Source organism: Psittacula echo (assembly GCF_963264785.1).
Source record: "Psittacula echo genome assembly, chromosome: 3".
In the NCBI taxonomy this organism is placed as follows: Eukaryota; Metazoa; Chordata; class Aves; order Psittaciformes; family Psittacidae; genus Psittacula; species Psittacula echo.
In genome coordinates, this window is record NC_137736.1 from 49,365,768 (window position 1) to 49,509,946 (window position 144,179).

Genomic DNA, 144,179 nt, shown 5'->3' on the forward strand with positions numbered 1-144,179 from the left:
CTAGCTCCTTCTCCCTCTTTTACACTGTTATTCTTTTTTTTCTCCTTTTAGACATTACCTCTGGAACCTAATAATCTAACACTTAGCTGCAAAAAGTCATTTAATTAAGGAGTGAATCTATGCTGAACATTCTGCAATGCACACAAGTCTGTGAACTGCAGTTTTGGGAACAGTTTGTTGATTCTAAATGAAGCTTACATTCTCTGAGAACTCCTGCTGAAGACAAAATCCCATGTACTCAGCATCTCTGGGAAAAAAAACCTGCAACATAGAATCATAGAATCCTTAGGGTTGGAAAGGACCTTAAGGTCATCTAGTTCCAACCCCCCTGCCATGGGCAGGGACACCTCACACTAAACCATGTCACCCAAGGCCTCATCCAACCTGGCCTTGAACACCGCCAGGGATGGTGCATTCACAACTTCCCTGGGCAACCCATTCCAGTGCCTCACCACCCTCTCAGTAAAGAATTTCTTCCTCCTTATATCCAATCTAAACTTCCCCTGTTTAAGTTTTAATCCATTACCCCTTGTCCTGTCACTACAGTCCCTAATGAATAGTCCATCCCTAGCATCCTTGTAGGCCCCCTACAGATACTGGAAGGCTGCTCTGAGGTCTCCACGCAGCTTTCTCTTCTCCAGGCTTAACAGCCCCAACTTCCTCAGCCCATCTTCATATGAGAGGTGCTCCAGTTCCCTGATCATCCCCATGGCTCTCCTCTGGACTTGTTCCAACAGTTCAATTTCCTGGAATATTTTTAGTGGATTTACCAGTGAATATTCCACTCTCAGATACACTATTAACATTTTTCCCCTTTATTTCTTTACTTATTGACATTACTTAAAACCACATAGATCTATTCAAGTCATCTTCAAAAATAACTTAGCAATTTTTAAAACCTGTTTTTTTGCTTTTTACTTGCAGTATCTACATAGTACCAATAAAAAAAAATTAAATTACAGTTTCAACTGAAATCCCGTCTCATATCTGGTTCTAAACTGCTTATTAAAGACGGATGGCATTATAAACAAATCCATCTGCTGTGATACCACTGTTCTCCACATTCATTACAAATAGCGTAAGTCAACATTTGTTCATCTGGATTTGTGTTTCTCACCCAACCTGGAAGAAAGAGAGTTCCTCTGGTGATCATAGTGACTGTGCAATCAAATTTTTCACAACGCCTACACTTTATTTTGTTTGTCTGTGTGCCATTAATAACTTGTGGAAGCTGATGTTCCTGAAGAGATGATTCAGTGTACAGAGCCCTCAGCTGTTTCAGTTCATCACTGGCCATTTCCATCACTGTCATCTCAGCAAAAGCCTTTGGACTCAAAGTCCCTGAAAAAAGGTTATGTTTTAAGTGGCAACTTTTAGGGTTCTTCAGGTTAGCAATTTTGCTTCTGATGCAATTTTTATACTTCTTTTCACTTTTAGCATGAAGATCAAAAATACATTTTTCAATTTCTTTAGCTAGCTCTAGCCATTTATCAGTTTCTTCTTTGTCTTTGGCAGAACCAGTCAAAGATTTATAAAGAAGATCCGTACATTTACACCTCAGAGCTCTCATTGGATCCTGCTGCAGACTTGCGTGGTTAAGAAGAAGTTTAGAATCTTCATTATCAGTGTGATGTTCCTCAAAAGAAGAAAGCTGATTCATGCTGCCTTCTGCCTCGTTACGTACTACATTTTTAACAGTTTGTGATGGGATCAACATTTTAGAACTAGTAGCATCTAATGCCTCCTGCTGACATGGTCCTTCAGACAGTGATTGTTCTCTAGGAACTACGCTAAGATATTCAATTTCCTTTTTTACATACACGAAATCTGACTTTTTAACTTGGATTGATTCAACACAGTTATTCTTGTAAAGTGCTTTCCACCTTGACAGTAATTGCTTTGCTTTCTTTTTTAACTCTGCTGAAGGGCAGCTCTTGAGTACTCTATATACAGCCTTGGCAATTCCTGTCCCCTGAAGATACTGTGTAGTCATATCAACATCTTCAAGTTCTTTAAGATGATATTCAATATCTTGGAAAGTGTTCTCAGACAGTAGTTTTTCAATACAATGGGCTCTGTGTACAATGTTTTTCTGGTCAGACATTTTGAAACCTGAAAGCAAAAAAATGTTTATTGTATTTATTGCAGTTATGACATGAATTAATTTTCTATATATTCTTATAAGGTTTTCTTTTTTTTTTTTTTATGATATTTTACACTATTTTAATGTTTTTTTCCAGCTTTTACCTTAAATGGTGTAGAGCTAGTGGAGCAAATGCAAAATGCAGAGAAGCCTGAGTCCTGGAAAAATGCAAGTGGATATGGGTAGTCTAACTTGTGCAAGAAGAATACTGCCAAAAAAGAAAGCCTACAGGGACTTCTGCTATAGTAGGGTTAACAACTTAAAAGTAGGGTATGACACTAACATTTAAGGAAAAGAACACGGTCTCGCCAAAACCGTCTTGCATGCATACCCACAACAGATGTTCTCAGGGAGATTCTCAGCTACTTCAAAGTAGATTAATACACAACCATTCTGCTGTGTGAGATTATAGGTAGACTTTGCATATTATCCCATGACCCATAAAACATACAAAGCTAGAAAGTTTAAGAAACCGCGCACACTCACATTGTTTTAGTTGGTATTAACTTCTACAGCAGACAGATGAGATACTGGGAATTGGGGTTTTTTGTTTTGTGGGGATTTTTGCTTGCGTTTTGATTGGTTGGTTGGGTTATTTTCATTTCAGACTTCTTCCTCAAGCCTTTGTTAACTTCAAAAGAATAAAATTAAACAGCTAATGTGGACATGGTATCTGACTGAAAAAACTGACATAAATGACTTTTTCAAGCACCTAGTGGAGATGCTATAGTTTTCAGGCCTTTTGACAAACTTTTATACATCACCATAACTTGGTATCAGGCATTTCTTCAATTACTATGCAGTAAGTAGCTGAACACAGTCTATTTGGAGCTGCAAAGTGAAGGTTTGGGGCTACTCTGCAGCAAGTTGAAGTGACCCCGATATAATTTCACACACCTTAAAACCAAAATGCCACCCTAGTTCCTGCATGATGCTCACCTTTCACTTGCTATCCAAGAAATCACTTATATATCTCTTCCAAAATTTTCTCTTTATAGTTGGTAGCAAAGAGGCAAGTCAGACTAATAAATTTTTAACTGAGGTCCCCACTGTTGCCCTTCCAGCCTGGCATCATATTTCAGTTTGATTATTGAGGAAAAGCAGCTCAAAACCAGCGATATCTACAAAATGGTTTCAAAACAGTGAAATCTACAAAGTCCTAATTGTTATTTTTGAAAATTCTAAAAAAGTTAAAAGACATATCCCTCTATCTCCTAAAAAGTACCTGTTTTCTTACAGCCACAGAATTACTAAAGCACGCTTCCATGCATTCTGACATGTTAAATGAAAAGAAAAAGAGGATTTCGGAAGCAGTCTCATGGCTTGAATATTTTCTTTCAATTCTTTTTTATCAAGCCCTTTCACCAACAAATGCTCAGTACATTGCTGTTGTGAAATTTACACACAAAAAGTGTTAATACTACTAACATTATTCTCCTGTTTGCTGCAAAAGAGAATTAAATGTTTAATGCAGAATTGAATGTGTTAAGTGTTCCTCTTTTCTTAGGAGTTTGTCTTCTAAACTTGTGCACGAAACCAGTTTTTCGTCTGAAGTTATATACATCTTGATTCTACCCTAGAAAAAGTCATCTGCCTTTTTCGAGGGTATATATCTTGTATCCATCTTGTGCCATCTATCACAAGGGACAAGTGATACAGCTGGGTGATTTGCATGCTCTGTTGCTTTCTGTAACCACCAGCCCAGCTAACCTGTTTTATGCCTGACAGAAGTAAGTTCAAACTTTAGGTAGGGCCTCAGAGCTCCACAAAAGAAAAGGACAGAGGCAAAGGGCATGAACCGTCATCTGTTTCTATAATCCTTAACCACAGACCAACCTGACCTCCACAGTGAATTCACTTAATGTGAATTTAAACTCTGTATTCACTTAATGTGTATTTAAACAGCTCCTTCTTGTCTCAACATTTTGGAGTCCTGCAAAACCTCAGTAATGGCTATTACAGGAACTGATTTATTAGTCAAGACATTTCGTAACCAGAGAAACAGGATGTTTCAGATACTAAAGTTGAAGTCCATGCTTCGTGATACTGAAAAGCACATATAATTGTATCTAATCATCTGTTCTGCTGCAGGACCACACAGAGGCTGTGAGAGTAGAAAGACATGTTTTATTATGTAGGGTAGCCATTACTACAGCAGGACAGGTCCCCATCTCCAGAACACCAAGTAGCTGACATCAGAAAATGATCATCTGCTGATTTACTGATTTTACTGTTGTTCATGCAAACAGGGCAGAGCTGATGACACAGTTACATGCTCAACCAGTAAGACTGCCCTATGCCTTGGAATCAAGAGCTCCTCCCAACATACAACTGTAATTTTCTTCAGTTCTTGTAGGTATGTATGTATTGTATTATGCTACACATACCATAAAATATACTTATCCAAATGCAAGATGACTTCATGAATTCTCAATATTTAGTATACAGGACTATTGACATGCAAAAATAAAAACTACTCACAAAATGCTGTGTTGGTAATTAGTCCATGCATATGCTTTGATCCTGGACAAAAGTGAGGTATTTTGATCTCTCATAGAGGGCTGTGCTTCACAGAAAGTTTTCTCTCTTATAGCGCAGGGTGAAGATCTACACGTAAGAAACTATGCTTAAAGTCCATGGAGATCACTTGCTTTATGGTAGTGGTCCTTGTTCATGGTTATCCACCTGATCCTAGGCAGACCATGAGGGTGGCAAGGTGAATATATGCCCATTTGTGTGGCTAATCTCACACAAGAAAATTATATGGCTGCAAAAGACTTCTTCGGCTCCACAGCTACAGGTAGGCATTGACAGCTGGGGTGACTAACACAAAACCTCTGAGGAGACCTAGAGCACACACACTGGCATCTGCAGTAAGAATGCAGCCATTCTGCCACACACTCAATGAGTTACCTTACACTTATTGGACACTTACAGCTACTCAGAAGGAGCTGATGTATGCTAATTCATCACCCACACTAAGATGCTTTTTCCTTAATAGGCAGATCTAAGACAACCAGGTTTAGTTTATTTGTTAAGCCTCTACCAGATATATAAAAGGCTAGTTTAGAGTGAGCTAAATGCAGTATATATGTTCTACCTCAGGACTTTTTCCACATGTACCCTAAGGCAATAAATTATTACAAATTTTAAGACCTTCTTAGTCATGCATTAACCTTTTCAAGTTTATACAACATTAAATTCAAGTACACAAATGTTATGCCATTTACAGTTACATAAACCAACTGAAAGCAGAATATGGACATCAAAATATAAACAATGATTTTAAAATAATTTTGATTGAAAGTTCAACCACCTAACAGACTATTCACATTTAAGTCAAAACAATCACTTCTAAGGGAATACTTTCCTCAACATGTACAGCATGCAGCAAAGAGGTAGGACTGAGTGACTGACTCTCTTCAAACTTACTAAGCAAACCTAGGTGAAAATAACAGAAAAAAGTTATCAAAATATATGACAAAATCAGAACTAAATCCATAATTAATTATTTCAATGGAGCAGTACATCCCCTGGTAACTGGCAGAAGCATAAGAAACAGCCAGCAGAGAAACCACTAAATAAAGGTAATAAACATGTCTTTATCAGTGACAATAGAAAGGTTTGTATGAGGAAAGAATTCTTGGAATGGTACTGGCTTTGCTGTGTGTACCTAGTTTGCAAAGGATCTTAAGATCCTTCAATATGAAAAGTAATACATAGCTCTGAAATACTAGGCTAACTACTCAATCATAAATTTAATCTCACCTTCCAAATTAAAAGGCAGTGTGGTGGAAAAACAAAACAAAACTGTGCATTTGTTGCCCTACAAATCAAGCAAGGATTGGATTTATCACTGAGGCTGACAGAGACTATTATTTTACAGGATGAGAAATTTGAGATTCCTCAACTTCTAAATAACATCTGCAGTTATGAAATGGCTTACTTTACTACTGCTGCCTTCCTTCAAAAGATGAGGCAGAGCTCTTTAATAATGGAAACCCTGCATGGCATTTCATATTAAGTCTGGACATCAAGCAGAAACTTCTCTAATCACGTAACGTGATTTCTTCAGACAACTGTAGAAAACATGTTTTTCATGTTCTTGTAGGGAGAAACAAGAAATTACTGATACAGTGGTAATACTGGAGTGTATTTTCTAGCCAAAGTTCACCGGGAACTTAGGTATAGCAAGCTGCAGTTCTTTCCTGCTCAGACTCCAGTTCCTTGAACTCTTATGTTCCTGCTGTAAAACAGAGTTTTGGTGTTTGTTGTAGGACTGCAAAGCCTCCAGGTAAGTGTATGCTTTATTTTGTTGCTTTGTACAAAGAATAGTGGAAGTTTGCAATACCCAAGACAGCTGCCAGATCTCTGAGTGCCCACTGACAAGGCATTTTTGAGTTTCATGCTGTGTCAGATAAGCAGAATCACTGACTGAAATACAAACTACTTTTAAAAAGAATTGAGAGGTAGGCATTAAAAATACTCTAGATTGTCTACAAATATTTATCATTCTCTCTAGTTCTCACATAACAGAAGTAAAGCTTACAGGGTGAAATGACCTTCCTAAACTGGTTCAACAGGTCAGCTGCAGAACAAAGATGTTTTAACCCACAGCTCTACTTCTTTGACAACTCCACAATCCTAAGGAGCTGTTCATAATGTTCAAAATTTGAGGGAAGGGGAAAACAAAAAAGAAAAAGAAAAATGGAAAAAAAAAGATAAAACAAAGAGGAAGTTGGGAGAAGCCTTAAAACTTTTTGAGGAGAAAGCAAGCACTTCACAGAAACCAAGCTGCAATTCCAAATGGAAAATTATTTTACCACTTGAGGGAGCTGGAGCATAGCAAACCCATGAGCCTTGTGAAATGTGCAAAATGAGAAAATCCAGCCTGTTAAGAAAAAAGACAAAATAATTTCCCTATGACTTTTAGGAGACTTCACATTTTTAGGTACCGATTTGCTTTGGGAAAACAAAACAAAAAACCCATAAACCTGTAAGTCCAACGGTGCTGAGATACAGACAGGAGGGAAAGTGTGCATCCCTTATCCAGTCATTGTCCCGTATATTGCTCTTTCATTCGACATCTTTTGAATTTGGAATCTGACCACTTTTATACCTGATTTGATAATGTTTGGCAAATGCTGCTGAACAAATATTTGCTAAATTAACTGAATCATACTCAGTCAGCACTGTTCTGCTGCGTTCCTAGTTCCAAGAAGTAAGGAATCCAAGAAGAGAGGATTTGTTTATTCAAATAAGTTACAAAGTTTTTTATTGTACAGATGCAAGAATGAAAGTACAAATGATAGTATCAGAATTTTGTGCAGTACAAAATGAACATTCTCATCTCCCGTGCAACTAAACAAGGCATTTCCACCCTGCTTAACTGCAGCAATGCATGAGAACATCTGTTTGAATTCCAAGTGTCTATTGAAGGTTACAAGGTAGAAACTGACTTGTTTTTACAATGAGACCCTGTAATGCTGTGGTGATGAAGCACTTTCTTACTAAATCATTAGGTCTCTCACACTGACTTCATCATATAATGAGTCATTCCTGTATACAAGAATAAATGACGGTGATCAATAAAAATCTTGTACGGCAGTTTGCTCCTAAGGAAAAAAAGATCAGTTTATCTCAGTTTAAAATATGGCCATCCTGTAATAATACCACTTTGAATCAGAACTTTTTTAAACAGTAAAATGACTAAGCAGGAAAAAACCAACCAACCAACCCAGCCTGAGACATTTGCTGCTAACTGCAAAGCCAGTCCCTGACAAAACACTGTCCTCTCCAAAACCATTTAGGGTAAATGCCTTTTCTCTGCTATATGCCTGTCTGGTTCAAAGCCATAACCTATTTTTCCTTAGCACAGATAACTCCCACTAATAAACCAAGACAAACTCAGAATGCATCCAAGTAAGTATGGATGAATGTCTTGGAAGGGCAGAGAAGGCTAAACACCACTCCCTTCCTCAACCCAATCTCAAAAGTAGATGATTTTTTCTCTAAGGAATTCTATGTAATCAGTAGAAAATCCAGACCACAGCCAACATAAAGATCAGAAGAAGCCAAATACTCTTAATGGTGCAATAAAATTTCTGTCAAAAATGCACACAGCAGAGTCTTGGAAATACCATATTTCTTGCTTTGGGCAACCTAAATTTCATATAAACAACAAAAATGACCAAATGCTATTTTAAACTCGGAGCCTAAGTAGAAATAAGAGAATTCTCACAGCCAGCCTCCAGACTCAAAAACATTACTTCACCCTATCTACAGTGAAAGACACATCAAAGATGTCACCAATAAATCGTTTTCCAGGGCTTTTATTTCATCTTGGCAAAAATAAGAGCTCTTCCTGCTTCTCAGCAGGAACCCTTTCCACCCTCGCAAATTTCTGAACTATAGAGAAATTGCTTTTTGAAGAATAACCACATGAATAAAGCTAAGTTTTTTATTTAGCTAATAAAGCTAAATACAATAATAACTGAGATGATACAACAGTACTATTGCCAGATGTCCATGACCAATAATACCTCACTGATCAAGAGAGTCACCTCTTGGCCAAAGATCGAGATGCAGCAAATTAACTGAGCTCAGGATTACTGCAAAACCATTCACCAAAAATCTTTACTTCACTTGCACAACTCTATCACTGTAATATCAGAGGCAAAGTACACCTTTTATTCTTTTTAAAACAACAGAACAGAACCACAGCAATCAAGAAAATGAAAATTAAGGCAGAATACTTTGGAAAACACTGTTTCAAGAAATTCTCAAGGACAACATCTGGTGAAAAAGTTTGTGCATGACGGAAAGTAGTCTGATAGATAAATAGCTTTGTTCTGCATCTTTTACATCATTGACTGCTTGAACCACAGCACTCTTAACTAATCTAGAGATATATTCCATCTACGCTGTGTTTCTCTCACTGGAACCATTCTCCCACAGCTTTCTTCCCAAGAGAAGGAGTTTGCAGGGAAGACAGGGCAGAGTACATCGCATTCGTGTGAAGATGTACACAATAGCCTCTTTTACAAAGAAGAATTTTTAAGCCTGATTCGGAGTCTACCCCGAAGTAGAGTTCCCAGCACATTTTTCTAGTAAGATCAAACATCCATGGATTTAATGAGATTGGAACACCTGTTGCTTTAACCAGACTGCTTAGCTACTGGCTTTGTTTGACCTTAGTATATAAGCTGGGGCCCAGGAAAAGACTCCAAATATTACAGCCACACCAGAGGAGTAACACCTTTGACTTGTCTCATGGCAAAATGTATCTGGGAAATTCTTTATGAACTGAATAGATATATAGCTGGTTTGAGTTCTAGGAGGTCCAGATGACCTTACAGTGGGCACACACATCCCAGCAGAGATGTTACCTTGCTAACAGGTTCTTTTAATAGTTTAGAATTAAAATGATTCTTACTGGGAGGTCTTTTAGCTTTTCCTGTTATCTTGTCTGCCTTACACCTGTGAATTCTTCCCACTCAATTGTGTGGTTATTATACAAGTAATGCATTATTCCACTGATTTGAAATCTCTACCTCTATCGATGTGGTTGACCTTTTTAATAAAATACCTTGAAGGTGTTAAAAAAAATTTACAAAATTTAGTTTAAACAAGTTACAGATTGCAAATATCCAGTAAAGGTATCGCTAATGTCTTCCACAATAGAATAGCTATACAGATTCATAATATATTCTAATACATCATGATTCAGTGGGGCAATAATAAAATATATCAGAGAGATTTGTGATTAAGTTTCATCTGAAATTATGTATAAATAACGTGCTTCTGTTTGCTTTAAAACTTGCACCATTTCACACAAAGAAAGAGATGGTTTCTCTAAGTATTGCTTACTTTGATCAAGAACTTTTCAGTCTCTCATGCTCTGCCTGTGAGGAGGGGCACAAGAAGCCGAGAGGGAGCAGAGACAGGACACCTGTCTCAAACTAGCCAAAGGGGTATACCATACCACAGCATGTCATGCCCAGTGTATAAACTGGGGGGAGTCATCTGGAAGGGCAGCTAGCTGCTTGGGTCAGGCTGGGTATCGGTCAGTGGGTAGTGATCATTTTTCAGTATTAACTAACTTTATTCAAAATCATGCTTTCAAGTTTGGGCACAAGGTCACACAGATTTTTCATGGGGCTATCTGGTTTTTCAAATTTTTATGACAAAGCCTTATCAAAGCTAGTAGAGGAATACCTTTTCTCTCAGCCACTTTCCACTACTCGCCAGTATGAGGTACTAGTTGGAGCTTCCAGCAGGTCAAAAGTCAGACTTTTGATATATAATGTGTATCTTCAAAACATGAACTACCCTTTTGACCACAGGTGACAAATACACACCAGGAAAGAACAGTGTAGAATGAAATTTAAGCAGATGATTCAGACATGAATTAATGCTATGCAGCTATGGAAGGGACATAGATTGTGACTTATGTATCTGAATTTCACCGTGTGAAATTATTTTTTTGCACTTTATGAAACTTTTCCTTCATTTTCTATCATTCATGTTTTTCCAACAGCAGCAGAATTTAAACCAAAAAGAATTTATTAGTAGCATTGTTAAACTTGAAAGAGAATACAAAGATTATGTCACTATTACCTCACAGCAAGGGGATCCTATACACATTCTTCACCACTCAAGAAACACACCAGGCAATAGCAATATGATTTTAGCAGCTTTGTGTCATCATTTATTAATTAACTCTTTCACTCAATATATTTAGGTCTCCTAAACTGTTCATGGATGGATGCAAATGATCATATTTACACTTCCAATCACTTAGGACAGCAAACCAACTGCATAATTTCAGCAAAGCTGTGACATCTTCCAAGGGGAAGCTGGTTTCTTCAATATACATTAACTGCAGTGGCTTATATAATTAATGCTAACAGTTTCAGCTCCTGAAGCACCCGCTTGCTCTCTCTTGACACCACTGGGATTGTATCAAGACATCTGGACTGCTCCCTCTACTCAACATCTGTGCACAAGAAGGATTCATAATGATGTCTTCCAAACACTGGGAAATCATAATTCAAAACGCTCAGTACACTGAGATTGGCTTATATGCTAAAATGCTCTTAGAAGCAAAAAACTGGGATCTGTTCTGCATTTCTTTTCAGGCTGTAAGCCTCTAGGGTTCCTATCTTTCCACCACAGACAAAATTATAACAAGTTTACTTTTTAAAAAAGCAAGGTTACACAATCATATACAACGTGGCTTCAAGGACCAGTATTTGAAGGAATCAGAGTTTTGAGCACTCTATTATAACTGTAGTAGACTGACAATGCTTATCTTGTTCACCTATAATGATATCTCACATGTTCCTGCTTGGTATTAGAGCTCTCCTCCACTATTTTCTAACTTCCTTTTGAATTTCTTGTTCATCTTTTTCCTAGGTGGAATTAATCGGGTGGGTTCTTTTAAACCTACTGAAGCGAAGGAACTTGCTGTGAGCTGCAGGTTTAAAATTGGCTTTTAAGTGACAGATCTCATCTAACATTCTTGCACATCCACTTATTATTCAGTCTTCATAAATACTGTTTATATCCTCTTGCAGATGTACTGATTTGAAACCTGGACAGCCTCAATATAAACAAAGCTTTCCCAAGGTGGATCTCAGTACCTGCATTGGCACAGAAGTCCAAAAAACCAGACTGCCTTGCAGACAGGAGCATTTCCTTGACAAAAACAGCTTTAAAGATTATTCTTATTCATATGGAGCTATCAAAAACTTCTATCTACATTCTATCACTACATTCTATCACTACATTCTATCACTACATTCTATCACTACAAACAAAAGTATATGTTCAGTCTGCAGTGCCCTTTTATGGTAAATTGCGCTGACAAATTAATATAAAAATGGAACATGTAAGTAATAGAAACATATTTTATCAACTTTTATGAGCTTTTGATCATTTGTCAGATGAGCACAGACTTTATATGGCTTTAATGTTCAGTTTCTAGTTAAGCCTCAGCTCAGTACTTTTCTACTTTTCATTTCATTGTCAGGAACACGCATTAGGTACTGCTTTATCATTCTTTTACAGGTTTTCCACTGAAAAATGGTAAACTTTTTCTCTAAAAACAAATCCTTTTTATGCAGAAGAGCACATACGTTCCTGACGCCTCTACAGAGAAAGTGTACAAAGGGTATTTGTAAGATATTATTAGATGTGAAATACAATTGAAATGAAATTGTTGCTTATATATCTAATTATTACAAATAATACTACATTGAAAAGCGTGAACTAATTGCTTTCTACATTTATGCCAGCATTTGACTTATCTTAAGACATAATGCTGCATGGAGACCTATATAATAAATATGTCAAAATTTACCATAGTACTACCATACTGCAATTTTCAAGGTCAGCCTCTTTGGTGAGTGGGAATTACAGCCACTTATGATACAAATCAGTAAGGAGAAGCAGGCCTGTCGTATGTATTTGTCCGAAAGCAGTTGACACTTGCCTGAGGTGGAAGCCAGCCAGCCACAGATGACAGATTGTCTGGGAGAGGTTTGGAGTCAGCCTCATGATGCCAGCAGGTGACTAGTACCACTGTAACCTGCATAGTCACTCCTATAAATTGGGTGGGCCAGTGCACACTGGTACTATGCTACAAAATGTCCCTCAGTAATGCAATGAGTACACCTAACTCCATGTTTTTACTCCAAGTCATAGAATGGTTACAGTTGTAAGGGACCTTAAAGATCATGTAGCTCCAACACCCTGCCACAGGCAAGGACATCTTCCACTAAGACCAGGTTGCTCAAAGCCGTGTCCAGCCTGTCCTTGAACACTGCCAGGGATGGGGCAGCCACAGCTTCTCTGGGCAATCTATGCCAGGGTCAAACTCTCTTAGTGAAGATTTTTTTCCTTATGTCTAATCTAAACCTACTCTCTTCCCATTTAAACCCATTCCCCCTTGTCCTATCACTATGTGTCCTTGCAAAAAAAGTCCCTCTCCAGCTTTCCTGCGTGCCCCCTCTAGGTACCAAAAGATTGCTATTAGGTCTCCCCGGAGCCTTCGTTAAAACTTTTTCATGTCTATACCTCCTCCACACCCTTGGACATGTGTAGCTTAAGCCTAATTCACTGCAGTATTGCTTAGCGGCGAAATGTCGCCCCTCCTCACACTCCTGACACGCCCCATCAGAAACAGCCAGCAGGTACCTACCTACCATCGCCCCCCGCTCCTCAGCTAGTGTTTACCCGATCCCCTTTGGCCCCCGAGGCCTGAGCCGGGGTAGCACCATGCTGACGGGCAAACCGGGCAGGAGGAGAAGCGGGCCGGTTTTTGTCCCCCGTAGGCTGAGACTGCGCGGGGGGGAGACCCCACACCGCTCACTCCCGCCGCGTCTCCAGACCTCATCCCCTGGCCCAGGGCACGGAGGAGCGCCTTCCCGGAATCACGGCGGGTAGAGCCTTGCGCCTCACTCCAGATGCCGCTAACGAAACACGCAGCAGAGCCGCCACACAAACCACTGCCCCCCATACCGCGGCAGCGGGGCCGACGCCGTTACCTCTGCAGCGGGCCTCAACATGGCGCCTCCCTCCCGCTTCCCGCTCCTCACCAGGGCGCGCCTCCGCCATGTCCCGCGAGCGGGCGGGCCGAGCTGAGGCGTTGAGTGGCTGCGCGCTGCCCCCCGCGGCTTCCCGTGAGCCCCGGCGGCAGCGGAGCGGTCTGGGGCGGGCGTAAGGCCCGAGGCAGACACTCGCCTCGGAGCTTGGGGAGCTCCGGTTGGTCCTGCAGTGGGCGGTGAGGCCCCGAGCAGAGAAGGCACGTCTCGTTGTCAGACGGCCATCCCCATCCTCTCTCCTCCTGCAGTGTATTTGGTGTGAACTCCTGTGCTGTGCCCCGGGGCCACTGCAGGGCTGAAAGCACCTCCGAATGAGTCACTCTACGGTGTCCGTAGAGCCGCAGTAGAAACAACCAGCTTTGCTAAGCAGCCTCCGGTGGGAGGGCACAGCTTCCACTGAGGCTACTGTCACATTTTGGGCATTGCTCCCTCTGATATGGCCATGGGGTTAAAGGGGCTCCTTGAACGCTGTCTTGGGGTCCTTGTGCTAGACACAGCCTTACCCTGGTGCACGGCAGTGTGGTGGTGGGAGTCCTGCCAGGCTGATGGAACAGGAGCCGGACACAGGCCTTGCAAATGGGGCTTTGGAAGTGCTCTGCTTGGGGGAGCTAGAAAAGCACTTAGGCTTTGCTTAGTGCTGAGATGAATGAAAAAGTAGAGGATATTTATGTGATGTTAAAGTTTAACCTCAATGGTCCTTCAGCAAACACAGCTTGAGAAAGGCAACAAATATGATAGAAAGGCCAGGCTGGACAGGGCTTTGAGCAACCTGGTCTAGTGGAAGATGTCCCTGCTCGTGGTAGGAGTGTTGGAACTAGACAAACTTTAAGGTCCCTTCCAACTGTAACCATTCCGGGATTCTAGGCAAGACAGCATGACACAGAAACACGGGAAGTGGGGTAAATGAGTATCATACCTAAGGCTAATGAAGAACAGAAAAAACAGTAAAACTAATTTTCAGCATTTTACTGCATTACTTTTCGTATAATCAACTAGTCTTTTGGATGATTCTATGATAAACAGAGCTATTAGTATACATAGGGTTGAAAAAATAAATATAAAAATTACTTCTTAGGGTAACAGCTTTGGATATAATGAAGTGTGCTGGACATACCAGATGTGGCAATAAACACCTAAAAGTTGATGTATTTTAGCCAAAGCAAATTGTCATTGCCTTTGTTGCAGTGCTTTCCTCTTTTGTATGTTTTACATAGACATTCAAAATTATTCTGTAAAAGATTAATACTTTTAGTACTTCAGCTCTACAGCAAAAATACAGGTGTGTACTGGGGTTTGTTCTCAGTTACAGTGAAAGGTAGGTGTGGTATTTTCTTTCTTTTTGGTTTTATTCACTAATGAGGCCTATGTTGCCCTCTGCTGACAGTAAACTGAATTTACCTACCTGCACTTGCCAGGTACGTTTCAGCATGAATGTCATGTACAGCAGACACACCTCTTTTTCCCTATTTTCACGTGATGAACATCACCAGTATTAATCATAAAGGGGGAAAAAATAATCCTTGCATTATTGTTTACTGGGTGTAAAAAAATCACATAAGCAATGATTAAATACTTGTGATGAACCAGTGATCAGTGTTCATTATTGAGTGGTGTCAAAACTTTCCTTGCCAGTGCTGCAGTGGCTGCATTATACACTGATAGCAGTCCAAGCCTTCTGCGTCCAAATGTTGCCATCCGGCGGACTGTCTTACATATTTTTAAGCATTTTTGCAACATACATATGTCATTAGCTCAGCAGCAGCTATCATTGCAATACTCCAAAGTCTGCAGTTAGTCTCAGTCTGGGGCTCCCAGGATAAGGCTCTGGAATGCTTTTTCTCTATCTGTGCAATTATGAGTATGGTACGTACAGGATTCATTATATCCTCAGCTGAAAATGTCTTGCCTACTGCAGAGGAATAGGGCTTCCTTGGCAGGAAGACACAAGAGGCAGCATGACTTGCTTCTTGTGATTAGCCCTCCTTTGTGCAGGGGTCAAAACTGAGGATGCCCCTCCTGTGAGGAGGTTCTTCTCACAAAGGACAGCTTCTGCATCTCCATTAAGTTGTTTTCGATCTAATGAATAAGATGATCTAATGAATTGTTACTCCAGTTTCCCATTTATAAATCAGAGACAATGTTTTCTCAATTACCGCCAAAGTAAAACAAAACAGAACTATGATAAAAATTATATACCCATTATATTAATGCATATGTGTATGTGTGTTATGATATATATATATGTATCTCTGTTTGCATGGGATTTTTGGATAAAATCAGTGCTAGTCTCACAGTGACAACTGCTTTGAGACTTTAGTATTGGCTATGACAACTGCCTCCTTCTCTAAAAACAGGCTTCTATTCAACAAAGTGAGATATTCTGTCGGCTGATAGAGTGTTAAATATCCACAGAACTAGTTGGAAAAATGTTGGTCAAACAATGTTCGTCATAAGGTTCTTGCACAGAATAGTATCAATTTCAAATAAGCTTCCCTATTTTTTTTTTTTCTAAAATAATGTCTCTAGATAAAGAAAACCAAAATAAAAATAAAATCATTGGGTATTATTTATTCTATAATATTATTTTTATATTTTTAATTTTTAAGCTATATCATATCACAATGTCATAACAGGCTGCTATTTTATAATGTAATTTACTGCTACATAGTACAGTGCCAAAGTGCTACAACACATCCTGTTGGACATACTATAAAAAATTAATATTTCAGAGTTCAGATGAGTTTTGCATTTTCTGCATGTGATGTACATAAAAGATAATGTTAGCATAAGAATGCATGTGAACAGTTCTGGCTTGCAATGAAGCAGGAAACATCCTGCAAAATTGCCACAATTATTTTACTTATTAACTTATATCCATATCCATGAAAGAGATCACGGTCACTGAAAGCAGGACAATAATGTGGTGATAGTGTGGTTTCTTTTAATGAAATAAAAGCTTTTTTTAAAATGAGTTTTGAAGATTATGTGTATTGATAGTACATTAGCAGTAATATACTGAGGAGATGTACTCCCATTCACAACATAATTGTAGTGTAGTTATTTGAAAAAAAATATGCGTGCATTCCCTTAAAAAATTTTCTTCAATTTGTTTTACAAAGGATAAGCTTTGGGCTCTCATTTTTATTGTTCATTCTTGGAATTGTAACAACTGCCTCTTCAGAATAGTTCAGGTGAAATGTGTTGTGCAGGAAGGACAGACGGACAGGCATTTCCTCTGAAATCCCTGGGTACAAGCACTGGAACTGTGGTTTGAACTTTCTGAAACCTTGTGCACAGGTAATGGCAACAGCTGTTCCTTATGGAGAGGATTCAAGGAAACTGTATCCTCCCTGAAAACCTGAAAGGGAACTGGTAAATGGTCACTTGCTAGAAATGCTCCTAGGCAGAGAGGCAAAGTCATTGTCAGCTCTCTGTAACACCAGTATAAATCAAAATGTCTGTAGTGAAATCAGTTGAATAAAAGATTTACATCAACATGGCTGAGAAAAGAATGCGTCTCAGTATCTCCAGCAAAAAGCTTGAATGCCAAAGTTGTGATAAATGATTAAAAACTGTTCTTGACTTCTGACTGAAAATCAAAGAAAGGCAGAATTACAAATATAATTATTAAAAGTACCATTAATCCTATAGAAAAGCATAATCTTTTTTTTCTTTATACCTCATACAACATTTTTAATAGGTTTTTAAACACTGAATTGACAACAGGATGGTTTTATATTAATTCTCTGTGATAATATGACTGTGAAGACAAAATGAAAGGTAGTGATGGTTCAGAAACTCCTAATTAGCAAGGCTTAATGGAAAGGATTTTTTTAGAATTATGGACATTTTCTGGCATGAACTTTAAAACATGATTTTTATTTTTGTGTTTCTTGCCTGAAACAATTAGATCACATTATCCTTGAAAATCTAGAAAGCCAAGAATGATTAATCACAGCACTGACTGACTAAGGAAAAGGACCCCAGAGGGCCTAGTTTCGGAAGAAGATGTTCCCACAGTAGCAGAGCAGCAGCAACAAATGGAGAAACAGGTACTGCATACAGCAAACTAGTGAAATTGGAGGTGTGGAAGGCTACTAGGAGAATATCCTGCAGTGATTTTGAAGGCTTCTTTTCAACTGCTTGAATTCCTGTGGAAGCCCTGAGTGGCCAATGTATTTATGCCTCAATCTCACTGGCAGAAGATTTCATGACTTTGCAATTGTATCTGTCTCCCATGTCCAACAGACACTAGCCAGATGAAGCATCTGTCTCCTGACAGGGGAATGTACATCAAAAAGAAGACTTTCAACTTAATATGCAATTTGAGGGGAAGTACGCAATTATATCTATTCTAACATAAACCCCTGAAAATCATTTCCATCTTGTGTAGGGAGGCAGCTGGGATAGCAGGAAAAGCAGAAGTACACAATACTTTCAAAGTGTTTTATGGTTTTTTGTTTTTTTTTATTTAATAATGGAATTTATTGATTTAGATACCAAACATTGCAGTAGGAGGAAACATGAATATGTTCAGGGAGCAGTAAGAACCAGGCACAAGAAAATATCCCTCACTGTATACCAGCATTCGAGGCTGGCTTTCATATTTTTCCCAAGCTCTAGTTAGTGACTCTTCTCCCAAGTTCCCTTCCCTATTTGTGAGTTGCTTAATGCCGACTTTCTCCATTGTTTAGTTATGTAGTGGCCAGTTTCCTTCAGTGGCAAGATCTGTTCTCTCTTACAAGAGGTGCTCAGATCAAGCAAATTTTGAAAGAAATAAAAAAGGGCCCATAGAAAGAGATGCCCTCGCTATGGCATTCATTTTTTGGTCCAGTGCTGTATTTCTGTCTGGAGAACTTTCTTCAGTTTGAAGGTTATCTTCTCAATAGGTCTTGAATTTATACTGGTTTTTAGTGTTCTCAGAAAAAAGCCTACAAAATCTGTCTGTGATCTAGACATGCGATTCAGTTCATGAAAGGCTCATTACCATTATGTGTGCAAGTAAGGAAAAAATTTACATAATGTGAGCACTATAAGTGAATCATTATAATGAAATGAAATGAAATGAAATGAAATGAAATGAAATGGGAACCAAAGTGTTTCAAAATATCACCTCTTCTTCCATCCTTAATTATATGTGGAAGAGAATCCTATACAAATCTCATGTCAATAGACTGTGAAAATCTAAGAATTGGGCCATACTTTGGGGCTCTGGCAGATTTAATTTTGTGAGAATACCTTTCCACATAGCATTTGAAGCATGTTCATTCACACAAAGAAAGAAGTCTTGGTGGCTGTTTGTTTTAAGGGTTCTGCACAGATTGCTTAACTTTAGAGAAGTTTTTTCTGCTATACATCCACAGCGAACCAGTCTGATATTGGTTAGTTAAATATGAATTTGTTGTGCTAGCCCTGGGGTTATTTACATACACAGTGCTCCCTCCCAAAAAGAAAAAAAGAGAGCTCCCAAACTGTGATGACCACTATTGACTCTGGAAAGAAGTCTATTGCCTCTCTGGAAGGAACCAGTAAGTAAATCAACTACAAAGTGGACCTGTGTTCCATCACTTCAGGACATGGTGGACAGCAATGTCAGTACAGGAAATATAGGAAAAATATATGGGAACTGGGTCTGGACACAGGGCATTTACATGCATGATCTGCTATTTTGTTAATTTTTAGTGCAGAGCATTTCAAAGGAAATGCAGTCATTGTCAGATCATTTTCCTTAGAGTTAGTAGCTAAGTTAGAGTAACTGACTATATAAAGATTATTTATTCCCGGTCCGTTACTTTGCAGTCACCCACAATTTATTTTCCCATCCCAGTTTTGTGCACAGTCACCCAGTATCTGACAAGATTCTTTGCAATCACCTTTAAGTTTCATGGTTTTGAACCATGAAGACAAACTTTGCCACATTGCTGTTCTCACTTCCACTCACATTTTCAATCGATCATATGCATAGTTGGGCCATTCTGTGAGTGCCCCCTTGCCTCTAGAAAAGGTGACTATTTTAACATTCTGGCAGTTTCCAAGAATACAAAGAAAATTAGGACTGCCATATCTTTACATCCTGGGCAGGAAGGCGATGCTAATGAATAATTCACTGTAAGTGAACATGTGGCTTTCTTGAGTACAGACCTGCTCTAGGTATTTTAGAATAAAATTAGTACTTGCGAGAGTAATATTTTTTCGGGGTGTTTTTGAAATATAATGCTTCTGATTACTTTATGGCATGTATTTCTCAAAGTTTTTTATCACTGTTTTCTATCATTTTATCATGTTTGTGACTGCTGGGGTTTTATGTTATTATATCATTGTAAATTGAGCCATATTTTCAGGTGAGAAGACAACTCCTGATGCAGTACACAAAAATACCACTTATTAAGCTATCAACTATAGCAAGAAAACTGTAATACTGCAGTGAGTAAAAGCATAGGGATTAGAGTAACTGTAATAAACTGCAGTGAATCAAAACAGAAATTTAAACTTCTATCAGCCTGAAACTAAGGGACAATTCTGATTGCATTACCTGCCTAAGTCAGATTTTCTGGACACCCCAGAGGTGTCCAGCTCAGCAAACAGATTTTGGGCATCAAAGTTAAGCACTGATGTTCCCTGTACAGCAAGCAGAAAGCAATGGAGCAGGACAGTCGACTCTGGAAGATATAAAGTGCCTGGCTTGAGCTGCTAACTTTGCTATTGTCTCAGTGCAGAGGGAACAGCAGGAAATTAAATATGCCACCTCCTCCTCTATGCTACAAAAAATGGGGCTGCTGCATGCAAATTACTTCTTTTGTGTGCTTTTGACTCCTAAACTCGGCCTGGAAATCATTTGAGGGAGTGCTTGGAGTTGCTCCTGCTCATCATCCAACTTGCTGAAGCACCATCTTTGCATGGAAGCAAAAAGAAATATATGAAGAAAAAAGAATGAAATGCTATTTAAGGCAAGTCTAGGGAAATGCTGTGTACTTTAACTCAGACCTTATTTCTGTTAGTATCAGATGCATTAACTGTCTATCATAAATTGTATTACTCTAGATAATATTTAGCTTTGAAATATTTTTATTTAATTTAAAATAAATTAATAAAACTCTTTAAATGTTGGATTAAAGTTAGGTCTGAGTACGTAAAAGGATCACTATTGAAATGATTTCTCAAAACTCTCCAAGGAGAATATTCTTGTCAGGGGTGTATATGAAATAGAAATTGGTATAATTCATTGCAGAAACATTAAGAAATTTAGAGATTTTCATACAGAGTATTAGGCTGTTTCCTTAAAACATTCAGTCATGCTTTCATGCTTTACTGAATCACTGAAGACTAAATATTCCCCAAATAAAAAAATAACAATCAGTGTTCTCTCAATAGTTCTATAATGTGTGCTTCCTGAATAGCTGGGTTTTGGAAGGGGGAGGGTCAGTGAGACTGAATGTGTTGAAATCAAACTTTAAAGTCAAGTATTTGAGAGGTTAATAACTATCAAAATTAGAAATTCATTGGCATCAAAAAGCTTTTGATGTGATAAGCTTTTATGTAACACTACACATATGACCGAGTAAGTTATTATCCATGCTTTCTTGTTATATATATTTTCATTAATATAATGTAATGAATTCAGTACCTCCGGTACATGCAGGTGTATGAATCTGCATATAATAAATATAGCAATAAATATAGCAATCATGAAGTAAATATGAGTGGCAGTTACTGAAAGCACTCTCCATTGTCTTAATCTTAAAAATTGCAGGGGGGAATCCTTATTTAATGTATAAAAATAACATCTAAAAGCTGGAAAATGTTTTAAACTCCTTTCAATTGCAGGGTACAAGATCACCTTGTGGGAACATGCCTCATCATTTCCATGTATTCACAGCTGACAAGATGAAATGTCTCCTTTAATTCTTTTGGCAATTGAAGAAAAGTGATCAAAACCTTTTGTTATTCAATCTTCAAGATTAAGTGAGCACATCTGTTGAGTAGTTTTTGAAGGATGTAGTATAGATTTCAGTGATTAGCTAGAAGCAATTTTTTTCCATTAACCTGTAGGCAGAGTACTGTTTCCAATGTTTATTATCAGGCTTAAAAGTTGCAAATGATGTTATCAAAGTTAAAGCCACTTGATTATAGCATACTTGTAACATTTTTGAATACTCCTAGTGCAGTTTCCTTGCTGTCTAAAATAATCAAGCAGATAATGGATTTCATATTTCACAGTAATGGAAAACTGTCAGGAACATTTTGAGGCGTTAAGGACTGTAGAGCACAATATGCCCTTTAACTTTTCATCTGAAGGAGAAATGTGGCTTTTGCCCCGAGCAGTTGTGTCTTCTGAATGAATGTTGCAAACAATACCAGTTAATTTGCTGATGCGCTGATGTGGTTTATGTGAATGTATCTACATAATGAATTTATTTTGTTACTTCTGCAGAAGCTATCTTTGAATTTATTCACAACAAAAAAGGTTTCAGTTTCGCTCTTCCGGTCTTATTATACTAGAATAATTTGTATGACCTGCTGTGGTGCAAGATATCTCACAATCCATTGCAAACAAATGAGAAACAACTTCTGCATCTCCTACAGAAAGCCTTATGGTAGCTTTTGCACTCTCTGCTGATCTATGCAAATAATTTTCTTGCTTGTTCCATGAAATGAAAAATCTTTCTTATCTTGTCTTTTGAATGGAATGCATTCAAAACTACTAAAGCAGTTGTCACAGTCATTAGTTGTGGTGGACTACAATTTAACCAACAATGAATAAATACCAGCATATTTGGCTCCATATCTGACCATGTCCATTGTGTTTACTGTCTATTGTTCGTGTATTGAGCAAACAATATTTAGATATTATGCCTTACAGAGACAGTATTTGTCTTTCCATGCCCAATAACTGCATATGCAGGAAATGGCTAGCTGTGCCTTTTAAGGTAGACTTAGTTGCTCCACATACGTATTTCAGATATATAATTTGCACTGTAATGCTCAAGATTGTAATAATTCATAGGCTTCTTAGGCTTTAGGGGCATTGTGTATGTGTAAATTGTTGCTGTTTGAAGCTAGACACAGAATTTGAGTACATTCTCTTAGTCTTCACTAAGGGTAGTTCAGAGAGTCAGACAAGGAGGAGCAAATCCAGAAAAATACTTGTTTCACTTTCCTACCTCATTGTGACCAGGTTCTTCAGGCATCCTGAGATCACAGTCAGCATCCAATCCAAAGTTACTGAAGGAGCTTTCCTCCTTGCTTTGAAATTCCCAGGGTCTTTGCCCCAAGATTAAAGAGAGTTTGGTTTTCTCAACTCCTTATTCTGTAATTTTCTCATCACCTCCAAAGACACCAGGAAAGAAATTCATATGTCAAAGCTGAAGTCCGTGTACAGTTCTCAGAGCATCTGTTTCATAACACAAACCAGTTCTAACAAAGAATAAACATTTCCAGATTACACAGGAATCTTACCAGATTTTTTCTTCTGGAACTTTCCAGACATTTCCAGTCTTGCTTATCCTTTCCTCAGCTGTGTGCAAAGTGCAAAATTACTGTGTTTCAACAAGAAATATCTCAAGAATCCCTGGCTTGCTTCACAGGTGCAATTAAAGGTGTTTGAACTTTTGTAGTTTTCTGTTAAGAAGCTTAGGCTCATATAGGTTATATTCTTCAAGGCTCTTTAGTGTTGGTCTATAAAATTCTGTTCAGTTGTTCTGGATGTCCTCTTCTTCATACAAGAAATAAAAAGCATCACTAAAAATAAACAGTGAACGGTCACCTAGAAGGGGATACATAGAACTAACCAAAAGGAGCATGTATGTGTGCACATTTAACTGATCACTGCCTGAAACAGGGCTTCTCTGTGGGCATCTCTGTCCTCTTGGGATTCAGATGAGTAGGTACTTTCAGAAAATATAACAAGATGGAAGAAGATGGTTTTGCTCTCCACACCATTGTCTTCTTTCCATAGAAGGTGGAACTTGGATTCTAGACGTCCACTTAAATATGTATGTGTGTGTATACCTGTATGTGTGTGTGTGCATAGGTGAGTGTGGCAGGGTGGCAGCTTCTAGTTTGTGGGAGAAGATTCCGCTCACCTTCCTGCTCCTGAGGATGACAGATAGTCTCCATCCCTTTTGCTGAAGTTTGAAGGGACATGAGGCCAATTTGTTCCTGAAAGTCAGTACATAACATGAAGTTTCCTAAGTGTTAATAACGGGTCATTCTTTTTTACCTTTTCAGTGCCAGCTGGTTACATCATATGCTAATAATGAACATTAAATGCTTATAAAGCTATAAAGGGATCATTTATAAATAGTAATTGCATGACTCAAAGACATTGATGGCAAACAAAGTATTTTACATAGTTTATTAGTAATGAAAATATTCCTCAAAGACATGACTCCACTTAGAACTTGCTTAGCTCCGTCAAGAAGGAAATAAAGCTCTTCTCTTTCTTCTTACTTGTTGCATAGATTGAATGTCTGCACATTAAGCAAGAAGTTAAAATTAAATCACCAGAAGTACTAGCATCCTCTTAAATACTGCTTTATGTTCTTGTAGTGTAAAAGAGATAGAAGACTTAAGAATAGCCTTGAAAGGAACTTTAAGGAATAAAAGCATGTAGATTTCGTAAAAAAAGCTAGACAAAACTTTAGAAACTCTGACCTTCAGTGATAAAATACTGTAGTGCTACCCTCAAAGCATGTATTAGAATTAGAATAACTCATACAAAACTGTATTCTGCATCTTGCATATGTCAATTTTTCTGTTTTCATTGCTGCATTAAGTTCAAGGAACAGTTTTTATGGTTTTGGGGTTTTTTATAAAGGACAAAATGATACAAAAATACACTACTAGTAAGGCAAATATTAAAAATAGTATCAAATCCAGTACACTCAAATATCCATTATCAGGTATCTTCTGGGCATAGACCAGAAATTAGTATAACATTGTCCACTCCAATTTCTCCAGTTTTGCCCTTCCCACGTTCTGATTCAAAAGTGACCTGTCATAAGAAAAGAGATGTATTAACAGTGAAAACGTAGTATATCCAACCATTTAACTATTCCTAATGTTAATTAGTTATAATGCTACATCTGAGGAATGTTTTATCACAATACAGGATTAATTTTATGACTTAAATCCTTGCAGTTTTTAGAATTTCCCTGCACTATTTGAACTAGATTTATAATCCCCTGCACAGGTTTACAATACCAAATGGATTCTGGTAATAAGATTACTTATTTTCATTGTACAAAAAAAAAAAAAAAAAGCAAATTGAGTAAAATCCTATTATAATAATAAAGTTTTATTACAGTGTGTGTTGTGAGTGCACTTCATTTCTTGAAGACATTACAACTGTTCATTTTCAATCTATTTGTTAGGATTGTTAGGTTTTGGGTGTGTATTCTATACATATTTTTACTCTCTATATGTACTATGCTTGCATATAGTATAGTATGTATACTATAGGGAGAGTAGGTTTATTTTTATGAATAAGATGCCTGGGCTTTTAATTTATAGTCTGATTCTCATTTATGTAAGGGCTTTTCTACATCATTCCAGTAGTGCAAAGAACCTTGGGAAGGGGTTGCCTTTAATTTGTACTCACAGTATTCAATTATATAGTAAAAGCCTTTACACAGCACTGAATATGTTCAGTCACATAAATGAGAACCAGGCCCTACAATTTCAAGGAAAAATTTGCTGAGGTACTGACTGAGGCAGTTCTCAGGCATACATTAGTGTACAGTGTTCCCTGTTGGCTAGTATATGTCCTGCTCCTAAGGCAATTGCCCACCCTTGATCATGTATGATGTCTCCTTTTGCTCTAATGGTCTCATTTAGTGTGGTTTAAGAGCTTCCTCTCCTATGAGATAATTTTCATTTTTCCAGGCATGTATGTATGCCTCTGTTACATGAGATATTAAGGGCAGATTTTGATTTCATGTGTTAATTTATGATCTGATGCAGGTTTTCTACAAAATGACAGGATTATTGGCATCAGTGTTCTAACCAACTGGGGTAACTCAGTTCTGAAATTACAACCAGATAATAACCTTTTTCTCTCCTAAAATGTGTGCTTCTCTTTCCCATTTCAGATAAGCCTTTCAATTGCCAGTAACCGATGCCTATAAAACAGTTGGTGGAACACTTGAGGATTATGAAATTGAGCTGTTGTGTTGATTACGACAGTTGGCTTATAAATTGTGTTATACTTACACTATTGGTGGTTTCAGCCCCCTGAAATATCTCTACTTTTCCAGTTCTCCATTTTTCATCTTTTCCTTTGTTCTCCTCCCAGACGGGAGCAGGTTTTTTGTTTGCCAGGAACACTCGAAGTTTCCCCACTCTCTCACCAGCAAGCCGATAACTGAAAATCAGGCAGTAGCTGCTCTTTGGTTTCAGGTTGGTGAGGAGAAGGTTTAGACGCCCCATATCCTTCTTGTGCCCCACAAAAGCTGGAACTGCCATGTAGTACCCATCGCCTTGTAACAAAAAAAACCGTAAATGCATCTTTAATGTTCTTGTGTCCATTATTAGTAAATTGAATACATATTTGCTAAGAAAATACATGGAAGCCATGTTACTTGAATAATTTAAAATCAGACTGGAGAAAAGCAGCAGAAAGCGCACTTTGCAAGGAATAAAATTGCACTGCTGGAAGTCAGATCAATTTACAGGGGAAATGAGTTCATATTTCACTGGCAATTACAGTTATTATTCCTTGCACTATCTTTAAAGGGCAAAACCATTTCAGTTTTCCAAATGCAACAGTCTGAAACATGCTGCTATGCCTCTGTGGTTAGACCCTTTTAGTACTTGAGCTGGATAACACTCTTTCCACTGTCCTCTACAGTGATGACGAACTCATAAATGTTTTTTTGTTCCCCAGATCCTGGAGGACCAATGAAATGACAGATACACACAAACAGATAAAGGGATAAAACATCTGGGCCCATAAACAAAGTCATAACTAGCAGATGTAAGTTTGGGAAGACAGGGTAAGGTTGGAATAAGGTCTTCCTGGAAGTTACAGTACAGAGAAGGGACTTGGGGAGAAGGAAATATATGAAGCAGGAGAGGAAGGATTAGTGAAGAATGACTGGGATGGAAAGACCGTGAGGGAAGAGGGAGACAATGCGTGTGTAGGAACTGAAACAAGTAGCCTGTAAGATCTGCAGGATCCACCGGTCCCTACTGCAGCAACTTTTGCAATATTGCCTGCGTCACAGGGGAAGAGACATCCTTTCAAATAAGTTTCTTCAGCCACATGTGTACACCTACACAGCAGTCACATGTTGCACTCCTGGAGCTCTTTCTCAGGTTTTAGCAGGCCTGCTATTGGTATCAGGTCAGGTATCAGCTGTTCTTGAATAGTTCCCTGCCTTTGGCTCCTTCTGAGGAATGCTGTCACTAGTGTGTCTTGCAGAGTTTGAGATTTCCAAGCAGTTATCACAGTGCTATCTAAGCCATGTGAGTGACTACATTGTCATATCCATCTAAATGGCAGAGTGCAGTTAAATGCCCCACCAGTCTTGGAGAGACACAATGCATAACTAAGGTGGTTTCCATTGCCTTGTACCTTACAATTCTGAACAGTTACATTCTAATAATTTTTGTCATCTTTTGATTCATTTGTGTTGAAATATGTTGCTGATTACCGATTGTCACTGGATATTTCAAAGAAACAATTTCCACTCCCAGCATTCTCTGGCCCTTTTTTCTTTTATAAAGATAGCCCATTGATGAGAGAGCTAATTCTTGATTTTGCTTTCTCCTCCATCCCCCTTTTTTTTTTTTGGAAGGGGTGAGCCATCAATTCTAAGCATAGCTAGAGGACAGATATTTAAATACCTTTATCTCGATCAGCAGGATTCCAGTCAAAGTCATCATCAGCATCTTGTTTCCAGTCACAGACTCCTTGACTGAAGCTACAATCAACTGAAAAAAAGCAAAAAAAATTGGTAATGGAGACTCAGAGATAAGAGGAGCACTGCATCATAAGTACTGATAGAAATAATTTGCTCTTTATTCGTCTGGTTATTAATGTATAGGTCATTCTAAAATCATATACAATCTGAGTTCAGATAGTGTTGACCTAGATGAAATTGCAGAAAAGCAAAACATTGAAATTTATGTAGTAATTCTTTCTTTAACTTACATGAGTTAAAGAAAGACAAATCTGTTGTGTCTTTTTACTGCCAATCTCACTTCTGCACATGAGTTTATATCATAGAATGGTTAAGGCTGGAAAGGACCTTAAGGTCACCAAGTTCCAACCCTGTGCTATGGGCAGGGACACCACACTTTAGACCATGTCACTCAAGGGTCTGTCCAACCTGGCCTTGAATGCTGGCAGGGATGGAGCATTTACCACTTCTTTGGGCAACCTGTTCCAGTGCCTCACCACTCTCACAGTAAAGAGCTTCCTCTTTATACCTAACCTAAACTTCCCCTGTTTAAGTTTTAACCCGTTACTCCTTGTCCTATTAGTATGCTGTGACTTCTGTATACTAAGTGCCTGCTAATTGCCAGGTATAGTGGAGGTTTTAGTTTTGAACTCTAGCATCATAAATGGTTTGGGATCTGCCGACTTTAGAGTTCCCCTTTCTCCATTTGTTACACTGCTGTAGCTGTAATCAGCTGAGATGCTCAAGCTCCAGCTCTATCCATTGAAAGAGAGAAGCTGGCCTCCCATAAGAGTAATCCTTTACTTCAACACTTGATATTCATACAATGTGGACCTGGGAATAGCCTAAATCAGTTGACCTTTAGAGGACACTGAAAAAGGGTGTCACCCAGAGCACACTACAGCCTTCATGACTACGGATGAAAAGTCTTAGACACACAAAGGAAGAAACACTGTGCAATGCAAGCGTGACAGATCAGATTAAGAATAATACGTCAGCCATCTGAATTTCCTCAGAAAGAAGCATCCTTCTTGTTCTTTTAATGTGTTTTATCATGAGACACAGAAGTGCAATACATGACATTTAGGGAGCTTTAATGTATAAATCCATTGTTCCTGAAACTACTGCTTTCTGAATTGGAAAAACCTTAGAAACTTACCCTAATGTCAGTCAACACATCTGTCTATTTTGTTTTGTTTTGTTTTGTTTTCTTTAAGATTTGAAAGCATTTGTCTATATTTAGGGGGTGAAAACCAACTTACCCTAAAAATAATCTCAGCTACAGCCAATCCCAGCATTTCAGCCCCTGCTCACTTGTCTGGTTACTCCCCAGGAGGATGCTACTGCCCTGTAAATGCATCAGATCAATACGATCTCTCAGTACTCTCTTTTGGTGTCTGCCTTTTTTCCTGTGGCTTTCATAAGCAGGTCCTTATAGTCAGCTTTACAATTCAGTGAATCACAGAGAACTATTTCCCACGAAGAGAGAGAGGAAGAGTGCCCTTTAATCTGCTTTAACCAGAGCTACACTCAGTCTGTTATAGTTCCCAACAGGCAGTGAAGTTTTCTGTTTGAAAGCACATGAAGCACTTTCCTGAGGTATAGCAGAAGCTTAAGTTCTGTACATAAATTGACAGATCTTAGACCTTGTATGCTCCCCTGCCTGATTTTGCAACAATTTTTTTTTTAACATGAGAAAGAATAAGTAGTAGCATCTTATGCTGATATTCACAGGACCTACTGATGAATTGGGAACTATCATAAATTCATAGCCAAGCCATTTAAAATTCAGGGTAAGTATTTCTTCAGTCTTGTTCACATGAAACTCCTGTTGACTTCTGACAGATGACCAGGAGAAAAACCAAGAGAATATGGCTGAAGGACATTGGCATATGGTTGGGTGCTATGCACACTCTCCCAACATGGTTTCATTTTATAGACTATAGAAATGATTTTATTTTTTTGTGACTATGCAATAAATTGCAAGTGAAATTTAATTACAAGTCAAGTTTCAATGTGAGTGAACTTCCTGTACATGGCTTTTAAACATTTAAAATATGTTTTGAAAAAGACACAAATCAGCTTCTCACATTGGAACTGGCAGAATGGTTTGGCCATATAATGTCTCTAACACACTCACCAAACCTTTTATGTCAAAGGCTTTTAACTTATTCTGGCTTGGCTAATACAGGTTGTAATGAAGAAACATAATACACATGAAAATAAATACTGTAGAATAAGAATAATCTACCTTCTTGCTCTGGTCTTGACATCGGAGCTTTCCTCTGTGCAGGGAGAGGGCCAAAGGCAGCTGCTTCTTTCACCTTGGGAACTAGGGAAAGCAATTTGTCAAGTGCTGAGTCATCATGGAAATAGAAAATGGAATTTTATTGCTTTATACCAGTTGCTATAAATTATTTAAATAGCTCAATGTACGTGTTTTCCACTCCACCACCAAACTCACATTCCTAACCCCAGTTAGATACTGAATTTTAAAACTTTGCTAAAATTGCTGTTTTCCACGGCACTGCAGCTTCTAAGCCGTAAGCAATGGAGCTACAAGATCCACAAGGTCATAAAACTTTGACATGATCTCTCTTCGGTGTGGTGATCTGCTTTCTTGCTATGAAACTTCAGCTAATGATCAAAGTACCTGTGAAGACAACTCCGGTTTGGCAGCACTTTGCCCACAGCAGCCTCAAAAACTGTCAGAAGCTTTATAAAAGCTATAAACACTGGGGGATCAAAGGCCAGAGCCCTGTATTCAGGTAAATGATAGCTGGTGCTGCTGTAACAAAAGCCCCAGAAGTTATTTTTCTGAAGCTGTACTCTGCTGGGGTACATGTTCCCTTGCAAACCTGGTCAGCAATGCTATCTGCTGGAAAGGAAAGGTGCAGTGGCCTTCTCCTCACCGTCCTTGCAACAGCTGGCAAGCATAGCCTGATGTTTTGATAACCAGTCCTGGTGGAAATCCCTGAATAAGTTCTTTTGTAAAAATCAGTTGATGTGTCTTGTGCCAAACTGGAAGAGTTAGTACAGCAGCACAGTCATGGAATCATAGGTTCATAGAATGGTTCCAGTTGGAAAGGACCTTAAGATTCCATCCCCCTGCCATGCACAGGGACACATTCCCCTAAACCAGGTTGTTCAAGCCGCTCTCCAACCTGGCCTTGAACACCTCCAAGGGATGGGTCAGCCCAGTTTCTCTGGGCATCCTGTTCCAGTGCCTCACCACTCTCACGGGAAAGAGTTTCTTCCTTATGTCTCACCTAAATCTTCCCTGTTTTAAGTTTGAACTCATTACCCCTTGTCCTGTCACTAGGACAATCAATGTTAGGTTTATTCTCTAAGATACTAGCCTAAAGAAGGTAGTTATTCAAGAAGCACAATTTTTCAGCAGCAGCCTCAGAGCCTAAGGCAAAACCTCTCCTGTCTGAAGAGCTACAAAGATATAGAAGTTTGCAAACTCTTATTTACTCTAAGTAATACTCTAAAATACCCTAAGTATTTTTAAAGTTCTGTGATTAGGCTTCTTTTGTACTATTTTAGGTGATTAATAGAAAAGTGAACTCACTAAAAAAGAAAAATAATTAGTCTCAAGTTCTTTGTGCAGAGCTTGTGTAAGTAACTAATCACACAAAAGATAAGGTGAAGATCAGCTTTCACTGCTTTCACTTGCAGAGGATTCTACCCTTTGCAAGCCCATATACAGATGATACCTATGATATATAGATACACACCTATGAAAACCGAAGGAGCCTAAATGTGCCATTTTAGAGAGTAAGGATTACTGCTTACAGAAAGTATTAGTGGAAATGGAAAGCCTGACAGACTGAAATTTACTTTTCAGCCACACCACATGGGCAGCAACGTTAAGAAAAGCTCAGACTTCCTCAACAGTGCCAGATGATAGAAGATATGGAAATGGAAATTACTATTCCCTACTCAGCATTGTATCATGCAAACTATTAGAAGGTCATAAATGCCAAATATTTTGAAAGTCATTACTTTCACATGCATGCACATTTCTTCAGAGGGGGGTTTGCTCCCATGATTTCCACTGAGCTTGGGCTTTCTATCAACATACTCCAACTTAGAGTTGTAACCACATACTCAATTTTAAGAATATACTTACAACCCAATCTAGAGCCTCCGAGCACCATAAAGACTTACTCTTTATTCTCTTTTAAAACTCACAAAAAATTGCTCCATGTTGCACCAGAAAAAACACACACTAACGAAGAGGCCCTGAAGGCACTTCCAGAGGTGCTGAATTGAGCAAAGAAGGTAGACTAATGCAGTCTTGCAAGCTTTCTGATGGATTGCCAGGAGCATGTCCTTTCTTGTTGCTCTTGCAGCCTTCCCCTCACCCAGACCATTGCTTAAATCACCTGGATATTCTTACTTAAGGCAAGGATTAATATATCTTTCTCCAAATTAATACATGTCTACATACACACATTGAGGAACAGGCGTGTAGAGATTAGGTGTTAAGTTTACTGTCATGCCATAGCCTTGGCCTCATACTTAGTGAAAGAGGCCCAGGCTGTGAAAATCGTTGCCAAAATGAAGAGAGCTATTAAAATATGATCAGTTCAGGAAAGAGTAGAGCGATTTAGCTAAAGACAACAGCTGTCAGAATGATTTATTTACTGAGTTATTGAATTACACTTGAATTCACTTGAGGGATATACATGCAGGTGTAGCTGTGTGCTGCAGATGCTTCACGTGAAGAACTGTCTTGCACAGAAAAAGAACCAAATTTTGTATCCAAATCTGTTTTTGTTTTCCAAGTCAGGCATTATACTCACATTCTCCACTTACCAAAAGATACCAGCTGCATGTTTGTCGTGGTTTAAACCCAGCCACGCAGCTCATTCACTCACTCCCCTCCTTTCCTACCCCCACTCCCGGAGGGATGGTGGGGAGAATCAAAAGAACATAACTCCCACAGGTTGAGGTAAGAGCAGTCCAGTAACTAAGGTATAACACAAATCACTACTGCTACCACCAATAATAATAATGATAAGGGAAATAACAAGGGAAGAGAATACAACTGCTCACCACCCGTTGACCAATACCTTGCTCCCACCCAGCAGCAATCTAGCCCTTCTGGGTAACTCTCAGTTACATCCCAGGCATGACGTGCTGTGGTATGGAATACCTCTTTGGTTAGTTTGGGTCAGGTGTCCTGTCTCTGCTTCCTCCTGGCTTCCCCTGAGCATGATGCTCAGAAAGTCCTTGGTCAGACTAAACATTTGAGAGTAACTAAAAACATCAGTGTTATCAGCGCTGTTCCCAGGCCAAAAGTAAAAACCGCTACTAAACCAGCTACTAAGAAGGAGAAAAAATGACTGCTACTGCTGAACCCAGGACAATGTTATAAGAAACAGTGAGCTTCAGATTACAGAAAAATTACCAATAAAACTTCTTTGAATGTGCCTACATTTTACATCAGACCATCACTGGACATAGCTAAGATCTGAAGTTTACCCCTCCTAAGTAGTAAGCAGAAGTTGGGATTACTCTTTTCAGCTCTTCTGCTGAAAAGTGGTGCTTGCAGAAAGGGAGGCCTTATCTCATGTTCTCGAAGGACAGACTCTGACTAAGAAAAGCTCACATACGTCCATTTTAGGCACAGCACAGTCTATCCTTCTTTCTGTACTGCTGGTGCCACCCACCTAATTGTCTGCAGCACTTAGCTACTATATAATCTCTACATATAAAATCCTTCATATCATGGTGCTACACATTCTTAACTGTTAAGGTCAGCATGGTGCTCTTATGAGGTAAGATTGTTTGATCTTAAATAAACAGGAATTAGTGTCAGAGAGAACTAATCCCCAGGTCTTCAGAGGTACCTATGTAACTAGCTACCAACAATTTCCATAGGATTTGTGTCTATGAATGTCTGTGGTGATCTGAGCATAAGTAACTTGGTGATGTTCTGGTCCTGAGAGCAGCCACCTTGTTGCTGACACAGGTTCTTGCAACAGCAAGAAATTCAGGGTTGCTGTCTGTTAGATATATCTGAGTATTACCCTTGTTCTGAGGAGGAGGAATCTCTTTAAACCATGTTAGATATAGTTTGTCAACTGGAAGGTGTGGTGTGGCAGGGGGGCTGGAACTAGAGGATTTTTAAGGTCCCTTACAACCCAAACCCTTCTGTGATCCTATGAACTGTATTATGTATCAGGATCTGCAGCAAGGAAAGAGACTTTATGCAAAAATAGAACAGCCCCAGCCCGTTCCATCAGGCTAAAAGTACTTCCCTAAAAAATAACACGACTCCCACAAACCCACTCTGAAACAACTGAGAATGTCTGAAATCATGGAAACGCTTCTTAGCAATAATCTCAGGAAATGAGAAAGTAGTGCTGAAAAATAGCACTGTGATGTTGGTCTAATATAAGTAAGTGTGCCTAAATAGAGCGCCATGAAGGGGGTTTAGAAACAAATTTATACATAAAACTCAAATTCCACTTTAAAAACACCAGGCTTACCAGGAAGTGCTGTGGATAATGAAATAGGTGAGATTTGAAAGCTATCTGAGAATCATAGAATCATAGTACAGTTAGGGTTGGAAAGGACCTTAAGTTCATCTAGTTCCAACTCCCCTGCCGTGGGCAGGGACACCTCCCACTAAACCATGCCACCCAAGGCTCTGTCCAACCTGGCCTTGAATACTGCCAGGGATGGAGCATTCACAACTTTCTTGGGCAACCCATTCCAGTGCCTCACCACCCTCACAGTAAAGAACTTCCTCCTTATATCTAACCTGAACTTCCCCTGTTTAAGTTTGAGCCCGTTACCCCTTATTCTATCACTACAAGCACTATCTTCTAGCTATCTCCCTGTGTGAGGACTTTTAAATAGCAAAGAAATGTAACAGACTGCCACTAAAAGATACAGCAAAGAGTTAGTAAGGTTCAAGCATATCCTTTGGTAGAGTGCACAGCAATGTACTATTAGTGTGTGTATAATTAGTATTAGTGTACTAATACTGGGTGTAGCCCTCACTAGATGATCAGATGGACTGGCACATCAGTTTCACAGGAGTGGAGGCAGACACCAATTCACTCTGCTTGTCAAACAGGTTTGTTAGCACTGCTGTATCAGTTGCACCAACTCTGGCTATATCACTTCTTGTTTGGAACCGTCTTGCACTGGGCTTGCTTGGGGCACAACTGGAATTAGCTCAGGTCTGCCTGAAAAGTACCATGTAGATAGACCCTCAAGTCAGTCTAGAAGTCAATTAAGGGCCAATGGGATCATGAAAGCAACAGGAAGCTTCAGGAGCACATCTGGAAAAGCACTCCAAAAGCTCAGTAGAATAGGTCTGTGGAGCGGTGTTTTATAGGCACCCCTCAGAACAGTACAAAAACACTGGTAAGCGACTGGCAAGTGACTGTAGTGCTAAAAGAACTTACTGAAAATGCTGATAGATTTTCCTTACCAAAAATACTAACAAATTTTCCATTATGTGCACTTGGTTTCACCTCTTTGCTTTGGAACTGCTGTATATAAAATTACTTGTAGTGCATTTGGAAATAACATTTTTGTCTGAAAAAACATACAGCTTCATTTGTATCTTGGAAGTAATTTTCCATCTGTCTGAATTAATTCATGTGCTATCCTTAAAGCTTTAATTCTTTTTTTTTTTTACCCTCTGTTAGTGGTACTGTATTTCTTATAAATCATCTGTGGCATCACATTTAGCTCTTTCTGAGGCAGCTATACAGGAAGAATGGATATATAGCAGTATATATAATATATAGATATCAGAATATACCTAATAGATAGATAAGCACCCATGTATTTAAGTGTACTAATTGTGGGCAACTCTTATTTCTTGTTATGGCTATTTGATTTTTCCCTCCCTTGGAAGAAGTCTATGCCTGGTTTTGCCTAGATAGTCTAGTTAGTCAAAACAAAATAAAACACAAAATTTGGGAAAAGTAACTCACTGTTTCTAATTCTAACACGTGCAATTCTAAAGTGCTGGAAACTGCAGCATATGGGGCCTCTCACAAAAATGGCACTTGCTGTCTTTCTAACATTGCTTTCTTGTGTTCGAGGTCCATAAATAAAAAAACCCAGCCCAAAACAAAACAAAAACCAGAAAACCAGAATGGGTATTGTAAGAATATCAAGCAGAATATAAGAGGTAGTAAGATGAAGACTAGGTTCCTATATATACAGTATATCACTATACTGACCTCAAAGAAATATGCCACATCTCTGCTATCACATTGTCCTCTGAAAGAATTACATTTGCCAGATGTTTGACATCTTTTGAGCCTTTTATCTACAGCTGTGGACTGAGCTCTGAGCATTATTCACTCACACAGAAGTCTATTTATCAGAAAAGAGTAAGATTAAGAGCAAACATCCTGATTAACTGAGAGAGTGCTCTTGTTCAGAATGAAGAGCCTAGAACCCATAAGGGTAAGAGTTCACTTTTAGTATTGCCAAATAAACCAGAAAACCAAAACCTCTTCATCATTTTGGTGCTATAAAAAGAAGGGGCTTTTTAATTAACCTAGCTGGCTACATGATACTACAGGAGTGTTTTAAGAATGATATGAGTTTTATAAACTGATAAAGTACAGGATATGGAATTTACTTGCAGTTGCCAATACCAGTCTGGATTATGAATGGTACATGAAAAACACTGAAATGTTAGAAAAATGACAGAATTGAGGTTGTGCACATTAAGTTCACCTCCAGTTTGAGTGTAGCATCTTTACAGTCATTGTTTCTATAACCAAGTGCCTTGGTCTAACTCTTCTACGTACAGAAAGAATATTTCTCACACAGTAAGGATTTTTCCAATACTTTGGTTTACTCTCATTTTCTATACATCTGCAATTTTTGCAATCAATAGGCCAAAATCCTATTTATTAAACTGCACCTTTCACAGCAGCACAGGTCTTGACTTCACACTGAACAAGATAAGGATCCCATAGAAAATAGTCATTCAAAGTCATTATAAGACTGTATCATAAGGTATAAAAATATAAGAAGAAAAATTTAAGTTTTCACAGATGACCTTAATTTTGACATTTCTTAAGTATTGGGGCTTCACTTTGCTATCTTTAACTGCTGTGTTTTTTTTACCGCCTCCCCCATGTGAATAGTAGTTTTCATTGAGTTCTGTATTTTGATAGTTGGCCTATTTTAATAATTTAAATCTCCATATAATAAGTACTTTTTTCCTCAACAGTATTTTTCTGTGGAAACTCTCTCTATTGTGCAGCAAAACTACTATGATAAATTAATACAAACATTTAAAAATCATAATTAAGATCTCCAAAAAGTGTGACCTATCAATTTTTCCTAATTATCTACTCTTCCGGGAATACAAACAATACCAATATTAATAATACAAAAGGCAGACTCTATGTGAGTACTTGAGGGGATTATATGGAGGAACTTAATGTGGTAGTAAAGGACTCATCGATAGATTGACATCAGCAGAGGAGGAAAAAAAATTACATGTAAATTTACAAGCTGTAAATTTGAGCTAATCATGCGGTCCAAAGGATTATTCAATATCATTAAAAATTCAAGTGTTTTTAAAGCCAAACATTCAAGCAATTAAGTGCTTAAATCATGACTGAAATTTTATAATAACAAGGATCAAGTATAGCATGTGGAAGTTTAAAAGGTAAGAAAACACATTTAATATATGCAACCTATCCTGAAATTAAAATGCAAATGGCACAATGACTGAAGTCTTATACATAGCTGATGCAGGTCTATGCACACTAAATACCACTGGTTTCTAAACTGCTTTGAAATGTGCAGTTAAAAGTATAGAATGAATCACAGAATCATGTAGGTTGGAAGAAACATCTGTAGGTCACCTAGTCTGAGCTGCTGACCAGGAGGTTGCTCAAGGCCCAGCTCAGTCATATTATGGATATCTCTGAAGATGGATATTTTATGACCTCTCTGCATATCCATACCAATTTTTGTCCACCTTCATGGTAAAATATTCTTTTCATTGTATCCAATCAGTTTTCCACAACCACCACCACCCCTGCCAACATGCATATGTTACTTCTTGTACTACTGCAATATATTTTTAAGAAGACTCTGGCTGTGCCTTCCATATAACCTTTCATTAGATGGTTGAAGACAGCTATAAGATCTCCCCTTAGCCTTCTCTTAGCGCTCAAAACCAGTTACTTTTAGCCCCTCCTCATATACAATGTTCTCCAAGCCCCTGACCTTGAATGATCATTGCTATACTCATGCCAGTATCTGTCTTGTGATGGAAAGACTGAAACTGGACACAGCACCTTAGCTGTGGTCTCACAAGTGCCAGACAGAGTGGAAGAACCACTTCTTCTGCACAGCTTCTTCCTAATGTCTATAATGTTGCACGAGGGTTATTTCCTCTCTTTGCATTTGCTTTTGTTGAATTTTATAGTGATCCTCTCAGCCCATTTTCACAGCCTGGCTGGGTCCCTCTTAACAGCAGTGCTGCACTTTAGCATATGGGTCATTCTCCCCAGTTCGGTATTGTCAGCAAACCTGAAATATGCCATAAAAGCTCACTGTTAATATTTGCAGGAAGGAAGGAGGTTGGTGAACAATGACCTGACTTCATTCTCGTTAACATAATTTGGGAAAGCATTATTAATCTTTATCCTTAGCCTGAACTGAAACAGGCAAGTTACCACTGAAAACTGAAAAAAAAGTCAATTTAGAAGTGTGCCTTTGGCAAATAACCCTGTGTTCTCAAATGTATTTCAGTGAATAATCACTTTTTGGTTTGTTTGTTTTTTGGCTTTCTTAGAGTAGCAATATTACAGACCATTTTTCTACAGAGGACCTTAAAATGACCTTTTCTCTAAAAAATTATACTTCTATGTCTTTTCAAATCAAATAACAACAATTTGAATGCTATCTTAATCTTCATTTGTGTTCATTTTTATCATTGTGGAATATGGGGTGTAATTTTAATGACTGTGGGATCATACTTCTTATTTTTCTATACTTTGGAAAAGAGAAAGTATCATGAATAAACTATTAGCAGTATATATTTTTCATATTAAATGTTTTTGCCATTTGAAGAATGTTTGACTGAGCCAGCTGTACTAAGAACTAATTAAAATGCGTCTGAAAACTTCATAAGGAACACAGCGAGAAAGTGGGTGGCATATAAGATAATGGTTGGAAGGAAACACCTGAAAGCAGGCTGAGGACATGCATATCAATCCTCCTGATAAATGACTAATGTCAGAAATTAAGCAAGATGACTGCTCAAATACCATCAAATTTAAGAGTGTCTGTTCAGATAAGCTCTCACATTTAAATAAAAGAGATAAAGAAAATCTCTCTGTGATTCACGTAGGTTTTTTTCTGTTGGGAATGACATGAACAACAGTAGTGCCTATTGGATGGTCTATATCATTTGAAACACAAGGACACCAAAGTCTGTGTTTTGTCTCTGAGCAATGCACACTGCATAGGATGACTATGCCTGTCACTAATCAAAGCTAATTACTGTCATGTAGCAAAGCAGCACACTACATCATTGTTCTTCTATGAAGAAAATGTGGTGAAGCTATGTGCTATGTCTAAACTGTTCTGAAAGCAGAGCCTGTCAGGACGCTGCACTCCCTCTGCTCACATTAACTGCAAGTGTTAATTCACCTAAAAGGACGGTTTAGTATCTTTAGCCTCACCACTAGGTATGTTAAGTTGCTTTTCCTTTTCTACAAGCAAATTCTAATAAGATGGCTGTATTGTTTCATATTTTTTTTTAGTGCTTATATATATATTGAAACCAGATTTTTTTTTTAAATGAAGAAACTTACAAAAGACATCTCCTCTAAGTCTTTGCTCATGGTCGATCTGATTCTCAAAATCTTCATTTTCCTCTTCATCTGACTCCTCTGCCTCCTCTTCTTCAGTAGCTTCAGTTTGTTTCTCCTCCTCACTGTAGCCACCACCAAGATCAACGCCACCTTTATAGTCCAATAACTGCAACTGTGTCTTAGAAGATGGTGTCACAGCTGCTTCTGGGATTGCATTCTTGATTGTTTCCTGCTTTTTCACACTGTTTTTATGTGCAAGGAGTTTCTTAATTGTGTCCTTAGCTCTCCCAGGGATTCTTTCAATTTCCTTCGCTGACTTTTCAGGGATAACTAGAACCAAGAAGAAAATATTGAATATTCATCTAAGAAATCATTCAGCAATGACAACATTTAAAAAATGGGACCATGGTGTCCTTTCAAATGTCCAAAGACCCATACAGAAAAATTCTTTAGTACGAGATATAAGTTCAGCTCTTCACAGAGCTCAATACACGTGCACTTGTTTAGCTCTGTTGTAGAGACGACCCTCAGTTTGAGTTACAGTGAAAAGACAAAGAAATACTCTACAACAACCTCATTTGGACTCCTCTGTAACACAGGCTACAGAGCCCCTTAGATTAATCATTTTTACACTGGAGCTTGGTTAAGAAAAATTAGCCTTCTTCAATCTGTGGACTACTAAAAGATGCAAGTGGAGCTGTGATTCCCTGCATAACAGATGTCAGCCTACAGCAATGAGCTTTTTTCTTACCCATCTTCTGTGATCTTCTCTAGCCTAACTTTCCTTGCGCAACAGCCTGCAAGCCACTGAAATGGAGCATATTTTGAGAGGAAAAACACCGAGCTGCTCCATCACATTTCATTTATCTCTAAGGGATATTTAGTTCTAAGAGGTAACATCCCCCCCCCCCCCCCAAAAAAAAAAAAAAAAAAAAAAAAAATCAACCTTGTATATTTCAAATTTATATTTTGCTCCGAAACACAAATCTGCCAGAAGTGAAAAACTTCGAGTGGGTGAAAGTCAGCTGAGATTGTTCAATTTTGTAAAAAAACCAAAAAAAAACCCCAAATCAAATCCAAACACTTGAATGTGGGGGTTTTTTTTGCCATTAAGAAGTATAATAAAGTCAAATATCCTCTCTATGCTTGGGCAAAAATTTCAAAGCACTCATTGGTAAGAGGACATTTTTACATTTACACGGTAGCCCCAATTTTCAAATCATGCTTTTGTTGTCAGTGTATTGAGTTTTAAGTCACAAGCCTTTTATTTCCTTTAAATTTTTCTCTACCTAAAATAATCAAACTATGTTTGAATGAAGGACATTTTTCATAGACCCATTTGAAAATGCATTTCTAGGGATGTATGGTGGCAGGATTGATTTTTCCACCAATGGTGAGACCCAGTAGCAGCACAGAGGGCTCCTTTAAGATAGTATGTTGGCCAGCTGTTCTCCATGTTCTCTTAAGATAGGAAAATTATCAGTTGGCATGAAATGGGGACAGATTTTAGTTACGTATTATGAAAAACTTCCTTACTATCCTTGCTATAGGATAGTAAAACACAGGAGCAAGACACTTAGATTATTTGAACTGTATCTCTAGAACTTTTTAAAAATTATTAGGCTACCATCTGTCATGAATATATTGGGTATGATCTGCCTCAAAGCAAAAGTACAGACAAACTGATCTCTTTAGTCCCTTCCAGATGTACTCCTCTGTCATCTGACAAAGACTGATGGCTTTTTGTGCTGATTGCCTAATCATAACTGAAGGCTAAAGCCAGGACTATTTTGAATCATTTTGTTCATGGTATGTGTACAGTACAAAGCAAATTCAAAGGTGAAATTATGGTAATAAAGGTGTGAAAGGTGTCTCTGCCCACGGCAGGGGTTTAGAACCAGATGATCTGTAAGGTCCCTTCCAACATAAACTATTCTGTGATTCTATGATGCTGCAGTTTGATCCTTTATGTGAAGTACCAAGGAAATAATGAGAGCTGAGAAGTCCCAGTGTGCTGTACAAAAGCTCTTCCACAGATGGAGGCTATTTCCACCAATGGGTTAGAATAGCCTTATATACTCTTTCTTATCTTTGATTTTCAATCAATATTGATGTTGCCGTGACTAGAGTCTTTTTGGATTGCAAATGGCGGGGAAGTCAGCTATTTTTATTTCCCGCTGCTTTTGCTGTCTGGTGATTGAATTATCAGGGCAAGAATATGCTCCTATTTTACTCCTCACTTTGTAATATTAAAAACTTTATAGTAGTATTTTGGGACAGATGGACTAGACTTGGATTGTAACCTTGGATTGCACTGTTTTTCTGTGTGTTTCTTTTCATGCAAACATATCAGAATAAAACCACCAGTTAATAAAATAGAGCCATAGTCTAGTAGGGAAAAAAAGGAAAGTTGCCTGAATTTATATTCACTCCTGGAGAATACAATTCTACTGCTGTGAATTTGACACATTTTATTAATGGCAAATACAACTACATGTTATTTAGTATAGGTACAGAATCAGACCTTGGTGTGCTCACTGGAGCATTCAGGCTTTTTGAGGCTTCTGTTGGAGGTATAAAGTAAATAGATGCCAATAAAAAATAGATCAAAATTGAAGATTTGGTTTTTCTTTTCTTTTGGATAAAACTTACAGCCTTCCTTGTCAGATATTTGCAAGTGAACTCTTTACTAATTCTCAACTAAGTAAGACTTTCCTCTGGAGGATGAGGTAACAAAGGATGTAAGGTTCTCTGAATGCAGCTCAGAATACAGCAATAAAAATTTGCTTAATTTCAAACACATTTCCTCTTGACAATCAGTAACAAGAAACTTCAGACTGTTAATAAAGAGGCTATGGAGATTTTCAAGCCAGGACTGACTAGTCAGCAGTCTTAAACATCTGCTATTAGTTTCTGCTTTGAAGTTTTTCTAGTGAAATTAAAAATTCTTACAGGTCAACATAATAACCTCTGTGGTGTCAGAAAACCAATCTCCCTGTACGTGCAAAACTGAGCAGTGCAGAAAATCAACTGACAGAAGTGACAAAATTAGGGGGATGAAACTGTATAAAATGCCATGCACTCGCACACTCCAGTTTCCTGCTGCAATACATAAATTTATATGCTCATGGGGACAAAGAGGGACACCAAGCATGTTTTAGGATGTATCACTAGTATACTTCTAATCTGTATGCAGCTTTACAGTAGCCAGACTTGCAGATTTATGGCTTTATATGACTAACCATAAATTGCAGGAGGAATAATCCAGTGTAAGAATAGAGCACCTTAAACTCAGTCCACTCCCTGTGGACTTGCCTGAACTAACAGCTCACCTTCTCTGACAACCCAGAATGGTACAGCTGAAGCAGTAATTTTTTGGAACCCCTTGTCCCAAGGCCTGTATATAAATGCACCGGTGTTGCTCACAAACATTTGTGCATTTTTCTATCTGCATGACTGCATAAAGAATTTTGGAAAGTGAAATTTACTGTATTGCATTCAGGTCTTCCTTATGTACCTTCCATCAGGAAGCATGCCGGTTAATGCCTCCTGCTCTTATGCAGTTTGTGTTTATTGCCCTAGTATGAAAATATTTCAGCTTTCAAAGGTATGTTATTCCTTTGAATTAGCGAGAATTAAAGGAAGAGATGGGAAAACAAAGGCAAATGGTAGCTGAGGGCTAAAATTAAATCTTTTCTGTCATCAGTTGCTGTATGAGATTATAAAACCACAGAAATGGCTTGGTGTAGGATGTCTAATGATGAAGTTGTGAAAGTTGAGATGGAAAAAGTATAGAGAAAGCAGATGCCAACCCCCCATCATTGTGTAAAGGGAAATACTCAGGGGATGATACAGAAGAGGGACAGACAGTGATCTGTTTTCCTTCCACATACCCTGTGACCGCAGCCGGCACAGGCTGGGGCTCTGAACATAACGGGGTTGCAATAGGAGACAGCATGCTCTGCACTCCAGCAGGCACCGTGCTGCTTTCACCCTCACACCTAGCAATATGCTTAAAAACCTGTTGAGAGACAAGCCTAGGAGACTGGCTTACAAATCCTCTTGTATCTCCCTTTGAAGCTTCTGTATATAAAGTTAGAGAGAGGATGAGGGATACAGACAACCATTTACCGTGTTTAATCTGTAGATGTAAAGATTAGATCAGTGGGACGTAGTTTCAGAAATCATTCTGAAAGTTCTCAACCTCTTTTAGATAGTCTTAAGAGAGTCTGAAAGCTTTCATAGATCAGTTAAACCAGATTCTAGACTATTATTCTCTTTTAAGCACCGTGGAATATGATCTACCAACATATATTCCTAGCCTTTTTCATTTCTAAAATTCTTACCATGTTATTCAGGGAAGGATGCTTTGAGAAATCAGGGTAACTTCATCACACTGGACTATGCTTAATACATGACTACAACAGCCAGCAATGCTTCCAGTAGGAAATGTGGGGTGACAAAAGCCTAAGTGTTATTCATTAAAGGATTACAGCAGTATTTGGCTCTGTACTGAACTAAATTGTAAGAATCTTGCCAGTGATGTGACCAGAATTGCTTTTTAAGCTTTGAAATTTTATTATATCAAACCCAACTTGTCTCAGGACTGGCAAATTAATAAGAAAGCAAAATCATATATGGGGTTTAGGGGCTACCCTATGAGCAAAAAAGAACATGAGTAATACAATAGCTGCAGAGAGAGTTCGCATGACTTTGTATTGCCATTTAGGTATCCTGCAAAGCATAAGAAAGAATAGCAATCTCCCTCTCCAGAGTGTCAATGTGGAGCTCTGACTGAAAGTTGTAGGCTTTAAGTTAATACTGCTTTTTCCTGTTGTTTTGCAATGTCTTACCAAAAAAGTGAATCAAAAATAGGTTCATTTTTCCCCCAGGAATCTTAACTGGTTATGGAATCTTGTGAGACTCTACTCTTAACTAAAACCTGAAATACACATAGGAGCATGTGGTGAGGGAAGTGTGGTTTTCCAGTGCACAATAGGAAATCAGGAAACACATGAACCTGAGAGCAGCAACAGATTGCAGGAAGATGGAGGCCAGATGTGGAAATGGGTAGAACCCTTTTAGGGAGCATTTGAATATTACATTTCTATGGATTCTCAAATGAAATGTGTGCTAGAGACAGTTTGGTAACAGCCTCCGATGTTCCATGCATATAGGAGTGTTAAACGGCAAAAGGGTGCCTGAACAATCACAGGTAGTATCCATACAAGCAGCACTGTTTTCAGCCTGATGTTTCAGGCAGCTTTCTCCTAAGTTAGTATATTGACATACAAATTAAATGAAAGAATTTCCCCCACTTTCTGTGCAAAAGTGAATTTTATGTTACCTTACTTATTAGGTTACTTGGTAGCATGAGGACATGTAGCCATAGAAATTTCATTATAAACAATGTGCTTAGTTACTTTCATTTCATACTCTGAAAATTAAGCTATAGATTAAAATGGTTTTCATTTGTTATAAAAAGCTAACACTACTACCATGGTAGCTGGTTTGTTACATAGTAGAAACAGTTGCTATAAAGAATTAATACTTCCCTGTGAAAACAAGATTCTCATCCTGTGGGAATAATTATGTGGAGCGTTGAGGACATATTTGAGAAGCCTTTTGTTTAGCTGCAGCACAATCCCAGGCCCAACTGCTCAGAGCTGGGATGGGCTGCAGGAGCTGCAGCCACTGCCACCCAAAGGAATGTGAAGCTACAGCCTCCAGCCTCCAAATTCCCAGGATGGTATTCTCATCCTATTAAACCCAATAACAAAACTTCCTTTGCCTTCCATAAATCCTGTGTTCCCTGTGTCTTCAGGACAAATTGTCTTCTGTGTTCTACTTGCAATTCCTAGTGGTACTATGAGACTTTGGGACTCATAGACAAATTGAATTTGAACAATACTTGTATGCACTATTCAATGGCTGGTACAATCAATATTTTATGGAGGAGTCTTGCTTGATAGGTATTGAAGCACTTTCAGCATGACATTTCCTAGAAAATGCCTTATAACCATCAATAATTTGGAGAAAAACAACATATCACTATTCCTGACATCCAATAGTACTCACCAGCACAATCAAATCCACTTCCTCGGTAGCCCTGTTTACATTTGCATTTGAAGGATCCTTCGGTATTGAGGCACTCTGCATGGAGGTTACACCTGTGTGTATTTGTCACACATTCATTTACATCTAGGAAAGATACAAAGGCTTCAGTGAAATCTCTGTCGAAACCCAAGCTTCATGACAGCCTGTTTGTGCTGACCATCTGTTTCCAGGTATTGTAAGTACTAATGTTAGACCAAGTTCGTCCAGAGACCATCAGAGGCAGAAGAATTCAGTCTAGCCTAATATCAGCTCCAACTACGCAACTACTGGCATTTGCATCCATGGAAAATGTAGAGCATCACAGTAAAGGCAAAGTGAACACAGTGGTTTTCTGTCTGAGAACAGGATTCAGACTGTAGGTTGTACCCACTCTATTAACAAAATGCAAAAGGCCCCAAGAAAACGTGACATCAATTAAAGAAGCATTCACAAATCCTTCTCATTCTTTCATTCACTCCAGAAGAAATTCAATGGAAAGTAACCCAGAGCATGCCCAGATATTGAGATCTTCTCTCTACCTCTAACGTTCCAGCATACATATGATGCTGTATGAAAAAGTATAATCAGGAAAAATTCAATAGAAAATGCTACATTCAACTGACAGCAAAATGTACTGGCGTCAAGAGTAACTGATTGCGTTCTCCTTTTCCCTTTTGTTACATCACAAAGATGTTTCTGATTTCTCCCACAAGAGGGAGCCACGTTAGTGCACACCCATTGCATTTTATCCAAATTGCTTCATTTTTATCAGCTGACAGGTCCTCTCATAATGTAAGTCAGCTAGGAGACAAGTAGCAGGAAGACTGACTCTAAAATAGGATATGTCTGAGAGCAAGATTCAGGTTTGCAGATAAAACCCTGACTACTGAGAACTGTCCAGATTTTCCCTCATGCATACATACTGCATGAAAAAATTGAGTATCTTTTCTACTTTAAGGCTTTCAGGGTTTGCGTACAACAGGAAGTGCAAACTTGAGTCTCTAAAACCTGCCTTATGATCTCCCTCCCACCCCGAAGTCCCAATGTCAAGCAAATATAACCAAAACTCATGAATTCAGTTTTGTATGAACTTTTTCAACCCTTTCAGTGGAGTCAACTGCTTGAACAACACTGCTGCAGTAATTTGTATTATGATGTTTTCCCACCATTCAGCTAACGAATTGAAATAAGAGCAAAGGTGCTTTGACATTTGTTTTAACAGCTGGGCATGTCAAGATAACTTTTTGCCTGTATTTATTTTTGTTTGGGAGAAACCTAGGCATGCAACAGAGACCTGAAAAGCAATTAAAACCTACCTTTTTCATACTTTTTTGATTTTGAGTGCTCTACTCTCCATCCAAACAACTGTTTTTATAGTCATGAAGGCACTTGATTCACATTCCTCATTAATGACACAAAATCAAACAAACAAACAAACAAGCAAAAAAACAAACCCCTAAGACACCCAAACCGTTGTGTGACTGTTCATTCATCACAGGTTGAATGCTGAGAGGACAAAAAATGGCTCTTTAACTAAACCTGTACCAGAAGTAGCACTTCTTTTTGTCAAATATTGCTAACTTGCTATTAGCCCTTCCGCATGTTGGCTTGGTAAAATGAGGCAATATCATTTGCAAGTGCCAGTAACTAGGTTTTCACTAAGAGAAAACCCAGAGAAAACTTCAAAGTGCCATCAAGAATACTATTAGTGAGACATCTTTTATCCATTTTTAAGGCAGTATTCCCAGACTAGTCCAACATGCTTCAGGCAATGCTAGGAAAGATTCATGGTGTGACAATGAAAAAGGCTGAAAAGGGAAAATTCATGGGCTAAATCTTACCTACACAGTCATAATGGCCGCTGACGTATTTCAGTTCATAACCAAGCTGGCACTTGCAGTAGTAGCTTCCAAACGTGTTGATACATCTGCGGTTGTGAGAGCAGACAGCTTTGCCAGTGGAGCATTCATCAATGTCTAGAGGAGGAGAAGGGATGTTCACATCCACAAGAAGGTAAAATTGGAAAGAATTAACTAGTTAGGAAATGGGAATGGTTTGGTCTTGGCTATCAAAAGTTGTTTAAAAAGTAAGTCCTATAATTTCACACTCAGGGATGGCTTCTGCATGTGCTCATATGAGCGAAGCAGCAAAATGTGAAATAACTTACAGAAGACCTTGAGACCTGGCATGGTAAAAGCTGGGGTAACTGGCTCTGGAAATGCAGTCCACTGGGGACAATTATTTGCCCTGAAGTCATGGAGCAGGGTCAGGAGGAACTCCAGGAATTCCATTATTTCCCAAAGAAAGGAAATATCAGAGAACAGTTTAAGAGAAAGCCCCAGAAACAGGAATCTGAGAGCAGCAGCAGCTCTTCTACTGAATCTCTGCACCTCCCCTTGCTGAGCTAAGTCAAGACATATCAGTTTTCCTATAGAAAAGAAGCTGAGAGAGAGCTCTCTAACCATACCAATGCATGTCCTTCCGTTTGGTCCCAGCTGAAGGCCACCTGATGGACAAAGACACTGCACCTCTCCTTTGACTTCTTCACATCCATATTGGCAGTTCACCATGGCACATGTCCTAGAACCTGAAAATAGTGTTTAACATAACAAAAAGAGCAAAATTCTAGGCTAGGATCACACACTTATGTTAGATCTGGGTGAATGCAGAAAATTAATTAGAACAACAAAATTCCATTAATCATAAATCAAGCTGTTTATACATTAATACATTGGCAATTCAGGAGTTCATAAGATAGTCTTACATTCCCCCTTCACTTTATTTTTTCCTTATCTCACTTATTCCTTCTTTTTCATTTGATCCCAGTTCTGTGACTTCCTACTAGTACCTTTTAGATTCAGAGACAGAACTGATCAAAGTAGAAAAGGTGTTTTTTCTGTTTTCCATAGAAACAGTTATACCTTACAGAAAACTGTTATTCATTAGTGAAATGTTTTTATTGTTTACCCTGAAATATGCTTCCAGTATAGAATTTGATTTTAAAAACTGTTAAGCCTGATGGACTTAGAAACTGTGCTTTATTTTGACACTTTATGGGACGAATATCTGAATCTGATGATACACTAGTCAGAACACAAGTCTTGGTTGCCATAGCTTGGTTAAGAGTCTGAATTATTTGAGATGATTCTGTGATTAGCATCTGAATAGAAATGTAGGCATCCAGGTCCTGTCTGAAAGACTTATGCAAGATTAGAAAACCAGAAATGCAGTTTGGGTGATTTTGTCTTAGGTACTAACCTTCTAACTATTAAACAATGGTTCTCTGTGGCCCAAAGCCACATTCTTCTGATACGCTTCTTCTAGCTCCCTGGTCCCTTGCCATGGTTGCAGATAAGCCTGACTGCTCAGACAAGGTGGACTTCATATTGCTAAGGAGACTTACATCATGAGGAATTTAATTGGAAAGAAAAATATGCTCAAAATGTTGGCCTGAATCAAATGATGAAAATTATACAGTTGGTTAAACAACCTAGCATTTAACCCGAGCACAAGCTTAAGTTAGCATCAAGTTAAAAGGGAGGCTACTAAATTTAATCAAGAATAATTTCTACTTAAGCAAATAATTTTCATAATCAAAAACTTTCATAATCATAGTTTCTGCTGAAGAAAATAAAGGCTCTTTGGAACTAGAAGATGGCAGATGGTTTGGGTTAATGAAGCACAACTTGATGTACATTTCTTCCTTCCTTAACTAGAGCTGTGAAGAATGAAAACTTCCCTTGTATGGGAAACCTGGTTAGCCCCCTGAAATTTGGTTTCATTTTGTGTTTCCATGTGCTAAAGTGCCAGGGAAGCTTTAGGGCTCAGACCTGCTCAAGCCATTTTTTCATACGTAGTTGACACTGTTCACCATTGCCACTGAGAAATCCAACATTTTGTGCTGCCTTAAGCAAGTGATGGTGCAACTGCCCATTTGGTACAAATGCAGAGTTTCTTAAATAGGAATTGAGTCCTGAACTATGACTGGCTTAAAACTAGTGCAGCAGAAATGTTAATTTACAGTCTGGATCTAATTTTCCGACTTGGTTCAGAAGCATAGCTGCAGCAAGCGTTTGTGTGCAGAGGAGCGGGACTGAGGGATGGATGGGACAGAGCTTCTGCTGGGCTCCACGGATAGTTTCTTTTGGCTGCAGTTCTGCATTCTGCCAACTTCAGTTGTCCATGAGACAGTGGCTTTCCTGATAACTGCTCAGCAATGATGTCAGAAGATACACAAATCATCTTGGATGAAACAAAAGGAATATATATCCATTTCTCAGGGATCTCAGGATGCTGGAGCTGTTGTCTACTGTGATGCAGAGAAGGAAACCATCCAAAGGCTCTGACCCCAGCCACCTTTTGTGGTAATTTCAGTCTCCCTGTGATAAAAGAGAGAGAATAGGAGCTCTGTCTTTCCTTCCTGTCTCAGAGCTGTAGAACCTGCACTCCCGCATGTGTTTGCCAAAGCTGGGTGTTTTTGCAGTTATCCCAAGACTGGCAGCAAACTCCTCAGATGGACACCCTGCCCAGTGAATGGTTGTCTCCAAGGTTTGGAAATCAAAGGTTTTCAGAGTTTATGGTTTTCTGTCATATTCATGGGATAGATGGTGCTGCACCCCATACAGTTGGGTCCACTGGTACAGGACAGACTTTTCAAGCAGATTGTTCCACTGCTCAGACAAACTAGCTTCCATGTCCAACTGATGCATCTGCTCCAGACCACTGGACTCCATAAAGGTGTGCCACCATGTTCCTTACGGTTTTATGAAATTCAAAGCCAAAATACCTGTATGGAACAGCTCAGATGAAGAAAAGTATTTTCTACAAACAAAACAGTGTCATTGAAAAATAAGAAGCTTCCTCAGGTCAGAAAAATCAGGTTGGCTAAGAAAGCAGAATGGTTTCCATTACATGCTAGCTTAAAGACAAAGAAAATAGGTAGAAATGCAGTTTAGATAAGCCTTAGCTTAAGGAACAAGTGTTTGCAAGAAGCTGGTGGCAACTATGGGAAACATTTCAACGCACAGATAAATTGGTCGGGGAGCACAGAAAGGTAAAGCAATGACACGAAATTCAGCACAGTAAAGAGTAGTCTAGATTGGTGCTTTGCTTGGATAGATTCATGCATCCTTATTCAACAGATGAACTGGCAGAACTATGCACCAAGATTATACTAGCTGTCCTTCATTTGAATTACTGCTATCAAAGATTTTTACTTCTAGCAGGACCTAAAGACAAGTTTACTTTATCCGTGTACTGCCAAATATAAAATCTCTGTCAGCTGCTGACAGTACCAGAAAGCTGAGACAAAGACTGTATCCTGAATAAGCTAAATCCATTCATCACGAGAAGAAAATCTGCTGGGATCAAATGTGATTAGATGCTTTTGGTGTGCCCGTCCTATCAGCTTTATTACTTACTTGCACATGTGCCATCTGGCATAAGCATGTACCCATTGAGACAATAGCACTTGTAGCTGCCATGTGTATTCATACATCTGTGTTCACAGGGACGTGGTTTCAGTCCACATTCATTCAGATCTGCAGAAATAATTGGAACAAAATGAGTGCTGGATTTGTATATTCATACATACAGGTGGATAATACTGCCTAATGCCTTGAATTCCCTACAGTAAAATTGCCTGGACTGAATATGAGCCAGCCTCTTGCAAGACAAGAGGCTAGCAAACCATCTGGCTGAAAGACCTCTAGCAAAACTAACACACACAGTCTCCTACACCTGAAAAACTAATGCAAACTCTGGCCACATCTGGCAGCTCATTAGGGAGAGATGGAGGGGTGGGGAGAGAATTGCAGTTAGTCTCCTTTCTGGGAGTTATTTTTCTGGATTTCTCTGATTCTAGCTGGAGATTTTAGCCCTCCAGTTGACCTCTTTACTAAAAAGGAAAAAATATGAGATGAAGAGCAGCAAATCAGCTTGAGATAAAGTGAAACAAAACACCAACATTATCAGTAGCATAAATGAAATACAATACATGATAAGAATTATGTGACTTTAAGAATAAAAGGACAAATCCCAAAAATCTCAAAAATCCTGTGTATAAAAGCATCCTAAACCCTTCCCAATATCCAGGATTTTAAAGGCTTTGCAGAAATTAAATTAATTTCAATTTCCCAGTAGCTATCCTTCACAGGGAGAAAACTAGAACCTTAAAAAGTTTAATTTGTGTGGTATAGGCAGAGCAGTGCTGACAATGGTATAGACCCTAGGACAAGTGGACAATATCCGTGCTTGTGACTTCTGTGAAGTGACAGCTCTACCTCTTGTATTTTGAAACCTGACTAGCAAGCAGGCAGAACCCATTAGCAGAACGCATCAGCACACGTAGGCTGGTCAGCATGTGTTTAATGACACATATGACAAATAATATAATTTCAGTAAAGATGCAAGTCCCTCAGCAGGCACTGAGCTTATGTAGCTCCACTTCTAAATGGGAGCAACATCTGTTTGCATGTCCATGTGCCCAGCAGACCACAGAAAAAACTCCAAACCACTGCAAGCCTAAACAAGTATAACTGTGGGGGTTATACATGTGCAGAAGTGTTTGTTACAGCTCTGTCCAGGGATGAAAAGTAGGGTTTCATTCTGCTACTTGGACGTAGGATCTGTTTGAGAAAGGACAACCTATCAGCTTGCAAATCAGATTGGACTTTTGTGCTACTGCGGTTGCACTAAACCGAGACTCTCTTAACAAAGAAACTAGAGAGCAAACTAGGGAAAGAGAAGTTATTCCACTTAGATCGTACATTTTCAAAAGTGCTTAGCTGCATCCACCTTGCACAATGCACAGTAATGCACAGATAGCACACATAGCTCTAAAAGACAACCTACGGAGATAAGGCTAATTTAGCTCAGACTTGGTGGCAGACTAATACAGTCCCCTTATCTCTGTTATTTCAGTTAGCTCATGTTAAGCTTGCTCAGCAAGACATTCTGCTGTACTGGCAGACCAAGGCTGCATTTGCCAGGAAATTTAAAGTTGCTCTGAGCATTCCTGGCCGCTGGAACATGACCACTTATGTGGCTATACTATTGAAATAGCTCTGGGACATTTCTGGACTGTGCCTGCCACCACTTTGCTAAAAAATTCCTGGCTGAGCTTCAGAAGGTAAAACAGCCCAGGGAGCTAACAGGTAATTTGCACATGTAAGTCTGTGCAGTGCTTCCACCAAACCTCAGACTCTGCATCTGCTGCAAGTGCACAGAACTGATCTGCTTGTCTATGGAAGGCACATGAAATGCAGCTGGACTTGCTGCACAGAAAACACCTAGAAGCTGAGGGCTTCTCTGCTGCCTTTTGGTAACATTCAAGCTGTGAAATCATTCTGAGGTTGAACTTCAGGGTTTAGAGGCTGAAGTTGTATGTCTACACATCTGTTACACACAACCACAGCTGCTGTTTCACTTTCCTTCCTAGTGGTGCTGAGGAATTGACTTTTTTTCCTGTGAACAACATTAAAAGCGCAAAAGACGGCATTTCCCAAAATCCTTAACAGTATATCTTTATAGCATCTTGTTTGAAAGATACTTTGTAATAAATGGGCTGCTTTGATTCTAAAAAATGTGTATTTAGTAGATGTCAATGCAATGGTTTTGAGCAAAAGCTGCAGGTTCTAATGAAAGTAGCAAAGGTAGACCCACCCATTTGTGTGGCCTTTTTGTCACGCTTCCCTCACAGCCCCTGCAGTTCACCCATCTGCACTGCAGTAGGATGGCCTCTCTCCATGCACAGTGACCTGCTCCTTTCATAGGATCCAACACCGGGGTCTCATATACTGGAACAGGAAAAAAAGGCCAAGTTCCCACCAATATGTTGGCTGAAATATTTCCGTGCCTATTGCACATTTATGGTGGGTAATGTGGTGCATTCGAAGTTTCTGAATATGCAATTCTAAAACTTCCCAATTCTCGTTCTCAGAAATACCAATCAACATATGCAAACAGATGGATTGGCCCAGGCAAGCTTGAGAAATTACATATCCAGCACATAATTGCATGTCTTTCTGATGAGAAGCTTAAGAAAGTTAAGAAAACAACATGGGTTGCTAGTTAAGAAAATAACATTGGTTCTGGATTTGACTTCCATCTCTTCTAATAATTTCCTATATAACTTCTCCATGCCTTAATCCTCTGCTATAAACACAACAGTTCGCCCTTGTCGTTAGCCCGCAGGAGATACACGATACAGGTTCAAGTTTCTGTGTGCTGAAGGGAGGCCTAGAGCTTGCCTGGGATGCTGGAGATGCAAGAACCTTAAACTCCAAGTTCCTCTATGTAAACAAGAAAATATTTTGGCTTACAATTTTGGAAGATGAGACAATCTCCAGTACAAGATAAGGAGACAAAACATCAACAGTTTGCTTTCTGGAGTAATACCCCATGTGCACAAACCTTGATTACAGGTTTTCCCGGTAAATCCAAGGAAACATTTACATTTGTTTGGTCCCATGCACTCGCCGTACTTGCAGCCATGTCCACAGATAGCTGGCAAAGTCAGGCAGAGAAAGGAAAGAGAAAAAGAAGGAGTTAGAAGCACTCTATTTGAGAACTTTTGCCCTGCTTAGATGCCTGAAAACTTGTTGCAAAAGTTCAGCATCCTCCATACCTCTCTGTCTAGTTTGAGCATGGTAGCTGCTGATCAGCACTTTATTTCTGCTTGAGAAAAGTGACACTAACACAGATTGCATGTGTGTGGGCTTTTCAGGTTTGTAAAGACACAGTGAAGAAGGGACTCCTTTTCGCTCTCTCCCTCATGTTTTTCTGCCACGCTCATGATTCACATTTAGTTTTTTACTCTTGCCTTTTTCCTATTTTAAGAAGCCTGTATGAGAAGCAGCTGGCCAGCAGCTTGACTTGCTATGCCTGGCATCTGGAGTAGGGAAGAAGCAACAGTGCTCTCCTGCTGAAGGAGACACGTTATCCTACAGCAGTTTTCCAGTCTTGGACCTCCTCAGTTGCAGCTGAGGAATATGTCCATCTCATGCTGGAACATCTAAAGCACATCTGTCAAATGATCAGGCAACTGCCTTTACCACACATGCCAATACATATAATTTGCATCAGGTTTACAAGAGAGGGCTATGCTTAGCCTGGATACATTAAAAAGTAAAAATTTTCTAACTCAGCTCTCTGGACCATTTGTCAGAAATCAAATGCTGACTTTTATAAGGTTTAAGGCTCCTAAAGTCAATGTGATTGTCAACATGAGTGTTATTCAGGAAAAGCAAACCAGACATGCATTTAAATCAGGACTAGCTCTGGAAAAAGAGCAAAAAAGTAAGCACCAGGCTGCACCTCTTGCTACCCTCCGTAATTAAGCTGCTGTGCAAACTATAGGAAGTAGAAAAGTCACAGTGTTATTTACTGTATAGTAAAATTCATACTTCTGAATTCCAGTATATTTCCTACATTTAAAGATTCAGTCAGGTATACTGATCCGCTAACTCTGGAGATTCAGGCTTTTTTAAACACTACCTCTATCCCTGAATGCAATGTATCATACTGCAAGACCAGCTGAGTATTAGCACTGAAGCAGACAACACTGCTGCATTTGGATTTACAATGCAAAATTGCATTATAGCTAGCTTAAAGTAATCTGTCAAAAAAAAAAAAAAAAAAAAAAAAAGAATCTTAAAAACTTATAAAAACTATATTTTAGTATGAAAGAAACCTATTACTTTAAACCAAGACAACCTTCTGCACTGGCTGATCAAAGCTGTAGTTGCCAGTTGTTCCTACAGGTATTTATCGGCATCAAAACAAATGTGCTACTAAACAATGCAGAAGTATTAATGAAAGTATTAGCTACTTTTTTCTTTTTCTTTTAACTGACATGCTATATACATACAGAGCAGAGACATTCCGACGTTTTTCCCTTTTAGACACCACTATGTAGATTTTCAGCAATGAATAACTAAGCTTTATTCAAATTCACCAGATATACAATGCCAAACATTCTGGGACTACAGGTGCACCATCTGAAAAAGATTCCTAAAAAATATATTTTATGATTTTGTTGCATTTTGCCCAAGTACAGCAAGAGGGAGATTCCACATCACCTTATCCTTGAGATCTATAGACCTTTTACAAATTAGAAATGTTTTAAGAGTCACTGACTCTTCATTAAGTCAACAATCCACAGACCAGGATGCTGGCCAGCTCACTAAGCCAAAGACAGGTGCACTTACTGCTTGGGTTTTATTTATATTTTTAAAAGGGTAAAACTCCCTGGTTCTCAGAGGCTGTGTACTCTGAAGATAAAGGATACCAGCCAAGAGAAAAACGTTTTTAGGAGTCCATATGTAGCATCAGAAAGCACTGCATTTTTTGCGCTTAACAGCTGTAATAGTATAGGCACTGACCAGGGCTGTGCAGGGGGTGAGAACAGATGGTCCCTTTTGGATCTAAGAATTTTTAAATACGTCTTTTATGGTTTGGTGGTATTTACACAAAGCTCTGCTTTTTTGAGGAGAGGGTCTCTCAGACATATTTTATACACTTTGTTACAGTCAAGAGACTTTACTCCTCAGAAGGTTTCTTTCTGTAACTTCCGTCAGACATATACGAAATCTCCTTATTAGTACTAAATACACAGTCATGAAGAGGAAACAAGCATAAAGTGTTAATGTTACCTTCACATTGGCCTTTGCTGTTCTTTTTCCAGCCATAACAGCAATCCAACCTGGAACCATAGCGACACATGCCAGGCTGGCTCACAGCCACCAGTTGCCCAGGAGCTCTTGAGCTGTGTAAGGAAGGATAAATACTAGCTCCAGCAGGCAAATGCACTTTAATCCATTGCTCCGTATATTCCGTTGTACATTTCCCTTATATTTTATCCACTTTCAGGCAGTTTCATTTCACCAAGCCTAGAGTAGTGTTCCTAGACAAGAATGCAAAGTTGCATTTGGTTGGAGAACAGGGGAGATGGCAAAGTTTCACCTGCAGTAAATGAACCATGCAACATAAACCCTTTCTAATGAGAAACATGCCAAAGGCAAAAAGGACAGCCAGGTCTCCTGCTAGAATGAGTCATTTTTAGCATCAGTCAGTGAAGTGAAAAGAGCTGCTTCAGCTTGCATCACATGAAGAATCTGGATCAAATGCACGATGCCATACCTGACAGTGCTATTGCTTTGGATGATGAAATACTGATTCTGCAGAAAAACAGCTTTCTGAACATCAGCTAGCCCCATAAAAAGCTAGTGATTTGCAGACTCATGACCACTGCATATGTGCAAATTAATTGCAGAAGTGCAGACAGTCCTATGAATTCTGGTGAAGAAATATGATTTATATATGATCATAAAAGCTACAAAGAATGACTTGTTTTACAGAGGATTATAATTCAGATCAGTTGAACAAACTCAAAGAAGCTCAATGTGACCTGCCAATGTGAGCCTGCAGACCAGAAAGCCAACCACATGCTGCACCAAAAAGAGCATGACCAGCAGGTTGAGGGAGGTGATTCTGCTCTTCTACTCTGCTCTACGTGGAGTATTGTGTTCAGCTCTGAGGCCACCAACATAAGAAGGATGTGGATCTGCTCGAGCAGCATCACAAAGATGGTCAGAGGGCTGAAGCACCTCTCCTGTGAAAAGAGGCTTAGAGAGCTGTGGTTGTTCAGCCTGGAGAAGAGAAGGCTCCAGGGAGACTTTATAGCAGCCTTCCAGTACCTAAAGGGAGCCTACAATAAAGCTAGAGAGGGGCTTTTTACAAGGACATGTAGTGATAGGACAAGGTGGGAATGGCTTTAAATTGAAGGAGGGCAGATTTAGATTAGATACCAAGAAGAAATTATTTACTGTGAGGGTGGTGAGGCATTGGAATATATTTCTCAGAGGAGCTGTGGCAGCCCCATCCCTGGCAATGTTCAGGGCCAGGATGGATGGAACCTTGAGCAACCTGGTCTACTGGGAGGTGTCTCTGCCCATGGCAAGGGGGTTGGAACTGAATAATCTTGAACATCCTTTCCAACTCAAACTATTCTATGATTCTGTGAAACCCAAAGCTGAGAGGGGATCTGATTGCTTCCTATTACACGTTGGGCAGCTCTGAAAGATAGAAGAGCTTGTTAAGAGAAAGGCCAATTTATATCAATTCGATCTTGTGCTATTGTCCATTAATACTCTGAGGGAGATACAAGAGTATGAACACAGCCACAAGAAGGGTGAGAATCTTAAAAAGCACTGAAAAACCAGGAGAACAACTCCTACCTAATTTTAAGATACATGGTCTCTTTCATGAACTGAGAAAGATCTAGTGTTGCTTGTAATCATACAAACATAGGTATGAAGTTATGTTCCATCTATTTAGCTGCTGAAAACAATTGTTCCTATATGGAGGATAGTGGCGTGAGCAGCAGACAGACTAAATCGGGCGTGTTATGTGAGGACAGACCTTAAACTTCTATGCAGGATCTTTGACTTCTTACAGTGATTTACTCAATTTGACATTAAAAAAAAGAAAATATGTAGTTATAATAAAACCTGTACAGAAAGTCTGCTTGCTTCACTGATCAATTGGCTAGCTAGATCTTTCAGTGGAGGTTGATTGATAAGGTAGGACTGATATCCCCAATAGCTTAAATACACAAACAACTGGAAAGGGAAGTATTACAAGTACAGTAATGGGTGAAAGAGGGTGAATAAAGCACACCTGGATGCTGGGACTTGCTTGTCCAGCAGAATCTCCCTGCCACCCTGTAAAGCCGTTTTTTGTTGTTTCATTCTATAAAATAAGAAAACAGTTCTACATTGCATCATTTTCTCAAAACTAGTTCATGACCTAGGTCAAATCCAAGCTACTAGAAATGTCTGTATACCAGTGGGCAGTCAGAAATTGCAGATATAGTAACTGTGCTGGTATGTGATGGATTGTAATCTTTGTTAGCAGACATTTTACCAGTAACAACTAAAATAAAAAAGCAAAAATCCCAGTGGTGGAAAAAGTCACTTGTCATGTTCTCCTGACCAGTGATCACGAGCAGTGTAAGCCCTGCCTGAACTGAGTTATGTGACAGAGGATGAGCAAGCAAATCTTCAAAAGCCTGATTTAATCAGGTAGGTAGATAACAGTCAGGTCTGGTTTGAGATAATAGAGTAGTTTCTTTGCAGGTCCTATTAATATTCTGTATTCCATCCTTTACCAAAGTTTTCTCTGGAAAGAAAGGTCTAGGAGCTTGTTTTCTTCTTTTTTTTTTTTTTTTTTTTTTTTTTTTTTTTAACTCCAAGACACAGCTGCTGAATAGATTTAGTGCACTGTTTCCATAAGGTCTCTACAGGATGCTTCTGGTCAGCTCTTGTGCACACAATAGCTGCCTGCTACAGGGAGGGTGTGGGGAGGGAAGGTCTCAATTATGTTATTATCAGCTTCCAGTTAACTTCAAAGACAGGACATTATCACTTTCTTCAGGTTTCTTCTAAACAAATTCTGGACATTGTTGCTAGCAAAAACCAACTAGTGCCGAGCCTAAAATTTTGATCTACTGGCATACCCAGAAGGACAAAAAGTTGGTATCTCACAATTTAACAGTTCGAAAGAAATTCCTAAAAAACTCTATGAGTGTATGCCATGCAGAGATGCATTTGAACACTTTGCCAAATAAAGGCACGGGGGGGGGGGGGGGGGGGGGGAAGGGGATTGTTGTATTGGTTGGGTTTTTGTTTTATTTGTTTCTACATAAATTTATTTGAAAGGAGACTTCCATCTAGAAAAAAAAAAAAAAACCTACGTTCATATTAGATAAAGCCAAACAGGTGTCACCTATAATCTTTTAAGAACTGTCTTAGATATGTCTGCAGCCAGTTTCAGGCACTCAACAGGACAACAGTCCTGCATCACTGTGAGTCCCTCCAAAAACGCAAAGGAAGTTTAGGTTGGGCTTGCAAAAGTTCCTTCTTTAAGGCTTCATGTGCTCACCAAACTCCTTAAAGGAAGTGCTCATAGCAGAAGAGCTTAAAGTCCAGGTATGAAAGCTAAGAGACAAAAACAAGAATTAATTTGTTCTTTCAAAATGTATTCACACTCTGTCACTTGGGCTGTTTTCTTAGCTGTTTAGAGCAGATAGGATTTCTTTGTGCTCTTAAATTAAAATCCCTTGTCATCCAAGAGTTCAAACAAGATGTTTGAAAAATCTCTTCTTTCCCCTTTGTCTCAATAGAAAAGGCAGAGTGACAATCTTGGTAGAAGACAAAGAGGCCACCACCATCATCCAACATCAACTTGGACAAGACAGGCTGTAGAGCAAAGAGTCTCAGGTAGGTTGTAGGTTTCCTGACTTACTGTGAATTAACATCATTTTTACCAGACACATGGTTCTTGGTTTCAGCTAACTCCAGGCCACACTTTTTTTTCCTGGAAAAGATAATCCTTTCATTTGCAGTTTTACACCTCTCAAAGTGCTTGAAATGCAAATACACAACATGGAGAAATAACTAACACGAGCATTTAAACAGAGCTCTGCTTTGAGAACGAGTGTGTTTTCTCTAAAAGCAGGTCTGGAGTTGATAAAACCCACAGCTCCGGAGAAGCTGACTATTTGGTAGCCCTGCATGTGCTGTACCAGCACTCTGCCACTTGTTGATTACAAACATTCCCAGGCTTCATCCCCAGGTGCTGTTTTTCCAGTGCCCAGTGTTCTTATTTTACTAGCTACTCCCTTGCTGCAGCACTTGTCACCTTTTATTTGTTGCTGGAGAGCTAGGAGAGGAAACACTGGAATGCCTTGATCTGGAGCAAGTCTTTAATTACCCTCTCTAAAAACCTCGTTCTGTTTCCAGAATGCACCTGCCCTTGCAGAACAAAACTGCCATAGAAGGATGATTTTAAAGCATTTGTTTCTACAAGCAAACAAAAGACTAGAGCAGCCCACACCTTTCCATAGGCACTAGAGATGTCTTTTATCATTGTTTCAAGGCCAGGTTGGATGGGGCGTTGAGCAACCTGCACTAGTGGAAGGTGTCCCCGCCTGTGGCAGAGGTATTGGAACTGGATGATCTTTAAGGTCGCTCCCAACCCAAACCATCCTGTGATTCTATGACCTTCATTGCTGCACTGCAGTTACCATTTTCCCCCCAGTAAAAAAGCTCAGCAGCTCGGCTGCGATCACTGCATGGGAGCGGCACACACAACCAGCAGCAGAGCCTTCGCCGTTCAGCACCACGGAGCTGGGCGTCCTGACAACCGTCCTATAGCGGCCCGCCGTACCCTGCTGGGGTACGGGCTCACACCAAAGCACCAGCGGGTGAGCACGGCAGCCCCGGACCGGCCACCCGCGGAGCCGCCGGCCGAGGACCAGGACCCAGCCCCACACAGGAGAGGGGCATCGATCCCTGGCCCTCTCCCTCCCTTCCTCCCCGCCGCTCCGTCCTTGCTCACCTGCCCGCGGCGACCAGCGAGGGAGCGAGGAGGGCGCCGAGGAGGGCGGCGAGCAGGGCACCTCCTGGAGCCGGCACCATCGCCCAGCCGCGGGGAGCCGGCCCCGGCCCCGAGGCGGTGAGGCAGCGGCTGGCTGGCCCTTGGCGGCGGGGCGAGAGGAGCGGAGAGCGGGCGGGCGGCGGGACCGGGCTGTTTAACAGGGCGGGGAGGGGCGGAGAGGTGCCGCCTCCGGCCGCGATCGTCCCGCACCTCCCGCACGCTGCGGGTTGGGGCAGGCAGCGACCCCCGGTGGGAGGCGAGCGGAACCAGGACAGGGCTGGGGGGAATTTCGCCCCAGCCGGGAAGAGGGCAGGCTGCAGCTTGAGTACAGGGTACGGGCATGGGGCCCCGGCCGTGTCCCCTCGGGAAAGGCACGGCAGCCCGGTGGGCGGCACGGCCCCCGGCCCCGTCCCGAGGCTCGGCGCGGCCGGTGCTGCAGGCTTGATCCCTGCAATACCCGGCGGTGTCCCTCAGGCTCTGCCCCGCAGGGACCCACCCTCCGCCGTGGCAGCCCTGCGAGGGGTGCGGAAACCCGGGAAACAACGGGTTTTCAGGGTTTGCCGTTCAGCTGCAGGACGTTCCGTGGACAAACTCCGCTTTAGCTGCTAAGGCAACTGCCCCTGCGCTAAGGTTTCGTTTAGGCTGCTAACGCTGATCGATGATGTTACTTATCGCTGGCTGGTCCTTCAGCTTTAGCTTTGCTGTCGCTGTACGTGAACTACCTCACCCCTTGTACATCCTCCTAGGGTAATGCTTGCACTTCGGGGATCCTGGATTTCATATTAGGCTTTTTTATTTTCAAGATCAACTAAGAATTCTATGTCTTTCAAGTGATGGAAAAACTTGGTTAAGATGTGACTGATGTTTGCCAGCAAATTAAGGTACTCTCTGTGCCATACTGGTCAGCTATGTTCTGCGAGTGTTATGTCCCTTGTTGCCTTCTTCATACTTTAAAAGCACCCAGCAGGAGAAGGATATGTCTGATCTTTCTTTCCTTTTTTCCTTCTTTCTTTTTCTTTCTTACTTCCTTTCTTTGTCTTTACTTCTTTCTTTCTTTCTCTTCCTCTCTTTCTCTCTCTCTTTCTTTCTCTTCCTCTCTTTCTCTCTCTCTTTCTCTTTCTTTCTTTCATGCCACTGCTCACACTAGCCTGTTTGCTAAACACTTTTTGGCAATAAAAGGTACTGTGTCAAAAAGCATTGACTCTGTTCCCAATTTCTGGATACATCCATGAACAATTTGCTCAATCCCAAGATTTGGAGAGCTGTTCCTGTTGAAACTCTGATGTATTGAGCATATGGAGAGGGCAGCCAGATTCAGCAGAGACAGTATAGCACCTGCACAAAGCAGAGGCTATTTAGTCAGATTTACTGTTCTTATCAAAAGTATCTGGACCCTGCATTCTGAGACCATTTGTAGTTGGACGCATCCAGAATTAGACCATGGAGTGTAAAAGAGCAGCTGTTATAAAGGCCAGCTTGATGGAAAGTTACTATCTGAGTAATCACAAGAAGGTAGTAATTCAGACTTAAAATTCCCAAGTGCTAGCAATACATATGCAATGTAGTTGATTCAGAAAGCAGAAAGATTTTAGAAGTAGTGCTGAAACCTGGAGAGAGGCTTTTTACAAAGGCCTGTAGTGACAGGACAAGGCTTTCAGCTGACAGAGGGTGGGTTTAGATTAGACATTAGGAAGTTCTTTCCTGTGAGGGTGGTGAGGCACTGGCACAGGCTACCTAGAGAAGCTGTGAATGCCCCATCCCTGGAAGTGTTCCAAGGCCAGGTTGGATGAGGCTTTGAGCAACCTGGTCTAGTGGGAAGTGTCGCATGGCAGGGGGTTGAAATTAAATGGTCTCTAAGGTCCGTGAATCACTATTCTGTGATTCTGTGATTCTATGAAACAAATCTGAATATTGAAGTTGAGAGAATTCTGACCTACAATGGTAATTCTGGAATAAAAGTATGCAGTACTACCACCAGCCAGTGTTGTTAGCTGGGTGAGTTTCTTATGAAATACCTCCAATACCCTCAAGTGCCAAAATAAGATAAGGAAAGCTTTTGTCACTCCTGACTGTTTGTATTTGCATCAACCACCCCCTCAGTCGTGTCATAGATCCTTGTGAGCGCAAGGTCAGTCCTGGGACATGGCTGGGAGTTTGAAGGGATTAGTTTTCCTTTTTTGACAGAAGGGGAAGCTGAGAAATAAGTGAGTTGTCTGGGATCACCAGGAAGTCTGTGGTAAAGGCAGGAAAGGAAAACAGGTCTTCTCGCAAGGTTACTTGCCATGGGTCACTCAGTGCAGCAGAGATCAACAAGCGTACCTCAGCAGATGGGCAGATGTTTGACACCGTGCCACTAGCTGTCTGTGGTGCACAGGGATGGCTAGGAATGCCGCAGGAGAGTGTGCACTGGCATTTTAAACTCAGCATTTTAAGCACAAGCCTTTGCCAGCTTTTTCTTTTGTCATCTTTGCCATAAGAATGGGAATGTCCAGGAAGCCTGGGATGGCAACTGTTTTAGTCACTCCTGCTTAATCCTCTGCAATATCCACACCTGCACCCAAGAGGTATTTGAAGTAGTGGTGCCTATTTTGTTCAGTCTAAAATATCTGCAGAAAGGTTGTCCAGGAGTTTCCACTATGCTTGTATCAAAATATTTTGAATAAGATAACTTTTTCAGTGGTCCTAAAACAATCAGATGTTGCCCATCCACTCTTGGTTTTAAGCCTGTGATCTGCTGCTCATTTACTCAGATTCCTGACACTACAGGTTTAAGTCACCTTGGAGAGCGGAGCAGACAAAGTTGGAGTTACCAAAAGATAGCAAATTTAGTCCCAGGATTCAAATGACATCTAATTTAAAAAAGCAATGTGCGATGCCGATTATGTGCTGTACAGGTTGATAAAGACACTTAACTTTTTTCTGGCTGCTGGACACAAAAGCAATTGCTGGTTTGCAGCTGCTCTGCTATCTTTCTGAAATGCAGTAGTACCTTGAGACTCTCCAGCTCTCTTCATTAGACTTGTTTTCATGTATGGGAGAAGTACCCTTTTGGTTTTAGTTAAATTAGTGCCATGTAGAAAATATTCCAATTACTCAAGTCTGCGTTCAAAAATGCAGTTTTCATTATGCATATTTACTCCAAAAAATAGATATGATTATATCATTTCACGCTGGGCTTGCCATTAAAATACTGATTGGTTGTCAAGACAAGTTTTACTGGTCAGAAGAGAATTCAGTTCTGAACTGTAGTACATGTATCCTGATTCAAGCTATACTTATCTCCTCAAAACTCTTTCTTTTTTCAGAAAGAGAAACTTGTGGATAGATAATAAAATGATGACCTGAAACTGTCCTTCATTTTTAACAGTAATTCGAGAAACAAGAGCAATGGATTTCACAAAGCATGTTTGTATTTGCTGCGATATTCATACTTGTAGTCTTTAGATTTTCAAGCCTGCAAAACAGGATGCGTATATTCACACTTACCATTTTAATTAGGTTTTGCTTTAACCATCCCAAAAGTTACATGTATCTTTGCCACAGAAGAGGTCAAGGGTCCAACTATAACCTCACCTGGTCATAACAGGACTGAAAACTGTGGGAAATCAGCCTGAGCCACACTGCATTTTTTTTTTCTCAGATGTAACCCTCTTGTCTTTCATGCTAAATGTGTTTCACAGCTCCAGGTGAATGGTAGTGACAGCAAACAGAAAGAAAACACAAAGACCGAAAATGAAAACTGAAGTTCATAATTTTTAGCAAGTTAAATTATTTTTGAGGGTCTTCTATGACTGTCAGTATTCCTGCAGTTTTTCCACCAGGATTTAAATGTTAGCTATGCTAATAAGTTAGTTATGGTAATTTCCAGAAGGCTTGTGTCTTTCACGTGACTGCTTCCTTCTCTATAGTCTCTGAATCCAGATTCTGGGTGGAAAAGTGATTTCTTCAGCTTGGTACATCCAGGTAATTAAGACCTTGAGTATCCTCATGCACTTTGGTCTCCTCACGGCACATTATTCAAAGTGCTGGGAAATCCAACAAATTTGTATTTGCTTGGGTTTTTTCCGCTTTTCCTACTTGCAACTTCCCTTCTGAAAGTTACTGAGGAACTGCTTTGTAGACTCATGGACCCTGGAGCTCCTGTGCACAGGTGGAGATTAAGCTTCTGCAGCATGCTGAGGGTACATGAAGTACAGGCACTGATGCGACTCTGGCTGTACCATGGTTTTACTGTGCTTTCCCCTCTGAGGCATCATAATGGGATGGAAGGGTGGGACGAAAGGTGACTTACTGAGCCTATGGAAGAGCTGAGGTAGGTTTGCCCCTTTCTTTCCCACACTTCAAGTATCCCTTACAATAGAATGGAAGGCATTACATTTTCAGATTAAACCTTGAACTCTGAAAAGTGCTGCCAGTCCTGTGTGAAGAGCCCAGTACCAAGTATCTACTACATAATGTCCCCCTATATGAGCCCTTGTTTCCCACCCAACCTATTTTAATTGATACCTATGCAATCCATATATGTATCAGGGATTGTCATTTCCAGCAACTTTATGAATTAATGTAATATGAGACCACTGTGTGGTTTTTACTGAGGAGTTTTATAACTTCCTGGCTTTTAACATGATTTTCTTCAGTTTCAGGTCTCCTGCCAAAAAATTTGACATTTTTTTCTCCTATTATTTCTCTACATACTAAAGCATAAATCTTTTGCTGCTTGACTACATTGGCCTGTAACAAAAATAATTCAGTAACTGTTTATACTCTTTTGTATAACTTAAAATCAGTCATGGATCCTTTTATTTTTCTCTTAGGGCTTTTTGAACGAAACCTTCTCTTCAGATAAGAGATATGGAAAATTCTTTTTTAAATTACAGTTTTTCATATTCACCTGACATTTTAGTGAAACATGCCAGTGGCCACGAGGCACCCAGGATGACAGGAGTGAGAAGAACGGGGCAACTGGATTCTGTATTTCCAGGAGGAAGCCAAGGGTCTAAAGATTTTTCTTTGTGTGTATTTTCTGAAATGACTTTATCTAGCTTGACAGCACTTATATTTTTGTGAGCTAGGATGCAAAGCTACTTTGCAGAATTCATCAAACCCCCTCTGCATGTTAAAGTACTCAGCTCCTAGAACAGATATTTTCTCATGTTGCAAATGAAGTTAGATGTAGGCTGAATGAAGGTTTATATCTGTCAAAACAGTGAAATCCCTTTAGTCCATTGAGATAATTAAGTTATGTGTAAAGACCATCTGCTATGTGTATGGCCATCTAAATAGCTTTGGACAGAAACTTCTCTCTATAGCAGCGTAAGTCCATTTTGAGAGTGGCCAGAAACTGATTTCCCCACACAAAGGTCTATTATTGTTTTTGAGGTTCTTCACGGTTTCACATCACAAAGGCATTTAGTTCTGTATTCTCAGTTGACATACTGTTGTAGTTACAATGATAACTGCCAAGACTACGCTTCTGTTATCATGTGAGTTGCAGGTTCTTTCTGTGTCTTATGATTGGGATCAGGTGTTGGTTTAAGATTCTATTTTTTCTTACACAGGAAATACCAATTTTCTCATCTCTAATTAGGAGTCACGAAGGACTGAAGAAGTTGAAATAGAAATACTTTAGCTAAGACATTTGCATTAATCTTTGGATAGAGTGAAAAATAGGACAGAGCACACTGAAATACTGCTATAATAGCAATCCTGACTATATCCCTTTTTTTTGGTAACTGAAGTTTCCATTTATATTGCCAAGTAGTTTCAGATCAAGTAATTTTATACAGTTTTTGTACAGTAGAATAAACAGAGGAATAAAACCAAACCATTCATTTCTTGTTCCCATGAATCATTCTATCAGCTTTAATGGACCATTTCAAAACACTAAAAAGTCATGAATGGAACTTCTGAGTTGGGTTAGAATCACGATTATAAAATGAATTGTGCATTTTGTTTTTTGTTTTGGCTGGTTGAAAGTCAGAAATCATTCATTTAGTATTGCTTTAGGCTATCTTGAGAAAAAAAAGTTTAAATTCGAAATTCTTGTATTATTTTTTAGCTAGGATCTGTGGCTTTAGGAAAACTGTCAAATATCCAAATATGGATTTATGATATGTGGTAATATTGCTTCACTGAGACTATGTGCATGAGGAAGAGTTGGAATACTAGATTGCTGAAGGCAGAGCACCAGTATTAACAAATCTTTGCCACCTTGAAAATTTAGTTGGAGCCTCAACTTTATTTTCTATCTGAAATTATAAAATACCCCACAAAGTGGGCTGTTTGCATCTCTTTGATATTTGATAACATTTTTCAGTTTGCTACCATGGTTAAACTCAACCCTGTAGTCCATGGGGCAACACTTGCTGTCTCTGTGAAGAAAGAGGTATGAACTATTAACACAGTCACCATGGATCCAGGATGCCCCTAAGAAAGGACCAGTACATCTAATAAAATTCTGGTTTCTATGAGGGAATCCTTATTTCTGGCCAAAATAATAACGAGCATAAAAGCTGCATTTACGAAATGTTTTGTATTTTATCACATTTAAATAATTAAAAATCATGAGTTTAAGATGGTAGGTGGCCTAACGCAACATTAACAAGAGCCTGTTAAAATTATACCATCAGGCGGTAGTTCACTTTTCTAAACATATAAGTAAGAGGTTTCACATGGTAGGTTTATATTCCACATTCTGGATTTCTATGCGAGGTTATGAAGTTATTTGGCATTAGTGACTGAACGGCAGGATATATGTGCATATAAACATGAAGAACTCAGCGAAAGCTGGCAAAGTTTATTTTGACAGCTAAGACAAAGTTTGTTAAAAGAAAGGAAGACAATATGGAACTAATGAAAAATCTGAGGAATCATGGATAAAAATATGTGTGGAAATGTCTAATCTTTGCTGTAGTCTGGTTCTGTGGCATGGACATTCATTGCTGGTTCAGTTGCATCAGGTATGCTTTTGGAGTGCATCTTAAGGTTTCAGCTAAAATCCATGAAGTCCATTTCACAAGTCTGAAGCAGAATCAATCATGAGTTTTACTTTAAAAGTGCAATTATAATTTGAACTAAAATGCAGATGTAGACACACCATCTGTGTCTGCAGTATGGACAGTACTGGTCTTAAAATAAAAAACTACTTGCTCTTTGGAAAAAATCTTTCCAAAGGGACTCCTTCAGACCCTCAGGATTTTTATCTGGCTGTCTACCCTTGTCTTCATGTGACTCCTTTCATAAGCTCTTTCCTCTTCCCTTGAGCTTAATATCCAGTGCTTATAAATGTGGCTATATATTTTTTCCTGAAAATAATCCCTTTTGTCATCTCTGCTCCTAAAAGAACCATCTTGTCATATGCATGTGTAGAAAGTGTTTTTCACATCTAGGTGAACATTTTTGTCAATTTTCACTGTCACAAAGCATAGAGTACACAGTGCTGTCCTCTGAAAGATAAATGACTTCTCGCTCCAGTTGCTTCTCTGTTGGATGATATAATCTTGGTATGGCTTTTATTGTTAGTGATCAATCTGCTCCTAAGCAAAAACTGGCATCTTCAATACTGTCTCCTACTTGGAATGAGACTGTATTCATTATGTTTCTGTTCATTTTGTATGTCTATAACCTTCTCTAAAATGGGATGTTTAATTCTTTTTGGCTTACTTTCTTCTGGCAAAACTAGTTCCCAGCCCTTTGCTTTGAAAGTCACCCATTGACATCACTGATATATCTCTAGAAACCACACGTGGGATATTAATTTTTCACTTCTGGAGTCATATTCTTGTCATTTATTCCTGGTTCTTCTTCTTTGTATTACTGAAGTAATCCCAAACATCATGCCAGAACAAGAAGTGTCTGTGGGTGATTTTTGGTACATTGCTCTGATGGGTGCTCAATTCTTTATATTTATTGTGGGCAGAACAGAAACTGTTGGTTTATATTTTGCATGCATTCTTCTGCATTGGCTTAGAAGTATTAAAAAAAAGAAGGGAGAGGGGTGAGGGAAAAGTGTCGCAAATTTTTTTGTTAATGGTATGTCCTAAGTTTCTAGGCTACTAGGAACTCCTGCAAAGATGTCTCTCAGCCCCTGAGTACACAATGACTTTCTAGTACAACATACTTTGTAATCCTTCTTGTGGTGTCTTCTGATACTTATAAAGCTGGCTATAAAATAACTAAACATTTGTACATCATCTACAAATTATTAGATAGAAAAAGACAAAAAGCATGAAAACATTTTCTGGGTAAAATTGTACTTGGAAAGGATGAGCCTCATAGAGATTTTATTGCTTTAATGCTGTAGCCACTGTAAGAAGCATTCAGGAGTCCGGCGTCCAGTCAAGATACTGAAATGTCAGATGAGAATTTTGGAGATGTTCTTACTCTTCAGCTGAACTTTCTGAATTCCCTGAACATTTGATCAGTGACCTTTAACTCCTTTTCTCATAAATGTTGTGACTACTCCTGCTCTCATACAGATCTTAATAGAATCCAGAGAAGATCTAACAAAACCAGGAAAAATTCATGTTTAAGTCAAAGTAAAAAATGTCTAAATATGCAAAATTTTATAAAACTTAGTTTGGTTTTCAGTAACAACTGTTCACATAAACATGCAGTTGATACACTTTCATATCTACAACTGCACACATTTCTTTCTTTCTTGTGTTAATGCTTTTGAAACTGTTATCATTGGCTTTCGTCCTAGTCTGCAATACAGGTAAAAGGTCTCTGAGTTGTGTTTCATGCAGGATCAGGACTGTCCTTTTGATGTGGATCTGCTGTCTTGTTCCCATGCTGGAAATCTTTGCAGGCTCTTGGAGATCAAAACTGTTAATTTCCTTAGGCAATACAGGCATCTTTCACCATTCACCATTTTTGTACCATGTCACTCTCTCTTCCAGAGTGGCGTTTCATCTTATTGCTGCATTTGCATTGCTGAGTTGACGTCCTTCTCTTTGGTCTTAACCACTCTGTCTTGCAACTTTTTCCTCCAACGTGTATTCCTCTCCTTTAAATATTGAGTGTGAGCCAGTTATTTCTTAAGCTTGTATGTGGAGATGGGTATTTTTACAACAAACATCTGTTTAGCATTTATCTGTTGCTAATATGCACAACGTGAAGTTGTGTTTGCCTTAGGTCCCTCCTGGAAAATATTTTTGCTGCCTTTTTTTTCATTTTTCACTTCTCAGCTTTACATACTGTAACTAAATTTGAACTCTGAAGCCATAGCATTTATATCCAGCTGCCTTGCTCCCTTATCCACCCCTGCTCTCCTTTCCTTAAAGGTGGCTATTCAGAAACATCTGCTTTCTATTACTGTGTTGAACAGAAAACAATCACAGTACTCATAAAGAATTTTCCATGTTTAACCTTTGCATGGCAACTTTCAGAAAAAAAAGACCTCACAGCTTTTTTTCTTGATGAGCTTTGTTATTTTCTCTCCATAAACTCCCAAGAAGGCTTTCACCATCTCTTCCATGATGCTTGGTGTCTTGCCTGGAAGCTCAATCTCCTGAAATATCCCATTCTTATACTCTTCACCCTTAAAGTCACATTGGGTGGTGTGCTTACCACAGTAACTGGAAAATGACTGCTGTTACAATAATAGATGTTGGTTTAAAAATTATGCAATATTTCAGAGCCTCCTTGTTAACACCACTAACAAGCAGTTTGTTCCCATGAATTCACAGCACAGTTCTAAATGCCCATTCAGTTGATGAAAGCTTGAAAGCAATCATTGTTTCAGCCTGCTTGGTAGGTGTTCTTTCATTTTATCTACAGTTACTTGTGGTCTGGTTTCAGGAAGAAGGAACAGCTCTGCTCCTTCCCATTATCCAAGAAGTGTTGAGGAAGGTGAAAGCTATTTGCAAAAGCTCTAACTCGATTTTATTCCCTGTCATTTTGTCACTGTCTTAATTCACTCACAAGCACTCACAAGCACCAAGTATGTCTGAGTGTTCTGGCATTCTGTGTGACACAAAGGACCAGGGGCACTGGCTACTGAGTCCTTGTCACAGCTCTGGGGCTCTTCAGGATTGGCAGTGATGAACTAGTTTTTGGACAAATTTTCATGTCCATTTAGGACTAGTGTTTTGCTATTATCCTTCTGTTGTGATAATAGGAAGATTAGTATATATGATGTTCTGCTGTCTTGTCAAGGAGAGGCCATTCCTCTGTCTTATTCAAATACTACCAGGTAATGTGGAATCATATTAAGACTGAGAGAGCTTTAAACCTTCAGTTTAAGGATTATCTTTCTACTGAGTAGGTACTTCCTCTGCATCCTCATTTATATTCCCTTGCAATAAACTGTGGGATTTTGATGCCATTGTGTTTAAGGAAGCATATACATGTCTTATAACAAAGACTTGAAGAAAACAGGCACTGTAGACTCACAGTGAGACAATACTGACAGATGGTAGCATTGAATAGACAGCTGTATACTTGCTGGTTTTGTTTTGTAATGTTGTACCCCATTAGTATCTGCTGTGCTTGAACATGTAAGAGTGTTCAGTTTTTCTATTCCTACTGTGGACTGGATTCCCGGGTTCTCTAGATGGGAGTTGTTCTACTTTGAAATCTAAAGTACTTCTTCATTGCAAAACATTTAATATTAACTCTTCTGTAACTCAATGCACATGAATTTACATGCTATCTGGCTTCTTTTTTTTGTCTTTTCCATTGCTGATTTGTCTAAGCAGACAGGTGGAGGTGGATAAATATACATGCAGGCTGAATGGATGACAGATACAGAAACAAGCTGTATGATGTAATTTGCAGAGCATAGGGGCACTAGTGATAAAAACAGACTCATAGCCCTCTCAGCAGCAGGAATTGCCCCAGTGTGATGTTATTTGGCACCATGTGTTTTGTGTATCAACATTCTTGACCATGCATAGTAACTTCAGATGGTTTGTAAGAATAACAGCTAATCCTGCCCTGCTAAAGAAAAATCCAATTTAGGTTGGGTGGAATTTACAGGCAATTTGTCACTGCTCTGCAATTGGGTTTGGCTGTCATTTTGCCCTGTACTGTGTAATCACAGTTCTTCTGGAAGTGGCTGCCATGTGGGATTGAACACTGGAATGTTCCACAGAGAACAGAAGCACACAAACATCTTAGATCCATGTGGGTAAAATACTAGTATAGGATCATGATTTTCTGGAAAAAAAATCCTAAAAGTAGGAGTTCTTTCTTTGTCTTCTGTATCAATCATCTACGTTGCTCAATAATTTGGAACTTCTTTATCATTAATTTCAATCAGCATTTATCATTAATTTCAATCAGAAGAAATGTAGTATATTCTTGCTAGAAACAGCAGAAACTGATATTCCATGGCTGGGAATTGCACTAGCAGCTAGTGTATCCTTCTGAGTCTGTACGATTCTGGGGCCGGCCGGAAGCTGTCTCACATTTTGCAACAGTCTTCCATTTCCAATACTATCATCAGCGTACTCCTTATATCTAACTGGAATTGTTCCAAGTTGTGTCCATTGCCTCTTGTCTTATTCCAGTGTACCTCTGAGAAGGTCATATTCTCTTTCCAACTTGCTTGCATTCGTGCTGTAGGTCTTCAGAACACCCCACGTCCTGGCCATCACCACTTCAGGTTTATAGGAGACTTCTAACTTTGGGAATATTTTTGGAGAGTAACTTGATGTGCATTTTTCTGTCAGCAGTTTTGGGTTGAACATTTTCCATCTGCATCTGCTCATTTTTGCTCTCAGAGCCACTCTATTAGGCTGTTACAGTTATTTTTCAAATATCTGATTGTTTTTTTCCTATGAGATACTGATATGGAGGGAGAGTCAGATCTCAGAGAGAGATTAATGAGTTGTCTCAGCTTAAAGTTATTTATATACAAGGTTTTGCTTTATTTGTTTTGAACTGGGACTCCCTCTACTTCATTATTAAATGATGCAAGGAAATCTGCCAGAAGTGTAAGAAAACCCATGTATTTTTACACTTGCATTATTTCCATAGTATTAACATGTGGCTTGCTCAGTGAGCAAATGAGGGATGCAGACATATTTTTGTAAATATACTAGCTTTGCTTTTCTGGTTTGGGTAGACTTTAAATAGATACATCTTTCTCATTAACTTCACTTTGGAGAGGTGCTGGGTGTAGCTAAGATGTAAGGGAGACTGCGAAAAGGAGGAAAACAATTTTCCCTTTGTTGCTGAAGGGGGAATTATTATTATTACCTAATTTCTTCCACATTGCTCTCAAAAATGTTTTTTTTAGGGTTTTCTTAAAGGTGTCAGCTGTTATAAAATACACTTGAAATTTGAGAGATACTAAGCTATGTACCTACCTTATTTTCTTTCTTAATCCTTTGTTCAACTTAATGGTAAGAGGAACAAACTGTATTGTTTCCTCAGCTTTGAAAATTACCATTAATTCTGTCAAGAGGATTATTGCAACTACAAAGCAATCACTTGCAAAATGAGTTGGTATAGTAAATGTTGCCTTTGTAGAATTGGATAACATCATAAAATATAACATCATAAAAAATAACATCAAAATAACCTTATATATATATATAAAAAATAACATCAAAAATATAACCTTAAAATTGTGAAACTGAGATAATCATTCTATAAACTAGGATATTACATATTGAAAATACACTCCACATTTTAACAGTATGTGTGTAAACCTGCTCCTACATCCTTGCTTATCTCTGTGTGGATTATTTCTAGAAAGAGCTATGGAGCTGAAAGAAGGAAACAAAAGGGTGGAAACAGATCTTATAGCTCAGCAGGCTGTCTTCCAGATTTGTGGGGAGACCTTAAAAACAGCTTTTCATTGCCTGCCACAGAAGAACTGAGCCTATGTTATCATGTTATGAACAGAAATCAAAATCCAAAATTCTGACTAGGCAGCTTATAAAAATGGATGTTGAATCTTGTCTGAATTCAGAGTGAAGGTGTTTGGGCCCATCTCCAATTTAGTAAAAGGAGGTAGAGTATTTTGCTTAAGCTCTTGGACTGAAATTTGGAAATTTTGTGGGTTTAGAACCTGGCTGTAGCATTTGTTCCTGGTATGATGCTTGAGAAATCACATGAGAAAATTGCTCGTTATGTGGCCACATAAGTCCATTCTTTAGTCCAAGAGTTGATAACATCATGGTTGCATAAATGCTATTTCATTACGTCAAAACTCTCTACAGACTGATGTTTAGATTATTTTATTCTTTTCACAGCGCTAAAATAATATTCTCTGGGTTTTTTTTAAATTGAAATCAACTTGTGTGTTCTAAGATCTGCTCTTCTGGTGTCTCCAGAAAAGCCTTGAGAAGACCAATTAAAAACAAAAAAACCAAACCAAACCAAACCAATGAGAATTTCACAGTCATTGTCATTCATGTTCATTGCCATTCTCAGTATCCAAAGTATTTTATAGCAATATGCTACAGTTAAAAAATGGTGACTCATGCCTAGAATTTTCAAAAACTGAGATTATAACAGAGCTTTAGATTCCTTTACCTGTCTGAATAAGGAAAGCAGAGTAGATTTTATTTTTTTAAAGATTTGTTGACAAAATTATATATTTGAGTATTATTGTTCTAAGTCTACAAAGTTGCTAGACTGCTTGTTCTCCAGTCAAAAACCAAGCAAATACCCTTACTACCTTTCCTTCAGGATACCTGGTGGCAGTGTGTTCACAGCACTGCGGAGATGTACTGCAGATGGTGAGCTAAACAAGGACTCCAAATCTTGTTCTCTGCTTGGCTGGATGACAGATATTTGGCCACAGTGCCTGTGTGTTACCAGTTGAGTAACATGTTTCAGGCTGGATCTGTTAGCTGTAGACAGAATTGCATTACACACACTGAGCTTTCCGAGGAGAATGCTGCTGTGAAACTGTGTGGTGATACACATAACACTGGATATATAGCTGTGCTAATTCTTGCTTCTCCGTGCCCTGTTGGACTGAGCTAAGTTTGTCACAGTCAGGGTTTGCCAGAGCTCTTAATGGATCATGTGAATGTAGTCTTTAAGCAAAGACGGATGCTGCTTTTCTCAACTACAAGAAAACTATGTTTTGTAGTCATTCTAAACACATGAGCACATGTTTAATATCGCAAATATCCACATTTCTGCGTCTCTGCAGTAAAATACAGGTCTCAAGGGACCATTTACCCTCTTATAAGGACCAGAACAGGCAGCAGTGTGTTCATAGTATTACTGAGTTGGGGATGGAGAAACTAATAGTGACTTGTTCAAATAACATTCATGCTTTTCATGCCTTTGCATGCCTTTCTTGTGATATTATGTTATGCTGCTGGTTAAGGGTGTCTATGCATTTGTATTTTTTTACACTTGCTTCACTAAATGAGGGGTAAATTTGTAGCAAACTTTAAAATGAAGAGAAATGGAACATTATTATTGAAATGTATTAATTCCACACAACTCTGTCATGCAAGTGGGAAACTTTGGAAACTAGTAAAGGGTGTTCCAGTTCTAGTCCACCCATTAATAGCCACCAGGAGACTTAAGAAGAGAAATGGATCAGATCCTAGTCTGGGATATATTACGGTTTGTCTTCTCAATGGGAACTAATTATGTGCATTTAAGGGAGGAACTTGGCCATACAGCAAGGTTTTTCAGACCCGGCTGTATGGCCAGCCTCCTGAGACAAAAACAGAAACTATACTATGCCTGTTGTGGGACTACGCTTCTTGGGAAAAAAAACAACCCAAAACATGTTTCTCATCCCTACTCTCCTCTGTGCAATCATCTGTTCTTCAACTTAGTAAAAAAGGTTTTGAGACACTTTGTCTCTTTTGTCTCTATTGCTTTTTCATCTCTGTAGTGGTTAAATGTCTTCTGTATTGTTCTGATACACAAAACCATATTTCTTTCAGCTCTTGAAAGTTCCTGAATATCTGCCTTCTCTATGTTGCTAGGCCTTGTTTTGGTATCCCAGAAACATTAATGGGACTTGCATGCTCAAAAGGCTGTTAAAATGAACTCAACAGACAGTTCTTTCTTCCTTAAAAGTATTTGGTTTAAACATATCATGCACACCAGTTGCATATATTGAAAGAACTTGCAGAGAGGTAGCCCATTACTATTGCAAAACTATTGATGAGGAGAATATTCTTTAATATTGAGAAGTTTTTTTCTGGAGAGAGCTTACTGAAAGTTGCTACCTGATACTCGGTTTTATTTGGTGGTGGCTCCACATGCTGTGGGATGAGCATTTGACTGCTGGGTTTGTATTTACTTACAGCATTTAGCTTTGGCTTAATACCTAGAAAAGAAGTTGGAGTAAGCCAGTCACAGCCAATGCAACTGCTTACTGTGTGCCCTTTGCTAAAATCATAGCTCTAAATTAATTAAGCGTTTTCTTGAAAATGATCAGAAGTGAATGTTTGTAGCATTGAAATAGTTTATTGGCCTCATATCCTGCAATACTTTGTCAGAATCTGTCTTGAACCTTAGTACTTTGGACAAAGGGAAAAATTAGTATGTCGTAAGTGTAATAAGTCTGTAAGGTACTGTACAAAATCGACTGCCAAAGAAAGGGAGCTGAAGCTTGTTATTCATCATGGGTGGTGTAGGTCTTACCCTTGGTTTTGATGATAAACGTTTGCCTATTGAATTTCTGTTGTTGGAAAATTTCACTTATCTAAAATGGAAGAGCAGTATAGGAATTACTTTCTTCTGTTAGAATGTAAAATAAGGAATGAGCTTTTTATTCATATTGTTTTGGCTTTGAAATTAAATTGCTAATAGCTTATGCATAGTCGTGCACTTAACAAACTTAAAGACAAGATTATTGAGTCAGCAATGGTATAGCTGAAAGAAATCACTGCATAGGTCCACTGTGCAATAAAGATAGTAAGTAAAGATGCACAGTCTGAAGATCTTTGAATTTTAAGTGCAACAAGAAGGAGCCTGTCAGAAAGAGACCTCCTGAGCACCTCTTACCCAAGTATTTAGAAGCTTTCTGACTGAGGTAATTGATGACTGATCAGATAATCACTTGGATAATCATTTGGCATTAATGGTTCAGCTCCCACACATGTTCTGTTAAATAACCCCCTACCTCTGACTGGTGGGTGATGGTCTGATTCTTACGAAGTTGTATGGAAACATACAATTGGGGCTAAAAGTGGGATTCACTCTATATAACTCTATCTGACCAATCTTAAGTTGGGACACATAGCTCTCTGAAGGTGACTATGTCCTTGCAGTAATGTGAACCAAGGATGATTAGCTTATGCATAGACTCCAGTTAGGGCAGATGATTCTCAGATACCTCTCTCCTTCATTGTACTCCAGAAACAGGTTCAAATCACCTCCTTGCACATATCAGTTACCTCTAACTCTCTGCTAGATCTAAATAATTGTAATCTCAATAACCAGGTCATGCATATTATTAAATGAAATAGTTTCATCTGGCCCTTTGGGCAATATCTGTCTGAAGTCCACAGAAGAAAGGGAAGCTTCTAACATATTTCCAGATACAGCAAATACCTAGTAATTCAACAAACTTAAACTGATGAACTACTGTCTCCTCACAGAACAGCAGCATTCCAGGCATCAGACACTTGTGCCTAGTTTGTGATAGACTTACTTAGGATTTTCACTGGCCCAAAAGGCAGTTTGTATCCTCGCTTTTCTTAAAGCAAGATGTAAATAAGTTGCATACAACATATACACAAAATAGTCCTTGATGATACCAGTGGTAGTATTTTCTGACTTCTCTGAAAGAAATGTTTTCACTGATGCCGTTATTTTCACTCATGCATAAATGGCTGTACTCAGTGTGTTTTGATTAGATTGTAGTAAAAGACTAAAACATTCAAAAATTGTCATGCATCTGGCGTTTCATTCCGTCTTCACCCCTGTAAACAGCTGTGGAGGCCTGTTTTTTGTTCACTGTAGTGGACCTACAGGAGGTACCTTAGGAAAGGTGGTCTTGAGGAACACACTTGAGACAGATCTGATTGAACTTTGATTAGGGAACTACTAGTTGCAGCAACCTCTGTTGTGGAAGGAAATAATGAAAAGCTGAGAGGGAGCTTCTGGATTTAAGGTGGGCTACAGAAAAGTAAAATCAGTTCTTTGAACTGTAGTGTTAGATGGTCCCATAACTAGAGAAATTAAGGTCTTGCAAATGCAATACACTTTGGTGGCTGCAAGAACAAGTCTTAGTCTTAACATTTCCTCGCTTCTCATTGGTTAGCTAAGGAATGTTAATATTTCTACTGAATTTTCACTTGTAATTCATATGCTGCTGAAAAGTACTGTGACACTGAAACTTTATGAGCAAAAATAGATTAAAAAGAAGACCTCAGACCATTTTGCAACATGTACCTGAGGATATTTGTGAAGTGTTCTCCAGATAAGAAACTCTCCCATCTGTACAGAGTCAATTATTCTTCACTGCTTGCTCCTAGGTATGCTAAGTGTCATGAAATTGTAACAAGAAATAGATTTTTTAGGAAAGAAGAAATACCAAGAACCTCAGACTGACCTGCAATTGTATGCCTTCAGCTTATTGCTTCTAAAGTAGTAATATTTTGATAAAGATTGTATATAGCCATAGCTTTTCTATCAATGTAAGTGTAGGGAAATTTAAGGTCATTTGTAAAATACCTGAAATAATATCATTCTAAAGAATAAAGACATGAACATCGTAGCACACTAAAGGACAGTGAGTGAGTCCAGGTTAGCTTTTAAGTAAAAGTTTGTGGAAAGGGAACAGAAAGATCAAAGTAAAGGGAGCAAAAAAAAAAAAAAGGGGGGCCCAAAGCTATCTAAGAAAGCCCAAAAACAGCATGAAAAAAACATTTTGTTTAGGAGCATGATAAAGAATAGAAGGAACATTTGAGCTAGGTACTGACAGGAAAAGGTGCTTGGAAATATCAGTAAAGCTTGATTTTTGCTGAGTTTGGGAAAACAGAACTTTTAAGACTATTTTAAATACTTTTACATCACTGCATGGCAGTAGCTGCCTCTTGGCAGTCTGGTTTCTACCTACAAGCCTTGAATAGTTTTGTTTGTTTTTTGCAGCATATCTTGCCTAAAAAAGGCTTGGACTTTGGGAAATTGTCAGCTGAATTTACCACTGATAAATAATTCCAACTACAGCATTTAAAAGATAGATTTTTCTGAGTGTGCAACATTGTATTCAAAAACCATGTTATCACATTTCAAATAGAATGCTTTGAGAAGATGTCAGTAGTGCTGAACATTTTTTAAAAAAATATGATGTTTTGCATTGTAGAAAAAGTAAGAGTCTGGTTATCATCATAAAAAGAACCTATAAAGCACAGAGAATACATCTCCATCCCCGTACTTATCAGCATGCTTCAGCTATGAACCATATCAATCTGTGAAAGGCATCTTCGATCCAGCTTAGTATTTTTAGCAAAGAAAACGTTGATAAAATATTTTTGCCCAGTCTATGAACCAGCTGGTAGCATTTTTGAATTACTGGTCTGAAGACTGAGTCTTAGCTTTGATGCTCACTCATTGGTGTGAAATATTTGTAAACAACTATACATCCCTTCCAAACTAAGATATTTTCATCCTTCCCTTTCCCATTTGCCTTTCCCATTAACTTGCTGAGCTGCTGCATGCATAAGTATTCTCAAGAATTACGAATTCTGGGGCTTGTTTCCAGTCTAAGTGCAGCCGTCTGATTTCAGGTAGGACACTCAAGTGACTTGATAAGACTGAATAAAGCTATAGGTACATGACCAGCTGTTAGAAAGAACTACACTTTACATGTGTCCTCTTACTGTAAAGCTACACAAGAAAACAGAAATATTGCAAAATAATTAGGATGAGTGAGATTTTATTATTAATCTTTCTTATTATGGTGGTGCCTGCAGATCCACCAAAACTGGGACCAGCTGACTTTTGTCAGACCTGAAAAGCTGAATTTTGTACTTTTTAAAGGGTTCCTAACCCATATCTCCTATAGAGTCAGTAGAATGTTTCCCATATAAATTTAGTTGATTTTGGCTTAAGTTTATGATGAAACTGTACTATCACTGTGCATGCTCTGAGTTGAAAGCTGCAGATGTCTTCATTGCAGTGAATGTGTCCTTCTAGTCTCCTACAAACTGTTTTTCCTTGGCTTTCAGCACTCAAAAGCAGCTCACAGGTCCTGGGACCTGAAGACAAAGAAGCGGTGATTTAGGAGCTACCAAATACTGACACACAAACTACCTGAAGATCAGTTGTTCGTGCAAGCTACCTTGGTGGTCTGTTCATTCAGTCATTCTCAGAGGTACCGATGACCCTGTGAGATGCTTATGACACTTAATGACACAGAAGAACTGATTGCATAAAGTGGAGAAGCCCAATCTAAAAATGGACCTGGCAATTTTGCATGTAACTAGAAAGATCATTGTTAGTATAAGTAGAAAAATGTCATTGTCGTGGTTTAAGCCAGTTGGCAAGTCAGCCATGCAGTTTCTACTCCCCCCAGCCCCCCCCCCCGGAGGGATGGGGAGGAGAATCGAAAGAATGTAACTCCCACAGGTTGCGATAAGAACAGTCCAGTAACTAAGGTATAACACAAACCACTACTGCTACCACCAATAATAATAATGATAAGAGAAATAACAAGGGAAGAGAATACGATACCGCCCGCCAAAAACAAGTCCGACCAAGCAGAGAGTGCCCTTCCGGGTAACTCCCAGTTACATCCCCGGGCATGACGTGCTGTGGTATGGAATACCTCTTTGGCTAGTTTGGGTCAGGTGTCCTGTCCCTGCTTCCTCCCGGCTTCCCCTCCTCCCTGGCAGAGCATGAGACTCACAAAGTCCTTGGTCAGAGTAAACATTCTGACCAGCAACTGAAAACATCGGCTTTATCAGTATTATCCCCAGGCCGAAAAGCAAAAATACAATGCTGCACCAGCTACTAAGAAGGAGAAAAAATGACTGCTCCTGCTAAACCCAGGACAGTCATGTAATTTAATTTTTCCACAGCAATCTGTGAATGTCCCCTTCTTCCCTTTACACTGTTGCCTAACCATGGCTGGATTCCTGAGATGGGAGAGAATGGGCTGCTAAATATTGTGGGAACATGTGGGAATATATGTTTATGTTTAAACTCTGTATCCATATATGTATGTACATCTCTTGCAGACCTACGTTTAGTAGTTGTCATTACTCACAGACACATGCATATCTTTTATCACTGTTCACATCACCTTTAAATTTAAAGCTTGGAAAGAATATATTTTGTAACAGCAAACATCATTCCAGCTCCAGGTGCAGAAGAGTATGTCCAGGAATGCTCAAGGCTAAAGTGCTTTTGAAAATGCAATTTTGTTGTGTTATTAAAAAAGAACCAACCATTGTTTAAGGGAGTTGGCTAGAAGTTGTTTTTGGTTCTGACTCTGCTAAAAGACATGGTCTAAGTCTGGGCAAGTCACTGGAAACCTGTGTCCTGTGTAGAAGATGAGAGAAAGAGAGGAAGTCATACAGTGATTTGTATGACTTCACTCTGTAGTAGGCCAGAGTTTCTATTTTTCACAACTTAAAAAGTTATGGTTGGCACTGCTCAAGGCTGTTTGCTCAGCTAGTATGTAGTTCCAGAGTTAGCCAAAAATTCTGTAGGCATAGCAAAGGATCAGTCTGAGAAATTACACATTCACAACACTCAGCTGATATTAGAGAAGCTACATGGATTTATGCTTGCTGAGTAGCCATCCAGTCTTAGTAATTAGCTTGCACATTGTCTTATCCTAGAAGCAGTGTTGTGGAATAAATGAACTCAGAGTCAGTTGGGTTTATCTCATTCTTTTGGGTCACATTTTAAAGAGGATTTGGAGAAGGCTGAGGTTCTTAATGACATCTGTGCCTTGGTCTTCACTGGCAAAGTCTCTGACCACACCATCCAAGTCTTGGAAGGCGAACTCAGGGACTGTGAGAATGAAGACCCCAGGCCCACTGTAGGACAGGATCTGGTTCGAGACCATCTTAAAAACCTAAACGTACACAAGTCCATGGGACCTGACAAAATCCATCCACGGGTCCTGAAGGAGCTGGCAAATGAAGTTGCTAAGCCACTGGCCATCATATTTGAAATATCATGGCAGTCAGGTGAAGTTCCCAACAACTGGAAAAAGGGAAATATAACCCCCATTTTCAAGAAGGGGAAAATAGATGACCCGGGGAATTACAGACCAGTCAGTCTCACCTCTGTGCCTGGCAAAATCTTGGAGCAGATTCTCCTGGAAGGCATGCTAAGGCACATGAAAAACAAGGAGGTGGTTGGTGACAGCCAGCATGGCTTCACTAAGGGGAAATCCTGCCTGACCAATTTGGTGGCCTTCCATGATGGGGCTACGAAACTGATGGACAGGGGCAGAGCAGTTGACGTCATCTACCTGGACTTGTGCGAAGCGTTTGACACTGTCCCACACAACATCTTTGTCTCTAAATTGAAGAGACATCAATTTGATGGATGGACCAGTCGGCGGATAAAGAACTGGCTGGATGGCCACACACAAAGAGTTGTGGTCAATGGCTCGATGTCCATCTGGAGACCAGTAACGAGTGGTGTCCCTCAGGGATCGGTGTTGGGACTGGTCTTGTTCAACATCTTTGTCGGTGACATGGACAGTGGGATTGAGTGCGCCCTCAGCAAGTTTGCCAATGACACCAAGCTGTGTGGTTTGGTTGATACGCTGGAGGGAAGGGATGCCATCCAGAGGGACCTCGACACACTGGTGAGGTGGGCTGATGCCAACCTTATGAAGTTTAACCATGACAAGTGCAAGGTCCTCCACCTGGGTCGGAGCAATCCCAGGCACAGCTACAGGCTGGGCAGAGAAGAGATTCAGAGCAGCCCTGCGGAGAAGGACTTGGGGGTGTTGGTCGATCAAAAAATGAACATGAGTAGGCACTGTGCGCTCGTAGCCCAGAAAGCCAACCGTATCCTGGGCTGCATCAAAAACAGTGTGACCAGCAGGTCGAAGGAGGTGATCCTGCCCCTCTACTCTGCTCTTGTGAGACCTCACTTGGAGTATTGTGTGCAGCTCTGGTGTCCTCAACACAAAAAGGACATGGAACTGTTGGAACAAGTCCAGAGGAGGACCACGAGGATGATCAGGGGACTGGAGCACCTCCCATATGAAGATAGGCTGACAGAGTTGGGGCTGTTGAGCCTGGAGAAGAGAAGGCTGCGTGGAGACCTCATAGCAGCCTTCCAGTATCTGAAGGGGGGCCTACAAGGATGCTGGTGATGGACTATTCATCAGGGACTGTAGTGAGAAGACAAGGGGTAATGGGTTAAAACTTAAACCGGGGAAGTTTAGATTGGATATAAGGAAGAAATTCTTTACTGAGAGGGTGGTGAGGCACTGGAATGGGTTGCCCAGGGAGGTTGTGAATGCTCCATCCTTGGTGGTGTTCAAGACCAGGTTGGTTGAGGCCTTGGGTGGCATGGTTTAGTGTGGGGTGTCCCTGCCCATGGCAGGGGGGTTGGAACTAGATGATCTTAAGGTCCTTTCCAGCCCTAACTATTCTATGATTCTATGATTCTACGATACTTATTTTTATAATCTACCCTGTTTTCCTGAAACAGAAACTACATTCATAGTGATTTTATCTGAGTATACTTTTTTTCTGTTCTTCTCAGAACAGAAATTCGTCACACTTCCATGAAGAGAGCATACCGAAATGTTCTGTCATTTACTGTAGCAGTTTACATTAAGTTCTCTCTTTGAGTATCATTGTGACTCTGTAGGTCTCAAAGGATTTTCTTTTACATAATTTCTGTATTCTATTGCTCTAAAAGCTAAAAATTTTTAACACTATAAGGATTAAATTGCAAGTAGAAAGAGAGAGATGGTATCCTTGCAGACATGGTTGAAATAACAGGACTGTTTAGAAACTATATTTTAAAACTGGAGTTATATTGAAACCAGAAACACTTGTTGGTTCTTGTAAATATTGCCTATCATTTGGGAAGGGGGTGGGGAAATGTGAAGCTTGAGTAAGATTAACCCCAGTTGTTACTAGGGTTTCCTTACCAGAGGTGTTTACTACCCCACTTATAGTATGGCTATAGAAAGAGCGGCATTGGGATTTGGCACATTTTAGTGTGTGAGGATACCTGCATGGGAAAGAGAAAAAAGAGGTGACAGTCAAGCGAGCAGGCTGCTGCCTGAAGTGGATCTTAGGCTGACAGATGAAATCTGAATTATTTCAGAAAATTATTTGCTGTTGGAGTTTTCTGTTTCTGTGTCCAATGCAGCGTGTGCCCTGAGAGAGCAAAAACATCTGGGAAGGGGGAAACAGGTAGTATTGGAATGGCTGAAATCGAGCATGTAAAGGTGATCATTTTGGTGACCGGTCATGATGACTACAGAAGTTTTTTCTTGTAAGAGATGTAATTGAAATTATGGTTTATAATAGAAGAAATAGTTTCCATGCTTCTTTGTAGACTACTGCTGTAAACCACAGTATCTCTATCATAGTTCTGAAATATCTTAGGTTTGGAACTTCTGCAGCCAAACCTACTTTTCTCAGAGAATTTAGAGTCTTATGTTTACATCATATATATGTTTGGAAAAGGGTACTTGACAGGTCTCATAAAAATAGTACAGTAGATTATATTTATAAATATAATTCCTTTAGAAAGCTTGCTGTCTCAGGAGAACTGCATAGTGCCATTAACAACCTTCTCCCATTCTGATTTCTTTTTTTTTTTTTTTTTTTTTTTTTTTTTTTTTTTTTTTTTTTTTTTTTTGAGGAAAGAAAAAAGTTCAAGTTTTTATCTTACATACGATAAATTCCTGAAGATGATGGATGTCTTTTGCCTTTAGGAAGTGGCACTGACAGCACTGCTAATCAAAAGTAGAATATCATAGAAAGTTACACTGACCTAAATTCCCCTTTGAAAAGAGCATCAGTCAGTAAGCACGAAGGTTTGCATGTGGCCTGCTCTGTTAGTTGTAATATCATCTGGAATACTGCACTTTCATCAGAAATCCTTTCATGAACTTGACAAAAAAAAGTAATAAATGGAAATAACAAGGTTGTGTGCCTATATATCAGTAATGATTTAATGTACTTACATGCAATGCTGATATGCTGACGGCCCGAATCATATAGCAGCCACAGCAGGTCAGAGCAAATTCTGTAACCTATTTTCTGAGCTTTATTGCTCATTTTTTAGACTGGTAGTGGCTCTTACTACATGGAAAGGAAATTGCTCTTTTGCTGATAATCTATTTTTGTTACTTACTTCAGATTCTCTTTTGCAGTCCATCATTCGTCTGTACTCAGTATGTCCTCAGGAACTTTTAAATTAAGGAACCCACAGTTTATATGAGCCTGTCTGCTTCATCGTCAGATGTTACCTTTTTCCCCATTAACGTTTTTTGAAGCTTTTGATTTCTAGCCAAATATCTGACAGTAAAATCACTATGATGTTTCTATCCCATTTCTAGATGTAAGTTAATTAGACTCCCTTAGGGCTCCAAAGAAAAGCCTCTTATCTTTTGTCAGCTTAATTTCTCCTGTATCCGTTTGCGTTAGTGCTTTGTAAAAGAATCTTCCTATTCTATTGCTTGTTTAATTTTTTTTTTTTTCATTTTTAGTTGCTTTTCACAGTCTTCTGAATTTATCTTGAAAATTCATCTCAGACCAGTAATCTGTGAGGAATTAAAAAACAAGATTTTAAACTTTATTTCTGTTCATATTTCTCCCCTTCTCAAATTCATAACACTTGCTATGCACAGGGTATATTTGGGGCAACTACGATCTATGAACAGTGTTAATTATATCAAATTGAAATTAAGATGAAACAGAGAGCATAAAGCCTTCTCTCAATTACGCCTTCGAACTTCTTTCAATCTGTTTTAACAGGAGAGCATGTTGCAAGGAAAATCTGGAAAAGGGAAACATATAAAAGGACTGGATTGTGAAGAAAGGGAAAATTAAAGTATGTGCATAGGATCGTAAATACCTCATTTGTGTATACATGATGTTATTATGTTGCCACTAAAACACTGAAATACTACAATGATGAAAAATTTCCATATGTTCAAAATCATATGTAAAAATTTAATTTTGAACTCCACCATCCAAATGTGAATTCCGGGTCTGCTTCAATCAATATCAGTGACAGTTGTATTCATTAATCTATGTGAGGTAGTTTGGGATCCCAGTTAGGCAGTCTGAAGGAGTTCAACATTAGATTCTCTGGTCTCCAGCTGCTCGTAACATTCTTGAATATTCTTGTCATTAATATGAACCTCTAGCATTTGTGAAACATTGTGATTGAGAAGCAATTTTATGGAAGTTGTGAGAAGGAAAAGAAAGATTAAGCTTGACATGAAGAAAGGTTCAGGGTTTGTTTCTTCTTTGTCACTGTTTTGTCACTGCTCACGCAGAGTCCCTAGGTGCTGCCATTCTGTAGCTCAGTACCACGTCTTTTCAAAGCATAAAGCAGAGCAACTGTGTCGTTAAATTAAGCTTATGTCAGAGGCAATTGTGAGAGGAAAATTGTCCAAGAATCAAAAAGAATGGGAAGCAGGAGGGAAGGAAGCTCATGAGTGTTAGCACATGCTGTCATCTACAAGGATGTGCAATTCAGCTTTTAGAAAGGTTGTTTTTCTTCTTTGTATTTATTCAGCTGCTTCCAGTTTAAATGAAATGGTCATTTGCTGAAAACTGATACTAATAAAATGAGTATAATGATGGTTTAAACATTTATGAAAGGCAAGTTAATGAGGTTGAGCTGTTCTGTCTCTTCATTCCCAGTCACTCCGTATTTCACAGAAAAATGCTTATCTCTAGCAGTGCTTGATCCAGGAAATGTGTTCAGTATTGCATTGAAACATATGGTAGTTTCACAAACAAACACACACCTCATAATAGTTGCAGTTATTTATCCAGCGTACTATGGTTATGAATAAAGGAATATATCGCTTAACTCCAGTATTACCGGTTACACCAGTAACTTCCGTTTTTTAAAAAAAAGGAGAAAAAAATAGCTATACTATGCAGGTGTACATAATGTGCCCTTTTGGTATGGTGGATGCCTTTATCACGTCAGGAGTAGTAACAGGACACAGATATTTATGAAAGTGAAAGAAAAAGCACAAATGGAAACAGGTTTAGAGGATTCATCCTAGTGGTAATGGTTTGTTTGTCAGTCTTTAAATGGGTCGATACACAGGAATGCAAAGATTAGGAATCCCCAAAAGTGCTGTTGAAAAATAACGTGTCTAAATGTAATAGGAAGGGCACGACTTGTAAAAAATTCAGCCAAGAAGAGAATAAACCAAATGACCTTGAAGTACGTGGAAGTATATTGACAAAGAAGAAAACAGAGTAAGAACTCCTCCACTTCACTTTCAACACCTCAGCTCCAAAACATAGAATAGAATTTTTAATTATTTATATTTTAATTTGGCCTAACCTGCTATATGAAACATAGAATCACAGAATCATAGAATAGTCTCCAGACGGACATCGAGCCATTGACCACAACCCTTTGCGTGCGGCCATCCAGCCAGTTCTTTATCCACTGAGTGGTCCGTCCATCAAATTGATGTCTCTCCAATTTAGAGACAAGGATGTCCTGTGGGACAGTGTCGAATCCTTTGTACAAGTCCAGGTAGATGATGTCAACTGCTCTGCCTGTGTCCATCAGTTCCGTAGCCCCATCATGGAAGGCCACCAAATTGGTCAGGCAGGATTTCCCCTTAGTGAAGCCATGCTGGCTGTCACCAACCACCTCCTTGTTTTTCATGTGCCTCTAGCATGCCTTCCAGGAGAATCTGCTGCAAGATTTTGCCAGGCACAGAGGTGAGACTGACTGGTCTGTAATTCCCCGGGTCATCCATTTTCCCCTTCTTGAAAATGGGGGTTATATTTCCCTTTTTCCAGTTGTTGGGAACTTCACCTGACTGCCATGATATTTCAAATATGATGGCCAGTGGCTTAGCAACTTCATTTGCCAGCTCCTTCAGGACCCGTGGATGGATTTTGTCAGGTCCCATGGACTTGTGTACGTTTAGGTTTTTAAGATGGTCTCGAACCAGATCCTCTCCTACAGCGGGCCTAGGGTCTTCATTCTTACAGTCTCTGTGTCCTCCTTCCAAGACTTGGGTGGTGCGGTCAGAGCCTTTGCCAATGAAGACCGAATAAATTTGCTATGTTAGATTTCACTGTAAAAAAAGTTGTAGTCCTCACGTTGCAGTGGGCTGAAGCAGTTTCCAGCTTTCATTCTGCTTCACTATTAAAAGAATTCTCTGTGGCCCCATTATATATAATGGAACAAAGCCATTAACCCCTTCACATCTCTGTCAGAATGTGATTTTCTTCTGAAAGTGAAGAGCTCTGTTTATGGCTTTACAAAAGTGAGAGCTCTTAGGAGCTCTCAAGGTTCATTCAATTGCCTACAATTGCTTTGAATGGCAAGGTAAGTGCATAAATAAATTATCAGGTAGCAGTTAAAAATGCAGTCAGAAAGCTCAAAATCTCCCACATCAAATAGCAGTAAACAGGGCTGGGAAGGATCCCAGGAGGTCCTTATCGAGTTCTGAATATTCCTGAAATACAGTGTTAGCAGCTGTGCTGCTGTGTGAGCACAGCAGAGCTGCATTCTGTTGGCCAACACCTTGAAATAAAGAATAACCTATCTCATATAAGAGGGATCCTTTCCTCTGTTTTTTCCTGTGCTTCCATGGCAACATAACTTCAGCTAGAGTCTTCCTCTGTCTTGCATAAAGCAAAATGTATTCATGCTTCTTGGCTTGCTTAGAGCCTTCTCTGCTTGTGCCTTCACCATCACACTACATGAGGTTCCCATCAGCAACATCCCATTTCTGTCTGTGTAAAGGATGGTGCACTATGTAATATACCTAGTGTCTCTGATCTTCCTCACTACCTGCTCCTTCCTGTTCTCTTTTTGCTAACAGCAGTCATGTGAGAGATTTTGTTTTATTACTTCACTCCCAAATTCACCATATTCCCCGTGCCATCGTCCTGTGCTCGGTCTCTCTATCCACACGTTTCCTGATTAGAGGCAGGAGTAGAATTCACTATTTGCTCTTTGCCTCTGTACTATGTGTCATTCAGACTGCCCTACTGAGGTGTTGAGCAGAGGTCTTGTGTTGTGACAGTCTGCTACTGAAAGCAGTCATTTGCTTTAAGGTAACTGTAGGAAGTGGAAAATACCTTTCATTTTCCTCCCAGATAATCGCAGTCCTGATTAGGAGACTGCTATTGCCTGAGATTCTGGAATTCATCTAAGTCTCATGGAAAAGTTATCTCAAGAAGCACAGAAGTGTAGATTTTGGGGGGATCATGTGAATGCATGATGACCTCTCCTGTGACTTGGCTGTAGCCATCAGTCCTCATCCTGTCAGGTGGCTGCAGAATGGAGTCCCTGAGCAGTGTGGGTCATCAGGATACTAATGGCTTCGTATTCTTTCTGTAGCCTTTCCTAAAGAAGTAAATTTCATGTAAATTAAGAAAAAGACCAACAAGCAGGAAAATTAGGAAGTTTGCAGGAGTGACTGGGTGGTCTCTCTTATTTTCTGCTCTTGATATCACCAAAAGCTGCATGAGCCAGTAAAGTATCCATGAATTTTTTTTTTAACTCATTGCTAGTGTGGCAAAATCCTTTCCTCCCACTTCATGCACTTTCCTCCTACTGACTACCGAAGTGCATTTTGGAATATGATTATAGGTCATATGCTTAAGGAGGATGTCCTTAACACAAAATATCCTAAAATATATTTTTAGATGCATTGCATAACATGTATTTATACACTTCAGTCTCTTTTATTTCACCTTATTTTTACAAAGTTCTCTAATGTAGATAATACATTATATGAAAAACATGAAAAGCCAGAAAGCATTCCTCCTGGTATGCCACTATCTTACTTCATGTCTGTCTGTTCTTTGTTTGCTTAAGAAGCTGCCTTTCGGAATGCCAGTAGCTTTTTTGAGAGTCAAGAGGGATCTGGTATTCTTCTGGTTGAATTCTTTGCTTGAGGGAGAACATCAGCATTGCTTGTGTTTCCTTGTGAAGGTCCAGCATTGCAAGTTCTGAAGGTGCTGGTGACAATTTGTTGTTATAAGACTGCAAAATAATAGTGTGGGATACAGTGGGATACAAAGTACTGGTATGATTAATCTTTTTTAGAACACGCTGTTATGGATTTTCTACAAATCGTAACTGGTTTCTGGATGGAAAGTGTATGTTCAAACATTACTATACACAGCTTGTCCTACTCTGCTTTTGATGGCATCTGCTATGGCCATCTCATAATGTTTTTAACTTTTTAAATATGCTAACCTTCATATCATGCTCCATGAATTCTTAAACAGCTTTTTGGCCTCAAGCATGAGATTTCTGGGGTAGACTAGGTCTTTTAATATAAGGATTATGCTTTTAGGATTCTCAAATACAGCAAGTGTGAAAAAGCAATTCATATTTAGAGTGATGCTTTTTTGAGTCTCCAGAGACATCATGCTTTAAGCACATTAAAGAAGAGTTTTTAATAATTAGTATCTCCAGGTTAAAGCAGATTATTTTTTGTTGTTGTTTTCTTTCTTTCTTTTTCTTTTTTTTTTTTTTTTTTTTTTTTATAGCCAGCAAAAGCCTTCATCATAGGTTAACGGAATATGGATTTGGGTTTTTAATATAACCACAAATGGAATCACAGAACGGTTTGAGTGGGAAAGGACCTTCAAGGTCATCTAGTTCCAACCCCAGTGCTATGGGCAGGGACACCTTCTAGGAGACCGGGTTGCTCAAAGCCCTGTCCAACCTGGCCATGAACATTGCCGGGCATGGGGCAGCCACAGCTTCTCAGAGCAAACTTGGTAGTAGTGCCATGGCCGCAGCTGTGCATGGGCCAAGCAGGGCTCTGGGATCTTGGCAGAGCACAGCCCCATCAGGCAAGGGGCAGCAGGCACAGGGCAGGGTGGAATAATGACTGAAAATGGCATTTCTCACTTTCTTACACTGAAATTTTTTTCCTATGGTATGAATATGACATCAGCTTAGCTGAAATGTATCTTCATTTTGTGGGTTGAACTTGTGGAAAAAAAGGAATGATCATATTTGGATTTTCTTTTGCTATCTTTTGCTCAAATAATTTTTCCTTATATACTCAATGTTAGTTCACTTCATATACCATATAATTTCTGGAGATAATATATGTTTCATGGCTCATGGCTTTTTAGGGCTCTCTTTCAGGCACTTTACAGAAGTCAAAGATATGATCTTTGCACTGAAGAGTGATGGAATGTGAGGGTTTGTGTTAACAGATAAGCAGCACACTTTAATTTAAATCATCCTTGACAACATCAAACATCCAGGTGCAACATTATCTGATATGGGAAATTGAAATTGATGCATGAAGCCTGTCATGATATATTCAGGTTAGATTCCTTTTTTCTTCATTACCCACAGCTTTTTGAAGACATATTTTAAGCCTACATTTATACTGTGAGTCCATTTATCCATTAACACTGAGCAGCCTGCTCAGAGGAGTCTTGCATAGAATGCAAAGTCAGCAGTAATAAAACTGTACCATTTTTGTAGTAATGGTATGACTATATAGATAGATGAATCTACAGGGAGTAGAGGTAAGCACAAAGCAAGTTAGGGCATGAATGGATAAGAGGCACAAGCTTCTGTGCATGTTCTTGACTCCACACAGCAAATGCAGAGTTGCTCGTCTTCATAAGAATTGATGTGTTTATGGTATGCAATAAGTTGATAGTGTACGATACTCTGATTTAGATTTCTGCCACCTAAATTCAAGTGATTTCTGTGATCAGACACAAGAGATGTTATGTTCTGCCTTTTTGCAGTCACAAAACTGGCTCCCATGTTCCTTTATCATCAGTTCTCATCTGTTTAGAATGCAGTAAACCAGTGAAGTATCTTCCCCTCTTGCTTGATTGTGGACTATCTCTGTTGAAGAATCTGTGACATCTTTGTATTGTGTATTATGACACATTTCATAACAATAGGCTGTGATAACATAAATTTGGGATAGTACTATACCTCCAGTTATTACAACAGTCTTATTCAGACACATCTATCTTCCACAACAAACCTGAGGAAAATAAAGAAGCACTGCTAATTGGTAGATACTGAGAAATAATAGAGAGGAGCAGGACAGTGATGAGGGCTGAGCAGTAACAGATCTGTATCATTGCATTCACTAATTTGCTTACTAATACTCCTTTTACAAGGACTGTAAACATAACAAAAAATTTAAATGCTGAGTCTTCTAATGGATATTCACAAATACTAGCTTTGATCCAGGGAGGATGGTCTCTTTGGGTTCTGTTTACAGGCAAGGGTAACAGCCAGGTTACTCCTAATCAGTTGCTCAACTCTGTTAGCTGCCCAGTGCCCTGTGAGAGCCTCTCCCCAACAGTGAAGCCTGCTTTGCAGACTTTCACTAGCTCGACGAACCTGTTTATTTCCCCCGTGGAAGTTCAGTCATGAGTATAAGCTGCAGCCTCCTAACATTAGCTTCACTGTTCACAGGTATGTTTGCAGATCTATTTCAAGCATTTCACAGAGCATCTGTGCTCCACAGACCATACGCTGAAAACCTCTGCCATAGCTGGAAACAAAGGATACTAACCTGCCTAAGCTGTACTGAGCCTTTCTGAATATTTCCAGAGCTATTTCTTCTTCCCCATGCACACAGGACATGTCATGGAACGCAACAGCATGTGCATTTCTGTGTTTGATGCTAATGCTGCTTAGTGCTGAGCATCAGACAACTGTCTTTGTCTCACATTAGTTGTAACTTTCTCTTTTGCTCCTTTCCCTTCTTTTCCAGTTCCTTCATAAGAAAGGAGCCTTTAATTTGCTTGTCAGTGGCCATCTGTATTACATAGAGCTTCAAGGAATTAGATTAGGGAATCTTCTTGCACTTGCTTATGAAATCGAACTCTGAAAGTCTGGGCAGCCGCCAGCCGGTTGTCAGGTGAAAAATGAATTCTAAAAAGGCAATAGGATGAATACTATTCCCTTGCTGGGTAGAAGTTATGCGAAGAGTGGTGATTTAGCAGTTCAGTTGAGCACTGCCATAGGAGAAGACTGTGATGCCAGTTTTTGTTTCTGCCTAGGAAGGTATTGTGAAGGTTGAGCTATTCAGCTGACTGAATTGCATAACAATGATGTAGTAGCTGTTTGAATATAATCATCAACAAATGCCAAATGAAATATGTAGTCGCAGTATTTTACTACAGCATGGTGTTTTGAGGAAGCGCGTCGGATAATATTTGTAGTTAGAGATAATATCTTTTTCTACACTACTTGGTATAACTGGAAAAGTTTTTGGGCACAAGATCCCTTGTAAAGATCTCAGTGTAATAGATAATTCTTGTTCAGAGAGTAGCTCTTTGCTGAGCTATAGGAAAAGGTATTTACAGCCACAATTTTTGTCCTTCACCTTAAAGTCTTGCAGACAGTGTTGGAGCCAACAAATACTTTGTCAACTACTTGTTTACTTGTTTTCAGAGATTTCTTAAGCATTAGCAATGGAATAACAGGAACAGAAGTGATGACCTCTGCTCTTACAAAAAAAGCACCTTTGCTTTCTACGGACATGAGAAAATGAAATCTATACATTAATAACCAACTCATCCAGTTTGACTCACTCTCCTGCCTAGGATGCAGAGGTAGGTGCTCATCATTAGGAAACACTCAATAAGTATACGCCAAAATGATTATCTCCTCTAGTTCAATCTCTCTACTGTTTGATAAAGTGATAATGAAAATGCAACTGCAGGAAAAAAAATTGTATTTCACAGTTCCTAATTTTTGATCTTGTTTGCTTTCTGAATTACAGTAATAATACCTCAGCTGAGGCACAGTTGATTGCCTTAAATGGCAAAGATGATCTGTTAAGATTATCATTTTGCTCAGAATTGCGATGGAGTATTTTTCGTGTGTCACCATACATTTTGAAAACAGTTATATTTTTGAAAATCATCATTTTTCCAAGTTCCTACTTAATGATTTTGAAATGTCAAAACATTTTACCTATAGTGTGATTAAGCAGAGTTATATGGTGACAGAAAGTGGTCTGTGTTACTCTTTGCTTGAGCAAGCATAGGGAAGCAGAACATTAAGGTGTTTTCAACACAATCTCTAACTGTAGGATGTTATAAGTAAAACTTGTCAACTGATGGGATTAGCTGCATCCACACTTCAGGAGCATTTCTCAGAGATGCAGATCTGAAAATCTGAATGCAGCATCAGCAGCATGTAGTATCCAAGAGCTCTCAGAGAAACACCTCTGGCTATTCTCTGGGCTTTTATGCTTGATCTATTGGTTGGAAGTCCCCTTTGAGGAAATTTAGGGGCTGGATGTATTGAAAGTGTTTGTTTTAACCTGCTTTAATTTTCAGAGAAGGCTGAGGGAAATTCCAAGTGGCTTAAAAGACACAAAATAAGTAAAGTTTGGGGCTTTAAATCTGTTAGAGCTTTAGCTAATTTTATGTGCCTCTATGTGCACATCTCCTAGCAGATACACACTGGTAAACAATCAAGCAAGTCTGAAATGCATCCTTGCAAGTCAGTGAGTTCAGAGCATGTCATGAAGCATTTTTCACTGTTCGTACTGTAGTGCTCTATGTTAATGTGATGACTTGCCCCCACACAGTTATAGGTTGTAATTTCTTATTCTGATGTCTGCTGTTCTTTCACAAGGTGAATTTTAACTCAAATAGGTTTAAAGGTGGACTTAGTACTGTTTTGGAATGTAGAGCTGCAACTTGGAATATTTTTAAGGTGCTTTGTGTGTTTCTTATGTGTTTGTGGTTTTCCTGATGTGATTCATGTTTGCCAGACCTCCTGCTTTTGCATAGAGTCCTCAGATTGTCTGTGACTTACCTGAAGACAATTCAGCTCCTGTCTTATTAAACTGATCCAAATCAGATTTGTGCACTGGGAACTACAAGGCTATCACCATGGTTGTGTGACAAGATTTTGAATTAAAACAAAAATTATCTTCCTTTATTCTTTTGCCATTTCTAATACTACATCTCAGTTTCTCTGCCTGGTAAAATAGTTACGATTGTACCTGTTCTGCAGTAGCTGCCCTGGAGTTTAATCTGATGCCTAAGAAAAGACTTAATGAACCTGAAATAGCAAATAGTGTACTAATTTGAATTTAAAGAGTATAGAGAATCTGAATATAAAATTGATTATTTTTTTAAAGTACCATTATTATTATTCCACCGGATGTACCTTAAACCATTTCATTTTATTAAGTTATCTTTGAATACTTGTATTTTCAGCATGCATCTGAAGTCTTTAATAAGATTTTTCTTTAAAAGGCCTCCCTGTTGTATGGTGGATTAACATTAGACTTCTCAGCCTGTAGGTCTTGGTAGCATTACTAACACCATGCCTAGCTGAGGGAAAAGGAACTGATTAACTTGCAACAGATTTGGATGAAGAGCAATTGACTGGGTGTGCTTATTCCGTGGCTATGCAAGTCTTTACGTGATATGGTTTTCAAGCTATACTTGCACGAACCAAGACTGCCATCCCATGGTCGCTCCCATATTAGTTTTCATGGTGGTTCCAGCAAACAACGGCTGTCTCCCTCACCACCTCTCTTTTCAGGGTGGTTACACTTGAGCGAAAGATAACACTTTGTCCTCATCGTATTTTAAACACTGGATTTTGCCATGCTGTGCATCGTGTTAAACTTCTTCCCAGCTGCCAAATATCTGCAACTTTAGTTGCCTATGGCAAGTAACTTTCATAGCTCTGAAACGTTAGGTCTGAAAAGGGGAGGAGAGCACAGGGACAGATTAAAACAGCAGTACATCATAGCCAGATTAAAACGAGCCTGTAGTATAGTCCCCCAGGATAAAAAAATAATAGTCATTTTGGCATCATAAAGAAAGTATTTTGGATGCTGCTGCATCTTTGCTTGCCAAACTTAATGCTGTAGCAGAACTATGGCCATGTTCATTCCTGAACCCTAACTTTTCTTGGTAGAGACAAACTGTGAGGCTACAGTAATTACATATTACCACAGTACTTCAGTATGCTCACAGGAGATGATCTAATACCTAATAGTGTTTAAGGACCCATGACAGCTTATCCTTCATAGGCACTTTTACAGATGCTTTCTAAAATAAACTAACATCAGCTGCATGTTCCCCAGGTGTTGTCTGTAGAATGGCTTCAGAGGTCTCTTAAACTAAGAGTACAGTTTCCGTGGTCAGTGGAAACCCTCAAGGTAAATCCCAACAATTGGTGGAAAGGACCAAGCAGTTTTCTGTTTATGAAAGTCAAGTAGCTGTTTGTTTGAGACTGCTTGAGACCGGTGTGTGTTCCACTTCAAATGCTGACTGCTGCTGCCAATTTTTGCAGAGCATTTATGTAATTTTCTAATACAGGTTTCTGCTGGATGCGTACTTCTCCTTGATTGCATTGTGCTTGATACTAATGAAATCTGAAGACATACTCACATATGAAACGTGAGGGCAGGTCTGCAGAGGAACAATCTAGAAATGTAAGGAAACAGCTGAACATGTACAGTCCATACACCTAAATTACTGTATTTTAAACTCCTCTGTGGATAATTTCATTCTTGAGTGGAGTCATTTCAGTTTACTGCAGACTAAGCCAAATGGTAAAATTGCCTCACAATACTACGTAATAGGTTCTAATTTAGGAAGTTTCTTTTCAAGATTCTGGTTAGACTTAGCTAAGAAAATACTCTCCCCAACCGCTCATCACCATTAATCAGTCAAAAGCTGCTGTCTTTACCCATACAGTTGGTGCAGGTTGGATGAGCACTTTCTGACCTGTTTTGGTACAAATTTGGGCAAACCACATGTATACCTTTTTTCTTTTAAAAATGGACTTTGCATTGAAGCTTTGAAAAAGCACTTTACTGGCTGAATTGGTAGAGTAACATTCATTAGACAATATAGCAATAATCAATCAGCTGGAGGAAGGCAGCAGATCAAATTTTGAGCTGCTGCTAATGAAGATTAACTTCTTCATCCTGTGTTGTTCATGGACTTTTTTTTTTGGCAAAGCTGGGGTTGGACCAGAATTAAAAGCAACTTCTCTCTGTAATTTACCAAAATTCCTTGAATTACCTGTTGTTCCAACTGCTTTGGATTTTCTTGGAAAAATACTATTGCAGACATGATTAACTGTGCTTATATCATGGAATTCCTTCTTCAGAGGACAGTCTGCTTTGATAATGCATAGATGTAGGATAATTAGAAGTGCTTTGAGTGAAGTTAATTCATTGATTGCTAACAGCAGAAATTATGCAATATATTTATTAATTCATGCCCGTTCTTCAGCTAGACCATAACCACAGCCTTGCTTAAATACAGTGATATTTCTAGGACCTACAGCCAGCCAGTGATTGGGATCTGTCCTGCTTTAGTCAAACAGGCTGAGAATACATCCTCCTGCCTCAGACATCTTGTTTGTCTTAGGAAAGAGGTGGGTACAGGCAGCCCAGGACATTAATTACTTTATGAATAGTCTCTAGCACTGCTGAGTATTGCCACATGATGGAATCTCTAAACGTACAAAACTGCTTTATTGGTATACCTTGTAATATCTTGTAATATTACCTTGTAAGAGAAAGCACTATTAAGTATAATTTCCTCACTGAAAAAGGGAGAAACTATTAATTACTCTATCATTAGTGTAGATAATTTTCATATGGAGAGCACACAGGTAGTTGATCTTGTACATTTGAAATCATGTTTGTCATATTAATATTGCAATACAGCCAGTAGGTGGCAATAGCTATTTAATTTAGTAAACTAAGATAGCTATTCGGCTCATGTTCTCATGCTGATGTTAACTTTGACCCATACAAAATAACTTAGTCCTGAAGAGTCTTACCCAGTGTACTCTCAGCTCTACAGTTGAAGTACCTGCTGTGCAGGCAGGCAATACTTTGTCAGAGCAGTCAGAGCTAGGACTAAAATTAAGTGCTAGTCTCCTATTCTTCTGTGTATTCTATATATTATCTCATTAGGAACTTCTGAACATTTTTCAATTATTGCATATAAATTTATGGTGTGTTTAAAGCAGCTATGAGCAAATACTTTCCCAAGGCCTCTCTTTCTATACCATGTATGCATGCATTTGTACTTGCATTGAGAGAAACACCAGAAAGCTGTAGATAGGCATATGTATGCACACTGGGAGTATAGATACAGTATCATCTAAGATACAAAATTACCTCTATTTTCTGTGGATGATGTAGAATGTTGTTATCTATAGGATATGAATAAGTAATGGTTTGTATACAGCCCTTAAAACTGATGAGAATATAATAGCTGTAAAGCTCAAGAGTGCTTAGTAATTAGATGTTTACTTGGATTAGTGAGTCATTACTTTCATAAAGCATTATGTCCAGAGCTTTTGGCAACACTGGTGTCAGTAACTGCTCAGAAGTGCACGTAACAACAAAAAGGTCTGGTCCTTGACTTGTCAGTTGCTTAGCTTTGTTTTCTGCAAACAGACATCAGGTGGCTCTGATGTTTGGACCAACTGTTTAGCATATCTTCAGCCAGAAATTTAATATGAGGTGAGAATGAAAGAGAACGTCCATGAGACAAGAGGATAAACAAGAGGCAGATGGTCCATGTATGAAACTTGCAATGCCAAACAGTGGATTGAGATGCTCTTTTAAAATGCTACTTCACAACCTTAAAGCAACTGAGAAAAGTTAAAATTCTACTAGCAAGAGAATGAGAAAAATTATTCTTGTTTTCATCAGAACACCTCCCATACCAATGACTGCACCATGGCTGCTGCTGTATGGCTGCAGGAACAGGAGCAAAAAGCTGAAGGGGTTAAATGTCCCAGGAGCTAAGCTCTTCTTATGGATGGAGAGAGAATGGAGAAGCTGGCTCCATCTGGGATAAGGAGAAAATGAATATGAGAACAACAACAACAACAACAACAGAAACAAAATATAGAAACCAACAGAATTCTTGAGAAATAGGGTTTCCCTCTAGCTGTGCAATGTGTAGCAGCAAGTGTGCAAAGAGGTGGTGGTAGGATCCAGGGCGTCTCTTAAAAAAATTGAAAATGGGCCGTACCTCAAAAGAAGCGAACAGGCCATATGTTTTTCCAGTTTAGGCAGGAAGAGTTCTTTCCTTCCTGCTGGAATATCCAGGTAGGAGCAAGGGACTCAGGCACATTTCAGAAAAGTCACTGATATGGCAAATACTACATTTGCTTGGTGTAAGCCCCATATTCAACACTTGCTCTGACACAGTCTGCAAGTTTGAAAGTTACTTTGACCACAAAGATACTATTTTTATTTGGTGTGTCAGGTTTCTTTTACTGCTCCTGTTGGAGCTTTTCAAGTTTAAATAATTTAAATGCATATTGGAGCAAATTGCTGAACATGACTCTCCTGTATCCTATGTGAAGGATCTAAAGATGAGACTGTAAAGACAACTGGAGGGGAGGAGAAAAGGCAGCATACAAAGTCTCTTTTTCAGGACTAAACACTGATTCTTTATATCCCTGCTCTATACCATGAATACAAAGCTTGTGTCTATTCCAGGACTGTACTACAAATTTATCATTGTCTTTTTTTTTTATTGAAAACTTTGAGAATTTCTTGGAGAGAAAAAAAACCCACAAAACCTGAACTCTGAAATATATTCACAAAATAGGGCAGCTGTCTTGCAGAATATGATCTCCCTCTCTGAGCTATGCTGCCAGAGCTCTTCCTTTTCATGAAAGGAAATTGCAGTTCCTGTGAAAGTGTCACAAATAACATGGACGGTTGGCAGCTCAGAATCATTATTGCTTGTTGAGTAAACATGTTCAAGCAGAGAATAAATAAATCCTCATCATAAAAGAGGATTTGGAGAGAGGTAATAGTGAACTGCGTAAAGGTGTTGCTACCATGCTAAATGTGTCTGTTACCAAGCTATAGCAAAATTAACCAGCACAACTACTTTTCTCTACACAAAGGGTGTGTACAGCAGGCAGATGTGAGGGTCTGTGTCTAGGGAGAGAGGAAATACAGTTATACATCAGGAAGACACAGGAGGTGACACAGGAGGTAAGGGCTTCTCTTCTGCTTTCTGGTACAGCTTATACTGTGAGCTGTTGAACTCAGCACAAATTGAGCTGGTAAAGACCCCTACATATCCCATTTCCAAAGGCTTTTCTTGTGTTTCAATACTTGATGGTACTGGTATATATTCAAATATTGTAAAGCAGTCACATGGTGTCTCCTGTCACTGAAGTGAGTTTTATTTTATACTGGAATTAATATATTATTTAGGAGTTTGCTGATTACTGGTGTCACTGACAGTACAACAGTGAACTCCCCGCCTGACCTTGAAACAGCAGCCGGATTGGATCGGTACAAGTTCCTGCTGTACGGTTAGGAGTTTGCATGCTTGAATTCACACTTCGCAAAGCTCTGGAGAAGTGACAGTTTCCACAGGACTGCAGGGGATGAAAGATGACCTTTAATAAACTGCACAGCATACTGTCTAAGTAGGATGAATGCCCATATAGGCTGACAACCCAGAGGTAACAGCTTAGTGTCCTGGACACCTGATAGCAGAGTGGTCTCGATGCATGAACTTTTTATTGGGGAATTCTCTTTTCTAGGGGTCCTTAGGGGGGCAAACCCCCTCACTTTAAGGCACAACTGAGACTGTAGACTGTAGTTATTCATTCAGGCTTTTGCTTCTGAAAGCGCAAGGTGTTTGCTTTTAGATAAACCTTTGTAGGTTTTCTATGGATAGCAGTTGACTGATGGTGCATTTTTGCTCCCTTGTCAGAGTAATGCTGAAAGACTTTCATTCTGAGATATTTTATGCTACCAGAAAAAACAAAAGTAGACTGCTCAAGGCTGTGTTGAGGCTGTAGTTGAGGAGGTGCAAACCAGGTAAGAGGAGGAGGGTGCCAGGTAAGCAGTGTGAAGGCCAGTGCTTGAGCGGGCTCAGCCTGGTTTTTTTCTTTAGAAGTGTTAACACACCTTAAGAGTGCAGACAATGTGTTTGACAGGCTGCATATGCATACAAAATCCCACTTCTAAATTGATTTCTCCTTCATTAAGGGAAACATACATAGAAAGTAGGGGTCAATACAAGTTCAGTCAGACTACCCGTAACCAATGACTTGTATGACTGTAGGATCTTGTGCTCAATAACCATGGTAATGACCCCAGTTATTTTTCGATAAAAGAAAACCTTTCATATTAAATGAGATGGTTAATTCATTGGGTCATGTTTAATGTGGTAGAATTCATACCCAGTTGCAACATCTGGAAGTTAACGTTACCAAAAGAATGTTATATTATGAGCTGAGACCTGCCTGAGTGTTTCCCCTCCAAGTCAGTTAACTGTGGCTGGTCTGAGCAGTGGTGGCTGGTGCTTCAGGATATACAGATCAGAACTAAGTCTCCAGGCATCCATCAAGATACTTGCCAGCAAACACTATAGTCTATTTGCTCCTCTAATGATGAATTATTTCTTTGCGATTCTTCTAGAATAAAGTATTTATTGAGCAAGCTGGTCCAATAGAAGATGTCCCTATTCATTGCAGGTGGGGGACACTAGATGAGCTTTAAAAGTCCCTTCCAACCCAAACTATCCTACGATTCTATGAATTACCTTCTTGCACTGTTTCCAGATTTGGGGTCTTTGTAAAAACCTGTATTACGTAGCTGTAATTTGCAATGCATCAGTAGTGTGCAACTCAATTGTTTCTGTTTATGATAGTGTGGACTGGAAACCAAGCAGATAGTAAAAGTACTTTTCAAAGCAATTAAATCCATATATGTAAGTCAAGCCAATTAATGCTAAGGCATACTCAATCCTATTTGACCAGTGAATAAACTCACTAAGCAGCTAACAATGAAGAAAGTGGAGTTCCTCTATATATGCAAAAAGAAATCTATTGCATAGAGATTATGGAGCTTTTCTCCCTGTGGGTCTGTGAGGCAGAAAGGCTTATGCTAGCTTCACATATGCTACTAAAGATCAACATTTTTTATTTCCTTTACACATTTATTTTCCGTTCTTATAAGAGGCAATTACCTTAGGAAAATAACCCAAGCGGTAGGTCTGGGCAAAGAAACTCTGACCTACACCTCAGTTTTCTTCCAAAGAAAAGCTAGTGATTACTACTTTGCTAATGCAGAAGCTGAGCTGAAAAAGCAGCTTTGAACTTAGGATAGACACCGTTTGCTCTTGCTTGCCCCAGTCCACTCTTACGCCTTTATTTTAATAACTAGACTCCAGTGGGGCAGGATCCTTGCCAGGCTATATAGAAAGTGCCTTTATACTGACACTTTTTTTTCCACACAGACAATTTTTGCTCAGGTATTTGTTTTTAACACTGCTTCAGATTTCCATCACCACAATATTTGAGTATCTCACTCTTATACTAGTTTTTTCGTTCAGATTCCATACAAAACAGAGAATGCGTGATGGTGTTTTTTGTCTTCAAATCCTAGTTGCACAGGGAGACACCAGAAACACAGAGATTCTGCAGCTCAAATTCTCCAGCCCTGTGAGGTGCCTGACTCCTACATGGCACAAATTCCTCCGTGTGTTGAAGAATCTGAGTGTGACTTGGTTGGAATCACACAGAACGCAAGTGGCTGACTGGGGAACCTGGACAGTGAATTGGCCTCCTGGGCCTCCAGTGAAAATGGACTTGGTGGGCATGCACTGAACAGTTATTTGACAGAAAGGAAGTGAAGGCAGCAAACAGGAGGGTTTGGAGAGAGAACTGTATCTCAGCCTATGGTCTTTTAATGAGCCTAACTTGATCCTCTCTTTAGGCACAGCAATCAGTACCTTACAGCATGAATTGTCATACTGAGCTCAGAGGAGGCATTTCATTGGAAGATATTCCAATTCAAAATAGAGTTGCAATTTCAGGAATTGAGAGGCAAAGTGAAAGGAAAGATTGTTCACAGCAGACATTTTTGAGACGTATATATTGGTATCATTACTCCCAGTTTCTGACTCAGTGAACAACATATGCGTATGTAGTGGTGCTTTTCTCCTGAAGTTCACTCTTTCGATTGCATTTGCTGAATGAATTTTGTTAATCTTCACTTTAAGCATAAGAGCACATCTACACACATCACACATCTTGCTTTTCCTTTTGACCCACAAAAAATTCCATTTAGTTATACCCCATTTAGTTGGGCTGCTTGAATTCTGAAGGCTACAATATAATAAAATTAATTAGATTGGGACATACCAAGATTTGAAAAGATGTTTCTGGAGGCTTGAACATTGGAATAAAGCCTTACAGAGTTCTGATGGAACAAAAAGTTCACTAAAAATGTATTGTGAAAAGCAAAAATTACATAGATAGATGCCAGATCTCTGCTATACTTCCTTGCTTTTGTTTAAGTTTAAAACAACCTTCTGGAAATGTGACTCATCTTCAGAACAGTGGCTCAGAGTATATAATCTTCACATATTACAGACTAACAGTATCAGATAGACACTACTCGTATTGACAGAAGCTTCACTGAACAACAGTAGCTTATCATATATTTTAGTTGCTTCTACCTCTCAGCCAGAAAATACAAATGTGAATCTGGTGAAAATGTGTTTGGTGCTCGATAACCTTTTTAGTTCAAGAATAGCCATCTGTCTTTCTTTTTCACTCCATGCATCTTCACCATTAAAAGAGAAAATAAAATTTCAGTTTTCAAAAAAAAATCTTATGCCTAAGAACGATTATGTGACTTGTGCTGCAAAACAGGCAAAACACCAGCTGAATATTTTGTGGCTTAATTTCAAGATTCCCATCAGTGTAACAAAGAACATAATTGGGTTTTAATTACTGTCTTGGTACAACCAAGATGATCTAATACGGCTGATTATTTTGGTGTTTGCTATTACTTGTTTCTTGAAAATAAAAGCAAAAGTATCTTCCAAAATTGTATTAATATATTCTTTTAATTGCTAACTACTTCAATTAATTTCTTTATAAACTCTACAATAACTAGTTCCAATTAATTCCTAGTTACTGCCCATAACATCTGGATATTGCAGCAGCACATGCTCTAGAAAAACATACACTTAAATCAGTTATATCCTGAAGCTTAACATGGATAAAACTAATATTCTGCCAAAAAAAGAAAAAAAAGTGGATGTCAGTGCTGACTCCACCCTAGCCAAAATGTGCACTAGGTATGGTGTTAAGTGTTTAACAGAAGAGAAAAATAGAATACTGCCACACTGGGAATCCTGGTTTGATCCTTAAAACACATGTTATAAAAATGTGATTTGCAATAGAAGGTGAGCAGCAATAAATGTGGGGAAAATTGAAGCACAGAGGCTGAAATACATCAATAATACAGTGGCAGAACAGTAATGAAACACAAATATCTATCAATTTACTATGCAAATTATTCAGAGGTTCTTGGGCTGATTCTTTCTGCAGTGTTTCAGGCTTATAAAGGTTATGGCAACATAAAATCCACACTCACACCGTTGTGCAAACCCCAGAGGACCATGACACCCCTCTACTTGCTTTCGAAGCCTGCCCAGAGGCCCTGGAGCTCCGAGCTACCTGCCTGTGAGTCGAATGGCAAATCACATCTGAGAAGGGGTTTAAGGCCAGTTTCTGGCTGCCTCTCGGCTGTAATGCTTCCTGGCTGAGACTGAAGCCCATCTGTGCAAGCGCCCTCATTCGTTTCTGTCCTGGCAGCAGGCAGCTGTCTCTGCTTAGGAGCAGTGCCACTAGCTGTGCCTTCCAGGAACAGAGGAGGATGAATGCAATGTGTCCTTGCAGGGGTGTGAGTCACGCCGTGAGCCCCAAGTGCAGGGATAAGGTTAGCACAAAAAGGAAACAGGGGAAAATGGAGTATCACAAACAGTAAATGCCCAGTTTAACAGCCATAAACTGTTCAGATTCCAAATACCTGTGTCAGCGTTCAGAATGCAATGTGTGTTTTCTCTTTAACATCATCCTTTTCAAAGATGTTACTTTTAAGACTGCTCCCCCCCCCCCTTTGGATTCAAAACTTAGAGTTGGCTTAAAATAAGCCTTTTTGTCTTTTGTTTGTTTGTTGTTTTTTTTGTTGGGTTTTTTTTTGGGGGGGGGAGTTGGAGGTTTTTGTTTGTTTGGTTTTTTGGGTTTTTGTTTGTTTGTTTGTTTTTGTTTTTTGTTTTTGTCAGGATGAGAAACCAGTGACATGAATCCCTTTTGTGATTGGCTCCTCATATCACCTTTCCAATGTGGACTGTAAAAAGGGAGTAGTAGAAATTTTATGAGAAAGCCAGTAAACTATTCAACTTCAGTCAAGCCTGTCATTATGTGTATTTTATTCATGTCAGCCTTCTTCCCACCCATTCTACCTTCTCACTGACCCCACAAGTCAACACTTGCTTGAAAACGTCTCCCTTGGAGAACAGTCTGTTACCAAATGACCAGTTTCTATCTCATCTAACATGCATTTTTTCTGAGGGCCCCAAAAAATAATGATCATCCCCTCTCCAAGAAATGGTGCGTAAATAGCTCCAGGATGCTGCTATTCTTTATGTAAGTTGGCCTTGGATTGGGCAAAACCAGAGGAGAACAGCATGGAGGATACAATGAGGATACAATGTAAACAAAAGACAGATTGCTTTAGTGAATCCACAGCATTGTGTAGCTACATAATACTGCCTGTGTAATTTAAGGGATGACTTCAATTGCATCCTTGTCATATGTGGCCACACAAGAAATTGCTTCCCTGCTCTCACACTCAGCTGCAAGTATGTGTGTAACTCGTCCTTATCAGAGGCTAGGCATACAGTGAGGCAGCGGCATGGGAAAGGCTATCCTGATTTTCCCATTTCCCCTCAGCAAGAGATGGTTCTTGTGTTTGCTCAGCTGGGGAGAGTTGCCCCAGGAGTTCCTTGGTCTCCTGCTGAAGTGGCACCAGGATGCAGTGCTCAGCCCAAGGGCTCTTCCCAGTAAGGCAGTGTTGGCAGCTCCCGCTTTTTGAAAGTGAGTAGGATGGTTTGCAGCACAAACTGCAAAGCAAGAAGTGAATATTTGGAACCTGGATTCTCAGCTGAAGCTCAAGGCTTTTTTGAGATGTTTTTATTTGCAAAGGAGTGATGTTCCACAGCATCTTGGTTCTCTGCTTGGGGTTTCTTCGTGACTCCAGAGAAAATATCTGGAAAGAAAAACTAGCTTTTGCTGATCGCTTGCATTGTGAAGCTCAGGCCGGAGCCCCTGTCATTTCAACAGCCTCCTGGAAGGGTCAGCTTGCCTGTCTTTAAAGCTATGAAAATCGTCTGGGTAAAATTTGTCATAGCTGATTCCAGTAGGCATGTATCAGTGAGGAACACAGCCTGTTGTCCCCACCTGGTGCTCTCCTTCCCCAATAAGACTTACAGCTGATGCAGCACACAGTAAATCGGGGGAAACAAATTGGTTTCCTCATAGTATTTCCTGTCGGAGGCATCATGTCCTCCATCACCTTGTGGTACAGAAACTGGGGATGACCTACACAATGAGAGGACCGATACAATCCGCCCGCGCTCCGCTCTCCCTCCCCACTACCGTCGGCCGGCAGCTCCCGGTGCGCTCAGGCTGCCACCCTGCTGAGACAGCAGGAAGCGGCGGCTGGAGCCCACACCAGCGCTCGGAAATGCCTCGGGAAGTGAGGAACGGCTGCGGGCCGCGATCGAGGGAGCCGAACCCCTCTTCCTGCTCCGGCCCCGCCCTGTGCGGGACCAGCGCCACCGCCGATGGCCAGCAGGTGGCGCCCAAGGGCGTGGTGCCGCCGGAGCTTCCCTTCCCGGTGTTCCGGCATGGTGTGGGAAGGGCCCTGGTGGTGGGGTTAACCCCTTCCACTCCTCCCGCTCCGAACGGGACGTGGGGCCGGGTCAGCGGGGGTGGGCAGGGCACCACCGGGAGCCTTTGACAAAAGGAACCCCCCCTGAGGCCGGGGAGTGGGGAGGCAGCCCCGGGGAGGGAGGAGCGCGAGTGAGGGTGCTCGCCTGCGGGCAAGCGGCGTCTGTATGAGCTGGGGTGCGACGTACTTCGTGTCTCCATCATTCCGGCGAGAGAGACGTGGAGGGAAAGAAAGGAAACGGTGCCTCTCGGGAGAGGGGAGGGACTGGTCTTGTCTCCCCCAGCAGCAGCTGTATCACGTCCGGGGACGTTTCGGGAGGAGTGGCACCCAGCTAAATTAGCAGAGGAGTGCACAAGTGGCTTATGCGCTCATACATATGTAGACCTAAGCGTCCGTGCAGGGTGGTAAGCGGAGCTTGCCACCGAAGGGAAATCACATCTATGCAATAAAGAGAACGTTAAGCCATTCTGCAGTGAGTGGCGTCCCTTTTATTTATCAGTAATGCGTAGAATCCCGCAGACACTCCGCAGAGTGCCGGCTGTTCTCCAAAGAGGGGTATACCTACTCGGGCTTCCGCTTACTCCAGCGACCGACAATGTGCGGCAGCTCGCTCTGTCCGGGATGCGGCATCTCCGCAGCCGCCGCGGCGATGAGCGCTCAGCAGCCATCGCTGCCTGCCGTCCTACGCCTCTCGGCGTGGTCGCTGTCAGCCAGCCAAGAACAAGAAACCCACAAGCTTTGCAAGCCGACTGCTTTCCCCGAGTAGGAGAATTTCAGCGTGTCTCAGTACCGAGCGTGCCAGGAAAAGACACAATTTCTGATGTGAATTCCTTCAGGCTTTTGTTTGTATCTTTGGCCAAAGCCCCTGAAAGCAAATAGTTCGCGTGGTTTGTGAGGTGGCAGGTTATTTTTTTAACTTCTGGCTCCTTTATCAATATATTTACCCTCTGCCCTTGAAAGGCATTTAAGATTAGCATGCGCTGTAATATTTTTTTCTGATTGCCTAAACTCAACGGCCTCATTAATAGCTGGGTTAATCCCCCAAACTTCTGAGTACCTGAACCTGAGAAATTTTAGAGCAAGAACCAAACTGTGTCAGTCCTATTTGCTCTTCATTTCCCTAATGCAGCAGAGAAGGACAGAGAACCTGCAGCAGTTGGAGCAGTCAAAGAAGTCATCACCCTTCTTTACTACTTTGTTTACTTTACTTTACATACAGCTTTTTTATCTCATATATTACAGATGAAAAAGCTACTCAGCTACTATAGAGGTCTACAGTTGCTACTTAGTCTGTGAGGTATAACCCAAGAATAGGCAGAACATTTCTAAGGACTTTTTCAACAATTCTGTGTACTAGAATTTAAACAAAATGCATAAGCTGCTCTCTGATCCACATTTCTTGTGAGTGTGGCAAAGTGGTATTTACTGAAAGATATAAACTGACTGCAGCAGGCCAGCAAACGTTTTTTTTCCTCTAGTCTGCTGAAGGAGTCTTGTGTGCTTTGTCTTTCTTTGTTTCCTTCTTCCTGGCATGTAGAGTACTCCCATTTCAATGGCATCTCACTAATAATCTGATAAAGGTTATCCTAGTATTTGTCTTTAAGGAGTTACAACCATAAGGAACTAAGGTCTCAGATCCAGTACACGACTGAAGAAGGGTGATTCTCACAGGCCTCTGGTTTTGGGCCTGGGATTTCTCTGTATGGATTGGGCACTTAAACTGCATGTTCAGGTAGCGGGGGCGGTGCTTGCTGGTGGTAATCAGAACCAGGCATTAAATGGGAAGGGGCCTGAATATTAGCTGATAGACACTGCTAAGTGTAGGTACTTGTCACTTACAGGATGCTCAGCCTAAAACAGGACCCAGCAGGGCCGTAAAGTCATCCTACTGGATGCAGGTAATAAAATCATGCACTTATTTTCAAAGTAACCAGCAGAAATGGTGTTTTTATACAGCATCTCCTTACTTGCCTGGGAGAACTTACCTGGAAATTGGGAGAGCTGGGGCCTGAGGGGGAATGCCCAGGCGGCTGCTGTGATGCTGGGGACACTGTTGAGGTTGTCCCACTGTGGAAAAAGCAGATGAAGGTTCAGAGGGGAGGAATGTGTGGGAACACGCTTTGTAATTCAGGCTCTGCAATCCACTGGTGAAAACACTGAGCAAGAAATGGGGCTGGGGAGTACAGTTTCAGCTGCAAGTGTCTATGTGTGTCTGTCATATGATGCCTTACTCAAGGAACAGTGGTTATTCAGCCTGGGACCACAATTCAGATTTCCTGGTCCATCTTGTCTGTAATTTTCCCAGTCGTTTATTTTCTCTTTAATAAAATAGAACTGTGCCTATGGTGCCTTCTGCTTCACAAAATGCTGTCAGTGTGTGCTGGTGTTTGCTGAGCATGCCTGTCAGCTTGTGTTCCCCAGGGAATATAAGCAGCAGGAGCCTCACTTGTAAATCTCCAAAGGGCGGTAGGTGATGAGAAGCAAAGCTTAGCCAAGATGGTTGCTTATCTGGGCATGCACAGTACTAGAATATTAGGCTGGCACGTATAAAAATAAGATGGCTTCTGCAGTGGTTGTGATTTTTTGGGTGTTGGTATTTGAATTCCATCTAAATTTTACTGTAGTCTGTTCAGTTCATAAAGCTGCAGAAGTGTTCAGAGCCAGTTTTCATACAAGACAGTCCTTGCACTTATATTTTCTTAACATCATTTGTGTTTTATTTTCTTTGTTCCCTTCTGCAGTTTCTCATGTGGGTGTGAGAACTATGTGACATGCTCCACCTGCCATATGGAGCAAAAGTCTTGAATTTATCTGTCTTCCGTATTAAATCTCAGCTGAAAAAAAACATTTGCTGCCTTGTCTGACTTCTTCAGAGACAGTGCTGCTTCTCTAATTGGTTTTCTAACAACATCACTTTTGTAATGGGGGGGATACAATTTACCTTGGAGATAACAGGCAAAACCGTCTGTAGGAATCTCATTCATGTGACTGCATCTAGGATGCAATGAGTGCTCAGCCACGACAGTGTGGGAGCTACACCCTGTCTCTCAACCAGCCCTGAAGGCAGCACTGCACCAAGAAAAGCAGCAAGATGCTCTGCTTCAACACCAAGTGAGTGCTGAGTACAAAACAGACACTGATGTGAAGGAGTGGTGACCTTGTAGCTGTCTCATTCAGGGTCCAGTTCCAAGACATCTGTTAATTTAACATTGGCTGTGAGAACTGTCGGAGCAAATGGCTTGGAAATGAGGTGCCATAGTGGGAAAAAACCTGATTCTATATAACACTGCTGGCTCAAAAAAAAAAATCTTCCGACCCGCGCACCCTCCCCTGCTCCCTTTGCAGCTACAACATGCTCTGTCATTGTCAGCGTCTCCCATGCACGGGGTGATGAATCGCCATTTTAGCTAGGCGGTTTATGGCTCATAAATACTTGGGTGTGTAAGACTGTAATGGATCCCTTAGGAATGGCAGTACTGTTTGGGCAGTGGCTGAACACATCCCTCCGAATTCCCATCCCTTTAGCATAGAGAATGGATTTTAATGGTCACAAACAGATGGTGTTCATGAAAGGAAGAAAAAAAAAAATCAGATTATAGCTCATGTCAGGCAGGGTGGAGAAAATAATCTGCTATATTTAAAGCTTTGTTTTATTAGAAACAAGAATATAGCTCCAAGCAGTTCTGGTACAATAACAAAAAATCTCACTATTATTACAAGCAATAAGTGGATCTCAAAAGGCAAAGCAGTTCAAGTCAAACTAGGTAGAAGAATCTAGACTCCAAGAGTGGGGTTATATTTTAGCTTGCTTTTTTTTTTGTTTGTTTTGTTCAAATCAATGGGGATTGATTGCCCCAGTTCAGCTGTCAGGCAGCAGAAATAGTTAAACCAAAGTGTCCTGTGTCCCAGGAGAATGTCAATAACAGTGCCTTGACTTTTTAAGCATTGTATATGTCCCTTAAAAATTCAGTTATTTGCATTTATTGGAAAGCCAGGAAAAAAATAGTCAGTCTTGGGTCACCATGAAATAATTCCTTCAAACAGGATTCTGGGCTGAAAAATCACTGATTCTAGCAACTTTGGCTCAGATGCTGTTCAAGCCTCTAGAGAGCACATAAACACCTATTAATGCATACTTCATGTGTAGTATAGTGGTAAATACAATGTCTATTATTGACTAAGAATCAGACACACAAGACTTAAATTTTACTATAGACACTTAACTCTGAGTGTGATCTATAAAAAAATCCATATAATTAGATGTTTGTTTCCGTTATTACATCCAATCACCATCAACAAACACTCCCAGAATCCTTGGAGCTGGGCCTGGAGCCCATAACAGTTCTTTGCGGGTTATGGTGGAAGATTTGCTGATGATACATTCTTTTTCTGATCCTTTGAATCTTACATTCTTGCCTTCATGCGTGCCCAGTTTCAAAAGGATTAAATAGTGCCTCTGTTCTTCCACTTTACCCAACAAATTACATAAGGTGGTGGCTAAGGTATGTCTTCTGTAGTACCAGGTGCTCTTCTGGATACCATTTACCTTGATGGTGCAGCAGCTTCTCCTTGGGCCATATTTTAAAAAGTAAGGATATGCATATATAAAGGAATAACAGGTACCCAAGTGTTTGTAAACTTTTGCACTGGCATCTTTCACAGGGCAGCAGAAAACAAATGCATGTCTTTTCACTCTTTGCTTTTCACTGCCAAGTGGTGTGTAATATGTGTAGGATTAACATTGTAGGGATTTTAGACTATGGCATCCGTTCCTATGATTCAGTGCCTAAAAACGTTATAGTTCCTGGTGTGTGTCTCTGGAGTCAAAAGGGAGGTAAAATGTTTCTGTCAACTCTGACATCTGACAAAGTTTCTAATGAACTGCTTGCAGGGCTTGAAATCAAAGGAGAGCTGAGATGGGACTCTGGATACCAGATTAGCATGAGTAGGTTTGCTACCCTAGTGTATTGCTGCCATGTGATGCCTGGCTGCTCTAGGGAAAGATCCAGTGCTGTCCTGTTATGGCTCAACTGAGCAGTGATCAGGTTTTCATTCTGAATGTGTCATCTATGAGAATTGCAGACCATTTCCTTGATAAAAGGGGAGAACCAAAAGGAAGGGTTTGATTAAACTGCTGAAGCGATTGACTTAGCCAGTTGCTGTGTCCTGTTCAGTGGCCAGCATCACTGGGAAGCTCCAGTGGGCAGCCAGGAAGTACAGGAAGCACAAGGACAGTGAGGAAGCGGATAATAGGTGAATAAATCGAATGGCATGTGTGCAAATGCAGGAAGAAATTGATGTTTTGAAGACACAGTGTTCTTTGCCATGATGTTTTAGATGAATCCTCTTGTAGGGTGGATGATGACACGAAGGGGAAAATTAACTTTCAGATTCTAAACAAGAAGTGCGAAATATTTTTTGTGAAATTTTGAAGGGATTTAACCTCTAACTGCCTCTGCAGGGAGTGGGAAGAAGGAACTGGGACCATAGCCCTGTTGAGTTTGTACCAGAGAGTCTTGGTTTCTTTATAGGTTTTTTTGTGAGACTTGCATTGGACAAAGATCGAATATTCATCTTTCTGGCCCTGATCAAGCATGCTATGGTTGATTCTCCATCTTACTAACCTCCTCTGAGCTCCACTTGGAGCCAGTTACTGACATTTCACTGTGCAAGGAATGCCAGTATTAGTGTGCTACATCAGCACTAGCATACGGAATTGCCAGCTCCTTTTCGTTATGAAGAAATAATCACAATGCCTGAAATATTTCTTGAAGTCTGTGCTTCTGGATCCATTCAATTATGAGTATTTCAAAATTCCTTAAAGAAGGAAAAAAAAGGAAAAAAAAAAAAAAAGATGTTGAAAATATGAACCAAATGCAAAAAGAAAAACAAACAAAAAAAGGAGAAATGAACAATATAAAATGGAATATGCTTTTTAACGGTCGTGATTTTTGTGGCATGGCAAATCACTTTGCAATGCTTGGGCTTAGCAAAGTGAAAAAATTACAGAAAAGTGTGGACAACATTTCTTGCAGATATTTCTAAAGGAAGAAAGCACTGAAGGACAAAGGGGATATGAGAAAGTCTTTGTTTCCTTCTCAGTGGGTGAACATGCCTGTCATTGTGTGAAACAGAAGGCAGTAGTGTATGCCTGGTGGCCCTCAGAGCTTCAGGCCATTCGGATGATTACTGAATGTCTATGGCTGGAGCCTCAGAGAACAGTACATGTTGGGTAATAACTGCAGGGCTGGTCTGTGTGATCCGGGCAGCTGTCCCTTCCAAGCTATATGGAGACAACTGGCTTGTTTCACTGAACACTCCTCTGATGGTAGTAACTTCTAGTCCCAGCTAGCTGAAAATGGATGGAAACCAGTGACCTGGAGGTGAAAAGTGCCATATCCCATTCCAGTGCCCTGAGTCAGTCGTGTTCTCTTACAATGAGCTTTCTGTGCTGCACAGAAGGATGCTGTTGCTTTGCTGCTTTCCAGCACTGCTTGTGAGCTATGGTTAAAGCAGTGCAGTGCTTTTCACAAACTCTTCTCTTATGGCCCCTTGTTTATTTTAAAGGGCATGGTAGCACATAACTGTAGCCTAGAACTGTACTTTGCTTACACCTTGCTTTGGCTTCTCTCACCTTGAAAAGTCAAGTCTTTGCTAAAGCCTGGCCACTGTCCAACTCATAGCAGAGTGTGAGTTTCAGGCTACCAGACGTGAGTGAGCATAGGCTGTGAGTCCAAAGCTAATTATTTCTATTTCCATTTTGTCCCATTTTTACAACAATGTGGGTCTGTAATTCCTGGAAGCTGATACTATTTCAGCCAAGGAAGTTACTTGAATACATGTAAAAAAGCTACTGTTTGTAACATATTGGTCTAGCCTATAAGATTTGGATGTTTGCAGTGTCCCAGAAACTACACAGTTTAATACTGCTTACATATAAAAAGGAGCATAAGCTTGTCTATTTAACTGGCACTAGTCTAGCTGAAGTCAATGGCAATAGTGTACTTGATGACTGAGGTGTTTACATCCATGTGGAAACGTAGCTCATTATTTCTGTGAGTGCCATTCAGCTCTACTATTGTGCAGCTCCCCACCTTATCTAGGGTACCACACATTGGACAGACACTGTATGCTATGTCAAGGTAGGATAGACTTATAGTGAGAAATCACCATGCAAGCCGCATTAAGAAAACAGTATTAGCTAAAACTCCTTCCTTCACCACTCCAAAAACATGGAAAACATGTTTATTAAAATAAGAAGAGTCATGAGGGACTGGATTTAACTACCTTTTACTATCTCCCCTCCATTGTGCATCCCTTTGTTCTGTTCTGAGGTATGTTCAGGTTTGCCTGAAGTACAGTACTGAAGCACTCATCCTCACGTGTATGTTTGGTCACACTTGTTAAAACAATGCCTTGATACTATTTATTTTTGTGAAACGCATGTAGACCCCTGTTGGGCCCTTGTGCCTCAGTGTTTTGCAGCAAAGGTCAAGAATCTATTTATAAGATTTCCAAAGTGTTATTGTTAAAACATCTCTTTGCTATGTCACTGTTTTCCCTTTCCTCTCCTCATACAAAGTAATGCATTGTCATTAGTGACTTGTAACACTCTTCCTCTAAGCACTACATATCCAGCTTTCCTTATTTTTTTCCCAAGCTTCCTTCCTATTTAAACAAAGAATTGTTTTAGTCAGTTGGCACCCAAATATTTCTAGCCTTGCTATCAGAAAAAAAAAAAAAAAAATCACTCTTGTTTTATGCAGTGATTTACAAGCACTGCAGTTTTATTGCTTTTGTGAGCTGTAGCATTATGATTTCTTACAACAAAAAAGTTATATTCTAGTATGGAAATTCTTGCAGTGTTTGCTCTGACCTTTGTGAGAGCCATTCTATGTGGCCAAAACTTTAGGCCTTTAATACATTAGTCAGTTTATGGATCCCTGAAATGGCACTTCAGCAAGAAGAGAGAGAGGGAGGAAGATGTGCTATTATAATTCAGAAATTATGTGTATAACTAGTCCTTGTACTCATAACTGCAGGTTTTCACTTACATAATATGTCTTGATTTCAAACATCTTTAACTTGGCATTTAATTTTTTACTCAATGACTTTTAAAGTCTAAAAGATTCATATGATCATCCAAAATTACATTTTTGGTGTTTTGGACTCTCAGTTATTACTTAGTCTTTACACTGAGCCCAGTGTGTTGTTTCTGACCAAATTGTGTCCTATGGTGAAGTCACTAGTCCCCAGTCTGAGCACTAGCCAGTAGTCCCCAGTCCCCAATCCTTCAACTGAGGGATGTTGAACCCCAAACTTGCTCACTACATGCCAGAAATTAATCATCTTCATTGCTAACCTTCTCATTTCTTCAGATTTATCTGTCTTTACAGCTTGAAACTGTTGATTGCACTGGAACAGGTTGCTCAGGGGGGTTGTGGAGTCTCCTACGTTGGAGATATTCAAGGCCCGGCTGGACAAGTTCCTGTGTGATGTACTCTAGGTTACCCTGCTCTTGCAGGGGGGTTGGACTAGATGATCTTTTGAGGTCCCTTCCAACCCTCAGGATTCTGTGATTCTGTGATTCTAGTTACAATTTATTCTACTACATAAAAGAATCTTAATTTTGCATTGAGCATTTTTTCACTGTAGCCATGTTACCTCTCAGTCTCTATTTTGATAAATTGAATAGAACAAGCTCTGCAGGTGTCTTGGTAAAGCAAAATCTCCAGCCAAGGAATATTTTTGTTGCCTTTTATAACATACACATGAAATTACTAGCGTGTCTTTGAAGCAAATGTGACTTACGTGACCACAGTGTCTGTCCAACTCCTTCCCATTGTTTTCCTCATATCTTACTAAATCTGTGACTGGTTTAAATCCAAACCATCAGAGGAGTAACAGTCTCAGAGTCATTACGGTTTGCATATTTAAAGTTTTGGGTAATTGTTGCCTTGGGAGGAGATGACATACATCTGTGCTGCTGTGAAAGGAAAGGCAGCTTGAGCTCAGCCAACTGCCCAGCCAGCATTGCCTAAGCTCTTTGCTCAAGGCGATAGTGAAGAAACAGCAACAAATGCATTAGGAGCAGGACTGGCCTATTGCATAAGTGGCAGAAGAGTAAATAAACAAAGGATGCAATTTCATAGAAACCAACTTTCCTAAATTGTTTCATGAGCTGCAGAACCAGTCCTAAACTTCAGGCATCACTGCTGGATGGAGTGCTCACCACTCAGAAGAGACTTTCTTGTAAATCAGATAGAGGTTTTACAAAATTAGAGATGTCAACTATGTAATTTACTATTTACATGCTGGGAATATATTTACTAATTTTGAATTTTTATATCTGTATACCTATGAGTTTGAGCTTTGTTGATACTAGTGGACACATGATTATTTGGCCAGAAATGTGGTCTGCATTATACAACACTATAGTGCAATGAATAAAAGTCATACAGAATGTGGCATTCAAGACAGTTCTCTGTCCTGATATGTATCCGCTATCACACAAATGGAACAAAATACTCCAACCGGCTTGTACAGTCAGCTGCCTCTGGTAACTAATGTATTTTGTGATCACTTTTACTATCCCTACCATGTTATGAATTATTATCCTGCCTGTTGCCTTAAACAGTTAATAACACAAATTCCAATATTCTTCCCCATCATACTGATAACCCACCAATTATATATCTAAATGTATAGACTCACAAGATAGGCTGTCATCTCTTGGAGGAAGCAATTATAGGACAACATGTGTCAACTGGAAGATTAAGGACGCTGTGCTAGTTCAAAGAGTTGAGTTTCAATTCTCATCTGTCATATCAGTGACTTTGGGATAAATGGCCACCTGAGACCAAGATGATTTACATAGAAACATTAATGATGGTACAGCTCAGTGTGTAGAGGTCTAGTGTGTATGATGGGTGATCAGTATTCATGGAGCTCATGGGAAGAACATCAGGTATCTGGGAATGGGCTAAAACGAAAGCATGCAAAAATCGTTTTTTTTTGTAATTTTAGACAGTTTACAGGCCTCTAAATATATTTCTTTTATGCTTCCATTTTTCAAAGAAAAAATCTTTTAAGAAGCCTTGTGATGATATGAAATCGCACTTTTACTTTCAGAGGCCTTGGCTGATTCAGAGATCATTAATAACTTTATTAACCATTAAAGAAATGCACACCTGATATCATGCAAAACCAAGATGGGCCATGTTTTCTGCCACAGAGAAAGGGTTCTTGGTGGGTTTTATCTAACATTCTATTGCATGTGTATGTTTTTTTATATATATGTTAGATCATATAAATACAAGTGTGAATGTATAATAAACATATAAAAAAAAGCATATAATATATGATACTAAGATAATATATATTTTAATACATTATATATGTCATATATGTATACAGCATCAGATTCCTTGTACAGAGGCATTTTTATTTAGCATTTGAAACGTCCTGAATTTGTTGTGTCTGAATGGAACGATTGCAAGAAGGTAGCCAGAATTGGCATATTATGTGGAGTAAGCTAAAACTGTGAAATGTGCAATAATATAAAATAGTGGGGAAAGAATTACTGTGAGTATAGATAAGGGAAACTAGGTGGAAATGGATGGATTTATTTCTTTTATGTAATAGTTCCTCAGCTGAGGCAAATTTCCACCACTCCATCACCATTAGAGAACCACTAGAATCATAGAATCATAGAATAGTTAGGGTTGAAAAGGACCTTAAGATCATCTAGTTCCAACCCCCCTGCCATGGGCAGAGACACCTCACACTAAACCATGTCACCCAAGGCCTCATCCAACCTGGCCTTGAGCACCGCCAGGGATGGAGCATTCACAGCCTCCCTGGGCAACCCATTCCAGTGCCTCACCACCCTCTCAGTAAAGAATTTCTTCCTTATATCCAATCTAAACTTCCCCGGTTTAAGTTTTAACCCATTACCCCTTGTCCTGTCACTACAGTCCCTAATCAATAGTCCATCACCAGCATCCTTGTAGGCCCCCCTTCAGATACTGGAAGGCTGCTATGAGGTCTCCACGCAGCCTTCTCTTCTCCAGGCTGAACAGCCCCAACTCTGTCAGCCTATCTTCATACAGGAGGTGCTCCAGTCCCCTGATCATCCTTGTGGCCCTCCTCTGGACTTGTTCCAACAGTTCCATGTCCTTTTTATGTTGAAGACACCAGAACTGCACACAATACTCCAAGTGAGGTCTCACAAGAGCAGAGTAGAGGGGCAGGATCACCTCCTTCGACCTGCTGGTCACGCTCCTCTTGATGCAGCCCAGGATACAGTTGGCTTTCTGGGCTGTGAGCGCACACTGAAGCCAGCTCATGTTCATTTTCTCATTGACCAACACCCCCAAGTCCTTCTCTGCAGGGCTGCTCTGAACCTCTTCTCTGCCCAACCTGTAGCTGTGCCTGGGATTGCTCCGACCCAGGTGTAGAACCTTGCACTTGGCATGGTTAAACTTCATAAGGTTGGCATCAGGCCACCTCACAAGCGTGTCGAGGTCCCTCTGGATGGCATCCCTTCCCTGCAGAGTACCAACCAAACCACACAGCTTGGTGTCATCAGCAAACTTGCTGAGGGCGCCCTCAATCCCACTGTCCATGTCAGCGACAAAGATGTTGAACAAGACTGGTCCCAACACCGATCCCTGAGGGACACCACTCATTACCGGTGTCCAGATGGACATCGAGCCATTGACCACAACTCTTTGCATGCAGCCATCCAGCCAGTTCTTTATCCACCGACTGGTCCACCCATCAAATTGATGTCTCTCCAATTTAGAGACAAGGATGTCATGTGGGACAGTGTCGAAGGCTTTGTGCAAGTCCAGGTAGATGACGTCAACTGCTCTGCCCCTGTCCATCAGTTTCGTAGCCCCATCATGGAAGGCCACCAAATTGGTCAGGCAGGATTTCCCCTTAGTGAAGCCATGCTGGCTGTCACCAAGCACCTTGTTGTTTCTCATGTGCCTTAGCATGCCTTCCAGGAGAATCTGCTCCACGATTTTGCCAGGCACAGAGGTGAGACTGACTGATCTGTAATTCCCCGGGTCATTCATTTTCCCCTTCTTGAAAATGGGGGTTATATTTCCCTTTTCCCAGTCATCAGGAACTTCACCTGACTGCCATGATTTTTCAAATATGATGGCCAGTGACTTAGCAACTTCATTCGCCAGCTCCTTCAGGACCCATTTGACCTCAGGACCTACTGATTTGTCTACTGAGGATATTGAAGACCAGAGGAGTGTGTGTCTGTGGGTCTGTGAACTGGCCACGGTGAGCATGTACTGTTTCAGGGAGAGTCACTTGGAGTGGCCCAAAACAGGGCTGGAGGTGAGCTAAGGGTTTGGTGGTGTGGACAATCAGAAGCCCATTTCTCGGCTTATTCTCTTTTATTTCAGCAATGCCATGCTCCATAGGCAGCTATGCAAGGAAAACTGGATCCACATTCACTTTTGTTCTCAAAACTGTAAGTGATAGAAAATCTATTAAACATTAAATAACTAGTGGTTTGTTTTCATCACTGACTTGAAAATTCAAGGCTGAATTTGTTTGATTTCATCTTCCAATTGCTGTCTCTCATTAGGCATTATTTTTGTTAAATCTCTTCCTCGCTGTAAATTTATGTAGGCTGTAATAACAAAATTTCTTAACCTCTTGAATAAACTTAAATAGATTAACTTTCCCCAGTCTCCACCTAACAGCCGTATTTTCCTGCTTTAATCATTTTCCCCTAAGCCCTTTGCATATAATCAACCTCCTTTTTTGATGTGTGGATTCCCTCAAAGAGCGTGGTGTTCTAGCGATGAGCTCACTGATGATATATACAGAGGCAGTAGCATCTCTGTGCCACTCAGTATTATTTCTCTGTCTTTTCATCCAAAAACTTTTTCTGCTTTTAAATGTGAGCTGCTCTGCTCAATTAGCTGCCTTACAGAGCCCCAATGCAGGTCCCCATTGCAGAGGACTGATCTCCATTATTTTTTCCCAGCTAGCTGAGCTTTTGTTTTGAAAACATGTTTTGCTTGATGGGGCATGGTGTACAGGGTGGATGAATTGCTTTGACTGTTCTTCTAACCCTCCTTATACCTGCATATTTTATCAGCAATTTTGACCTTCTTTTCAGGTGACTAATGAAAATCAGGATTCTGGAGTTGCAGCTTCACCACTATCTTTTTGAAGGTCTGTGAATTAAATAGTGCTTATTCAACTTAATGTGCTCCAGTGATGGTTTTCCTATGGTTAGTATAGAATGGCACAATATGAAATCACATGCTGTGAAGCATGAGAGTATGAAATCTTTCTACTTGCTTTCTGAATCAGACTTGGGCAGTCTCAGAGAACAAAACTGGATTTGTTTGACATGGCAATTTTTTTTTAAATCATGGTAGTGGCTCTTGGTCTGTAACCATTGCACAGCACAACAGGGTAGTAAACCCTCCAGTTAGCATGCTTCTTGTTCTTGCTCCATGCTACATACTACATACAATGCAAATCTAAATGTTGAGAGCTAGCTACATGATTTGAGTGATCGGTCATAAAGAACTTGATGCAAGATGTTTTCCTTTTGTATGCTTAAAAGTAAAGTCTTCACAACTGTTCTCTATGTAAACACAAAGCCTGCACTGAAAACCTCCTTGATTACAACCTTTCTTTTAAGTGTCAGTCTCAAATAGAGGAAGCTTTATTTCACACCATGTTTTCTGGAAAGGCCATCTCTGCTAAGCCATCTTCACATGTCACTCACTGATTAGATGCTTCTTTAGATATATGTTAAAAGAAAGAACTGATTTTTCCCATCTTTTTTAATTTACACAGATCTCAGAGCCATAAGCCATGAACCCAGCACAAAACCTAGTACTAAAATGTCTACAATTTATTATACAGTTACTCAGTTTAAAAGCTTAGTCCCCTATAGTTCATTGTTTTCTTAAAAAAACCCAGATGCCTTTAAAAGTAGTTCATTAGCATTAATCTCTAGTCTTCTTCCTCTCTGGCTCCGCAGAATTGCCACTGTTTGTCTGTTTCAGTGGCTCTCAATGAGACTCCAAGTTGAATGTGTGCCAAACACCATGGTATTGAATCGCGTTAATTTTTCTAATTAAGGATTTACCAAGGCTTTTATTATTATCATGATGCATTTTTGCTTACTGTCATGGCTTTCCCTTCTTTCTCCAAGAGGGAACAAGACAGATAAGATTTTTGTCCTAATTTTTGTTCAACTTACTATGCCTTCTATTACAGTAGCAAAGCAGGATAACAGCATACTGTACAAGAGTAATCTGCCTAAAAGAGATGGCACACATATAACTCCCAGGGTTTCTCTGCTAGTGTATTGACTGATTGACATGATCAGAACAGAATTTACATGACAGGATCCTCTCAATGCTATCTTTAAATAATAACACTGCTCCCAGTGCTCTGGAGTAATTGTCTCTCTGTCTGCCTTTGATAGCATCAACTGAGAAGCCTGTGTTGTCTCCTAGGTTGCTAGGTGCCTAACAAGTCTAGGTTTCAGAATTAAGTCAAAGCCAAAAAAAAAAGAGATATCTTTGAAACCACTTTGCATTTGAGTTACCTGCCTGCAACCTGAAGTGCCTTTCGTCAGCTTTGAGGTGTATAGAGGTTAAAAAGAGTTGCTCACTAAGCTCTTTCCTGTTGTAAAAACCTGTAAAGGCTTCAGAAAAACAGTTGTAGTGTGGAGAAGGGCACCCAGCTCTCCTTCCACAAAAAGGACTTTCCCAACACACACGTGCAGGGGGGGCTGGAAGGACTTTGTCATGAACTGCCCATTCTGAGTATCCCAATGACCTATCTGTGAATGCATAGCAATGTGATGCTGTCTTGGGAGTGTGTTGACTGACATCCATAGGGCTCAGATCTGGAGCTCAGGATCCAGATCCAGTCAGTGGTGGTGAAAAGTTAGTGGTGGTGAAAAGATGTATGCTTTACATGCAAACAGCTATTCTCTCTCAGGTTTGTGGAGTGAAATATCTGTCCCATGAGTGGATGGTAGGAAAAGCATTTGTGGATGTTTAAATGCGGAATGAAGCCATGGCTGGAACTGGCTTTGTTCTTCTTGGATGATGAAGACAGATAAAAGGGGTCATTGGCAATTTATATACAAGAAGAGCTGTTGTAGCGATTAGCTTCTGACTTTCATTTCACGGTTTCTACTCATTATTTCTGATAAATGAAGGGTGCTTAGGATCAGGAGTGCCTTCTGAAATGGAAGGGCTTTAACCATGACACTTGTGCATGCAAACACAAGCTGAAATCACTGATACAGTGTTTGCTTCATATCACCACAGTTCTGCCATCTGTTAAATTGCTTCAGCTTGGTGCTCTGCCAGGTCATGTTCCGATGAGCATGACGTGCATAGCCTACCTGTGGCCTTAGGCAAGTGGAGTAAATTCACTCTTCTCCTTCACCACCTTCCTTCTTGCTTTCTCTCTGATGCTTTGCGTGACAAGATGAAATGTGTGCCACTGGACTGGAACAAAAGAGAAAGCCACTTGCAACTTCCTTAATATGATGAGGACGATGAGGTGAAGGGAAAAAACATTCTGAGTTGATCAGATGTCTATGCATCTTGAAAAACATTGCTCAGCTTGTGCTGAAAAGTTCCACAAAACTGAAAAACAATAATAACCATGAACACATCCATCAACACTCAAATCTTCCTCTGATTAAACTGCTATGAATTCTACTTGGCAACGGTAAAGAGTGGCATTTGAAAAAGGTCACAAGAACCATTTTCAAATTCACTCATCTGGCATAGACACATTTTTAGATTGCTCAGTTGTAGAGTATTGATCATCACAGTGATTTCAGAGCTCTGCATTTATGGTAAAAATGCAGGAGAATGGCTGTAGGTCATAGACTCAAACATGTCTGCACCTTGCCATGTGCTGATGGCAGGGCCACAAAAGGAGTGCCCTCACAGTAAGGTAGGTGCATCACATGGGCTACTCCAGCATCCCCTGTGTCATCCCCTGTGAGAGAACTCAAACTGATCCTTCCATGCAAATGGGGCAGCTTCTTGCCATAAACCATGGGATAAGAGTGTGCACATACATTGCCTCAGAAGAGCCAATGCATTGGATCATCATTCCAGCTTGCGTCATGGTAACTGTTCTTGCCTGTATTGTACATTTGGATCCTGCAATGAGTTACTGTTTTAGACTGAGGCAGCCAATCTTCCGAAGCTCACAAGCCACATACTAAAATCTTCAGCTGTCAAACAGCTACAAGGCGTGCACCCTGTGGTCCAAGATGCCAAGAGGAAGGAGAGTTCCAGGAGTAATTCACAGGCAGGATGAGCCAATGGCTCCCTGAGGGTTCCATGGTTCCATGAGGAGTGTGACTGTGCTGGGTTGACAGCTGAATGCATAGTAACTTAGTGCTATTAGCAATGACTGACCTTACTTGCTCCATCAGGATTGAATTAACCGGCAGCCTCCGTACCAGTACAGTGCCTGTGATTGTGCAGTGGGACACTGAACAGAAAGCTCTGTTACTTCTTTGAGTATCTGCCTACAGCTAAAGAACCTCTGCTTGGCAACACCTGTAGTCTAAAGGGTGTTCCTCCTGCTTTTTAAAACACTACCAAAATGAGCAAACAAGCTTAATCTATTTGCTTTCCAGCCATCACAAACTCCTTTTAACAGCCCAGCTCTATCCTGCTTGTTGATATTCTGCCTTTGATGTGCAAAGAATAAATTCCAGCTTCCTCACAGAGGCCTGAACATTAAGGCTTCTTTATCTTATGTGAGAAGCTGTTCTTTAGAATTGGTGATGTACTTGAGCTACTGAAGTTGTTACTTGGCTATAAGACTAACTGGCTGCAGACAAATCAGTGGAAAATTCTGTTCCGTGTTTTCTCTCTTCAGTGTTAACTGAAGCACTGGAGCCTGAGAATGGAGCAGCTGAGCTGCAGGACTACAGCCTGAGATAATTCACACAGTGTTTTAAGTCCCCTTACTCAGCACTAGTAGAATTCCTACCAAACCGTGTTACTCCCACCCAAAGCTATATTAACTTGCCTCTGTAGCAGTAATGTTTTTGCTCTATTTCAATACACACTAAGGGAAAATGATTTTACCAAGTAAACCTCTATACTTGTCTGCCTCCAAAGTTTCACGATTGGCCATCTATAGCTAGGTACTGAAGTACACATTTCAAACCACTAGCCAAATATTTTAAAATACATCTGGTTTTGAACTGGATATTTATTGTCATTGCCCATCTAGGTATTAAATGCCATAGAGTGTATTTAACCTTTTAGAAAAGTTTAACCACTTCTATAAAAAGGGAGAAAAGACTGTTACATGCTCTTGGGTGCATTTTAGGTCTCAGTCTCCTGACATACCTCGAGGCAGAAAATATCCTTATTGAGGTGAATGGATGAAGAACGTGGTGGAGAATTTGAGGTCCAAATTAAAACACTGGCTTTAATCAGAATAGCAGAGATGGTGGGCAGCAAAGAAGGGACTTGTTAGCCTCATCTCCATACTTGAACTGTAGGACAGAGCTAAAATTGCCCGAAATCATGCCACTTGTACACACATCTGATTTGCACACGCAGTTCAGCTTGCCGACAGGAGCTGTCCTGGCAGCAAATTCCCAGCTTAGTGTATACAGGGGAGCAGCATAGAGGAACCTTATTTCTTGCATCATACTTGAACTGGTAAGTCCTGATGCACATAGTTTCCCCCATCTGCACAGAGGAAGAAGCAAATGGAAATTATGTCATACTGGATCAAATGTTATCTTCTCACTGTTTACATCTTTCTTTTATTGGTAATAAACAAAAGGAACTTGCCCTTTAAAATGACAAACTTTCTTTCACTTTACTCATGTTGTTGGAAGTCATTGTTTACCCATTGCTAGAAGCTACACATGACTTTGCAGGACACTCCTAAGAGCAAGAAGGGAGACTGTCCTGTGTTACCAATGACCAAGTTGTGGCTAGCGTGGAGCATACAAAGAAACATGTTTGAAGTAACAATACATGAAAACCTGGTAGCTCTATTTTTTCACTTTATCATCTAAATGCTTCAATATGAGAGAAGAGATGAAAAACAGGTCTTCTCTAATATCTGTCTTCTCCTGTTCAGTGCAGATAGGGTTTAACCTTGAGATATTTGCTCTTCCATAAGAAGAGACATGGGAGTCTTGGAGTGGAAAAGATGAGATTCTGCTATGAGGCCAAGAGGGTTGTGCAATAACACTTAAACCTTCCTGAAGTTCATATCCTAGTTTTGCTATTCTAGATAATTTTTGTGGAGAGCTTTATAGCTTGGAAGACCAGAAAAGATGACTATCTTTGTTATCTCATGCTTTGTATAGCACACAGTGTTTGAAAACTTGTCCTGTTGCCCCAGTCCTAAGCACATGGTTATAGCTGATACATAAAGTTGTGTTTCCAGAGCACAGCCTGGTGAAGCTGTGATATTCTGGCACAAATCACACTTCTTCTTTAGGCTCCTTTTGGAACAAGACTTCTGGTTAGCTGCCTCTTCTCTGAAAATGTTCATACATCAAGACTTAAAATGCTTAGTCGTGTAATCTGAAAATCTTTTAAATTCACTCATATGGACAGGAAATGGAATAATTACATAATATCACCAATAGCATTAGAATAAGGCAAAATAGGACATCCACTATTGTACATTCTAAGGTTAAATATGTGATATTAGAAAATTAATTTTGCATACGTTTGTTGCTGCACAATCCAGGGAATGTTGACAAATGGAACATAGTCAGTCCAGCAAGAATTACCAAGGGGAGCCAGGAAAGCGTTGTCAGGCCACAATGACATCAGCCTGCAACACTTGCCAGCCTCCCTCCACCATGTCCGCAGCTCCAGATTGCTGCTCGGCAAAGGGCCACCACTCCCTTCCTGTTAAATCACTGTGCAGAGGACCAACTCTAACCCTACCCCTACCTTCCCTGGTTTACAAGAATGTATTCTGACTACCTAACATATAATGCTGACTATGCGATTAATTTGTTTATATGAACAAAATATTCAGCGTTTCAGATGGATTCCCTTCTTCCTGCCCTACTGTGGTACTCCCTTCAATTTTGCTTGTTTTCTCCAGAGCTTGTTAAAAGGCTCACATTTTGATGACTAGATCATCCCACCACATTGTGGATTGTTACCTCATGCTTTTGGGCTGCATCCACTCCCACAACTGTTTCTCTAGGCTGCTTTTGAGAGTGAATATCTAAATTCCTTAGTAATGAATCTGTTATTGTGGAGGCCAAATGGACAAAGAAGCTGATGGCTAGCTAGTGGGTTTTGCTTGCTTGGCTTGATCATTTCAAGCAGTAGAAAATATTCCTCAGTCAATGGCTGATTTACTTTGAAAGTTTAAAAATGATAGAAAATACTCCATGTGAAGCGTCATTTAATCTTCCCAAAGGAGACACTGGTCTTCACTTTTCAGATATTATCTTAAACATACCTAAAAATCATCAATGGTTAAATAGTGCTGCTTCCAAGAATGTTTTGATGGCTTACAAAGGTCAAACTAAAGGTTAGTTTAACTATTTTAAGTTGAACGAGCGTCAAAAGACATTGACAACTGAAATGACTTGGTAATTTTATGTAGCAATCAATATAATAGCTGGAAAAGCATGGGAAGGAATATATAATCTTCAGAACTCACTCCAAAAAAACAGGAGTAATGTTTTTATTGAAAGAGATATATTTTTCAGAATAGATAATGTGCTTTTCTATAGCATTGGAAAAAAACTCAGTGAAGACAAAGTACTTCAATTTTACCATGAGGCAAACTCAGCAAAATCAATTCTATTGTCCTCATTGACAGTTATTGAATTATCTTGGAGTATGGCTAAAGTTTCCTTCTGTTTTTATGTTGGAACAGCTCTCACACATTAATGACTGCTTGTTAGCATTATTCTAGGTAAGCAACCTGAAAAGGTGAATTCTTTCAGTTATCCTTGTATTAAAGTTCAATGGGAGTTAAAATCACTGGCACTTAAGTAGAAGTATTTTTTTTTTTATTCTCTGTATCTACCAAGTAACATATTGTCACATAAATGCTCTCATAATTTTGAGGTGAACATGTTCAAGCCTGAGTCTTGACAAAGGTAGGAATTAAAGCTAAGAATTTCAAGCGTGTGTATAAAAAGCAAAACAAAAGAAAGCAGGGTCAAATATATTGCTGACTGAAAGATGACCCTATAACTGCAGATCTGGTTTTGGATTTGAAAACCTTGTGGTCCCTCCTATTGCTGTTGTAGTTGTCTTGGGAGATCTTTCATCTCTTTGATTTTGCCCTCTCTTAACCCTTACCTCAGTCTGAAGATAGCTGCATTCTGAGTCTTATTCTTTTTCTCAGATCTCTGCCACTTAAGGTCTCTGCCTTGTGAGAATGAGGATATCATATTTATTTGTGTCTGACGTTACAATAACAGATACCATAAAAAGACACAGTTTTTTGTAGGAACTGCGTGTGAAATTTTAAGTGCACTATTTATCCCCTTTGCAGTTTTAATTGACACCCTAGAAAAATAATATAAGAAAAACATTAAGAATAAAACATTGAAAACATACAGAAAAGAATCAATTGATAATGTAATCACTATTACAAATATAAGTTTGTGAGCACGTTGAAATGGAATCTAATATGACCCATGTCTTAATCTTCCCATGTCTCCCAAAAATAGCTTTGAACATGTTCCAAAAATCCCATTAAACTGTATTAGATTGTTTGAAAGAAAGATGTGCAATAAGGTTTTTTGGGTTTAGTTTTGTTTTTGTTTTAATTGGACAATCCTAAAATTTGTTTGTTTTTTTATCTTTTTATTCCAAAATTAAAAGTTGAATAAACCTAACTAATTATTGTATATATAAAATTTAATTTACTTTCTCAAGTTGGATGGCTTTACCTTTTGTTTCAAACCACTGAGCTTAATTGTGGCAAAAAAAAAAATCCCTTTTTTAAAGAGATAAAATATTTGCTGAATCAGCATTAATTTTTTGCTAACTGCAGTCAATTTGAATCAATATTTGGGGAAATAGTTTTCTTAATTATTTTTCCAATTTTATCCATCTCTGCTTTGGATATACCAGCCTTTGTTATCTTGTGAATCAGACTAACCAGTTAATTATTCCTGGAAGTTTGCCATTGTTAATAATTAATTTAGTATTGATTAATTCATATTTTTTTTCAAAATATATACTACTCTTTAGTCGTTGATTTGAGCAGTTAATGGCTTGCATGAGGTTTGTCCTTCATAAATATCATTAAAAATTCCCCCCTTCAAATGGAAATTGAGCTTCATAGAACTTGTTCTGTCGTGACATAAGTACAGCTGTTTTCCTGTTCCAGCTCTGGGGGAATGTATATCCATTAAAGAATCATTAGATAAAAACACACAAACAACTCCCCAGCAGGAACAAGAGCACACTCACAAAACTATGGGAGTACTCTGAGCGACAGGATAAATTCAGATACTTATATACTTACACTTTTTCCCTGATTTTATTGATCTGTCACTACTTCCTGCATGCTGATGTGGTTTCACTGCAATGACATCAGTACTGCTGAGTGTTAGATCAACCCAATGATATACTGGATTGGGCTGCCTTCAGCTAGATCTGCATTAATAAATTGACTAAAGATCTTCCTGGGCACTGAAGTCAACTGGCTCACAGAACAGCCCACCTCTCTGACATTTTCAGTTATCTGACATTATTCAGAAATGAATCTTAGAAGGTTCAACCCACAACCAACCAATGCAATTTCTACTAAACTGTTTCCTCTTGACTGAAAGCCTATTTTGCGCCACAGTTTCTTAGTTGACTGACCTGCAGGTAGACTTAAGGTAGGACTTCAGGTTACCATCTTCAGCTTTCTTTTTGTTTCCACATTTTCTCTAGTTTCTGTGTAAGTAGCTTAAGCTACTCACACAGTCTCAGGCTGACAATCTGGATGTGTGCAAGAGCTAGATCTGTATTTCTAATTAGATGATTTGTATTTCTCTGCAGAGAGAGCTGAGGTCTTCAACACAGTAATCCATCAGTGTTTATTACTGTTGGGTGTCCTTTTGAGCTTCCTGTTTTCTAAACTGAAATTTCAAGATAAAAAATGTCATGTTTTATTTTCAGATCAAATCAGAAACAGAAAGAAGGAAATGGTTAAAAACTTTCACTGATCATGAAGTTAAATGGAGTTACATGTGGTGGGCTCATTTATATAAGGAACAATGAGGGAAGAAAAAGGAAAGGAAACAATTTAAGAAAGGAATCTCTGCTTAATCTCTCTATATGTTTCTCAATATTTGTTCCCACTTCTCACTCACTTTGCCTTCCTAAAATGGAATTACTTTTTTAATTGTTTTGAAAGCAAAACAGCAAAAGGTAAAGCCTTTTAACCTCGATTCTATATCAGTTTACAATGCAGGAATCTAGCACAGCTGTTCTCTGGGTTCTTAGAGTAAATGGCACAAAAATGCCAACAGAAGTTGGTATTGCTACTGCATTTTAGTTTTGTATATCATCTTTCTGATGAAGTGTTGTGGGTTTTCTCAACAGTAGATTTGCCGTTTGATTTTATGAGAAGGATTTACAACCAAGCAGTGAGTATAGGTTATTTCCAGTGTTTGTGAGAGCTCATAATGTAAAAGTATCAGATGCAATACAGCTCTGGATCCTTTCTGTAGTTTTAAGACAATCTGAGACCCTAGAAATGAACAACACTGACTTTTGTCCTATTAAAAATCTAAGGCATTTCTCTCCTCACAAAGTAAACTTGACCCTGGCTATGAAAATCTCTCACGCATTAAGATACCAGCTTTTTGTATCCCATGGACATGGCAGGTTTCTGACTGATGTTTGGTTTAGACATATACACAAAGTGCCTGTGGCACCCGCTGAGCCTAAACAAAGAAGCCTGGGGAAGGTCTCACTAGATCTATTGTCTTACACTGACATCGGCCTTTCCATTACAAAGCCCTTTAAGACCAAAAGTAATCAATAATGATGAATGTGGTTTCTTCCTTGTGTGCATCTGAGACAGATGGAGAGTTACTGTGGACAACAATGGCCTGCAGGCAAGGGCCCTGTCATGGTTGTTTAAAAAAACCCAAAAAACCTTGCATAAAAAAGGTACAAAATTTTGTAGGGTTTTTTTTTTTCATATTTGCCTGTTTGAACAGATTCCTTCAATGGGCAGTAACTGCACTGCCTGCTTGCATGAGGATCAGTGCTGTTACTGAGCAGCATCCATCTCTCAGAGAAATAGCAGGCAGTTTTTCCACATGATTCTCTCTCTGCATCTCCCTTCCTTTCCAAACTCCCATTTCCCAAGCTCTCTTTACCCCTTTCTCATCTTTCTCCTCTCTTGCTTATGCTTCCCAGCATGCCCATTTGCAGAGGCATTATATAGCTGAAAATAAATGTCTCAGTTGATCTTGGAAAGAAACTGTTTATGGACTGTGCTGCATTTTAAACCTCCTTACGCATAGCTGTGTTCTATTAGAGTCAGATGTTGTGAGCAGTTGCAGCATATATCTTATCCTATCCCTGCCTGCTCACATTTGTTCCACCCACAGCACATCTCCCTTTCGGCAGAGGTATATATACCAGTTCTCTGATAAATGCAAAAAAGAAGGGAAATCAAAGCAGATTGAAATGATCAGGGCTGGCATTTTTCAGTCACCTTAGAGCCCTTTTGTGATGCCACTAGGGGCACAGCTGGGTAGTTGGGAAGGATGATTATGAGTTAGTAGTACCAGTAAAAGGCCTTATGGTAGCACCTACCTAAGAAAATTATTTTAGTAAAGCTAGTAGCAATGAGAGAACAGGAACACCAACAGGAACTTCTGCTGTGGGATTTGGCTCTCAGTTCCAATGGGATGAGGGAGAAACTTTCTTGTTTAATTGCTAATAACAGAAAGCTCAGTGTAAGCATATTAACAGGTTCTTATTACAGCAGATTAGTAATTACTCAGAAACTGTCCTAACACTATTTTACATAGAGTTAAACAGATTGTGCAGTAGTGGATATAGATAGAGAAATATTACGTGAAGATCACAAGATGTTTTTGTGTTTCAGTTAGCGTATAATGGGACTACTGGATCTTAAGTTGTGCCTTTGTTTCTGAACATATGATCCCCTTCCCGTCAATAGGCAATCCTGCATGAGCTGCTCCACTGATCACCTGAAAGGATATGTAGTAATGCTGGCACGCTTTGCTTTGCTTTGCTGGACAAAAGCACATGCTGGAAAAAAGCACATCATGCCAGACAAAAGCACATCATGCCAGCATCGTATTGGCTAAATTATTGACCAGTGTTACTGTCTGTGTGCATTGGGAGGGGGTGGGAAGGTGAGATGACACAACCTATTGGAGACAAAGCTTATGACATCCAGCGAAAGCTTTGTAATTCCCAAATATGAGTGTGTTTCCAAACTGTCCCTTCTTTTCTCAGTTGCACAGCTCCAAAAGAGCAAGCATGCTCTGTCCACTTCAAGCCCCAAAACTCCACAGCAGTGGAAAGGAATGAGGAGGGCTGGCAATCTTCCTGCATGGGGGAGGTGAAGAAGCCAAAGGCTTCTGGAGTCAGTGGGGTTGCGCTGCTGCAAATGAGGGCACAGTTTAGATCTCGATCATGCTAGCTCCTCTCTGTGGATGGCCCTTGGAAGAAAACAAAAAAGCACACCCAAAGACAGATTGTTTCCTTTGCATTACTAACCAAAGTGTTTATTCTAGTAAAAAGCTGGAGAGGAGCAATTAGAAACTTCAGGAAATATGCTAAGTGAAAATGTGGTTTTGGTTACCCTGGAGTATAGAGAATTTACTAAATTACTATATTTTACTTGTGGTCACCAGTGACACAGTGACCCTGTTGTGGTTATGCTTTTGTGCCATGCTCTGAAAAATCCAGTAACCCTTGCTGCTGCCCTGGGATGCTTCTCATTGCTGCCCACCCGAGCCCCAGCAATGTGCGGTGTCCCTTGGAGACCAGACTTCCATGGAAAGTCCTCTGCTGCTTGCTGCTGCTGGGCTGTATCTACCACTCTGGCTACAAGGAGAGCAAACATGCCATGACTTGCTATTTGAAGGGAGAAGGATGTCAAGAGGAAGGTGACCCTAAAAGTCCTTCCTGTGGTTTATTTGCAGCAATTATGTGTTTATGTCATGCCTAAAAAAAAGCCTTAATCCAAATCTGTTTGGCAAACCAGTTATCTGCTCTAGCCCAAAGGGTTTTATTTATGTACCTAAACTCTACTGATTGGAAAAGATGAAGTGAGTAGGAAAGAACATGATGGACAGATGAAAATGAGTCAATGCAAGCTTTAATTCTAAAATAGCTCTTACTTCATTATTTTGTGTTTTATTGTAAAGCCGTGCCTAGTCCCTAAGCACAGATATGTTTGGATATTCTTCCCTCACTCTTCGTATGGCAAATTAAGCATTTGCCCTGAGCTCTTGCATCTGAATGGGATCCCCAGGCACTGGGGTGGGCATCAATCAACCTTGAGATCTCTCAGCAAACACACTGCATGGTTGGTTGCTATCCTTTCTTGCTCGAGGGTTGGTTTGTTGGAGTATGAGACATTGTGATCATACTAAAGCTTTGCCATTTGTGTGTGTGTGTGTGTGTGAGTGCACACACATGTATGCACTACAGTATGCAACAGTAGTGAGGCTGGGGGATGTTACTGTACTCTTGCAGCTGCCAGCCTCTCCTAGACACATCCCTGCTGCATCTGTCTATCTAGCTCAAACCAGCTGCTGCTCTGAAGCCACTGATGTCTTTCTTTCAAGGACATTCAGCAGTGTTTCTTAACAGAAAGGAAGGAAACCTTGAGAAGCCTCTATCCTTCCCTTATTTGTCTGGTATGTCCTCTAGTATAGCCACAGCTTTTTACATTGTTGCCCACTATGCTTAAACAGAATTAAAAAAAGAAAAATAAACTGTACCTCTTCTAATTTCTACTTTCTTGTCCTTTCATTCCTTAAAGACTTGCACATGATTCTAAAAGAGAAGACAACAGCTTTCAAAGATGAATCCTAAAAAAAAAACCTGGTAAGAATAACCCATTCTCCCTTAGATCCTTCCCCATTATTTTTTTTTCCTGGCCTCTATCCAAATCTCAGAAATTATATGTTTTGAAGGTAACAAGGCTTGTGTATACTGAACTAGCCAATTCTGGATGAAGCAGCAGGCTGAATCCCAGCATTGTGGCCTGCTGCTGGGTCTCCCTTCCTTTCTGTAGTCTGAGATTTACAGCTCAGCCTTCTGCAGCATGAATAGAGAGAGAGGCAATAATTTGTATGGGAAGGTAATTGGTCGCTCTTGCAGATCACTGGTTTCATGTTTCTTATAAGATATCCATCACCAACCAGTTGTCAGTTTCCATCTTCAGATAGTTTTAATACAATACGTATCTCCCTCCTCTGCCCAAAATATTGCAGTGACCTTCTCTTCACATGGCTACAGCCTGGGCATCACTAGCAAGATCCACACCTGAAAGGGGAATCTGCAGTTCTGACCAAGCAGAGGTGAGAAAACACTGCTATGGCCAAAGCTGCCACTAAAAGCATCTGTTGCTGTAAAAGGCAATAAAAAGCTGTAAACCATAAACAGAGAGCAGATGCACAGTCTTGGTTGGCTGCTCAGTGCAAGCCCTGCCAGCTCCAAGCTCTTTTCCAAGCCTGTCGGCAGTGGCTCTGTCTTGTGTGAGCTGAGCTTCGGAATTCTCATGCTTTCTCGATCTAATCCTGCTGAGTCACAGGAACTAGAAACATATGAAGGGGCACCGTGTGTCTACCCGATGAGACACACTGAACATAGGGACTGGCCGTACCAAGTGTTACTCCTAGAAAAGATGGGCATTGTGTTAATGAGCAATTTCCTATTGGATTACACTCAGAAATTGTGTAAATATGTTGTATTTTGTCTGTATTACATGCCAGAGACCAGGCAGACCTATGCTGGATGCAAAAGGTGTGGTCTGAAAGATTTCTGTGGCATCATTCAGTCAAATACCCTTACTTAATTAAACCACAAATGGCCATTGCATTGACTTCCAATGATAGATGCAACAGTTGAAACTGAAGAGGTGGGACCTATGATTCCTTAGGGATTCGGCTCCCTGAAAAATGAGTGGTGGCAAGAAGAAAAAATGTGAAATTAGAGTTCTTGGTCTGGCCCCACTTCTTCCCAGGTGGCTCACTATTCACAGGATGCAAGTGCTACATCTATACTCATGGATGAAACACTCCTGGGACTGTTCTTAGCAGCTGGCAGGGGCTAAGGTGGCTTATTCCCTCCCTCGCCCCCGGAGGCAGAGTGGCTGCAGGCAAACAGCCAGCTGGGAATGCTTTCTGGGCTCTGCTAACTCCCAGCCACATCCACATATTAGGATGTGCCAAGGCTTGCCAGAAACTGCTCTAGTAAGTTAGCAATACAGATGATCAAATTTCGAGGACTAGGGTCATACCTTGGCACTGTAATAGATATACTACAGTAGATGCAGCCAAGCAGCCCACATTCTGGACAAAAAGCTCTGTATTTTCAGCCTACTGCAACAATTATCTGGCGTCTTGGACACCCTCACTTTGGATTTCTAAGGCATGCTAGAAGCTGCCACATCAACACACCACATAGATAGTTAGATTTCTTGTCTGTGTTGGATATTCCTGTTTGGTAACTTACCCTCCATTTAATCTTTATTTCATCTCCTAGTTTCAACTGTAGCCAAATGCAATGCGAAGTCCATGAGGAGTTTAAATTATACTGCTAATATTGAAATTACTGTAAATAAGCTTTAAATCATGCCTCCAGCTTGGATGCTACCTGTTCTTGCTACATCAGGATCAAACCCATGAGGCTTTTCCTTTCTGCATTTGGTCATCAAGTGAAAATGGTTTCCTTCAGCCTGACCCATGCGATCTGCTGTGATGGGCAGGACCATGCAATCATGTCAAAGCATGGAGCCCCTTCTTGAGTTGTTTTTACTGTACTGAAACTGCCACTGCTCCTGTGCTCTCAGAGCCATGTGTCAGGAATTCTATCTGTTGTAAATGACCTTGTACACCTAAATGATGTATAAGTAAGACCTAATAATAGCAGGAGCAAAAGCTGCTCTAAACCACTTAATATGCATCATTCATAAGAGTAACAGAGCTCACTGTTCAGTTCTGCTCTTTACTGTGATGATACTTCTTAAAGAGTGTTTTTTACTTCTATCTAACAGTGCACGCAGAGATGTATATGCTCATTAGGAACTTGTTCTGTTTGGTGTATGATCAATCTCATGTTTGTTAATGAACTCCATTGGTGCTCCTTGTCTCTTGCCCTCTATCTCTCACCCTGCTAATGGTTACTTGCAGGAAAATCTCACTTAACTCAAGGGCCACAGTACAAACTGAGAGCTGCCAACTTGACTGTATTGATGGATTTTGAGTGTGAGAGAAATCCCTGCAAAAGTCATTTTAGTTTCTATTACACTGATAGATTAATTTTCTAATGTGTCTGTGAATGGTGTGTGATTTACTAATCATTTATCATCCACAACTCTCTAGCATGTTTATACAAAACCCACAAATATTCTTTAATGTGGATACAAAATACTTAAATGTAGCATTACCTAAATGAGCATCATTACCAAATGGTAGGAGGATTTTAAGATCTATTTATATATTTACTTACTTACTTATTTATATTCCCTTTATATGATTGAATTTTCTTTTGTGGTCATTTAGAAATGAAGTTTCCATCAGTTAAGTCATTTGATTCGATGGGGTTGCAGCAGGACTGCCCCATTGATCTGTGAAGGCAGAACATTATTTTCTACCCTGGTAGCTGAAAATGAATTAGTTGACCCCATGCAACTTTCCCTTCTACCACTGAATTTCCATATTACTCTCTGGTGTTATCTGGAAATCAAAGATATCTGTTTATGATTCTTCACTTGTCCATGTAGACTATGAACCATTTTAAACTTCTGGGTATTTCTTTATGAATGTCACTGACAGAGCTGGACTTGGACTTCAACGCTGCAGAACAGCTTTACTTGGAAGGCAGCAGTTGTGAGACATTTTCTGAGTCTGTTTTTCACCTGCCAGCGTCTACTTGATAAACTTTGGGAGCAAAAATAGTCTTTCAGTTTAACTGTGTGTTGCGTACCACTGAGCTAGCTATGCTACCGCATACTTACAGTGGCAAATTACTGTGCAAGGTAGTGGAGCTGGAGTATCTTCTTCTGCTTTTGTGTTGTAATTCTGAGGGTGTTAAAACCCTCATGAGCTGCACCCACCTCACCTCTTCCTGCCAAAGAAGCCATTCATTGTATTACCTTCAGCACTATGTTGCTGAGGAGGTTAAGTGATGTTCCTCCACCATCCTGCCATAGGACAGAGCTGGTTTTCTTAGGTAGCTTCAGTGAGCAAGTGCTTGAACACCAAAGTGCTATAAAAATTGGTGAGACTGTCACCTCTGTTGGTGGTCTTGGCACAAAGGCTAAGGACTGGAAGATTTCTGGTCTGGAAACCAGAGTTCCAGAGAAATTATCAGTATTAAGGGTTAATTACATAGGGTATGTGGCCAGATTGGACCTGAGGGGTTCATTTTTTACTTGACATTTTTGTGTCTTTTGCGTCTTTTGCTGTTTTCATCATTTTTCCAGTTGTTCTGGGGAAGTCACTATTTTGCTCTACACTGTACTAGAAGTCAGGCAGGGACAAACCTAGGTCAGGAGAGAGGCTGTCAGGGCCTTACCCCCCTCACTGCATCCCAGCTAGTGTGTTGTCTCTTCTCATGGAATATGAGACAATTGCTGTGCTAGGCTGCAGGGTCCCTCCCCATTGGCAGGAGGGTTGAATTCATCCCATGTGCTTCCAGTTTGGCAGAGTGAATCCAGTTCTTTCCACACCATACTATTTCTGATGCTTAGGCAATTTTTGCAAATCACCTGTGGTGAAGAAGCAAGGCTGTCTGTTTCCAAGAAAGTGAAGCTGACAAAAAAAGTAACATAATATGTCCTTCAGATGAGCTTTCTTTGCAGCACAATGTATTAGCCTTGAAGAGAAGAACAGTATGAATTGCATGGTCAGGGACTTAACAATTCTTAGAAATGAATCATTGCTTTCAGAGTTTCTATGGGAACGGAGAAATAAATGAATATTTAGGCTATTTTCAAATTAATTCTATGAGAAGATCCAAAGGTTGTGCAATGGCTGGAAGTATACAAAGACATAAATCATTATGTTATTTAGATTTTGCTAGTTACTGTTACTGGGGGTTTTTTTGGAAGTATGCTTTATAAAACTTAGTCACAAAACATTTAAACTCAACAGAAGACAAACAGGACATTTGGCTGTAAGTTCAGAACAATAAACTCATGAGGTTTATTTTTATATGCAAGCTTGACTTGGATGAGTGCCATGTAAGAGAAAAAAACCAGTTACTACTTAATGCCTTTTTTTATCTCTTGAAGTGATGAGGGCATCTGGATCCCATTTTAAATTGCGAAGTAGGCTTTTTAGCTTTTTAAAGCAATTTGCATAGCTTGAACTAATTAACGCTTTGGTTGATGCGTAGGCAGTAAAAGACAACATGACCCCAAGCATGAGAGTGGTGAAGGGGAATTGCATGAATTTTGGTATTTCCTAACTTTTGAGAGCTTGAATTGGCTATTCGATATAGGACATACACAGTGGAGGAGACCCCTATGATAAGCGATGCATGTTTCCCAGCATCACAAATAAATGATCATAGAGCCCAAATACACAGCCTAATGTTCTGTTACTTTGAGCAAAGCCAACAGCTTCAGCCAGATGAATCTGTCCCTCATGAGTTAAGAGCTGTTTGCTGCATTCCCTGAAGTGCATGCAAGATTCTGATGCCAGAGGCCTAATTTCTGTGATCTGCAGTATTTCTGCTGATATTGGGCTGATTTTCCTCAGTTCCAGATGCCTGGACCAGCACTGGCCAATGCTCTGCTGATCTCCTCTCAGGTTTTGGAGTGATAGTTTCCCCTCTTCGAAGAAACTCAAGTCTCTGCAACCCTCTGGTTCTGTTCAAGAATGACTCTTCAACAGCTCAAATAAAAGGCGGTGTCTTATGGGTGAACTACCATTGAAGGAGGTGCTACAGGGAAACAGAAGCCCTCAGTTGTATGAAATAATGGAAACCAGGAAGGACAAGACAAATCCAGTTTGCATGGAAATGAGGAAACCTGAACTATACCCTTCCAAACCTTAGTGCTAGATGCCTGTTGCTAAAAGAGATGGCTTGGATTAGTCTTTGCCCAGGTTACACTACTTAGCAGCAGTGTGGTGAGGACGGCTGGGAGAGGCATTGCCTAGCTAGAGTACAGAGCTATAGGCCAGTGAGGCGTTTCTGCAGTTGTTCAAGGGCTCAACTAAACATTTTGATTTCATAATACTGCTTGCTCTGCCAAAAGTATTCTGCTTTTCATTGTGCTACCCTTCAGCCTTCTGCAGCCTGCAATTCTTCACAGACAGCTTGGCTACAATCAGGGCTTTTTTCAGAAGATGGCAAAATGCTTACCCTTAATCCCAAGAACTGGTGAATGACTGTTGCTTGGAGAAAATGTTGCTGGATTCTTTTAAACTTGGGCAAAATTATCTTTGTTCCTTGCTTACAGAAATAGTTAAAACAATTTACCTGTAATGTTCTGAAGTTTTTTTCTTTGAGGCAGATACTTGCCTGGCACCTGCGAAGGATGAGCCCCTGCAATGACACATGGAACAGAGAAGCTGGGAAGTAGCTGTCCAGGGCAGTCCTGAGGTGGTGGTGAGCAGCTAGCTGAACATGAGTCTGAGGTGTGCCCTGGCAGCAAAGGCAGTCAGCAGCTCCTGACCTGTGTGATCAGGGGTATGGCTCATCAAAGGACGGGATTGTCACCCTCTGCATGGCACTTGTCAGACCACATCTAGATACTACATCCAGTTTTGGGACCTGGCAAATGAAAGATGTGGACAAACAGGAGGGAGCTAAGGAAAGGGCCCTCAGGGTGGTGGGGATGGAGCACATGCCCCATGAGGAGAGACTGGGGGAGCTGGGAATGGGTCAGCCAGGAGGAAGGATGGCTTTGGGGCACCCAACAGCCCCCAGCACCAGCGAGGTGTCTTGAAGGACATAGACCTGGGCTTCTCAGAGCTGTGCAGGGTGGGAGGGCAAGAAGCAACAGACACAAGCTGACACGAGAAAAGTTTCCTGAGTATAGGGAGAAACTTTCCCCACAAAGCAGTGGAGTAGGTCACCCTGAGCAGCTGGGCTGTCTGCATCCTTGGAGAGTTTCAAGTTCCCACTGGTCTAAGCCCTGAGCAACCTGGTTTGTCCCAAGAGCTGGCCCTGCTTTGGGCAGGCAGGTGGCTGGGTCCCTCCAAGCCTCATTTAGCCATCTTTTTCTGACCTTAATCAACTGAAAACAGGGTCCTGCTCTGAATACACTCAACAAATGGTAGTTCTGCTGATGCTGCCTACAGCAGCTGTGCTGAGCCTGAGGCCTGACCATTCTCATTACAGATACGATGGACAGCATCCAACCAGCAAATGATGGGGCACTTTATTCTTCTACGCTTTTTAAAGGCATTTGAGAAGCTAGTGAGGTCTGGATGAATCCTTCAAATAGAAACCTAACCACGCAGATTTCTTTACGTGTATAAAAACCATATACGGTCTTAAACAACTGTGCTCAGCTCAATGCAATGTCACATTTTACTATATGCTATGTGATACAGATTAGATTTGTAAACTAAGAAATACTATACAGGCCTTTGCCAGGGCTGAGCAACCCAAGAAATATTAAGTTTAAAGTCGATTCAGATCTGAACTCTGGAGCTGTATCTGCAGTCTTGCATACCATCGAGCTTTTCTTAGTATCTATCACTGTTACTGTTTGTTTTGACAACTACATTATTTGTGAGGTAATGGAACATTATAGAACAAAGCAGAGCAGTTTAAAGTATCAAAATTCCCCTATTGTGAGTACTTTCGTCTTAGGTTTCGTATTTTTTAAACCATCCAGATTGTACATTTGTATACTATAGACATGATAAATCTCTATATTAATCTTTGTGACCTGTGTTTGCCCTGGCTCATGCAATCTCAGTATTTCTGTGGTAAGAAACAGCAGAAGACTCAATGCTTTCAAGAAAATTTAAGGCTTTTACTGTGTTCATAAAACTTATTAGGGGGTTGATCTTGGTTACTTGGTTAGATTTTCATTATCCATCTAAGGACTGTCACCAGAGCATAACATTACACGTAAGGGTAGGTTTGTAACATTAGGTCTCCGTGAGATGTTAACATTAGCAGTGATCATCCCTGTCCTCCATCAAGTGAAGGAAGTCAGGGAAGTGAAACAAGAAATTCTTATGGTAATGGTTACTTTGGCTACATCTGCTGGGGCAAGCCAGAGCATCAATTAGGAAAGCTGCAGCTGTGCTGGGGCTGAAGAGGGCTGAGAAAAGCTCTGTGCCCAACCAAGAGGTGAAGAGCTGGGTCAGGACAGCTTACAGGAGCCTGGGCTCAGCCCTGCTGAACCAAAAGCAGGTGCCACAAGGCGACATAGGGCACCGAGGGGAGATCTAGAGGGGAAAGAGATAGCTATAGAATCAGTATAAAAACAGCAGCAGTTTTTGGAACTGTTCTTCACATTAGCCCATGATGTCAAGGCATCTACTGGTTAATTATTCTGATTCTTACTCATAGAATCTTAGAATAGTTTGGGTCAGAAGGGACCTTCAAAGGTCATCTAGTCCAACCCCCCTGCCATAAGCAGGGACGTCTTCAGTGAGAACAGGTTGCTCAGAACCACATCCAGCCTGGCCTTGAATGTCTCCAGGGATGGTGCATCCACAACTTCTCTGAGCAACTTGTTCCAGTATTTTGCCACCTCCATTGTAACAAAGATTTTCCTCACATCCAGCCTTCCCTCTTCTAGTTTAAAACCATTACCCCTCATACTCCTTTCTTATTTCATTATGATTATTCTTCCTTTATGATTCCATTCAGTTTGATATTAAATAAAGACAAGCAGCAACCAAAAAGCAGTAACCAAAAGTTAAGTAACCAAAAACGTAAAGACAGGCAGTAAACTTCAAGGCCTGGGCTCTCTGCATGTCCTCCCAGGGTAGACCCTTAACCTTTCTCCTCTGACCATCAGCACTGTCCAAAAAAAAGCAATGAAGGTTTTCACTGTCTCCCCGTTTGGGTGTAATGGCTAATTAGGAACAACCTGTGTGTATGAGCAGCCCTGCGGCCCCTGCCTGGACCCAGGAGGGGATGCAATGGCAGCAACTCTGGGACATCCAGCCAGGGCTGCAGAAGGGGAGCAGGCACTGGCAGGAGGGGTTAGTGCTGGGAGTTGCAGAGGGGATCAGGCACTGGGTGGAAATGCCAAACTAGCCATTCCCACAAAACCTGAGAACAACTCCTCATCCTCACTTCCCGTCATGGGAAATAGAATGAGTCTTTAACTAATTTTCCTAGCCAAAACCATAATAAAACAAACCAGGTTTATTATGAACAACTAGCTGCTTATCCCAGATAGCTGTTGCTTATCTGGGAGAGGATGCAGTAAATCATATTGATCTGAGGAAAGAAGGGAGATTATGCTCTCTGCTGTTGTTGGTTTAGCTTAGATAAGTATTAGATATTGCTAGATGCCTGCAAGTGTCAATTTTAAAATCTCTTGCCAAAGGGGTGGGGAGATGTATATGAGAGCCAGCATGACAGATGTGAACATCCTTGGCTATTTCTTGTCACTTGTCCATTTTTTGCCCACTTCTGAGGTCTTGTTATCCTTAATAGAAGCACTTATACATACTGCTTATGGTTCAATATTTATTTTAAAAATGACATTTTTCTGCACATGAATATGGTTATGTGAAGTCAAAGAAGATGCAGAACCCTCCTGATTAATGTATTTGTATGATTAATAATTTTGCCAACTGCCTCTGGAGAGTAAACTTTAATAAGGCAGGTGCCTTTTCTCTTTTAACCTCCAGTGCCATAAGGACAGATTCTCATGAATTTTCTTGACTCTCTAGAGAAAAATTAATTACTTTTTAAAAACTGCTGCCTGGGAGACCATTTTCTCTTTTTGTCTATGCTGCAGACATATTCCTAACCTGTTGTTGATCCAAATGACTTCAGAATCTTTACTTCTTTTTCCTCAAAAACCTGCTGCCTCTCTCAGATGGATTTGTAAGCAGCAGTGGCTCAGAAGCCCTTATTTCTAACTTTCTAAGCTGCCCTCAAGTTTAAGAGCAGACTGCTGGCAAGGAACAGCAATTTTCGTGCTAGTAATGGACATGGTGCCATAGGAGTGAGTCAGAGTACAGGATGTATTTGTCTGTATGCCAAAACTAGGAATAGAAGCAGTTCACTGCCTGCTGTGGTTGGTAGGGGAGAGGTGGTTTAACAGAGGTTTAAGGAGTACTGTTTTATCACCTAATTTACTGTGGCACTGATTGCCAATCCTCTTGCAGCCTGCAGTGAGTTTAACAGCCTTCTGGGTCTGTCACAGGGTTGTGCAGCTGCTCAGGAAACTTTCAGTTCAATTACAGTGCAGATTTACACTTACGTTTAGTTTGGCTTAGCCTGGGCTTGGCTTAGGATGCGCTTGGATTTTTAAAGATTCTCAAACTTGCCCTTGCCATTACTGTAGAAGAAAACAGTAGAAAAGAGGGATAGGATAAAGTACATTAGGAGAAAGACATGTCGGTGACATGGACAGTGGGATTGAGCGTGCCCTCAGCAAGTTTGTCGATGACACCAAGCTGTGTGGTTCGGTTGATACGCCGGAGGGAAGGGATGCCATCCAGAGGGACCTTGACACGCTTGTGAGGTGGGCTGATGCCAACCTTATGAAGTTTAACCATGCCAAGTGCAAGGTCCTACACCTGGGTCAGAGCAATCCCAGGCACAGCTACAGGTTGGGCAGAGAAGAGATTCAGAGCAGCCCTGCAGAGAAGGACTTGGGGGTGTTGGTTGATGAGAAAATGAACATGAGCCGGCTTCAGTGTGCACTCGCAGCCCAGAAAGCCAACCGTACCCTGGGCTGCACCAAGAGGAGCGTGACCAGCAGGTCGAAGGAGGTGATCCTGCCCCTCTACTCTGCTCTCGTGAGACCTCACTTGAAGCATTGTGTGCAGTTCTGGTGTCCTCAACATAAAAAGGACATGGAACTGTTGGAACAAGTCCAGAGGAGGGCCACGAGGATGATCAGGGGACTGGAGCACCTCCCGTATGGAGACAGGCTGAGAAAGTTGGGGCTGTTGAGCCTGGAGAAGAGAAGGTTGTGTGGAGACCTCATAGCAGCCTTCCAGTATCTGAAGGGGGGCCTACAAGGATGCTGGGTATGGACTATTGATTAGGGACTGTAGTGACAGGACAAGGGGTAATGGGTTAAAACTTAAACCGGGGAAGTTTAGATTGGATATAAGGAAGAAATTCTTTACTGAGAGGGTGGTGAGGCACTGGAATGGGTTGTCCAGGGAGGTTGTGAATGCTCCATCCTTGGCGGTGTTCAAGGCCAGGTTGGTTGAGGCCTTGGGTGACATGGTTTAGTGTGAGGTGTCCTTGCCTATGGCAGGGGGGTTGGAACTAGATGACCTTAAGGTCCTTTCCAGCCATAACTATTCTATGATTCTAAGAAAGGGGTTCAGCAAATGGGGGGAGAGCAACAGAAGATGCATTAGATAAAGACAGCCACATTAATTCTTGGGGAGAGAAGGAGCAGCAAAGATGACTGGAGGAGTTAGTCATTAGCCAATAGGAAACATATACAGCACTTAGTCCTTTTTTCAGTGTGGGAGCCATTGCAGGAGGGTCCTGATGGTTTAAGACCTTTCTTAGGCCTGTACGTGTTAGAAGTGCTTTACTGTGAGGGTGGCGAGGCACTGGCACAGGTTGCCCAAAGAATGTAAATGCTCCCTGGCAGTGTTCAAGGCCAGGTTGCACAGAGCCTTGGGTGACATGGTCTAGAGTGAGGCTCCCTGCCCATTGCATGGGGGTTCGAACTAGATGCTCCTAAGGTCCTTTCCAACCTATTCTACGATTCTATGATTCTATGAGACCTAGTGGTGATGTAGTTTACTTCTTGGTTCAGACCCCAAAGTCTTCATCAGGGGTTGCAGTAACCTACATATAAATAGATATCTGGAGTACAAGTTCAGTTCATTGTGAAAGGTTAAGTTTATCCTGAAAGGAATCTGGCTTACATGTACCAGGGACATTCTGCAGACTGGACCAATGCATGGGAAGTTGGGCCAGG

General features: G+C 40.1%; 2 protein-coding genes across 3 annotated transcripts; both read right to left on the minus strand.

Annotated features, from left to right (window-relative positions):
* Positions 1-407: 407 nt before the first annotated feature.
* On the minus strand, positions 408-13,754 carry TCEANC (transcription elongation factor A N-terminal and central domain containing). Of its 2 annotated transcripts, none has more exons than XM_080613649.1 (2): positions 13,693-13,754; positions 408-2,112 (listed from the first exon to the last, which is right to left on the minus strand). In XM_080613649.1, exon 2 carries the CDS (start codon positions 2,102-2,104, stop codon positions 1,022-1,024), a length of 1,083 nt encoding a protein of 360 aa, XP_080469775.1. In that variant the 5' UTR covers positions 2,105-2,112; positions 13,693-13,754; the 3' UTR covers positions 408-1,021. The 2 variants fall into 2 exon arrangements, with proteins under 2 accessions (XP_080469775.1, XP_080469774.1); XM_080613648.1 differs by lacking the exon at positions 13,693-13,754 and adding an exon at positions 4,625-4,720.
* A 10,892-nt stretch (positions 13,755-24,646) lies between these two features.
* Positions 24,647-61,056, minus strand: EGFL6 (EGF like domain multiple 6; the record flags this gene model as incomplete). Its single annotated transcript, XM_080612910.1, has 12 exons — positions 24,647-24,742; positions 25,960-26,225; positions 27,595-27,681; positions 29,902-29,982; positions 39,482-39,811; positions 45,560-45,682; positions 47,419-47,553; positions 48,045-48,164; positions 50,998-51,117; positions 53,990-54,082; positions 56,230-56,342; positions 60,977-61,056. 12 exons carry the CDS (start codon positions 61,054-61,056, stop codon positions 24,647-24,649), a joined length of 1,644 nt encoding a protein of 547 aa, XP_080469036.1.
* Between the last annotated feature and the right edge of the window lie 83,123 nt (positions 61,057-144,179).

What these genes read in the sequence shown, in the direction of transcription:
- TCEANC (XM_080613648.1), bottom strand. Translation starts at nt 4,655, where the DNA reads ATGCATGGACTAATTACCAACACAGCATTTT. An exon ending in AATTACCAACACAGCATTTT is followed by an intron (nt 2,113 to 4,624) that starts GTGAGTAGTTTT and finishes TTTTGCTTTCAG; the next exon opens with GTTTCAAAATGTCTGACCAG.